The 144,179-nt window shown below is 41.6% G+C and overlaps 3 protein-coding genes and 1 long non-coding RNA gene across 9 annotated transcripts in view; 1 reads left to right on the forward strand and 3 right to left on the reverse strand.

The window, feature by feature from the left end:
* The window catches only part of LOC139545409 (prolactin-releasing peptide receptor-like), a 12,368-nt gene extending 2,443 nt beyond the window's left edge, over nt 1-9,925 (reverse strand). Inside the window, exons 1-3 of the mRNA XM_071353139.1 lie at nt 9,605-9,925; nt 1,071-1,566; nt 1-617 (exon numbers count right to left, since the gene is read on the reverse strand). The exon at nt 1-617 is cut by the window's left edge and continues 2,443 nt beyond it. Coding sequence (XP_071209240.1) covers nt 1-617; nt 1,071-1,537 — 1,084 coding nt within the window. The 5' untranslated portion in view covers nt 1,538-1,566; nt 9,605-9,925. The remainder of the gene's footprint in view (nt 618-1,070; nt 1,567-9,604) is intronic.
* A 24,174-nt stretch (nt 9,926-34,099) lies between these two features.
* Nucleotides 34,100-46,050, reverse strand: got1l1 (glutamic-oxaloacetic transaminase 1 like 1). The gene is made up of 8 exons (XM_071353146.1): nt 45,806-46,050; nt 45,386-45,567; nt 44,936-45,059; nt 44,592-44,809; nt 44,075-44,225; nt 43,756-43,921; nt 43,464-43,606; nt 34,100-37,047 (listed from the first exon to the last, which is right to left on the reverse strand). Exons 1-8 carry the CDS (start codon nt 45,984-45,986, stop codon nt 36,908-36,910), a joined length of 1,305 nt encoding a protein of 434 aa, XP_071209247.1. The 5' UTR covers nt 45,987-46,050; the 3' UTR covers nt 34,100-36,907.
* An 8,503-nt stretch (nt 46,051-54,553) lies between these two features.
* LOC139545410 (beta-1 adrenergic receptor-like) lies at nt 54,554-65,817 on the reverse strand. Of its 6 annotated transcripts, none has more exons than XM_071353141.1 (4): nt 65,357-65,817; nt 63,881-65,159; nt 62,212-62,341; nt 54,554-55,285 (listed from the first exon to the last, which is right to left on the reverse strand). In XM_071353141.1, the coding sequence occupies exons 1-4, from the start codon at nt 65,418-65,420 to the stop codon at nt 55,271-55,273; spliced, it is 1,488 nt and encodes a 495-aa protein (XP_071209242.1). In that variant the 5' UTR covers nt 65,421-65,817; the 3' UTR covers nt 54,554-55,270. The 6 variants fall into 6 exon arrangements, with proteins under 6 accessions (XP_071209242.1, XP_071209241.1, XP_071209246.1 ...); XM_071353140.1 differs by having other exon boundaries at nt 63,881-65,232; XM_071353145.1 differs by having other exon boundaries at nt 65,690-65,800.
* Nucleotides 65,818-66,777: 960 nt separating this feature from the next.
* LOC139545413 (uncharacterized) lies at nt 66,778-117,712 on the forward strand. The gene is made up of 2 exons (XR_011669067.1): nt 66,778-67,021; nt 117,152-117,712. It is a non-coding gene; the product is annotated as an uncharacterized lncRNA (long non-coding RNA).
* The last annotated feature ends 26,467 nt before the right edge of the window (nt 117,713-144,179 follow it).

The raw sequence follows: 144,179 nt of genomic DNA on the forward strand, positions 1-144,179 counted from the left end.
TGGCACAGTTGTTGGCAGGGATGCCGATACGGCGGTGGCAGGTGAACATCTTGCGCAGCTCGGCGCGAAAGCGGTTATGTAGCCAGGCATACAGGAAAGGGTTACAGCAGGACGAGCTCATGGCACACAAGTGGCACAGCAGCTGGATGAGCAGGAAGTAGCGCTTGTCGATCAGGTCAATGTCAATGTCCCGCAGCACGTTGAACACACTGATGGGCATCCAGCACACACCAAAAGCCGCCACCACCAGGGTGATCAGACGGAAGGTCTTGCGCTTGCGGGTTCGCTGGGCCTCGGCCTGGCTCTGGGTGCGGTGGCCAGGCACCACACAGTTACGGAGCTTGACAGAGATGCAGAGGTAAGAGATGCAGAGGGCAGACAGAGGCAGGACGTAGGTCATGAAAAGTGTGCTGTATGCGTAGGCCAACCTCTCTCTCTTCTTGCCCATCCAGAACTCCTCACAGATGGTAAAGCCGTCATTCTTGAACTCCACATGGTAGGTGTGGGCCACGGCCGGGGCCACAAGCCCACAGGAGAGCAGCCAGATCCCAGATAGGAGGTAAGTACACGCCAACACTGAGATCCGCTTCTTCAGAGGGTGAACTGTGGCATAGTACCTGGGGATAGGATCAATTTACCATGTCAAGTGTGGGTATCTTTTTCCTTTTTGATCTGACAATTGCACTGTCGTGCTTGTGTAAAGATATCACATCATGCTTCTACACTTGCCTCTCCATAATTTGATGTGAATGTCCCTGCAGATGATTTTATTTCCTGTTATTGACATAAAGTATGAATCATCTCTCTGAGTTGAACTTTTAGAAAAGTCTTAAGGGTGCTGAATAGAGCTGTTAAGAATTCTTTATGTGACAGAGTTGAATTTATACCTAATCATCATTCTGGTCCAGCCACAAATACTGAAACACCATGGAGGAAATCTCATTAAAGGATAAATAATAAAAACTGTAATTACGTAATGTGATAGAGAAGCTTACATAGAAATGTGATAATGTGCTCATTCACTCCAAGTCTAAAAAAGTGTATTTAATGCAACCTCGACCAAGGCTTACCTGTCAACACCAATAGCAGTGAGAGTGAAGACAGACACGTAGACGGTCACTGGTTGGATGAGGTAAACCAGGTAGCACATGAACCTCCCAAAAACCCAGCCGCGGGGGTTGAAGGCATAGGCCAAGGTGAAGGGGACACAGGTGGCACACATCAGCATGTCGGAGAAGGCCAGGTTTCCAATGAAGAAGTTAGTTATGTTGTGCATCTTACGGGTGTGGCAGATGACGTAGAGCAGCAGGTAGTTGCCGAACACCCCGATCAGCACCACCAGGATGTAGCAGGGGATGATGAGCAGCTTGAAGGACTTCAGCAGCTCCACCCCCACAAACTGAGGGCTACGTTTGGACGAGGAGCTGTTCTGCAGCGCCACCTCAAACACCTGCCCACTGGTGTTCCCCTCCATGCCGGCCACACACGGCCCAGGGGAGGCCAGCTCTACAGTCAATCCACTGCCACTGCCCTCCATCACAGCACTGGAGAAAGGGTAAGAGGTGCCTAGAGAGAAAAAAGAAAGCGGAAGCTTAGCTTATCAGTCCTCTTGTTTCTGATGTAGCCAGGTCTACTTACATTCCTCATAACCAAACTAAATATTTTAACCCAAATGCCTGTTTTTATTATAGCATTGTGGTGATGGTGAACAGATCTCTGAGAGGTCTGTGTTGCCTGTATCCCTTGATTGCAATGATATTAAGTTGTTCTGGATGAGATTAACAATAACTTAATCAAATGTCATTTATTATATAAACCCTTCAGGAAACTCTTCATTTTGATTTACAAAACAGTTAGGTTGAACCACAAAAACGATGCCCTTCAGAGTCTAGAGGGAATAAAATGCATTAAGTATATTTACACAGCGCATGAATGTCTCTAGTCACTGAAATTATATTAATAAAGGTGATGCAAATTAGCAGCACTCAGACACTGACACATGAGTGGGCCAGAGAGAAGCTCTTTATTTCAACAAGCCTCTAAATGTGTAATCATGCTTTCCTTGACAACAAATCGTGACCTAATCAGTATAGAACAAAATCATTTTGCTGAAATAGTCACAGGATAATTAGGGTATGACAATAGAATCTATAGATGACTGCATACAGTGCCTTCAGAAAGTATTCACACACCTTGACTTTTTCCAAATGTATTGTGTTAGAGACTGAATTTAGATTTGTTGTCGGTGGCCTACAAACAATACCCCATAATATCAAAGTGGAATAATGTTTATAGATTTTTTAAACAAATTAATTAATAGTGAAAAGCTGAAATGTTTTGAGTCAAGGAGTATTCAACCCCTTTATTATGGCAATTTCAGGAGTAAAAATGTGCTTAACATGTCACATAACAAGTTGCATGGACTAATAGTGTTTAACATAATTTTTGAATGACTACCTCATCTCTGTACCGCACAAATGCAATTATCTGTTAGGTCCCTCAATCAAGCAGTGAATTTCAAACAGATTCAACCACGAAGACCAGGGAGGTTTTCCAATGCCTTCCATAGAAGTGCACCTATTGGTAGATGCGTAAAAAAAAACACACATTGAATATCCCTTTGAGCATTGTGAAGTTATTAATTACACTTTGGACGGTATATCAACACAGAGTCATTACAAAGATACAGGCGTCCTCCCTAACTCAGTTGCCGGAGAGGAAGGTAACCGCTCAGGGATTTCACCATGAGGCCAATGGTGACTTTAAAACAGTTCTAGAGTTTAATGGCTGTGATAGGAGAAAACTGAGGCTGAATCAACAACATTGTAGTTACTCCACAATACTAACTGAAATGAGTGAAAAGGAAGCCTGTACAGAATACAAATATTCCAAAACATGCATTGTGTTTGCAATAAGGCACTAAACTTAAAGACATTAACTTTTTGTCCTGAATAATAGAAGTGTTATGTTTGAGGCAAATCCAACAAAACACATCACTGAGTACCATTCTTCATATTTTCAAGCATGCTGCATCATGTTATGGGTATGCTTGTCATCGGCAAGGACTAGAGAGTTTCTTTTACGAATATAATGAAAAGAAATAGAGCTAATTCACCTTCCAGCAGGACAATAACTTAAAAAACAACTCCAAATGCAGTGCATTCGGAAAGTATTCAGACCACTTTTTCAACATTTTGTTATGTTACAGCCTTATTCTAAAATTGAATGAATTATGTTTTTTGCCTCACCAATCTACACACAATACCCCAAAAGAAAAATAACGTTATTCTTTTTTTGTTGGCATAATGTCGTTTAAAAAAAACTGAAATATCACATTTACAAAAGTATTTAGACCCTTTTACCCGGTACTTTGTTGAAGCACCTTTGGCAGTAATTACAGCCTCGAGTCTTGTAGGGTATGACGCTACAATCTTGGCACATCTCTATTTGCGAAGTTTCTACAGATCCTCTCAAGCTCTGTCAGGTTTCGACGGGGAGCGTCACTTCACAGCTACAGTTGAAGTCGGAAGTTTACATACACCATACACCAAACATTTAAACTCAGTTTTTCACAATTCCTGACATTTAATGTTAGTAAAAGTTCCCTGTCTTAGGTCAGTTAGGATCTCCACTTTATTTTAAGAATGTGAAATTATTTAGTTCATATTTTATTTATTTCGTCACATTTCCATTGGGTCAGAAGTTTACATGCACTCAATTAGTATTTGGTAGCATTGCCTTTAAATTGTTTAACTTGGGTCAAACGTTTTGGGTAGCCTTCCACAAGCTTCCCACAATAAGTTGGTTGAATTTTGGCCCATTCCTCCTGACAGAGCTGGTGTAACTGAGTCAGGTTTGTAGGCCTCCTTGCTCGAACACGCTTTTTCAGTTCTGCCACACATTTTCTATAGGATTGAGGTCAGGGCTTTGTGATGGCCACTCCAATACATTGACTTTGTTGTCCTTAAGCCATTTTTCCACAATTTTGGAAGTATGCTTGGGGTCATTGACCATTTGGAAGACCCATTTGCGACCAAGCTTTAACTTCCTGACTGATGTCTTGAGATGTTGCTTCAATATATCCACATCATTTTCCATCCTCATGATGCCATGTATTTTGTGAAGTGCACCAGTCCCTCCTGCAGCAAAGCACCCCCACAACATGATGCTTGTTTCTCATGGTTTGAGAGTCCTTTAGGTGCCTTTTGGCAAACTCAAAGCAGGCTGTCATGCGCCTTTTACTGAGGAGTGGCTTCCGTCTGGCCACTCTACCATAAACGCCTGATTGGTGGAGTGCTGCAGAGATGGTTGTCCTTCTGGAAGGTTCTCCCATCTCCACAGAGGAACTGTGGAGCTCTGTCAGAGTGACCATTGGGTTCTTGGTCACCTCCCTTTCCAAGTCCCTTCTCCCCCGATTACTCAGTTTGGCTGGGGGACCAGCTCTAGTAAGTCTTGGTGGTTCTAAACTTCTTCCATTTAAGAATGATGGAGGCCACTGTGTTGTTGGGGACCTTCAATGCTGCAGACATTTTTTTTTTTACCCTTCCCCAGATCTGTGCCTGGACACAATCCTGTCTCGGAGCTCTACGGACAATTCCTTCGACCTCATGGCTTTGTTTTTGCGCTGACATGAACTGTCAACTGTAGGACCTTATATAGACAGGTGTGTGCCTTTCCAGATCATGTCCAATCAATTGAATTTCCCACAGGTGGACTCCAGTTGTAGAAACATCTCAAGTATGATCAATGGAAACAGGATGCATCTCAGCTCAATTTCAAGTCTCATAGCAAAGGGTCTGAATACTTATGTAAATAAGGTATTTCTGTTTTTTATCTTTAATAAATTTGCTAACATTTCCAAAAAACTGTTTTCACTTTGTCATGATGGGGTATTGTGTGTAGATTGATAAGGATTTTTATTTATTCAATCCATTTTAGAATAAGGCTGTAACGTACCAAAGTGTGGGAAAAGGGAAGGAGTCTGAATACTTTCCGAATGCACTCTATACACTGGAGTTGCTTACCAAGACGACATTCAATGTTCCTGAGTGGTCTAGTTACAGTTATAACTTAAATTTACTTTAAAATCTACGGCAAGGTCTGAAAATGGTTGTCTAGCAACGATCAACAACCGATTTGACAGAGTCTAAAGAATTTTGTAAATAATAATGGGCAAATGTTGCACAATCCATTTTTTTAGAAAGCTGTTAGACTTACCCAGAAAGACTCAGCTTTATTTGCTGCCAAAGGTGATTCTAACATGTATTGAGTCAGGGGTGTGAATACTTATGTAAATGAGATGTTACTGTATTCCATTTTAATAAAATTTGCAAACATTTCTAAAAGTACGTTTTCACTTTGTTATTATGGGGTATTGTGTGTAGATGGGTGAAAAAAAAGATTTAATCCATTTTGAATTCAGGCTGTAACACAACAAAATGTGGAGTAAGTCAAGAGATATGAATACTTTCTGATGGCACTTACTGTGTTCAGTTCAGTCACTGTCCAATAGAAACTCATGTTGAGAACAGGTACACGTTGAGGACAGAAACAATGTACGCTTTTTAAGGCGTACATTAGGGGAAGGATAATATCATACTAGGCAAAAGTTAAATCTGAGTTAATGATTTTAATTTCTTTCTTAGAAAAAGCCCATAAAAAATCTTTACAAGATATAGAAGAAAACAGCATTTCTAAACGCAAGCAGGAATATGATATTTTACTTTTGATTTTGAAGAGAGCCTAGAACTACAGGTTAAACTTAATTAAAACATACTATTTAATGGCAAATGGACCCGGTGAACACCTTGCAGCATCACAAAACAAATACACGCCAAACAAGTTATAGTTTCAAAAGATAAGAATACAATGCTTTAATTAGAAACAACAATGCTATTAATGACAATTATAAAAGCGTCTATGAAAATATAAAAGCGTCTATAAAAATCTATATAAATCTGAATTAAACATTATTTGGACTGATCCCACAGCCTTGTTTGACTCTACAACCCTGAATCAACTATCAGCAGACAAAATAAAAAAATAAAAAATAGAAATCACCCAAAAATAAATATTTGACACCGTTAAAACTTTCACACTGAGAAAAGCACCAGGTATGGAAGGCTTTCCCATAGAATTGTACTTAACATTCTGGGTCAACATAGCGTCCGTATTTACTCAAATGACAACACACGTCACTCAGTTCAATGCTTCCTACTTCAGAAACCTTAAACTTTCCAGTTGAAATAATACATTTCATAAAAATATTATATGAATATCCTAAAGCAAAAATATACACAAATAATACATTATTTGCTGAATTTTCTTTAGAAAGGGGCACAGGACAGGGATGCCCTCTCTCCCCCCTTCTGTTTTGCACTGCCAATTGAACCACTTGCAGAAAGAATTAGACAGGACCAAAACATAACAGGTATTGGTAAACATGAGTATAAACTAAACTTATTTGCCGAAGATCTCCTGATGTACCTGATAAATATTGAAAAGTCAATGCCCCCCTTGTTAAAAATATTTTCAGAATACTGTAAAAAAAATATAATAAATGTGGAAAAAACTGAATGGCAATAGGAAAAATGAAAATAATGACTTGCAATTTACAGCAAATATTAAATACTTAAGATGCTTAGTACATGACAAACAACAAATATATAAAGATAACTTTATCCCATTACTCAACAACATGGAAGCAGATCTAATTAAATGGAACAATTTCCCCAGAAAACTTATAGGAAGAATAAACCTTTTTAGATGGCCATGGCTCCCAAAGTTTTTAGATTTATTTTCGGTAATACCAATTACCCCACTGAAGACATTCTTTAAAAAAGTATACTTGGTCATAGCAGACTTTATATGGGCAAATAAAAAAGTTTAACATAAGTCTGAAGGTGGTTTTAACCTTCCGGACTTGGAATTGTGTCAACTTGCCACCGAAGGCTTTTATTTATGACATGTTAATTGCACTAAAGAGGAACAATTGGTAGATATTGAAGATGTGCATGCTCATCCCCAGAATATTTTCACGTGTCTATTTTCAAAGGATAAAGCTAAGAACATTAAGAGGTTAACAACTTCATAGTTAAGAACACTATAACATCATGGAAGAAAATGAAATGGATATACAAAAACCAATATCACTCCCTAAAAACACACCTTTATAGAACAATCCTTGGATAACTTTTCAGAATGAATCGATAAATTGGCCCACGTGGAAAACTAAAGGCCAAGAAATCGTAAATTATGTGGTAATAGGAAATACAAGTATTCCCATGACAGAATTAAAAAGCAATTTTGGACTGACCAATGTACGTAGTCATTTTCAATCATATGCAACTTAAAAGTTGTATACCATGAAAGTTTGACCTGAAGGCTTTTGAACATCAGAGCAATGTGAGGGAATCCTATTTGAGTCAGAAAAATATACTCATATGATGGGTAAGCTATACAAAACCTTTCAGAGAGCCTAACCAACTGACAATCTCTTTGAAAAAAATCTAAAGTATTGGAACAAAGACTTTAAAATATTGATATTGACACAGCACAATTGATATTGGCACAAGATAGACGGAGTGTTGGAATTTAACTAACAAAATTACAGTTAATGAAAACGCGTGCTCAATCCAGTGTAACTAATGTATAGAATGTATTATACAACGAACAATATTCGCAAATTCTACAGCACAACGGCAGAGTCATGTCTTAAGTGTAAAACTAACAATGACTCAATAATGCATGCCTTCTATGAGTGTTATAGAGTCCAAAATTTAGGGGCAGAGTTAGAAAGCTGGCTGTCAGAAGTTTTACAGTTTATTTTTAATCTGTCTATCGGCATACTAGAAGACATGCATATGAGGATGTGGTAAGATACCCCAATAGGCTGGACAATATTATTTTGGTCACTTATATTAAAAAAGCTATTGTTTAAATACTGGAAGTCAAATGATACTCCAACATTAAGAGAATGGAAGAATCAATTGCTTTATTATTTAAATATTTCACAAAAATCTGGCGACAGACAGAAACAACATAACACAATCTGAAGTCTTATGGGGCATAGTCTTACAAGCATTAAAAACAATATTGTCTGTTACGGTGGGAACACGTGAGTCTGAGCAAGTGAGATGTCATTAATGTTTGTTGAAATGTATGTAAATGTCAAGTTGTCTATTGTTTTTGTCTATATATGTTTTTTGTTTATTCAAAAAAATAATACAAATAAAGTCAAATAAAATATGACCAGAAAATAGAACAGGTACACAGATGGTGTGGTGGGAAGTCGTCAGTATGAGTTTGATCAACTGGTCAGATCGCCTTGTGCATTATAATACTGAAGGCAATCATGCACTGAGGCATAAACTGTAATCACTCTCTTTCCAATTAATGTTGGCGTGAATGAGGGAGGATATTGTCTCGTCTTTTCAATCTGCCGTGTTCATGGGAGACACTGTGCCTGCCTGTGAAGGAGGGCAAACCACCAGAACCAAAACGGATAATTTACATAGCTGAATGTCTCTCAAATGTTTGAAACATGGATTCATCAGGAAGCACCCAGTGCAAGTGATGGACAGACATCATGTTTTAGCACGTAGTTGGTGTCTTTCTCTATTTTGTATTCAGCCACATTGTGGAGTAAAATAGAGTAATGGACTTGTTGAGGTCCTCCTCAGATTGCATAGTGCTGGCTGTGCACCAACAGAAGAAAATATACTCATGACTCCTGCTGATCAGGTGGAACAGATCTGTGAATGTGACTGTGAATGTTTTATCTTTATGTCTCCTCGTCACATCAGAGAACTCACAGGTCGTCTAAACACTCACCCACTCTACTGGGAGACAGACAGGGCTGGGACACTAGACAATCTATATCCCTCAATCAGGCAATATCTGTTCTGCTAGTCTCATAACTCAACTCAGGACAGAACATATTAACAAAGGGGATATCTGATTCAATATGATACTGTATCTCAATAGCTGAAAAACACAGGATTCAGTACAATAAATGCACATTGTGCGCATGGGTTTCACTCTCTCTGCAATGTGCTGGAACAGGTATTAGCTTGGAACATTTTGGTTTAATAATGTCGGGTATGCCCCCAGGCACTCAAACCTTCTATTTCTAATGCGAGTGGCAACATGTTAGAATGGTTTTGAATGGCAGCTAATGCAGGTCTTTCTCTTGGTAGTGCTGATGGATGTCAACCTGTTAAATACCCTGTCTAGGTAGAACCCGTTTATTAAAGACAATAGAAATACATTATACTACGAAGCCTATTTCCATTTCCCGCATAACCATCCACATCTGATACAGCATGTATAGAAAAGTATGTGCTCATTAAAAGAGATGTCTAAAAGCAAACATTATTTTACTGAGAGCTAATTTGTTTTAATTTGTAAACATACTGCTATATGCACACTAAACCTATATGTGCTGACATAATGTCCCTTATTGCATTATTTGGAAAACATTGGAAGGTAAGATTTTCTACCCTAGAAATTGTGATGTTGCTAATTCCGTCCTTTGAGAAAAATGATTGTAACATGATTTCCTATTAAGGCTAGAAAACAGGAACATTCATAGTTTAAAGCTTACCTATTCGTCGAGAGGAGCAGGTGTCCAAATTTCAATTCCTACAATATCAGCGGAGACTGTCACAGTCAATCTGTCTGTGACTGTCAACTTTACCACACTTGGAGACAGCGAAGTGCGCGAATCAACCGTCTCCACCGTAGTTTCTCGCTCCACTTAAGAGGAGCAACGTGAAATAAATACCTTTCGAACTCCCTCAAATATATTATTCTTCTTCTGTTTTACATCATAGATTTGCTAAGTTTCCCATCACAACTTTCATACCGGTACTTTGTGAAAATGTGCACCAAAGCTTCTGCGGGCTGCAGAGCGCACAACTGCTTCCGAAGACCAACCTGATTGCTAGTAGCTTGTAAGCAACAGGTATTCGACAGCGTCTGTTGCAGGCTTGTAGCCTATTTGACCAATGCAGTTGGCTGTTTGTGATGATGTTATCAAATAGGTAGACAGCAGTATCATAGGCTACATTTTCTATACAGTCACCAGAGCTAAAATTGTTTTCTTTTTAGAAGTGGATATTGGACTGACAGAACAACCTGGACTCAGGGGTAGACGTAACATAGTAAATGTAATCTTAGACACTCCAATTAGTATTATATGTAGTATTATAAAATTTTTATGGTAGGCTATGTATTAATTTGTGGATGTCCATCATCCATTTCGTATGATATGTTACGAATTACAATGTCTGATATGTTACAAATAGCAAATTGTGAAATATGTAGAGAAATGCAATCATACAATACGTTAAGAATTTGCAAAATGTATAATATGTTTCGTATTCCAATTTGTTGAGGCTCACATTATCTAGGTGGCTAACGTTAGCTAGGTTAAGGTTAGGGGAAGGGTTAGCTAATATGTTAAGTAGTTGCAAAGTAGCTAATTAGATCAAATGCAAAAGTTGTCCATGCTGAAATTCAAACACGCAATCTTTGTGTTGCTAGATGTCGTATTATACGCCTACCCATACATTCTGACCAACCACGCTACTTTCGTTTTTTCCTTAAGTAAACGTAAAATATCATACTAATTTGAGTGTCCTGGGTTTATATTTACTATGTTATGTCTAGTCTATGAGACCAGGCTGGGCAGAAAGGTTAAGGTAAAACATAGAGATCAAATTTGGTAAAGGTTATAGTAGTGTTGTAGTACGGTCTCGTGTCTGGACTTGAGACCACATATTTAGTGTCCTGGTGTTGTCTCGGTGTCAGACAGATTTTTACTCGGTCTTGACCTGGTCTCGGACAGTGAAGACTCCTAATTTTTCCCGAGACCAGTGAGTGAAAAACTCATAATTATCAGCTTCTATTCAGTCAGAGGAAATTGATGGAAAGTTGCACACTCACTAATAGTAAGAGGAGACCGGGGGAAATTCTAACAGTTTTTATATCTATTATAGACATGTTTGTGCAGTGGTGAACCTATTGTACCAAGACTAGGTATTACGTGTGTGACAGGCTCATGATGATGGACAGCAACCGTAATCCAAACGCAATGATTTAGGAGTGCACTTTTCGTAAAACACAAAGGGACAGTGGTGTAGTGGAGGCTATACGTATAACGTGAATGTCTAGCAACCCAATGGTTGCGAGATCAATTCTTATAAGCAATGACAACTTTAGCATTTTAGCTAATTTGCACTTTTCAACTACTTACCACTTTTTAGCTACTTGGCAACTCCTTAGCATCCAGGGTTTAACACACACACAAAAAATGTAACTGTAATCCATTACATTACCAGCAAAAATATTGTAATCAGATTACATATACTTTTGAAAAACGAAATGATTACTTGGAGCATTACTTTTAAATTCAGAAAGGATGTTTGCGGAAAAAAATATTTGACACTTCTCTGTTTTCTCAATGACATTGAAATCATCATTGAGAAAGGCTCAAGGTTAAATTTGTTCAACGTGAGCGAGTCTGACCAGAAATCAGAGACCACTATGATGACACACCAAATGTGTTTGATGGATCGCGGGAAAAGAGCATTAACAGGCTTTTGTAGGCTACAGTCAAAGCTATGTCTTCCAATGGTGCGACTGCTGTCGGCATCCAAAGATGATCCAATTTCAATAAACGCTTGGAGGTAAGGATGACAGCAGTGGTGTAGTCTACGGCGACACAGATATCACGTATCTACATAGCGCATTGATGTGAATCACACTTCTGCTCTCTCGTTTAGCTATTTGCGCCTTACGGATTGTGGTTTTTGTGGATGGCTGTTCACAAATCTAAATGTGTATTTGAACCCAATAATGGTTGAATTGAAGAAGTTTAAGTTCCCTATCAATCAATGTTTTATAAACCAGTAGGTAGCCAGTGAAAATGCGCTCTTGTAACAGGTGCGTAGTGCGCATCCCAGCCTATGGAATAAAAGTGATCCTTTTATTGCTCAATCTAATTCATGCTGATAAAATTAATTAATTAATATGCCTAAATGCAGCCCAGCCTCACATTCAATTCGCGCATATGTGTACAAAATGTATTTCAGCAGATTTCGTGCGTTTTTGTGCATTTTTGGGGTGGTTCAATTCGTTTGAAAATACACGAATTTCTGTGCTACTTAATTCGTGCGAAAATACACGAATTTCTGTGCTACTTAATTCGTGCGAAAAGACACGAATTTAACCAGTAGGCGACACACAAGCCGTTGCAACAACCATAGACGCGATCGCCTGTATTTATTTATTTTACGTTATGAATATATAGATATTTTGTCTTTTTTTAACCATAAGAGGTTATATATACATTGTCTTTATTTAATCCCTATTAAAACATTGTGGTTTTATGCCTATATGTACTGTTTTCGATTTTTCTGAACAGACTTTTCAGGATAGAATGAATGTAAGCAATGCATGATGGTTAATGGTGTTTTATTCGGTTGTAGTTCCATGTATTTCTTAAAAAATAAACGTGTAAACCATTTTTATTGAACAGAATGTAACTGAAAATACAATGGCAGCCTTGCCATTGTCCATCAATAACAAACAAACAAAAAAATCGTATAACATTTGGGGAAACGTATGCAGTCATTGTAGTCTTACATTTTGTTGGCCAACCAAAATTACCAAAACGTTAACCCGTAATAAGGCTAGGGTGGCTGAGTGTAAATACATGGCTCTGAGTGTAAGCACCTTTTCACTAGAAATGTGTTCAAATTACCGTCAGTGCGAAATAGCTAGAAAGCTTTCGTATTTCCACTTGGCTGCACCTACGGTTACGATAACGATAAATCAAGTGCAATACCTGCGTCGACCTGTGTCGAGCAGCAAAACACCGGAAAGCTTCTAGCCTACCGGAAAGTTACAAGAAGAACAAGAATAGTTACCTCATCCGGTCATGTGACACTCTGGATGCCCCCTAAAAGCAATTTCAACCGTTTTGAAAAATGACGCCTGGTAACCCCAAAAAAATACCAGGTGCATGAAAAGTTTGGACTTAGAATATTTTTTGAAAACCTCCATAAATCACTCAGGCCATTGACTCGAGAAGAAAAAACATAAAATATTTTCCAGAAGAAAAAACAGAATATTTTTTGAAAACCTCCATAAATCACTCAGGCCAGCACCCATTGATTTGGGGCGGTAGTATAGCGCTCCCAGAGCGGGTATGGAAGTCTGGATCCCCCCTAAAAGCATTTAATGCTCTGTGTGTCTTTAAGCACCATACTTTTTCACTCCATCCTTGCTGTGTGTGTGTGTGTGTGTGTGTGTGTGTGTGTGTGTGTGTGTGTGTGTGTGTGTGTGTGTGTGTGTGTGTGTGTGTGTGTGTGTGTGTGTGTGTGTGTGTGTGTGAGAGCTTTTCTTTGACATCTGTTTAGCGAAATTACTGATTTACAGTTCATGAGGGTTGACCGATTCACACATTTGAAGTTTTGGAAAGATCTGACTTTTTTAAACCTTCGAAACAGCACCTATGACCCCATTTTAAGGCCCTTCCGGTTGGCACAGGAAGCTATAAGTAAATACATATCCTGATCGGGGTATGCTTTTACAGAATCCTGAGTTTTAAGTCTATACGTTAAGAACTGACTGATTTACACAGGGTTGAATGCACTATATATCACAAACTGCTGGTTGGGTATGGCAAAACACTTTTAGGGTGATTTTATCACTTCCGGTTGCTCCAGGAAGCTTAGAATCAACACAGGTAGACCTCATAGTGGCTTGATGGATTGTCATTGAAGACAGGTTCATAAGACATTCATAACCCACATAGGCTTCAGGTTTAATTTAGGGGTGCAGGCAATGTGTTCCTATGGGGTGAGATGTCATTGTAAACTGTTTGATGTAAACACCTTCTTTTAACTGTTAAGGGTTAATGCCACACGGTCAATGTTAGGCTTGCACAGAGACCTTAGGAACGTTCCTGAGGTCAAATTGTGCTTCTAAACCTTAACAGTTCTCTCTCTGTCTCCCAAAAGCAAAAGACTTGAAATGTAGGTCAAGGGTCATCTTCTTGTCACTGTCGCTGCGCTCAGACCGAGCAAGCTACGGTCAAGCGGGGCATCTCGTTGAACTCGGCACGGCTATGGTGATGTCATTTTTAGTGGTGATTTCAGAATGCTATTTTGGTGGTTTTTCACTGTTGAAACATATTGCAAATGCACAAAAGTCAACTAGCAAGTCAGTGTCCATCAGCCAATTAGATATTTTCAGACACCAAACTGATACCATCTGACTCCAAACTCACTTTTTCCAACTCGTTTAGAAGCCAACTATCACATATTTCAGAGCAGGCCCAAAATTCATAGCGCCTTCCATTTAAACCATAATAAAACAAATAATACGTAGTTATGTTCTAGCTGCGGGTCCAGTTTTCACATTATGTTTAGCCCTATGTGAGGCGACCTCGAATCCCAAGTTTCGGCTCGATAGGTCATTCGGTGCCTGAGCAAAACCTTAATTGGTGCTGAAATTCCACTTTTTTCCATGCCTTGCTACGGGGTCCTTGAATGAGCTATCGGACAGAAATGTCGGGGTTCGTCTATGGGCCGAGCCGGTTTCAATGCACCTAGTCTTGCAACTCTGGGACTTTTCTAAATGTCACCATTTTGTAATTCTCAAAATGAATTGAAGTCAATGCAAATGCACCGAGGCTTTTTATCGGTCCGAGAACCTTCTAGACCCACATAACTCACCGTGCTTAATCGACCTGAGCTCTAGAACAGGTTTGTAAAGTTTCAGAACTCTAGGTCTGACGGTTCTTTAAAAGTTCAAACAAAAATAACTATTGCAGGCACTGTCTGCCTCTAAGCCCCTCAGTGTGTCACTCCATCCTTTCTGTGTGGGTGTGTAAATTTTTCCTTGAAATCTGATGGGATGAATGACTGATTTACAGTTCATGAGGGTTGCCTATTCACATATATTAAGTTTTGGAAAGATTTGACTTTTTTAACCCTTCGAAACAGCCCTTTTGACACCAATTATGGCACTTCCGGTTGGCACAGGAAGCTGAAAGTAAACACATATCCTCATTGGAGTGGGCTTTTACAGAATCCTGAGTTTTAAGTCTATACGTTAAGAACTCACTGATTTACATAGGGTTGAATGCACTATTTCTCTCAAACTGCAGGTTGGGTATGGCAAACACTTTTAGGGTGATTTAAAATCGAATCTTTAGAATCGACACAGGTAGACCTCATAGTGGCCTGATGGATTGTCATCGAAGACAGGTTCATAAGGCATTATTAACCCACATAGGCTTCAGGTTGAATTTAGGGGAGCAGGAAATGTATTCCTATGGGGAGACATGTCATTGTAAACTGTTTGATGTAAACACCTTCTTTTAACTATTAAGGGTTAATGCCACACGGTCAATGTTAGGCTTGCACAGATCGGGAGGACCTTAGGAACGTTCCTGAGGTCAAATTGTGCTTCTAACCTTAACGGTTCTCTCTCTGTCTCCCAAAAGCAAAAAAATATGAAATTGAGGTCAAAGGGTCATTTGGGTCCTTCTTCTTGTCCCTGTCGCTGCACTCAGACCGAGCTAGCTATGGTCAAGCGGGGCATCTCGTTGAACTCGGCACGGCCTGGAGATAATGGCAATGCCATTTCAGGCTTTGTGTGTCTTTAAGCACCGTACTTTTTCACTCCATCCTTTTATCCCCTTTTCTTCGTGGTATCCAATCGCTAGTAATTACTATCTTGTCTCATCGCTACAACTCCCGTATGGGCTCAGGAGAGACGAAGGTCGAAAGCCACGCGTCCTCCGAAGCACAACCCAACCAAGCCGCACTGCTTCTTAACACAGCGCGCCTCCAACCCGGAAGCCAGCCGCACCAATATGTCGGAGGAAACACCGTGCACATGGCCCCCTTGGCTAGCGCGCACTGCCCCCGGCCCGCCACAGGAGTCGCTGGAGCGCGATGAGACAAGGATATCCCTACCGGCCAAACCCTCCCTAACCCGGACGACGCTAGGCCAACGGACCTCCCGGTCGCGGCCGGCTGCGGCAGAGCCTGGGCGCGAACCCAGAGACTCTGGTGGCGCAGCTAGCACTGCGATGCAGTGGCAGAGCTTCGAGACCCACTTAAAAAATGTTCGTCTGAACACACTGCAACTGGATCTGTAACTTTTTTTTTTTTAACTCCTTTTTGTGAACATGACCAATTTGTCAATGTACGATTTCTCTTAAATTACGATAGATAAATGGCTGGTTCTTTTTTTCCTGACACCGTATGCTTATGTACTTTGACGTGAAGCGGTTAAATTAGCACCCTACTTTACGTTTTTGACCTTTAATCCCAGAAAAATGGCCATAACTCAAAAAGCGTTGAGGCCTCGACGCCATCTTGTTCGGGGCCAACTGTCCATTACGTCTTCGAAATATTTTCCGTTTAGGAGCAAAGGCCACATGCATTTGCAATGTGCTTGTGCATTTGCAATATTATTTATTTTCCCTCTGGTGGGAATTTCCTAGACTGCGGAAAAATGACCAAAATGTGTTATTTTTATAAAACGGAAACCGAACGTCCGAGAGATTTAGTTTGATGACTTCCTGAAAGATCTCTCCCCCGCGCACAGCCCGACGCCGTCCGCGAATTTTAGAAACGTTGCAGGACGTCTAGTAAGGGACCTTACATTTGCAATGTGGCGTTTCTCACTAACCATATGGCGAGTGCTAAAATGTTCCCTTAAGGTATGGAAAGGCCATAAGTGTAAGCCAACATAATTCATTATTTTACATTAACATGTAATACATGCATTATGAAGAAAATGGTGTAATTTAGGCTCCACGAAATATGAAATGGGTTATGAAGAAAATCGTGTATGGTTGCCTACATGACAAAAAGGCGTTCTGATTACAAGTGCACCAGTATCCAAAGTATTAAGCGAAATCAAGCACAGAAAACAGCATTGGCATTAATAAAACAATATTTCCCACGAATTAAGTCGCAGGTAAATGTGCGTCTTTTCTCAAAAATTCTGTTCAGCAAGTCTAAAACAGTACATATAGGCATACAACGACACATTTTAAAACATGGTTAAACAAAGACAACATTTCTGTATATTCATGACGTTGAATTAGCCATTAATAAGAACAAAAATGAAATATAAATTATCGCGTCTATATGGTTGTTGCAAAGGCTTGTGTCGCCTACTGGTTAAATTCGTGTCTTTTCGCATTAATTAAGTAGCACAGAAATTCGTGTATTTTCAAACGAATTTAACCAGCCCAAAAATGCACAAAAACGCACGAAATCTGCTGAAATACATTTTGTACATATATGCGCGAATTGAATGTGAGACTGTGTTGCTAAATGACAAATTCTCAAACTCGCACACGTTTGAGAGACTTAAAGGGGCAATCTGTAGTTGCTACATCCATTTTTGGACTATATATATCCATTGATTCTTGAAGAATATAAGTTATAAATGCCTCATGAGTTTAGTTCAACTGTCACGCTTCATGAGAACCCAAAATATAAGATTGTTTTTTCCCAATGTTTGTAAACAATGTAAATGTAAACAAACACTATAGCCTCATAACATGATTAATTAAAACAATAATTTTGATATCATGGATGGCCAGTCCTTGCATCCATAGCTCTGTCTATTAATCTGAGAGTGGTTACATTTCTCCAGGCCCATCCCTCAGCTTTTTACCAAAACAGAAGTGAGCGGCCGTTTTATTATTGTTTCATTTGTGGATTTGCCCTTTAAACAGCTGCATATTATCAAGATATCAAAAAGTCACCAACAAAAACGTAAACAATAGGCCTATAGAAATTGCTGGATATGGCATTCGTTTTTCACATGTAAATAGCACTTTTCAGTAGTGCTCAAAGCATGCCATTCCATGAGTGCAGAATTTATTGTTCAACTCGAATCAATGAGCCCAATCAGTTCTCCATGACAACAAAATCATAAACAACAGAGTAGGGTTGGCTAATAAATCCTTTGGGGTTATACTCCGGTAAAACTATTTAGCTAATCTATTCTTCCATATTTCCAAGTCCTATTCTTGAAGATCAAGGGGTATAACATTTATTGGAATGACTGGAATTCTGATAGACTTTGGTTTTTAATGTAAAGATATAATTTAATCGTATTATTATATGTAGTAGAAAGCGATAGGTTAGAAGCAGCCTACATAACCAACCCATAAAGTAAAATTTAACATCCATATATGGCCAGCTATGTAAACTTTAACATTGATTTATCCTGCAATAGATGTCCTTCAATTGGTAACACACATTTTTGTCTTCTTCTCATGCCTCTTAAGGGGAAAGTAATCTAAAAGTAACTGAATGTAATCAGATGACCTTACTGAGTTTGGGTAATCCAAAAGTTACGTTACTCATTACAATTTTGGACAGGTAACTGCAACGGATTACATTTACAAAGTAACCTACCCAACCCTGTTAGCTAACCTTTCTCCTAACCATAACCTTAACACTTTTAGCTAAACCTTCCCCTTACCTTAACCCTTTTAGCTAACCCTTCAATTAAACTGAACCTTAACCCTAACCCCTAGCTTAGCTAATGTTAGCCAGATAGCTAACATGCAACATGCAGCAATTTAAAATATTTTACTGAGTTGCAGTTCATATATAAGAAATCAGTCAATTTAAATAAATTCACTAGGCCCTAATGTATGGATTTCACATGACTGGGAATACAAATATGCATCTGTTGGTTACAGATACCTTAAACCAGAAAACCAGTCAGTATCTGGGGTGACCACCATTTGCCTCATGCAGCACGAAACATCTCCTTCGCATAAAGTTGATCAGGCTGTTGATTGTGTCCTGTGGAATGTTGTACCACTCCTCTTCAATGGCAGTGCAAAGTTGCTGGATATTGTCGGGAACTGGAACATGCTGTCGTACACGTCGATCCAGAGCATCCCAAACATGCTCAATGGGTGACATGTCTGAGTATGCAGGCCATGAAAGAACTGGGACATTTTCAGCTTCCAGGAATTGTGTACAGATCCTTGCGACATGGGGCCCTGCATTATCATGCTGAAACATGAAGTGATGGCGGTGGATCAATGGCACGACATTTGGCCTCAGGATCTCGTCAAGGTATTTCTGTGCAATCAAATTGCCATCGATAAAATGCAATTGTGTTCATTGTCCGTAGCTTATGCCTGCCCATACCATAACATTACATTTGTCATTTAGAAGATGCTGTTATCCAGAGCGACTTACAGTAAGTAGTGAGTGTATACATTTTTATTTCTCCCCGTACTGGTACCCCATGGGAATCGAAACCACAACACTGGCATTGTAAGCGCCATGCTCTACCAACTGAGCCAACTAACCCAATCGCCACCATGGGGCACTCTGTTTACAATGTTGATATCAGCAAACCGCTCGCCCACATGACGCTATACATGCTGTCTGCCACCTGCCCTGTACAGTTGAAACTGGGATTTAGACGTGAAGTGCAAACTTCTCCAGCACACTTCTCCAGTGTGCCAGTGGCTATCGAAAGTGAGCATTTACCCACTGAAGACGGTTACAACACCGAACTGCAGTCAGTTCAAGATCCTGGTAAGGATGAAGAGCAAGCAGATGGGCTTCCCTGAGATGGATTCTGACAGTTTGTGCAGAAATTATTAGGTTACGCAAACCCACTGTTTCATCATCTGTCCGGGTGGCACGTCTCAGACCATCCCGCAGGTGAAGAAGCCAGATGTGGAGGTCCTGGGCTGGTGTGGTTACACGTAGTCTGTGGTTGTGAGGCCGATTGGATGTACTACCAAATTCTCTAAAACGACTTTGGAGGTGGCTTATGGTCTAAAACGACTTTGGAGGTGGCTTATACCAAAACAGAAGTGAGCGGCCGTTTTATTATTGTTTCATTTGTGGATTTGCCCTTTAAAACCTTTTCTCAATAGGGGGTGCTGTTTACACTTTGTAGAATTTTCGTTCCCAAATTAAACTGCCTCGTACTCAATTCTTGCTCGTACAATATGCATATTATTATTACTATTGGATAGAAAACACTCTCTAGTTTCTAAAACCGTTTGAATTATTTATCTGAGTGAAACAGAACTCATTCTGCAGCACACTTCCTGTCAAGAAGTGAGATTTCTGAAATCGAGGTCTCTGTTCCAGGGTCGGTTTATAAATTCCCTTGTAAGCTATGGGGCTACATGCACTGCATACGCCTTCCCCTAGATGTCAGTAAGCGGTGAGACTTTGAATGGAGTGGATAGCACCATCTGGGGGAGTATAAAGGCTCTTGGAACGGAAGGACCGACCTTTTCGACGTGGCGCCTGACGCAGGAGGTACACCAGCATGGCGTCCTGAAAAGCTTTCGGTTTAGCAGTTCTATATCTCCGGCTCTGATTTAATTTGTTTTTTGTCTTAAAAACTTCATAAGGTAGTTAATTTAAACCGACCTATAGCAGTTTATATCAGTTTATTGCGATTTTCTGGAGTTTCTTTGTCAGGCGTTATCGCGAGTTGGGCACCTCTCCGGTACATCGGCGTTAGCAGCTAATTTCTACAGGAGTAGAGGACATCTTTCAACCAAAAGACGATTGTTCTGGACAAAGGACCACTTGCCCAAGATTCTGATGGAAGATCATCCAAAAGTAAGAGCTATTTATGATGTTAATTCGTACTTCTGTGGAACAATGTAAAATTATTAGTCCGCCATTAATTTCGGCATGGTCTCGCTGTAACGCACGCTGTATGTCGAGTAACGTTAATTTAAAAAATCTAACACAGCGGTTGCATTAAGAACTACTGTATCTTTCATTTGCTGTCCAACCTGTATTTTTTAGTCAAGTTTATGATTAGTTATCGATTAGATTAGGTGCCTCTCCAAGATGGCGCCGGCCAGATTGCCTGAAATGTTGCTACTAATCACATTGTATAACCACGATTTGTGCCACTAAATATGCACATTTTCGAACAAATCCTATATGCATTGTGTAATATGATGTTACAGGACTGTCATCTGATGAAGTATATGAAGGTTAGTCAAAAATTATATATCTTTTGCTGGTTTGTTAGGATCGCTAACCTTTGCTGCTGGTAAACGGCTTGTGTTTCTGGCTATTGTGGTAAGCTAATATAATGCTATATTGTGTTTTCGCTGTAAAACACTTAAAAAATCTGAAATATTGGCTGGATTCACAAGATGTTGGTATTTCATTTGCTGTACGCTGTGTATTTTTCAGAAAAGTTTTATGATGAGTATTTAGGTATTTGACGTTGGTCTCTGTAATTATTCTGGCTGCTTCGGCACTATTTCAGATTGCAGCTGCAATGTAGAACTGTGATTTATACCTGAAATATGCACATTTTTCTAACAAAACATATGCTATACAATAAATATGTTATCAGACTGTCATCTGATGAAGTTGTTTCTTGGTTAGTGGCTATTTATATCTTTATTTGGTCGAAATTGTGATAGCTACCTATGCAGGAAAAAAATGGTGGAGAAAAAAGAGTTGTGTCTTTTGCTATCGTGGTTAGCTAATAGATTTACATATTGTGTCTTCCCTGTAAAACATTTAAAAAATCAGAAATGATGGCTGGATTCACAAGATGTGTATCTTTCATCTGGTGTCTTGGACTTGTGATTTAATGATATTTAGATGCTAGTATTTACTTGTGACGCTATGCTAGGCTATGCTAGTCAGCTTTTTTACTGATGGGGGTGCTCCCGGATCCGGGATTGGGACCAATTAGAAGTTACAGCTGCATATTATCAAGATATCAAAAAGTCACCAACAAAAACGTAAACAATAGGCCTATAGAAATTGCTGGATATGGCATTCGTTTTTCACATGTAAATAGCACTTTTCAGTAGTGCTCAAAGCATGCCATTCCATGAGTGCAGAATTTATTGTTCAACTCGAATCAATGAGCCCAATCAGAAATGAACATTCAGGTCACTGGCAACAGCTCTGGTGGACATTCCTGCAGTCACCATGTCAATTGCACACTCCTTCAAAACTTGAGACATCTGTGGCATTGTGTTGTGTGACAAAACTGCGCAATTTAGAGTGGCCTTTTATTGTCCCAAACACAAGGTGCACCTGTGTTATGATCATGCTGTTTAAGCAACTTCTTGATATGCCACACCTGTCAGGTGGATGGATTATTTTGGCAAAGGAGAAATGCTCACTAACAGGGATGTAAACAAAACCTTTTTCTGCGTATGGAACATTTCTGAGATCTTTTATTTCAGCTCATGGGACCAACACTTTACATGTTGTGTTTATATTTTTGTTCAGTATAAATGGAGTGGCTCGAATTTACATACAGAATAATATGAAATGCTTTAAGACCAGGCTGCAGCTTCAGCAGAAAATCTTCTGCAAGCAGCAAGAGCACACCGCCCTCAACTGGTTGTTGCATGGATCAGCTCACAGAAGAACATCAGTAGCCGTTAGGGTAGAGAGGAAAGACATTTCAATGTATGATATCTACCAGTAAATGCTAACCAAAGCAGCAATGGGTATCCAAACCCGGTATTGAAAAAGGTTCCCCCTAAGTAGTTTGTTCAAATCAAATCGTATTTGTCACGCCGAATACAACAAGTGTAGACCTTACCGTGAAATGCTTACTTAGAAGCCCTTAACCAACAATGCAGTTCAAGAAGAGTTAAGAACATATTTACCAAATAAACTTAAGTAAAAAAAAAGAAAATAATAATAAATAATAAAAAGTAACACAATAACATAACAATAACGAGGCTATATTCAGGGTGTACCGGTACCGAGTCAGTGTATAGTTGAGGTAATTTGTACATGTAGGAAGGGGTGAAGTGACTATGCATAGATAACAAACAGCGAGTAGCAACAGTGTACAGAACAAATAGAGGGGGGGGGGGGCAATGTAATATTCCGGTGGCCATTTGATGAATTGTTCGGCAGTCTTATGGCTTGGGGGTAGAAGCTGTTAAGGAGCCTTTTGGTCCTAGACTTGGCGCAGAAGGTACCGCTTGCCCGTGCGGTAGCAGAGAAACAGTCTATGACTTAGGTGACTGGAGTCTCTGACAGTTTTATGGGCTTTCCTCTGACACCGCCTATTATATAGGTCCTGGATGGCAGGAAGCTTGGCCCCAGTGATGTACTGGGCCGTACGCACTGCCCTCTAATAGGCCATTTGTGATCTGCAATTCAGTCATTATGCACTGTTTGCATGAACATTTCTAAAGGCTTTCCCAAAAACCTTCCGAATTAAATGTTGACTGCAAAGTAGGCTTACCTGACAGAATGATATCAATTTTACAAATGGGGATGGCATTTGTTTCGCTCAGCTGAATTAAAGGGCACCTATACCCTAAAAAAATATATATATATATATTTTTTTTTTAAATCTCCTGGACCTCAAAAATTGAATCCTGTGGTTAAAGCATTATTGTGGACTTAGACATCACATTTTTATAATTTTTTTATTAAAAAAGTGATATTTTGAGAGTGAAAATCTGAAAAAAAACTAATGGCGCCTTTCCTTCGCCGGCCGGGATGTACACTGCATTCGGAAAGTATTCAGACCCCTTGACTTTTTCCATATTTTGTTATGTTACAGCCTTATTCTAAAATGGATCAAATTGTTTGTATTCCTCATCAATCTACACATAATACCCCATAATGACAAAGCAAAAACAGGTTTGTAGAACATTTTGCAAATGTATTAAAAATAAAAACGGAAATATCACATTTACATAAGTATTCAGACCCTTTACTCAGTACTTTGTTGAAGCACCTTTGGCAGCGATTACAGCCTTGCGTCTTCTTCGGGTATAATTCTACAAGCTTGGCACACTTGGATGTGTGGAGTTTCTCCCATTCTTCTCTTCAGATCCTCTCAAGCTCTGTCAGGTTGGATGGAGAGCGTTGCTGCACAGGTATTTTCAGGTCTCTCCAGAGATGTTTGATCGGATTCATGTCCGGGCTCTGGCTGGGCCACTCAAGGACATACAGAGACTTGTCCCTAAGCCACTGCTGCATTGTCTTGGTTATGTGCTTAGGGTTGTTGTCCTGTTGCAAGGTGAACCTTCACCCCAGTCTGAGGTCCTGAGCACTCTGGAGCAGGTATCTCCGTACTTTGTGCAGTTCATCTTTTCCTCGATCCTGACTAGTCTCCCAGTCCCTGCCGTTGAAAATCATCCCCCTCAGCATGATGCTGTCACCACCATGCTTTACCGTAGGGATGGTGACAGGTTTCCTCCAAACGTGACACTTGGCAATCAGGCCAAAATTTTCGATCTTGGTTTCATCAGACCAGAGACCAATCTTGTTTCTCATGGTCTGAGAGTCCTCTATGTGCCTTTTGGGAAACTCCAAGCGGACTGTCATGTGCCTTTTACTGAGGAGTGGCTTCCGTCTGGCCACTCTACCATAAAGGCTTGATTGGTGGAGTGTTGCAGAGATGTCTGTCCTTCTGGAAGGTTCTCCCATCTCCACAGAGGAACTTTGGAGCACTGAGAGATCATCGGGTTCTGGTCACCTCCCTGACCAAGGCCCTTCTCCTCCGATTGCTCAGTTTGGCTGGGCGGCCAGCTCTAGGAAGAGTCTTGGTGGTTCCAAACTTCTTCCATTTAAGAATGATGGAGGCCACTGTGTTCTTGGCGACCTTCAATGCTGCAGAAATTTTTTGGTACCCTTTCCCAGATCTGTGCTTCGACACAATCCTGTCTCGGCGCTCTACGGACAATTCCTTCGACCTCATGGCTTGGTTCTTGCTGACATGAACTGTCAACTGTAGGACCTTATATAGACAGGTGTGTGCCTTTCCAAATCATGTCCATTCAATTGAATTTACCACAGGTGGACTCCAATCAAGTTTTAGAAACATCTCAAGGATGATCAATGGAAACAGGATGCACCTGAGCTAAATTTCAAGTCTTATAGCAAAAGGTCTGAATACTTATGTAAATAAGGTATTTCTGTTTTTAATTTTTAATACTTTTTCAAAAATTTCTAAAAACCTGTTTTAATTTTGTCATTATGGAGTATTGTGTGTAGATTGATGAGGAAAAACATTTATGTAATCCATTTTAGAATGAGGCTGTAACGTACCAAAATATGGAAAAACTTAAGGGGTCTGAATACTTTCCGAATACACTGTATACCCATTTATCCAGGCACCACTTCACCAACACTGCTTAGGGTTGATGGAAAGTCAGCAGTCACACACAGCCTGATGTTAAGGATAAATAGTCCATTCACTAGGACAAAATAAACCAGTAGGTAAAACACAACCATTAGGCTAAACATTTCCCATTTTAATTGTACAACTGTTACTTCCCATTGCAAAAAAACATTTCACATTTAGCACACAAAGTAACCGGTGATCTAAAGTTTAAATGCAACAATTTTTCACACACAAGTTATTTTCGAAGAGATGATTCCACTGTCACTCCAATGTGTTGCCCTAATACAGTTGAATGGCAGATGCTTTGGCTGACATAGCTACAGTAGCTAGATTTATATCCCCAAAGAAAAATCAAAGAAAAATCCTGATTGGACCTTTTTTTTCTGTTCAGTGTTAATCTTTTCCTATCTAACAAAAACTGAAGAGATTAAATCAGAAGGCATAGGGTTAGTGAATTTGTACATACATTTTTAGCAGTATCATGTACAACATTGTGGATATGCTACTGTAACTATTCAATTATATCTCCTCAAGGCTGTGATTGATGCTTCATTTATTATTGATTAGTTAAACAATCAGTCAGGGTTGATTACATGATCTTTGTTAGATACTTCAATGTATAGCCTGTAGTTCTATCAAGCATGGTTGTATTCATGGCCCATTTAGGTAGAGAAAAGCCTTCCTCTTAAGGTATCTCTCTAGGTTTTTGTTGAAAAACTCAGCAGAAACGAATGAATGGCTGTCCATGTTTTAAGGAATGACTATTGATTCTAAATCATTGGCCGACTGTGATTTGTGAAGACCATAGTTACAAGCCAGGCCTTGTGTGACCAGGAGTGGCATTCTGGTGTAGCATTCATTATATGTAAGAAGCATGGGGCTGTTCATTCTGTACCATCCTGTTGTGAGATCAATATAGGTTTATTCTTCCCTCACCTACGGGTACTAAACACTGCTCCTGGCTGTGTCAGCCACCTGGGAAGTGAGCCATAGTGACAGTGTGGTGTTAGTGTTGTGGTGTGAAAGCAGTCCTTAGGCAGTAGTCAGAGGTCTAGGCAGTGCTACAGTATGCACAATATATCCGGTGGCAGCTTTGACAGCTACAATTGCATATTTATGACTTACTGTGAATTGTGGGTGCCCAACATCAACAAGAAAAATGTTTTTTGTTGGTCCTGTTTTGTCTGGCTCTCTTGAATTTAGAAAACATTTTACGGAGGGGAGCTAACCATCGCCATCCACATACATTCCCGTTGTTCTGGCTGTGATGCCTCAGACATGTAATAGCCATATACCTGAAACCTAATGAACACTGCAGGCACAGCAAGTAGGCTCAGGTGGGAGAATAATCATTTGCAAACACATAGCCACGAGTGGAGAAGACAACACCGTAGGGGAGAATAACAACATGGATTCATGATTATTTCTACATCTTCTTATACTCTATAAGACAAGAAGATACATACATTGAGAGTACCAAACATTAGTTGCACCCCCTTTTGCCCTCAGAACAGCCTCAATTCGTTGGGGCATGGACTCTACAAGGTGTCGAAAGTGTTCCACAGAGATGCTGGCCCATGTTGACTCTAATATTCCCCTAATAATAAGTTGGCTGGTAGTGGATCTCTATTCCGAAAGGTTTGTTCCATCTCAACCCACAGATACTCAATTGGATTCAGATTTGGTGACTGGGTAAGCCACTGCAGTAAGCTGAATTTACTATCACGTTTGTGGAACCATTCATTGACAATCCTAGCCTTGTGGCATGGGGCATTATCCTGGTGTGATGAATCACGCTTCACCATCTGGATTTGGCAAATCTGAATTTGGCGGTTGACAGGAGAACGCTACCTGCCCCAATGAATAGTGCCAACTGTAAAGTTTGGTGGCTGATTTTCATGGTTTGGGCTAGGCCCTGTGGTTCCAGTGAAGGGAAATCTTAATGCTACAGCATACAATGACATTTTAGATGAATCTGTGCTTCCAACTTTGTGGCAACAGTTTGGGGAAGGCCCTTTACTGTTTCTACATGACAATGCCCCCATGCACAAAGCGAGGTCCATACAGAGATCGGTGTGGAAGAACTTGACTGGCCTGCAGAGCCCTGACCTCAATCCCATCAAACACCTTTGGGATGAATTGGAACGCCAACTGCGAGCCAGGCCTATTCGCCCAACATCAGTACTCAACCTCACTAATGTTCTTGTGGCTGAATAGAAGCAAGTCCACCTAGCAGTGTTCCAACATCTAGTGGAAAGGCTCACAAGAAGAGTGGAGGCTGTTATAGCAGCAAAGGGCGGACCAACTCCATATTAATCCCCATGATTTTGGAACGAGATGTTCAGGTGTCCACATACTTTTGGTCATGTAGTCTACCAGAGATACCAGACATCAGAAGGTGAATGTCATAGTACACAATGCATTTTCGCATTGTTAGTAGAACCTATCTCTCTCCTGATTTCGAAAAAGCCATGGAACATCTTTTCTCTTTTTCAGTCAACTGAGAGGAGATAATAGGATCTGCTTGATGATTCCAGAATCCAGTGCATTATGTATTCAACCTCAATTTGATTAAGGTCTTCTTAATATTTTAGTATCTATCTTACTGAATAGAGAACTACCTCATCACTGGCTTTGTCGATGCCATCGTAGATGTGCGTGTTGTGATTTAGAAATGTCAGAAAGATACCTTTTATTTATCTTAACAACCAGGTGTACTGTACAGTATTGTATGTTTTCCATTACCGTATGCTGCAGAAGAGCATTTTGAGAAGGACTCATAATTGAGGTTTATGATTTAAATAGAGGATTACTCTGCTTACTAGTAGTTGCTAGTTATTGTTTAATTTGATTTTACTACAATACCATAATATTATTGCTAATTTGATTAATCTTTAAAATATAAGTACCCTGTCAAGCCTGCTTTTGTATTATTCATTGTGTAAGTTTCAGCTATGCTTTACAGGGCCATCAAAGTATTCCCATCCCTTGACTTTTTCCACATTTTGTTGTTAAAACCTGAATTTTAAATCTATTCAATTAAGATTTTGTGCCACTGGCCTACACACAATAGCCCATAGTGTCAAAGTGGAATTATGTTTGTAGAAATGTTTACTAATTAATAAAAAATGAAAAGCTGAAATGTCTTGAGTCAATAAGTGTTCATGTAAGGAGTGACGCAGGACAGGAGAAGCAGGTACGGGGAGTCAAACATTTAATAGGGAACAGACATAGAACACGACAGGAACAGCGTCAGCACACAGGTAAAAAAGGACATATGACAAACAATCCCCGAGCAGGGAACAGAGCTTGGGAACAGACAGATATAGGGAAGGTAATGACACAAGTAATTGAGTCCACGTGAGTCCAATGATCGCTGATGCGCGTGACGGGGGAAAGCAGGTGTGCGTACTGATGGTGGCTTGAGTGCGTAATGCTGGGGAGTCTGGCGCCCTCGAGCGCCAGAGGGAGGAAGAGCGGGAGCAGGTGTGACAGTATCCCCCCCCCCCCCCCCCTAGGGGCGCCACCCGGCGTCCCACCTGGCCGAACCGGCCGAGACATAGGCGCTGGGCAAGGCTGTGGGAAGGGAAGGAATAGCGGGAGCAGGCGTGACAGTTCAATCCCTTTGTTATGGCAAGCCTAAATACGTTCAGGAGTAAAAATGTGCTTAACAAGTCACATAATAAGTTGTTTGGAGTGTTTAACATGATTTTGAATGACTACCTCATCTCTGTACCCCACACATACAATTATCTGTAAGGTAGCTCCTTCAAGCAGTGAATTTCAAACACAAATTCAACCACAAATACCAGGGAGGTTTTCCAATGCCTCGCAAAGAAGGGCATGTATTGGTAGATGGATTTTAAAAAAAGCAGACATTGAATATTCCTTTGAGTGAAGTTATTAATTACACTTTGTATGGTGTATCAATACACCCAGTCACTACAAAGATACAGGCCTCCTTCCGAACTCAGTTGCCGGAGAGGAAGGACACCACTCAGGAACTTCACCATGAGGCAAATGGGTGACTTTATAACAGTTGCAGAGTTTAATGACTGTGATAGGAGAAAACTGAGGATGGATCAACAACATTGTCGTTACTCCACAATACTAAACGAAATGACAGTGAAAAGAAGGAAGCTTGTACAGAATACAAATATTCCAAGACATGCATCCTGTTTGCAATAAGGCACTAAAGTAAAACTGACAAAGAAATGTACTTTATGCCCTGAATACAAAGCGTTATGTTTTGGGCAAAACGACACATCATTGAGTACCACTCTTCATATTTTCAAGCATGGTGGTGGCTCCATGTTATGAGTATGCTCGTCATCGACAAGGACTAGGGAGTTTTCTTGGATAAAAATAAATGGAATAGAGCTAAGCACAGGCAAAATCCTAGAGGAAACACTGATTCAGTCTGCTTTCCAATAGATACTGGGAGACAAATTCACCTTTCAGCAGGACAATAACCTAAAACACAAGGCCAAATATACACTGGATTTGCTTACCAAGATGCCATTGAATGTTCCTGAGTGGCCTAGTTACAGTTTTGACTTAAATCTGCTTGATTATCTATGGCAAGACCTGAACATGGGTGTCTAGCAATGATCAACTACCAACTTAAGAGTTTGAAGAATTTTCAACAGAATGATGTGCAAATATTGTATAATCCAGATGTGCAAAGCTCTTATAGACTTACCCAGAAAGACTCACAGCTGTAATCGCTGCCAAATGTGATTCTAGGTATTGACTCAGGGGTGTGAATACTTATGTAAATTATATATTTCTGTATTTCATTTTTTATAAATTTGCAAACATTTCTATTTTTTTCCCTTCACTGTCAGTTTGGGGTATTGTGTGTAGATGATGTGTATATTTAATACATTTTGAATTCAGGTTGTAAGACAACAAAATGTGGACTAAGTCAAAGGGTATGAATACTTTCTGAAGGCACTGTATGTTCAAAGGGAATCAAGGCTGGTAGTGCTCATTTGAGAACCGGGAACTGATAACATACTTCAAACAAATGACAAAGGGAAGATCCAGCATTGCCACTTCTAGCCTTATTGAAGAAGCTGTAGGCAAGGCTTTGGGATTGGAGGATGGGACGTGGGGCTTAGACCAGTGTTCCATATGTATTCTGGGTGCACTGCTGCTGATTGCTGCTTGTTCATTGACACTTTCATCTTTACCACTGCAACAACCACATCAAAGTTGTTCCCTGTCCACTCAGCACCCTGTCCCCACCAGCACCCCTGCCAGTAGAGTGCGAGCTTGTTTGGGGTTACTTCGCTCGGAAATGGATCTGATCTCATGGGTATACACACTTCAGTTCAAGCGCAATATGAAGTGTACCCTCAGTTGTGGTTCTGTGGATCATCATGGGTGTGAACACCAAGTCTTCAAATGTCTCACAAACAACCAATGTAAAAAACATATATATGTGATGCTTATGTGAACGTATGATATGTTGTGCTTATTACAGTTTCTACAGTTACAGTTGTTGTACTTAAATGACTTATATATTTTTTGTTAGCTCTGTGTGTACTGTCTTTCTCCAGACAAGACCCCAGCGGTCTCCCAGGGGAAGTTACCATATCTTGGATTATGTCCATCACCAAAGAAAGCTTGTAGATTCCTTTCATTTCTCTCACTGCATGACCTCACTCCAAAATCTTTTCAAACACAGCATTCTAGTTTCTGATCCATTTACTGGACTGAGAGAATCTAATACTCTCTAGAGGTCAATCACATCAAAAGAATATATCATAAGTTCAGTGCCCTCTGATTCTTTCAAAGAGACTGTGCAGAGCATACAGCTACAGAATGAAGAACAGAAAAGAAGAATTGGCAGCCCCATTTATCTTATTACATTTTGACAGGGTTCTGTTGCTCTATAGAGATCTGGAGATGAGATAAATAGATTAACTATGAATGACTTAACCACATGTTTTTACTAGACCACAACATTTAAATTAAACTGTTATTGATATAGCCTAAACAGGGGTGAATCTACAGTATGTGGTAGGGAGGTAGTCTACTTTGCATGTTTGTCCTCAGAGTATAGGGCCAGTAGTTTTGAAGAACTTTTTGAGGCACTGTTCCCCCAAAACTGCCCCAAAACGCCTGGCCCTAGTATGATGACTACTAGTTATTGGTCTCTGCATCATTGTCGATACTGAGCATTACCACTGCTGAGACCTGGGCTTGATGAAAGATCAATGGAACAATTTACCACAGTGGTTAGTGACCACAGGCTGTCACACTGCTCTGCGTGTACACTGAGTAGTAAGTGATCTAAGCAGACTTCCTGGTTAGCTGTCTTGCTGTGTTAATTAAGGGAAGTATTTTGATCTTGCTAAGTTCGATGAACAATCAGCTTGTCTACCTGAAAAGCCCTTGTTCCTTGAAGAGAGTGGTTAAGTCCCACCACTGCTGCTGAGATGGAGATGAGAGTTGGACAAGATGTCTGGTTTAGTGAATTACTTGACTGGCATGGATAGAACCAGACGCATGTCTCTACATGACTCTCTGCCAGCCTGGCCAAATCTCAATGCTCAACCATTTGATTAAAATATGAACTTTGCCTGAACCCACTCACCCTGGTTCCCTCTCACTATCCATGAAATACAGTTCAGGGGTGCTGCAACAGATGAGAACAGATTACATTTTTTCCTGTATGTGTTTTGAGAGAGAGATGTGAAAATCAAAGGGCTGTTTGACAGATTGCTAATGGCCATGCATTATGGTACTGTAGATGTTGATTATGGTCATTGTTTACCCTAAGTGCAATGGGAAGAGTGGGCCGATCGTCCATTACGTACCCTCCAGTCATTTCCCCCCTCGGATGTTTTTGAGGTTACAGCACTGCATTTGGGCTCTGTCATTATGAATCTGGTGAAAGGGAATTTAATGCCAGACATGTTAACAGATTGTCTTTAATCTGCATGCGTTTCATTTTGGGTCGCCATGGTTTTCATTTTCTCACACTGGATTCAGTTTAACTTTTCTTATTGCATTATGAGCAAAGTATTAATCATTACATTTGAAACAGAAGAAGTTGTGAAAAAACTCAAGAGAAACAGCCTACATTGTAAGAGCTGTAACATTTGATTTTCATAACCCATGGCTGCCAGTTAACATCTGCTTACACATCAAATCAGTATTGTATAGACAATGTAGGCAATGTACAATGACCTAGATAGAAACATATAAGGCTCTTTTAACTGATCTGCCTGTATGTGAGTATTGTCAGTGTCAGGAAGCATCAACAGGTATGGCGATGTTCCTGCGTAGGTAATTTACTCGGTAAACCTTGTTTCTTGTAATTGGGAGCTGTGATCTGCTATGTACAGTCTTTTGTCCTGGACATACAGTATATCTTGGTTTTATATACGTGGGTGATATTAATGGCAGCAGCGAGGTTGTCATGGCTGGAGAGCATCTTTGCGCGTTTCAGTGCTTGCCTGTGGCTTATCAGCTCCTATTGTTTTCCTCAGGTTGTTTTTCTCCTGTTGATTTAACATATGATAGATTGTGTTTTGCAAGTCCCCGTGTCTAGAGGCACAGACTGATTTTTCTGCAGGCACACAAATTACATGGCAAAGCATAGGACATTTTGAATAGACTGTCTTATCTGTGATGTTAGGGATTTTGTATTAATATTATGACATCAGCTGTCTTCACAGAAAACATTCAAATGTTTGATTATGGGTTATGCTCTAACATCTGTGATTGCATCTCTTATTCATACATTCATAATGTGGCTGTGTCACATTTATGATATGCTTATCCTTATAGAGGTGTAATGTATGCTTGATGAACATACTGTAGGGCCTTACAGCTAATGCAAATCATTACCCAGTTTTTTCTACCAACCCAAATGTATATACAAAATCCACACCAACTTGCCTGGGAAAATTGGCACTGTGTAGGACTGGGGGTTGGATTGATCTACTCTGGGCTGAAACTATGTGTTATGTGAGGTGTAGGTGTGTGCTTTGGTGGTTGTATATTTTGTCCTTTCCGCTCACATTGTCACACTGACATGTAAGGTTCAATATTAGGCAACAATAAAGCAAGGGCATTTTGTGAGGGGACGGGTTTTTAAAAAAGGGTCTCGACGAGCAGGTGTCCACATACTTTTGGCCATGTAGTGTATTTGCTGACATCTCTCTATTGGGAAAAGCCTTCAGTAACTTTTCACAAAACGGATCCTGTTGATTTAAGACTACATTATTAAGTCTCCATATACATTTTTATTCCGTCAGATATTTTATATTGAACTAGAAATGTTATGTCTGTAATATTGTTGTGCATTTGATGCGATTCAGGGATAAAAACATGAATGGATGTTATTTTATTTTCAAGAGCAGATGTCAGTGTTCCCATATCAAGTGCATTCTTAAATAACCCTCCCATGCCTAGGCTTTAGTACTAATCAATTTTGTATTGAGATTCCCCTGAAGGCACTAAAATCAGTCTGGATAGTACTGAAGGCTCCTCTCAGTAATGGATTTTGTGTTGCTCAGGGGCACAACAGTAGTTCCTTATGCACAGCTTGGAATTTCAATCTACATCCTCCAGATACCGCCTTTGCATTTGGCAAACAACTGGACCACAACATTGCCTGTCTACTGAGTCTCACTTCACCGTAGATTGCAGATTATATATTCAGAATTATTCGGAATAATATAATTGTTTCTATGATACAACATGGAAGTATTTTTGCCGGCGCTGCCGCTGCAGACGGCTATATCGGTTGGCTAATACAGGACTATTAAAGGCCCAGTGCACTACTTTTCTTAGTGCAACCCCCTACTTCCCGCCGCTATGCTTACAAATACATTTAGTAGAAAGAAAACCCATCTATCTACCCTACCATAAAAAAACTGCAGAAAAACAACACAACAGCACATCGATCAGCAACATTTATTGTTGTCAGGGAATAAATACAGAACATTCTATGCCGGAGCAGAATTCTACTGTCTAAAAAGGTAGACTTGTCTGAACGGTTATCGATTGTCGCTATTGACCCGTTACTGTAGCGGCGTCCTATGTATGAAAAGGGTATAACTCTAAAACATGTTAGTGCATGCCATTCTTTTTTTGGCTGAAACAACTGGACTCCAATGGGGAATCAGAGTGTGAATGTACAACAAGTGTAGTAGTGTATTCATGTGTATGACACTGAACATTTCATGTTTTAGATTTCGGAGGGCTGCTGTTCGGATTTTCTGGAAACCTGCTTTACCGTGGATAAAAATAAGGAGTTTCTGCACATGAGCAGGATTTTTTATGCGTAGCTGCTGCTCACTCTTCTGCCTACGTAGATACTGCTCAGTGCTACTTTCCCCTCCTTGATCGGCGATGAACGTCTTTGTTGTAAACTAAGCAGATTAAGCTCGATTTCATGTTATTTTTTCAGTTGGGGAGTTAGGCTACATGTAGCTATTTACATGTTGTACACAAAAGACATGATCAACATGTTCATACAAACTCGCAGATTGTGTTTTTGCCCAATGCAAAACTCAAGTGGGGAGTTACATGCAGCTATCTAGACAGTACATCAAACACAAGCAAAACAAAGACGCAGTCTAATTAGCGATGTAATGTTATTGTTTTTGTCATCATTGCAAACAATGGCTAAGCAGGAGGTAGACAAGCAGTCACAGAGTAGTAGTGTTCTTTTTCAACAACTCTGGCTAGTGGCTACGATATGACAGCAACTACAAAGACTAGCTTACATCATCACACAAAACATAGATTGTTTTAGCTCCAATGCAATGTGTAGGGACTGCGTCCTGCTTGTGCAACTGCAATATCCGTTACAACAAACAGAGGTTGTAGCCTTCATAATGGCCTTGAATGTTCGTTCAACTCGCCACAGGGTTTTTACTTCAGCTGTTCAGAAATACGAGACAGAGACATAGGCTACATCATCATGTTTCAGGAGAGGGTAAGTAAATAGAGAAACGTGAAGGGAGATGGAGTATGAGCAGCAGCTGCGTAGAAAAAAAATGGTGAATAAAATAACACGGCGAACGTGATCCAGATCCGTAGTTTTGAGAAAGAGGTTTCCAGAAGGGCGGGGTGGGCATGGACGAAAACTAATTCGCAGCCATGCCTTTAGATTTAGGTAGTAAAAGTAACATAAGTCAAACAATCAATATTCAGGTAAACAACATGGATTTATTTCCTAATGACATGAGCACCATCTTATTATGAAAATTGGTATAGTACACTTCATCTTAAAAGTCTTAAGAAGGTTTTTAATTATTTGTCACTGCACATTTATTTGACCTTCTACCATGGAACTACCTGTATGCATTCAAAATAATATCTTTCAATGTGCCACAAAACAATAGGCTACAGTATAAAATAAATTGGTCAATAAAGAACTAAAAAAGTTGACCTTAATAACTTCATGGTTACGTTATCACTACAGTTAAAATAACATGTTCAAAATTACAAAAGGGTGAAACTATCCAATTGGGCAGTGTCCTGTGAGTGTTCTGTGAGCACAAATAATAGTCATTGCAGTGAAGAGGATGAAGAATTCAAAGATTATTAAATGGCAGACTGATAGGCCTACTAGAATCCGACTGGGAACTTGGCTAGGACAATCCCTCTACTACCTCCATATTGTAAGTGTCACAATAGTTGTCTCTATTTAACATCTCATCCAAAAGATGGACCCTTGTCTTGACTACACAAGAACCCTTTTACCCAACTAGGGCATTAGGATCTACTTGGACCAGAGGAAAGAGTGCTCCTTACTGGACTACCACACCACAACTATAGGTCTACAATATGTTCCAGCTATGTAGGTTGAAAATACCATATGCCATAATTCATATTCCCTAATCCCTACCTCTAATTTAACGCTTGGATGTTACACTCTACATTCTAAAGTCAATTGTTAATTTGTTTCAATAAATGATAACAGACATTTTCCTTATGCATCCAGCGCTAATTCGTTTGGTATTGTATGTGACATAAAGATGCTTCCTTCACATGATTTAGTCAAGCTGAATAAGGATTTTATGGAGGCTGTCACCAGGGGCCTCATTTATACTTGAACTTAGTCGTAAGATCATTTCCGACGGTGTGCTTACAATCGATTCATAAAAGATAATGAGCATAAAAAACCTTGCTTACACAAGTTCTAAGAAGCCCATTTTGTAACGTACGCACCTGTGATCTATAAATCTAAAATTAACTTAAAATTGACGGCACATGACGGCACATGCCTTACAATCAGTGATTTCCCCTTATAGAATGCTAGCACAAATGAGAGTTTAGTCAGGAATAGCCATGGACCAAAAGAGAAAAGCAAACTTTTTGAAAGACGAGATCACAGCGATGGTAGACGAGATTGAAGACAGGAAACACGTATTATTCGGTGGGTTGACAAACAAAGCCAAACAGGTAGCTTGGGAGTGTGTCGCCGCTGCAGTGAACGAGGTGGGGCAGCAAGACAGAACTGTGGCTGATGTGAAAAAGAAAGTGTCTGACCTTAAACTGCAAGGGGAAAAAAGAATAGCCCTACATAACCAGCAGGAAAGTCACCTACATCAAGTCTAGACTTTGCGTAGGGATAAGATAATTTCCACGTCAAAGTAAAGTATTTATAAATAACTACTTATACGTGGTTTTCTGCGTAAGTCATACTTTTGATCAAAAGTCAGTTTTATAAATGAGGCCCCAGGTATTGTAATCGACATCAGAAGACAGAGGTCAATGCTAGGTGGATGGACTCAGCTACATAGTCTAGGTTACGGCTATTGATAGCACTCACATTCAGACAGCCATTGGGATGCAGGTAGATATGTCTTCTCTTTTCCAGGAATTCCACTTGTTGGACTAAAGGAGACAGGTGAATAGATCATAATCAAATATTAAGGACATTCAACATGGAACATAGCATTTACGTAAATTACTGGTACCTACGTGTACCAGAAACAGTATAGTGGACATGGACATATACGGTACAGTATAAAGTATATGCCATTTAGCAGAAGCTTTTACAAAGCACGACTCAGCTTGGCTATAAGGGGTAGAATTCAGTTCAAGAAAACTGTACAACATCATTGCTAAAGATATAAAGAATATATGTCAGAATTAAGTGGATGAAAGCCAACTACAGATTAAAATTGTGAGATAAAATTGCTGACACCAAAGGCTAGCTAGATAATGCAAAGAAACAAAATCAACTGTCTTGATGCAATGCATAAATTGTCTACATTGTTTGTGGATTTTTTTTAATTTAAATGCTGATATACAGTGCCTTCGTAAAGTAGACCCCTTGACTTTTCCACATTTTGTTACATTATAGCCTTATTCTAAAATGGATTAAATAAATAAAAATCCTCAGCAATCTAAACACAATGCCCCATAATGACAAAGCGAAAACGTTTTTATTTTACATTTTAGCAAATGTATTAAAATGATTTACATAAGTATTCAGACCCTTTGCTATGAGACTCGAAATTGAGTTCAGGTATATCCTTGAGATGTTTCTACAACTTGATTGGAGTGCACCTGTGCTAAATTCAATTGATTGGACATGATTTGGAAAGGCACACACCTGTCTATATAAGGTCCCACAGTTGACAGTGGATGTCAGAGCAAAAACCAAGCCATGGAATTGTCCGTAGAGCTCCGAGACAGGATTGTGTCGAGGCGCACATCTGGGGAAGGGTACGGAAAAAATGTCTGCAGCAGTAAAGATCCCCAAGAACACAGTGGCTTCCATCATACTAAAATGGAAGAAGTTTGGAACCACAAAGACTCTTCCTAGAGCTGGCCGCCCGGCCAAACTGAGCAATCGGTGCGAAGGGCCTTGGTCAGGGAGGTGACCAAAAACCTGATGGTCGCTCTAGAGTTCCTCTGTGGTGAACTTCCAGAACGACAACCATCTCTGCAGCACTCCACCAATCAGACCTTTATGGTAAATTGGCCAGACGGAAGCCACTCCTCAGTAAAAGGCATGACAGCCAGCTTGGAGTTTGCCAAAAGGCATCTAAAGGACTCTCCGACCATGAGAAACAAGATTCTCTGGTCTGATGAAACCAAGACTGAACTCTTTGGCCTGAATAACAAGTGCCACGTCTGGAGGAAACCTGGCACCATCCCTACGGTGAAGCATGGTGATGGCAGCATCATGCTGTGGGGGATGTTTTTCAGCGGCAGGGACTGGGAGACTAGTCAGGATAGAGGCAAAGTATAAAGGCACAAGGCGAGACCCAAATGCAGACACAGGAGGCAGATGGTTGGCGTTTAAGATGTTTAATAAATCCAAAGGGAATAGGCAAGAGAATGGTCGTGGACAGGCAAAAGGTCATAACCAGATCAGAGTCCAGGAGGTACAGAGTGGCAGGCAGGCTCAAGGTCAGGGCAGGCAGAATGGTCAGGCAGGCGGGTACAGAGCCCAGAAACAGGCAAGGGTCAAAACCGGGAGGACTAGAAAAAGGAGAAAAGGCAAAGCAGGAAAACGGGAAAAAACGCTGGTAGGCTTGGACATACAAGACGAACTGGCACAGAGACAGGAAACACAGGGATAAATACACTGGGGTAAACAAGTGACACCTGGAGGGGGTGGAGACAATAACAAGAACAGGTGAAACAGATCAGGGTGTGACAGAAAGATGAACGGAGCAAAGTACAGAGAGTATCATGGCGCCGGAGAAGATAACTGACGTTTTACGTGCTCCTAACAAACTGTGTTTTTTGTATGTTTATTTGTGTTGTTTGTAACTTCTTTTTTTTCTTATTCTGTACATAATGTTGCTGCTACCGTCTCTTATGACCGAAAATAACTTCTGGACATCAGAACAGCGATTACTCACCACGAACTGGCAGAAGTTTTTTTTCCTTTAATGAGTCTGACGAGCCCGACTTGAAGGACATACTGCTTTCCCGGGAACAGGCCCAAATCTCCGTCATTTGCGTGAAGAGAAGACAGAGAAAATGAGGACGGAGGTCGGGCTGCCTTCTGAGAATTGGTAGGCGATCGAATAAACCCCCCACTGCCTTCCGTTCCACTAACTAACATGCAATCATTGGAAAATAAAATCGACGACCTACGAGGAAGATTAAACTACCAACGGGACATTAAAACTGTAATATCTTATGCTTCATGGAGTCGTGGCTGAACGACGACATTATCAACATACAGCTGGCTAGTTATATGCTGTATCGGCAGGATAGAACAGCTGCGTCTGGTGAGACAAGGGGTGGCGGACTATGTATATTTGTAAACAACAGCTGGTGTATGATATCTAAGGAAGTCTCAAGGTTTTGCTCGCCTGAGGTAGAGTATCTCATGATAAGCTGTAGACCACACTATCTACTAAGAGAGTTTTTCATCTGTATTTTTCGTAGCTGTCTACATACCACCACAGACCGATGCTGGCACTAAGACCGCACTCAATGAGCTGTATTCCGCCATAAGCAAACAGGAAAACGCTCATCCAGAGATGACGCTCCTAGTGGCCGGGGACTTAAATGCAGGAAAACTTAAACCCGTTTTACCAAATTTCCATCAGCATGTTAAATGTGCAACCAGAGGGGAAATACTCTAGACCACCTTTACTCCACACACAGAAACGCGTACAAAGCCCTCCCTCGCCCTTCATTTGGCAAATCTGTCCAAAATGATATCCCCCCAATTCCTGCTTACAAGCAAAAATTAAAGCAGGAAGCACCAGTGACTCGGTCAATAAAAAAGTGGTCAGATAAAGCAGATGCTAAGCTACAGGACTGTTTTGCTAGCACAGACTGGAATATGTTCCGGGATTCTTCCGATGGCATTGAGGAGTATACCACATCAGTCATTGGCATCATCAATAAGTGCATCGATGACGTCGTCCCCACAGTGACCGTACGTACATACCCCAACCAGAAGCCATGGATTACAAGCAACATCCGCACTGAGCTAAAGGCTAGAGCTGCCGCTTCAAGGAGCGGGACTCTAACCCGGAAGCTTATAAGAAATCCCGCTATGCCCTCCGACGAACCATCAAACAGGCAAAGCATCAATACAGGACTAAGATTGAATCATACTACACCAGCTCCGACGCTCGTCGGATGTGACAGGGCTTGCAAACCATTACAGACTACAAAGAGAACCACAGCCGAGAGCAGCCCAGTGACACGAGCCTACCAGATGAGCTAAACTACTTCTATGCTCGCTTCGAGGCAAATAACACTGAAACATGCATGAGAGCACCAGCTGTTCCGGACGACTGTGTGATCAGGCTCTCCGCAGACAATGCTAGTAAGACCTTTAACCAGGTCAACATTCACAAGGCCGCAAGGCCAGATGGATTACCAGGACTTGTACTCTGAGCATGCGCTGACCAACTGGCAAGTGTCTTCACTTACATTTTCAACCTCTCCCTGTCTGAGTCTGTATTACCAACATGTTTTAAGCAGACCACCATAGTCCCAGTGCCCAAGAACACTAAGGTAACTTGCCTAAATGACTACCGACTCGTAGCACTCACGTCTGTAGCCATGAAGTGCTTTGAAAGGCTGGTCATGGCTCACATCAACACCATTATCCCAGAAACCCTAGACCCACTCCAACTTGCAAACCGCCCTAACAGATCCACAGATGATGCAATCTCTATTGTACTCCACACTGCCCTTTCCCACCTGGACAAAAGGAACACCTATGTGGGAATGCTATTCATTAACTACAGCTCAGCGTTCAACACCATAGTGCCCTCAAAGCTCATCAATAAGCTAAGGACCCTGGGACTAAACACCTCCCTCTGCAACTGGATCCTGGACTTCCTGACGGGTCGCCCCCACGTGGTAAGGGTAGGTAACAACACATCCACCACGCTGATCCTCAGCACAGGGGCCCCTCAAGAGTGCGTGCTCAGTCCCCTCCTGTACTCCCTGTTCACTCATGACTGCACGGCCAGGCACGACTCCAACACCATCATTAAGTTTGCCGATGACACAACAGTTGTAGGCCTAATCACCGATAACAACGAGACAGCCTATAGGGAGGAGGTCAGAGACCTGGCCGTGTGGTTCAAGGACAACAACCTCTCCCTTAATGTGATCAAGACAAAGGAGATGATTGTGGACTACAGGAAAAGGATAACCAAGCACGCCCCCATTCTCATCGACGGGACTGTAGTGGAGCAGGTTGAGATCTTCAAGTTCCTTGGTGTCCACATCACCAACAAACTAACATGGTCCAAGCACACCAAGACTGTTGCGAAGAGGGCACGAAGGTCTACACCTGTTGTATTCGGTATGTGACTAATAAAAGTTGATTTGATTTGATTTGAGAGATCTTTGATGAAAACCTGCTCCAGAGCGCTCAGGACCTCAGACTGGGGCGAAGGTTCACCTTCCAACTGGACAACGACCCTAAGCACACAGCCAAGACAACGCAAGAGTGGCTTCGGGACAAGTTTCTGAATGTTCTTAAGTGGCCCAGCAAGAGCCCAGACTTGAACCCGATTGAACATTTCTGGAGAGACCTGAAAATAGCTGTGCAGCAACGCTCCCCATCCAGCCTGACAGCGCTTGAGGGGATATGCAGAGAATGGGAGAAACTCCCCAAATACAGGTGTGCCAAGCTTGCAGAGTCATACCCAAGAAGACTCTATGCTGTAATTGATGCAAAAGGTGCTTCAACAAAGTACTGAGTAAAGGGTCTGAATACTTATGTAAATGTGATATTTCATAAAAACCTGATATTTAATAAAAACCTGTTTTTGCTTTGTCATTATTGGGTATTGAGTGTAGATTGATGAGGGGGGAAAACGATTTAATCAATTTTAGAATAAGGCTGTAAAGTAACAAAATATGGAAAAAGTCAAGGAGTCTGAATTCTTTCCGAAGGTACTGTAGGACTTGATTCAATCCGTATCCCTGAAGTACAGCGCTATAGCTCCGCGTTCGCGGAGACTATATTTACAGGAAACGCTGTATATGCCGGCTCAATGGAAATTACCTTTACATTTTAAGCGTGCTATAGCGCTGAACTTCGGTGATACTGATTTAATCGAGCCCATAGACAGGTACAGTGCTCTACCACTGTTTGAATTGGTTGAAAGATGACAAATCTTGAACTTAACTTAAGCCCCGTTTCCATTGGCACTTTAAAGTCAACCCAGGTTGGGCTGGCCTTAAGTGGGTTAGCTCAAATTGCGTTTCCACTGCCTCCAGAAATGAGAAATTATGTAATGTTGTTAGGTAGCCAATATGTGACTGCAGCTGGCTTCGCTAATGTTGCTAGAGAGTGTGCAAAGCTGTCATTAAGGCAAAGGGTGGCTACTTTGAAGAATCGCAAATATGAAAACTTGTTTGCTTACTACATGATTCCATATGTGTTATTTCATAATTTTGATGTCTTCACTATTATTCTACAATGTAGAACATTTGAAAAATAACGTAAAACCCTGGAATGAGTAGGTGTGTCCAAACTTTTGACTGGTACTGTACATAAGCTACTTGATGGCCAACAGAGGCAAATGTATCATCAGTTTCATTGAGGATTTTCCCCCATAAAAAGAACCAAGTGAAGGAGTTCCATAACTTCCATTTCAAATTTCCACTCGGGCAGCCCCCAAGAACCAAGAACTGAGTATGCATAAAACACTTTGCTTGATAATGTTTTCTTTAAGCAAAGTCAACGTTAGAATGCAGTTTAAACCACCTCCGAGCAAATGTATGTAATGCGCTCTAATGCACCCAAAGTCGTTTTCCAGTGCTTTGTCGCCATTATTTCTTGATGTGCATCAGCTCTAGCTTATTAATATGTTTTACAGAAAAATGGTTGGAAGTAGGTGTCTCCATAATGACAATCTAAATAGCCTACCTTCAACTAAAAAGTTGTCATAATGTGTGCGTGCTGCTCCCTCTCCTCTTGCTCACTCAACACACACACACTCACTCAGCAACAGCCTGCATCAATGCCTGACAGTCAGCAGCAGGTCACAGTGAAATATATATATTTTTTAAGAGAAATTACATGGTGGCCGCAGTGCAATTTAGGAATAGCTCAAAAACCCGCAACCCGCGACCAATGCATTTTCACCCGCGACATAATTTTCAAAGCCCAATAGCAAAAAAAACGGGAACATGGAAACACTGTGTCAGCATCCAGCAGTGATCAGCTTGGTGGTTGCATAGTAACGGCATCACCAGCCCAAATTCTAATCGAGCTGGCACCAGTTGTGAAACTGACTAAGCTCGAATTTCGCCCTAATTTTAAGTGCCAGTGGAAACAGGGCTTAATATGGTTTGCTCACCATTCAGCCCAGTGCAACAGTACAGTCCACCTTGCTGGATCAGGTGATCCCAGCTGCCAGGACATCCAAGAAGCCTTAGCTTCTCTCTCAACCTCTCTCTGACCAGTATGCCCCTCTCCACCATACTCTTCACTCCTTCCTGCCTGGGACAAGGATTTACACAGAGGTCTATTTAACTTATCATGAAGCACTAGTTCCACGTACTGTAACCAGACTTTGTATTATCCTATTTTATACTAGAGAAGCCTTGCAGACAATGCTATTGAAGCATAGACTAGCCATAATGACTTACCACTCCACATGGTGGGCAGGGTTACTGAGCACCGTGGCAACCACACGAGCTCCTCCAACAGATGGCCGGGACCACAAAGCCCTGACCTGCTTCTCGGCCTGGGACTGAACAGCTAGCAGTGTGGAGCTCTGCTTTAGGACACATAAGAGGTGTCCAACGCGCTCGCCTGCAGTAAGGACAATATAAGAAAATGCATTTCCGTACAGAGATTTACTGTCAATCTATGTCCTGGGGATCTTACAATCGTCACATTCGATGAAAGTAAGAGACGTCAGTTGATAATACACTAAGAGACAAGTGAACCCTTGAAATGGCTCACCGTAAAGCCCAAAGCTGTGGGAGAAGGACTGGGCACACAGAAGCTCCATCCCCAGAGAGGCACACAGACGCACTGGCCAGGCATCTTGTTCAAAATCCCCATGGCATAGGCCCTGTGCAGGCAGCAGGAAGAAAGGGAAAAACCTACACCTCTGGGAGTGTAGAAGAAAGATGCAGAGAGAAGAATAGAGAGAGAGAGCATGAGGAGACTGAAGAGGACTACTATAACAAGTGTTTCTACTGTAGAAATGCTACTCCCTGGGATAGACTGATGCCAGGACCTCCAAAGAAGAAAAAAAAACATTGATAAATGACTTTGCTGATAACTTCTTTATTGAGGAAAACATTTACTTACTATAACTGTAATATGTGGTTGTCTCACCTAGCTATCTTAAGATGAATACATGAACTGAAAGTCACTCTGGATAAGAGTGTCCGCTAAATTACTAAAATGTCAAATGTATAATATCTGTTACATTACTAAAGACTGTAAAAACAGTTGGGTTATGGAGCAGTACCACCATAAGCTGTGTGAGGAGTCTCCAGTGCTTCTGGGAGAGATCTGAACCAGTAGGGCAGTGAGCAGAAGCAGACAGAACAATGACACTCTGCTCTGGAGCCATCTCCAGATCCTCCATCATTTTTTGCACACACACACCCCTCTGCTCTGTATCCCAATACCGATACCGACGGACATCCTGGATCCCTGCTGCCTCAAAGATACCAGCCAAGGAATCTGCAGAAAGGAACATGATCACTAGAGCTTCAGCACCAATATCATCAGCAATACCAATACTATATTGCTCTACCCTTGTGATTGTGCTTTTAACTATGTGCATGCTCTCCTCCCCCCGCTACTTACCATCACAGGGGGAGGAGAGATAGACTGGCCCACACCAGACACCTCTCACATTGTACCAGTGCTTCAAGAGCTCAGCCCCCAGACGAACAGCCCCAGTACAGCCCACAGTCTGCACACCCAACACCTATAGAATAATGAGCACAGGGGAGGGGAGTCAAATCTAAATACTCACAGCCATAATGTATTATCCAATGCCACTTACAAGCTGATGTTGATTGATTACATAAAAAGTAATGTGTGGATATTACATAGGTTACGCTGCCGTTAAGGCCTATCTTTGTGTCCAGATGGCTGTTCTTGACTGATGTCTTGGTGCAGTGCTTGCTTAAAGACAGTTTCATAACCGTGAGCTATAAATTAGCAAGCCACCCACTGTATAAGAAAACTGTGAGGATCACAAATGAGGTCAAGTTGATCCATGGAACATACACAGTAGGCAGCAAAAATTACCCTGTTCTCCACGATGGCATGGCAGTCCCTGCCCAAAACCAATTCTGTTGCTCTCCTGGTGAATTCTGGAAGGCCAACGGATGATGGATACTCTGGACAGAGAGTAGGGTCTGTGCAGATCTGTTGCATTATTTTCCCAATGAGCGGGCTCACAGAGGTCTGACCTTCCTCGTTGAGATACTCTGAGGTCCCAAAAAATAGTTATGACAATAAATATTTGAATGCTTAGGTTAGAATAAGCTGTAATATATTACCCTAAAATAGTAACTTCACATGGAAGCTTAACTAAATAATTATAAAATATATATTATTTGATCAATAGTGATATTCTGCCATTTAGTCTAGTTGAACTCAGTCAGTGACAACAAACGCTAATGAGGTGCATAGAAGTCAGCCAGCTGAATACATGAGCTAACTCACCTCTTCCCGCCAAGTACACTTTGCTGAGATGAGTGTCTTTCTTGAAGTCAGCCAATAGCTTGGTTTCAGGATTCGTTGCGGCAGCTGGAGTGTCGACGAATATGGAGAAAATAGTTATTCCCCGGGCTTTAACATTTTCAGTGGAACCCACTCCACCATCACTATTACATGTTTGCCTCATCTTTTTAGTTTCATCACCCAGTTCTGTCAGCACTCAGCAAGCCCCTAAGCCTTTGTTTATGGTTGTTGCTTAGCTACACAACATTCAAATTAAATACCGTATCTTGGCAACGTCTGTGATAGATGGCTTCTACCGTTCTCTTATAAATATAAACGGTTTTCACTAGTTACCACAGCCATAAAGTCAACATTGGATATCGTAAAAAATTTATTATAAAAAAAATGTTGCTTGTTGGTCTTAATTTAAGATTAGGGTTAGGCTTAAGTTTAGCAATATGGTTAGGGTTAAGTTTAACATCTCATTTTAAGAAGATAAATTACAGAAATAGGCCGAGTTTAGGATTTAGTGGTTGTGGAAACTAGGGACGACCCTTATAAATTGACAGGTTTGAGATGTCGTTCTCATTGACCTCTGTGCTGAGTAGCCTTCGCATCGACACTGAGCTGCAATTTTCGAGCTGCAATTAGCGATTTTCCAGGAAGTGTTCAAGAACAGGTAAAGTTGTGGCGTTTGCTTTCCTTTAATGAAAGTATGTCCTTTTCACTTTTTGGCAATATAATACAGTAAAAATGTAGGCCTATGGAAACAAAAAATTGCTTTTTTAAACATGGCTCCCTGCTCCTGTTCCTCAAAACCAACTGTAGAAACCCACAGAAGAGAGGATTGAAAAATATGAATTAGGTTACCCCTGTCAACAAGCTATACACTCTTTTGTGTGGTTTAAAATGTAAATGCTGCTTTTAAAATTAACATTTTTACTCCATGTTCTAAGTACTCCATGCTCCTGATTGAACATTTGAACCATTCAAACCAAATTGGCCCTTTGTAAAGTAAGGCACAATTAAGCATTATACTCAAGGCCCTTTACTCAAAGTCCCCAGAGTCAGACTGCATTGATGATGCCGACACAGCAGTTTTCCTATTCAATCCCAGTATAGTAGCAAGTGTAGACACTTGGTTGCTGACTGAAGCACCTTTTTAAGGTAATTTGCAAGTTAGAGGGTCAAGACTTTTCAGAACTTTGCAGCTAGAAATGTAACATATAGAGCTACTGTCTCATCTCACGTTTACATTCAATGCATTGTATTTTGCATTCAACAAGTGTGAACTTGGTGCACATCATTACAGAGCAAATAAAAGCTCACATGTGTGGTCACTTACAACATTTGAGGCAGATTGTTCAGACTCAGCTGTACACTAGGTGGCACTGCATGTTTAAGTAAATAATGTTTGCTCCATTTGCAGTAGGTATACTTGAGCCCCTGATTCTTGTTGGAACCCTTCTTCACGGAATACAACATGTTGGTACCCTTTTGATCTTGGGCAGTGTGAATGCTGAAACTCATGTTTGTTCTCTCTTAACATTTGACCTAATTTAATCTCCTTTTGATGCCAATAGATTCACAAGATCCAATAGATTCACAAGAACCTCATCGATCATCTAGTATGCATGCATCACTGTTGTAGTTATGAGATGAATACTCATCCTGACCTACTGTATGACTGTACTTCACTGTGTGAATACATTCTTGTGTATTATGCAAGCCAATCGCTGGAGAGAAGCTGCCTGACCTTCAGATGTATCAGATAGGCATCTCTCTCTGTACAGTATGGCCATGTCCGACATCTGGCTGGGCTACTACGCATCAGTCCCTCCCAGCTGCAGTCAGAGCAGGAGATGTTCACCCCTCCGCGTCCAGACTGCAAATGAATCGCGCATGCGGGAAGCCGCCGCTGGCTAATCCCGCCCTGGCTTATATTCAGGGTGGGATGTAAATGTAAAATGTTCTTTGTCTAAAATAAATCACAGCACAAAAATAAATCACTGCATTTGACTCACACAGCCTCAGTCACTTACTCACCTTGTCCACTGTGTGTGTGCCTCTCTGTCACATAAGCTAAACATCTAGTCGACTAGCTCATCATGTCTCAGTCTAAACTGTACACTCAAAAATAAAGAAAGGAGTGGGAATCAAACACTGAATTCAAAGGCTGGTTGAAGCTGTTTATTGGAGATGATACACGGGCATACTGCCTGTATTGTAAGGCTGATTTCTATGCCAAACTTAGTGATGTAAAAAAACACATGACAACTCAAAAACATACTCAAAAGGCAAAGCCTTATAACAATTCCACCCAAAACAAGCTGCCATTTATGGTTAAAAAAATGTACTATGCAAAAAAGGCTGAGGCCAGCCACCATGGCATTAGCTTTCGCTGAACACTGTTCCATGCTGGCATGTGATCACATTGGAGAAGCATGTAGAGCTGCGTTCTCAGATTCCACTGCTGCTACTCAATTCAAAATGCACAGAAATGATTAATGGTGTTCTAGCACCATACTGCCCGACGATAATGAAAAAGTTGGTTGCAGATGTGGGTGACCAGCGTTTCAAACTCCTCCTCAATGAGTCCACGAATGTAAGTGTTTCTAAGTACCTGGGGGTTGTGATAAGGTACTTTAGTGACACCAAGCTGACAATTGTATCAACATTTCTGGGGCTTGTTGAGTTGGAGGGAGGAGATGCCAAATCTATAGCCCGTGCTGTTGTGGCTTTCCTCGAGAAGTGTTGTCTTAAAAAAGAGAAACTCCTGGGGATAGGGACTGACAATGCCTCTGTTATGACGGGGATTAACAATGGGGTCCATAAAGTGCTGAAGGAGGAGTATGGCCTCAAATATCTGGTTCTTATTCGCTGTGTGTGCCACTCGCTGCAGCTTGCTGTAAGTAATGCTTCCAATGACACCATCCCCCGTAGTGTGGAGTACTTGGTACGAGAGACTTATAACTGGTTTTCAGTGTCTCCAAAGCGCAGGGAGGCCTACAAGGCCATATATGAGACCATCAACTGTGGGGAGAAACCTTTACAGATAACCAAGGTGTGTCACACTTTGGCTCTCCATTGAACCCACGGTTTCATGCATTTTGGACCAGTGGGAGGAGCTTAGGCAGCATTTCGCAGTCACCAAGTCCAGTGAACATTGCTACATGGCAGACGTTTTATACTCCATGTACAGTGATCCTCAAAACATATTGTATCTGACTTTTTTGAAGTCAGTGCTGGGTGAGGTACAGTTTGCCATCAAGGCTTTTGAGGGAGAGCAAGTAGATCCTATTAAGCTACTTGACAGCTTGGTTAGCCTGATCAAGTCTGTGAGCAGCAGGGTGCTGAATCCACTGGCAAATGTTGATGTACTCAAAGGGCCAATAGATGGATACATCAGTCCCAAACCGTACCTTGGTTACCTTTTTGAGTCAAAGGCAGCTGAGCTGCACCTTGCGCCTAAGGATGAAAACGATGTCCGAAAGCGGTGTGTAGCCTTCACCATCTCCCTCACTAATGAGTTGAGGGTGAGACTGCCGGACAACATCGAAGCATTGCAGTACATGTCAGTTTTCAATGTGGAGGAAACTCTAAAGCACAATAAGAGCCCTGGAGAAATAGAAAAAATAGCCAAGCTCCTTGGCTACTCCCCTGCAGAGATAGACAAGATTGTCTAGCAATGGCGTGCCATCCATCTTAGTAAATTGAATGAGACAAAAAACACACTGGGCTTCTGGAGTGAGATTTGGAAGTTTAGGGATGCAGCTGATATCAACCCGTTTCAAGAACTTGCCACGGCTGCTGTGTCTGTGTTGTCCTTGCCACACTCGAATGCTGAAGTCGAGAGTATTCAGCCAGATGAGTGTGGTAATAAGCAAAAAGCAAACTTAGAAATCGGATGTCCTTGCAGACCCTTAACTCCATCCTGTACATTCGATATGGACTGAAGCTGTCTGGTGAGGCTTGCTATGAGCACCAGCTGCCTGATAATGTTTTGCAGCTTTTTGGCACATCAGCTGCTTTCTTTCCAGCTGCTTTCTCCCTCAGTTGCTGGACCTGCCATAGAGAGCCTTGACCAAAATGACGATGACCCACTCTTTCTGTGAGCCAGCACAGCCTGTGTGTGTGTGGAGGGGGGTCTGAAAAAAAACAATTGACCTGAATTAGGGCCAGACTAGTTACCATAATTTTCTCACATTGCCATTGACAGTTTTTTGTATTGTCTCTTTTTGGTCCATTTGGATTGTTAATGTAGATTGTATACAAAAAAAATACAAAAATGATTTAGTTAAAAATGTTCATGTTTTACTGTGACTTGTTGTAGGCTCCTAAGTGGACCATAAGGTTAAAAACCAAACCAAATTAAGAAAAAAAATATTTAAAAAATAAAAACTAAGTAACAGAGTGACAGAGTGTCTATTTTGGGTCACTTTTTCCAGTCCCAAGCCTGGATAAAGGAGGAGGGTTGGAATTGTGACATTAAAAAAAACAAGAATCGACAGAAGAAAGTTCATTTGTAGTTCTAAACATATTTAGGATGTTTTTTAATCAATTTTTGTCTCTCCCAAGACGTTATTCCTCTCTCCTACAGCGTCCATCACAATTACATGCACATGGCCAATTATGCAAATTAGGTGATGACGTCATTTAGCGACTTCTAGCGACTTTTAGGACTGCCAATAGCTACTTTCCTTACTGAGGAGTTGGCAACACGCCTGGAGCCAGTGGGTTTGGTGACGAATATGAAGCGAGAGCATACAGGTCGCAGTGGTGGGTAGTATATGGGGTTTTGGTGACAAAACGGATGGCACTGTGATAGACTACATCTAAATTGCTGAGTAGAGTGTTGGAGGCTATTTTGTAAATGACATCGCTGAAGTCAAGGATCGGTAGATAGTCCGTTTTACGAGGGTATGTTTGGCAGCATGAGTGAAGGAGGCATTGTTGCGAAAAATAGAAAGCCGATTCCAGATATAATTTTGGATTGGAGATGCTTAATGTGAGTCTGGAAGGAGAGTTTACAGTCTAACCAGACACCTAGGTATTTGTAGATCTCCACATATTCTAAGTCAGAACCGTCTAGAGTAGTGATGCTAGTCGGTTTAAGAGCATGCATTTAGTTTTACCAGCAGTTGGAGACCACGGAAGGAGTGTTGTATGGCATTGAAGCTCGTCTGGAGGTTTGTTAACACAGTGTCCAAAGAAGGGCCAGAAGTATACAGAACGGTGTCGTCTGCGTAGAGGTGGATCAGAGAATCACCAGCAGCAAGAGCGACATCATTGATATATACAGAGAAAAGAGTCGGCCCGAGAATTTAACCCTGTGGCACCCCCATAGAGACTGCCAGAAGCCTGCTCGCTGAAGTGTTTTAGGGAGCGTTTGACAGTGATGGGGGTGGTTGTTTGACTGCGGACCCATTACGGACGCAGGATCGCTGAGATCCTGGTTGAAGACAGAGGTGTATTTAGAGGGCAGGTTGGTCAGGATGATATTTAAGGGTGCCCGTGTTTACGGATTTAGGGTTGTACCTAGTAGGTTCCTTGATAATTTGTGTGAGATTGAGGGAATCTAGCTTAGACAGTGTGTGTGCATAGAGTCAGTGCAATAGAATTGTTGCAAACAATTGTCAAATTTGAGGCTATGATTAAGAAGTTGGAGCTCTTTTCTATCTGCATTAGCAAGGACAACACATAATTTTATGATTTGTGTGTGCAAATGAACTCAAGCTTATGGACAATATCAAATGTGATATAGCGAAGCACCTGAGTGAGTTGGGTGTGCAATTATGCAGGTATTTCCCAAAACGGATCACACAAACAACTGGATTCGTTATCCCTTTCATGCCCTGCGTCTAGTCCACTTACCGATATCTGAACAAGAGAGAAATGGCAACAAGCGGTTCTGTGAAAATTTAATTTAATTGTAACGAGTGCGCTGAGAGGGAGTATACGTGACAGTACCCCCTCCCCGATGTGCAGCTCCAGCCGCAGGACACCGACAAAGGGGACGAACCCGGGGATCAGGAACAGACAGGTCACGAGGCATGGGAACCTGTCGAGCCGGCTGAGGCGCGGGACCATGTTCGAGCCGGCTGGGGGCGCGGGAACCTGTCGAGCCGGCTGGGGCGTGGGAACCTGACTGACCAACTGAGGCAGGGGAGCCTGGCGATCCGGCTGAGGCATGAGAGCCTGACGAGCCGGTGGAAGCAGGGTAGCCTGGCGATCCGGTGAAAGCATGAAAGCCCGACGAGCCGGTGAAAGCATGAAAGCCCGACGAGCCGGCTGAGGCAGAGGCGCCTGGTAATCTGGCTGAGGCATGAGAGCCTGACGAGCCGGCTGAGGCAGAGGAGCCTGGCGATCTGGTTGAGGCATGAGAGCCTGTAGCGGTTGCCAACGTCATTTACACTGACCAAAAATAAATAACACTCCCCGATGCTTCCCTTAAGTGAGGTGTTATTCTGTAATGAGTGCGCTGAGAGTTGGGAAGCAAGTTCAGGGAGTGAGTGTTTTAATAAATAAACAAAACAATAAACACGAAACACAAACAACGCACCGACATGAAAACAGAGTCAATAACACCTGAGGAAAGAACCAAGGGGAGTGACAGATATAGGGAAGGTAATCAAGGCAGTGATGGAGTCCAGGTGAGTGTCATGAGGCGCTGGTGCGCTTGACGATGGTGACAGGTGTGCGGGATAATCAGCAGCATGATGACCTAGAGGCCGGAGAGGGAGTATACGTGACATTAATCAGAAGCCACTGCCAGATTTCTGGATTGGGCTGCGCTCAGAGTATCCTGCCTTGGCAAATCGCACTGTTAAGACACTGATGCCCTTTGCAACCACGTACCTATGTGAGAGTGGATTCTCGGCCCTCACTAGCATGAAGACTAAATACAGGCACAGACTGTGTGGAAAATGATTTAAGACTGAGACTCTCTCCAATACAACCCAACATTGCAGAGTTATGTGCGTCCTTTCGAGCACACCCTTCTCATTAACCTGTGGTGAGTTATTCACAATTGTCGATTAACAAATACATTTTTATATGTAAGATGGCTAAATAAAGAGCAAAATTATTGATTATTATTATATTATTATTTGTGCCCTGGTCCTATAAGAGCTCTTTGTCACTTCCCACGAGCCGGGTTGTGACAAAAACTCACACTCATTCTTATGTTTAATAAATGTATCGTATAGTGTGTGTGGCAGGCTTACAATGATGGCAAAAAACAACATTTGAGAGTGCGCTGACCCTGGTGCTAGAGGGGGTACGCAGCTGGAGGTTGAATGTTTGATGGGGTACAGGACTATAAAAAGTTTGGGAACCACTGTACTAGATGAAAAACCGAAGAGTATGACATCCTGACATTTAAAGCACACTACATTTTTTTACATTTCACATACTATGAAACACATTTTTTCCCATACCCAAAATGCCTACTATTTATAATGCAAGTGGGCTATGGCTATTCAGACACGGCCAATAACTATCTGGTCTGGGTAGGATGATTGATTTCATTTGTGGGTATGTGACCTTTGCATCATCATTGTCATACCAAACTGTAATTTGCTTGCGCTTGTTCATTGAGACCCACCCCCGATATTACAACCTATGTGTTGTGATAATTGCGTTGTTTGCTCTATAACCAATAAGAAGACACACTGGCCTTCAATGCTATGGGTGGCAACAATCTCATATTCGTTTGGACCAAACCGCATCAGATAGATGGCCTACACGTAGAGAGACAGAGGGACGCTATTTCGCTCGCTTGCTCTCCTGTGAGATACATTCAGCCTCTTGAGAAAATTATGAAACACAGAGACGAAAGATAAATTATTGTAGATATTTAAAAAATATATATTGGTTCATTTTCTTGCGGAAGCCTGGCCTCCCTTGGCATCCATGAATACATGCCACTGGTTATAAAGCAGTGAGGGGTTGTTTATCCTCGTAGATGACCAGTACAGTAGGTTGTGTATGATTAATGAAGGCTTTACCGGCCTGCCACTTTTAAAAAACCCAACTGTAACAGGAATTACCTGATAGGAATCGAGTTGAACTCCGGTCCGGATAATTGTTTCCATCCCAAGGAGTTGAGGAGATATGGATGTTTTTGTAGCATGAGTGTTTTCAACCCCACATAGTTACTGTGAGCGTTATGCGATCCCGGGTGTATTCCCCTAGAGTGAGAGACAGACTACATATATTTCTCTACAGCCAAAATTCTCTCTCTCCCTCTCACTCGCCCTCCACTGTCTGTCTGTCTGTCTGTCTGTCTGTCTGTCTGTCTGTCTGTCTGTCTGCCTGCCTCTCTTTTTTCTGTCTCTAACTCTGTCTCACTCACTCACTGACTCACTCTCTTTCTTTCTCTGTTTCTGTCTCTCTCTCTGCTCCCTCTCACACATTGATAAAAGTGAGAAGGATCATGGAAACCTTGTCATTTACTTCAGTTGTACAGTCATATGTTTAGTGAAAGGTTTGTAGAGGTACCAATTGTCAGAATTCATAATGACTTAGTTCATACCAATATTGAATTAATGTTCTTTTTGGAAATTACATCACACTGATAGGTGTCCTGGTAAATTTAGTGTGGCTGATGCTCCAAATCATCTTAGGTTTTCATGGATTAGTTGGCAGTCATTGCCTTACATTCATAATTGACTGTTTAGTGCAAATGATGTATTTTAGTTACATATCACTATTTCTAAAATAATATGTTAATATCCTTGATCAGAACACTTATATTTCAGTAGCAGTTTTTAATTAGGTTGATTTGGCAGTGAAGAGGTTGACGATATGACATCTGAATAGAAAACCTGTTGCTACACTATGGACATTACTGGACAGTAAAGACATATGGCATAATATTCCTGTATTAAGTTGACAAGTTTTGCATTTACAGATAAAGTTGAGATATAATAAATAAATAAATAATTTAGCATTAGATAATGTACAAAATGTATTCTGATTCCCCACTTTTGACCATACATCACACACTGTGTATTACTGCGTCACGTCCTAAGAGCTACTGAAATCCTTTCTGGTTGTCAGGGAAGAGTCTATCCTATTGTACACAGTATGCTGTGAGCGTGTTGGTGGTAGCCAATGCCAGGATAAGTCAGTTAATGATGATGATTTATTTAATGCTGTATTGCAGTGAACAGTGAGCTATCCTCACAGTCTCAGGCCTACAAACATGTGGCAGGGTGGTGTGTTAACACAGTTGGTCTTCAGGTCTTGTGATTAGCACCTTTAAACTGGTGCTACTCCCAATGTCCAGACCAGCCAACCCAAACTGCCCAGTCCAGTTCTCCTTCTCAGGGTTTTGACATCAGTCAATCTTCCTTGCCCATATTCACCAGGACCAGCTCGTCTGCCATCTCCTTTGGTTTTCCTTTGTGCAGTCTCATCTCAGCCACTCCAATCTCTGCTCAGTCAGTTGTGAAAGTCAGTTTTTCACCCGTCCAATTCCTGTAATGTGAAACTGAGTTAATACGGAGAAATTAGTTTTTGGGCTTACTGTATTGAGTCGTATTCCTGTCATACTTCATATTCTCTGACACTGTCATATTCCAGACTTTGTTAAAGCCTATGATTCACTGAGTACTAAGAATGTCATTTCGGTTTGCAAGAGAATTACTTTTGAGGAATGTTGATGCCATATTAGCCAAAATATACTAAGCACATTTAACTGTAATAGTTATAATAAAGACAAATTCAGAGCCAGCAGAAAGTGGCTATTGTATCAATGATGAAATATCGACTATAATAAAAAGTGTTTTGTTTTCCCAGCCTTGGAGAAGATTAAGAGATGTTTGCATTGATACTGTATATTCAAGACATCACCTTTTTGGAGAATTTTTTTTTTTAACAAAATGATGGAATGGAATTCAAAGCATTGAGATCCAACCCTGAAATTGATCCAACCATCTTATTTGATCGTGTCATTTGTCATTTACATTTCATTTGCAATATCAGACTTGTTGTTCACCCCATCCTCCCATTAAATCCCAAACACATGCTCCTTTACTGTTAAAGAATCCAGACATGAAGGCCAACTAACGGTCTCATCAGGAGATGATGTGTTTGTTTGACTTGGCAAATGCCCTTTGTGAGAGGTTACTCTGACATGATGGGAGGAGGTTGAAATGTGTAGCCTACATAAATGTATTGAACATTGTGGGATTTGGGTTCACTTCAAACTGGGAAACAGTTTTACTGCTTATTTGAGTTTGAGCTTTTGAACATATCTCTCCTGATTGATTCATTTCCATCCAATCCCCATCAATCACTTCATGGTAGTGTGTACTCTAGGGTTCTCTTTCCCCCAAACATACCCAACCAATCCTTTTTTCAAAATGCCAGAGATTCTGATCCTATCAGTTTTACAGTACATGTCTATGCAGGAAAATATAAACAATGCCCACCATTGCTTTGCTAGAGAAATCTACAGAAAAATGAAAACATTTTATGAAATACGACTCAAGTACCCTTAGCCCTTATAAAGCAAGTACTGTACTTTCACTTGGTCTTCTGAGGGAAATAATTGCCTGTGTAGTTTAAATCCTAGTTCAAGTTTGGCTTTCGCTTCATCCCAAAGTCTCAGGCAGAGACATCCATCATTTGAGTTAAGTGTATTTTCTTTTACAGTACACGTCAACAGGCGAAGGTGGACTTTGTGGTCAGAAATTGAGGTCTTGCCTCTGGCAGGTATGGGGCCAAAGGGTTTATTTTGTAATCCTGTCTATTACAGTGGAAGTGCCAAATATGTTGATTTCTATGATTGATGGCGCTAAAATATTTCAATCAAGTTGTTTGCAGTTTCTTAAGAACCACCTGGAGCACATGGTTCCTCACCATTAAGAACCTTCCAACACATAGATTTTTATTTCCAGGCCTCAGGGCATTACTATCAACACTACAGTAAATTAGAAAGAAACAATCAATGAGATTAAGTTGATTTAAATTACTTGCCTATTGTTTTTTGCTTTATTCAGCTGCAGACAGTGCAGTAAAACATTGACTTCAACCTCCTCTCACTATTTTAAGATGTGTCCCATACTGAACTACTTACTCAACTCCAAAACCACACCATTTAGGCCTGCTCTATGATGCTGTGGGATTTGATCAGATACTCAGCTCTCCTTGACAATGAGTGTCGAAGAGTGTCATTACCATGCCTCTCTGATTCTGTTCCTAATTTCATGCTCTCTGAGGTAATATCTCTTCCCTAATCCAACAAAATACTTATATAGCATGTGGTGCTCAGTTGATGGCAGTGCTCACATATTTAAATGGAAAAAAAATTGGTCTGTCATGGTCGACTGTAAATGAAAAGAGCTCTAGTTCAGGTAATTTCCTGGGTAAGTCGCTACTGCTGCACTTTCTAATTGTATAGAGTCCTGACATTTTTTTTTATATACAATTTTTGTCACCTGCTGTAATCTGAAAAAGTGACCATTGTGTTAAAGATTGTACATTGTGATTTATTTGTGCCAGAATGAAAAGGCTTGCTTTCATCTGTCAACAGATCAATTTCCTGTTTTATTCGTTTTACAAATATAACTTAATTGCTGCACATATTTTCTGTGGCCATCCTGCATGCCTATAACTGAAAAGTATGTACAGTGTATTTCATTGATACCATTATGAGAAATAGATGCATAGACGAACTGTAATGACTAGCCTTTCTGAATATTGACTGGACTTTTTACCGTTGATACCGATGATGATGACAAATGCTGTTTAACTGACAAATTATGTACAACAGAGTACAATGTTTCTGTTTATTCATAATAAGACAGCTTCCATTCCACTCTCTGGGAGAAAGGATTTAGATTTTACACATTGCTGGGTGGCATTACAAACTCAGCATGTAGCTCTATATCTAGGACTCAAGCCAGGACATCACCAATGTCTGTTGAAAATAGTGCTGGTGTCACCTAATGTGTGTATAAATGTTTACTCAGTCATTTGGAGTAATAAGACAATTGTGGCATGCACTCTGAGTCACTCAGTATATTAGGCTGGGCTGCAGATGGACATATTTCCACTGCCTCTCCTCTTGGTGGATTCTCTCCAAAAGCTATTTCTTGCCTGATATAGTTGCCATGCCAAACAAGTGGAAGCTGAAACAACAACACAAGTTCAGAGGGTGAAAATACAGTGTAATATGTCTCTCTAATCTGTGCAATTCAATTTGCTCTGAACATATCCATTAGAGAGTTGTGTCTGAGTTCAAACTGCCACAACATGTTGGCCTTCATTGCTTGTTGTGACACCTCGTGAGTGTTATTGCACTTAATCCATTACTGAACTGAATATAGGTGCCGCACAGCAACTTCTTAACCCAGGACTTCTGTGGATTTAATGTAATATCCATATGATGAGAATTCTAGAAATCTTTAATTTGCTGTATTTTGGGAGGTGAATTTGATAACAATGTCTGACACACTACATGTTTCTGTTGAGGGACATGGTGTTTGGATAAATATATCTTGAGGCATTTGGCCCTGGATCACCCCAAGGGGTGAGGTCATGCCTCAGTCTCAGTTGCTTGGTAGTATACAGAAAGAGAATTTAGTTCATCAGCCATCAGATGGGCATTACTGTTCCAGGCATGTCCCACAAAGCTATTCCACTGAAAGCTGCATGACTCTGTCAGTTGGTAATTTAGAATACAACCTTTTAGTGCCAGGGCAAACACAAAAGTTAGTACCACTGAGCTAATGATTACAAAGCCATTGTAAAACAAACCTATCTTCTATCATGCTTTTATAGAGGCTCTTCCACTATTGATGCTTAATTAATATGATGATCACATGTTATTTTTTGTGATAACGGCTTCTCTCTATTATACAGTCATTTTGTCCCATGGAGGAATTGTCCTGTTCTATCTCAGTCTGGCTGAATTGTTAACAAAATAGGCATTCACTCTTTGCTGAATGGCTCAATTGAAGATAATGAAATAGTGCTCAAGAGGTTGAACCTGCAATCTTGATTGTGTTGGCCTTGTGTAACCAAACAGTATTAGGGCACATTTTACATTTGAATGATCTTTAGTTGAATTTCTATTAATTTCAAGACTAAGCCTTTTCTCAAATCTACTTCAAAGCAAATCCTGGCATTTTGCTTCGAAGAGTGGAACATTTTTAATAATCTGTGTTAGGTGAAGTGTTGACAAAAAAATCTATCTTGAGTTTTCTCTGAAAAAAAGACCCCACTGACATTCTTAAATATTGGCATAGAACAAGTTGTGTTCTTCAATCATTTACTGTTTTCCCTTGCATTACAGTCTTATCACATTTCCCCTGACCCATACCGAGCAGACCACTGCAGAGCATACCACTGCTTATGAAAGAGAATGAGTATGTGATAACTATTACAAGATGCTGTAGTGCTGCCGCATCATGAGGACTAAAACAGTAGCAGCTGTTCCTCTTTAGATCTAAAAACAGTTTGATATGAGAAACTCTGAGGACATTCGCTACAGTAATTTGATTATTTTGCTGCTATGCATGCTAGTAAAAAAGACTGTACTGTACAGAATGAACAAATTACACAGGGTTTAGTTAAAGATGTCACATTCCATGTATTTCTTAATGAAGGGTAGCTTTGATATTTATGATATGTATGTGATATGTATAATTTATAAAATACACTGCATGGTCAAGAGTATGTGGACATCTAACTACCATCATGAATTTCCCATGTGGCATCGACTTTGTTTGGAACAATGAATTAGCAGTAATTTGTACAAAGCTCCATTCCCTATTTAGGGCATTTTGTCATGAACAAATAGTCATAAGACTACATATGACAATAGTCATTACCCTGCTAGCACATTTAGTTCCTTGGAAGTTGTGGGAACATAAGTTTTTAGTTTCCCATTGGTTCTGGGAATGAAGCCATACGTTTCCTGACCGTTAAAATTTAACGTTTTTTGAACCTTCTGAGAACGGAAGTGAACATTTCGCCTGTTCTGGGAACATACATTTTTAGGTTGCAGGGAGGTTCTGAGAATGTTTTACTATGGTTCCCCGAAAGTTTTCCTGGGAAGCTTTATTGATGTTCTGAGAACATAAATTATAGGTTATTTGAAGGTAATTAAATAAAGTTCTGAGAACATGTTTCAATAATACCTTTAATAACACTGCTAGCTTAGTTTGGGTTAACTGTTTTGAACTCCAAGCACAGATAAGACACATTTAAATTATTTTTCATAGGCATTAATCATGCAAACACATTCCTTTTTTTATTGTGGTGTGGCATCAGTGAGATTCCAACATAACATACAGTGCCATCAGAAAGTATTCATATTTGACTTATTCTACATTTTGTTGTTTTACCACCTGAATTCAAAATGGGAGAAAAAAAATGTCTCACTCTCTACACTCAATTCCCCATAATAATGAAAACATGTTTTTAGAACATTTTGAAAATGTATTGGAAATGAAATACAACAATATCTCATTTACATAAGTATTCACACCCCTGCAAATTCTTTGCAGTATTGCTTTAGTGCCTTCTTGCAAACAGGATGCATGTTTTGGAATATATTTCTTTTGTACAGGCTTCCTTCTTTTCTCTTTGTCATTTAGGTTAGTATTGTGGAGTAACTACAATGTTGTTGATCCATCCTCAGTTTTCTCCTATCACAGCTAATCACAGCCATTGAAGTCTGTAACTATTTTAAAACACCATTGGCTTCATGATGAAATCCCTGAGCGGTTTCCTTCCTTTCTGGCAACTGAGTTCGGAAGGATACCTGTATCTTTGTAGTGACTGTGTGTATTTATATACCTTCCAAAGTGTAATTAATAACTACACCATGCTCAAAGGGAAAGCATGTCTGCTTTTTATCTACCAATGGGTGCCCTTCTTTGTGAGGCATTGGAAACCTCCCTGGTCTTTGTGGCTGAATCTGTGTTTGAAATGTACTGCTCGACTGATGGACCTTAGAGATAATTGTATATGTGGGGTACAGAGATGAGGTAGTCATTCAAAAATCATGTTATTTTAGTCTAGTCAAACCACAGAGATAGATAGAGGACTCATCTTTATATCTGTGCCATTATAGCGTATTTGATGGCATGGGCAGTGCCATTGAGGCTAAAACCCATAGGAATCCCAAACCAGTTGACTACTTAACTGCTTTAAAATGGTGGATGATGGCAATGTCTAATAGAAATGGCAATGTCCATGCTAAAACAGGTTATATCTATGATGAGTCCTCTATTTTTCACTTTGATTCAAGCAGACCCCATTTCAAAGGAAACAAGCACTCATTAAGATTACATGTGGCCAATTAGTGGGCGCAGCCAACCCACCTGAACACACTTAACAAGATAGAGGATAGAGAGAGTTTTGTTGATGGTGAGAACAGAATGTATATGTTTTTAAATATCATTCTTAGAAAGTTCTTTGAATGTTACTAATGTTTTCTAGTGGTTTTTATGGAAACTTTTCTTAATGTTCTGAGAACATGACTTTAAATAGAACCATGAGGAAACCTATAGAAAATGTTATGCTGAAGTACTGAAATTCCCACCTAAGACACATATGGTTCTCAGAATGTTATGTGCTAGCTGGGTATCCTGCACAATTCCCAGAACATTGTGGGAAGGATTTATGCAAAATTACCATAGGACAACAATGCTATCACCAAGCTCTAAGCCCTGGCTGATCACCACCTGCAGCAGACATAGGTCCCTGATTTATGCTGTGTCCTAGCCTATGCCCCCTGCCTGCCGGGGCTAATAGGGAGTTCACACGTTATCATTCACATTCAATAGACTGTCAAAGCCACAGCCCAGTTTTTCTGATACACCTAATGATCTCACTGTAGTACAGTGAGCTATAGCCTTCTTACTCAGGCTGAATTACTGGATGTGCTATGCTGCTTTTAAGGAAAACTTTTATATGCTCTTAAATGGTTCCTACGTTACTGCCCAATTGATTGCATCTGTTAAAGAGCTCAGGGATTGCAACATTTCGGAAACAATTGTGACACTGCAAATTAACTGTTTAGATAAAAATATATACATATTGCATGTCACTGGCCTATTCATAGTACTAGACTGTTGTCAGCTATAGAGCTTTTAAAGTAATCTTGAGATCCAATATTTGCATGTGTGAGAAGAATGTGCACTCATAACGATTCCTAACTGCCCCTGAAACCCACTGAACAAGATCAGTATAGATAACACAGCCTACTACCCTTCAACTGTAAACTGATGCAGTGAGAAGTCAGAAGTGAGTGAAGGCACTTGTTATGGATTGAATTGGTAGTCATTAAAAAGGTAACCTGATCCCAGCATCTGTATAGTATAAGTGACTCTCTGCAAATTGGATTGGTTTGGTTAGACACATGTTTAGCAGTCCAACCATAAACAAACCATGCTTTGATGTGTGCTCCCAATGGCTATTTGTCTTGTAAACAGCCTCTCCCGGTGAGCGGAAGTCTTGTGGCTCAGTGATAAAGGGTTATCAGCTGTGGGCGGGTGTTGAACAGGCTGCAGAGGGGCCCTAGCAGAGGCATAAACACCATTCAACTCACTCTATTGGGAAGCCACTCTATAACGGCTAAAACGTTCATCAGCTCATATTTCTCTGCATCAGACATTCACACTTTTGGAGACTTGTAATTGGGTTTAGTTTTGACGTAGAGTACTTTACTATAATGCATATTTTTTGTCATAAAAACCTATGTTAATTTGAAGATGTATGTTTTCTTACCATTTTATCAACCTTTAGGTTCTAAATGGATAATGAATTGGTATTGAAGGTTCCAAGACACAGCAAGAGGAGGTGGTTAAGGGTATAGTAGAGTAAACAGCTACAGAAGCACTAAATTACACATGGGGATTTGAAATGATTTGTTTTTTAGAGAACCCTTGGAAATCTGTTATTAATTTGTATAATGTTGTCATGTGCCGCATTCAAAGATGGATTACAGGTAATATAATACATACATATAATACATATAATACGGTAGCAGCAATTATAAATTCATCTAGTCTTGAAATGAATTACTTTGATATGGATCTACACAATGAACATTTGCATATTACATTTCACATTGCGTTATAATGTTGTAATATTAATCTTTCAGTATGTAAGCATTGAGTACATTCATTTTTAGACCTACATTGTTCCAGCACCTTGGTGTATTCAGAACATATCCAAATATATTGAACATGCATGCCCAGTGAGCTCTACGAAACCTGTGAGTGAAGGATTCAAAGAGATTGTTTGATTTACCAAACGTATCCCCTCTCCCAAAGGAATACCGCTAAATTACAGACATGATCCTAAACATGCCCTCTGGATTGCAGCAGTACACTCCCCTCCTGATGTCTTAGCGTTGTTTCATTATTATTTTCCATTCAGAGATGTATTGAATGGTTGACCAATGACACACACACACACATAAATTACTTAATCAACCTATGGTAGTGTATTTCAACATTATGAAGGGAAAAGAGCAGGTATCAATTGGCCTAGACTTGTAAATACAATTAGGAGTAATATTTTTTGAAGCTGAAGTAAAACATTTATAGCATTTACGGAATGTTAATTCTGGTACTTCTGTTGAATTTATTTTGTTCCCATTGTATTTGGTCGGTCCTTATTTTACAAGCTGAACTTTTAGTTCAGTGCTTGCTTTGGTTTACAGTATGCTTGTATATTTTGTCATAAAACTGTCATCTTTCAATTCACTTCTAAAGGGATTTTCTCTGTAAAACTTAAGTGAAATATATGTCAGTTATCTCTTTTAATTCCCTTTGATATTGGAGGATTGAGAATTAGGTTAGTCGCCTTGCATGACAACAAAAAGCTTGTATAGACATGGACCATGGCGTCTTCTCAAGATAATCTATCACTACCAAATCAAATAGTGTTAATGCTAATAAGTGCAAATTTGAGTTATCTGTGAAATTTAAACATAATTATCCAACAATGACCCCCCTCTCCTCATTTTTTTAATGCATTGTTTAAAGTATTTATCATGGAATGAGAAAATGTAGTGTGCAAAATTTTAGATGATAATAATAGGAAACTTACAATTCATTTTCTGGTTTGGAGAATTCACTGAACTGTGTGTTGCCGTTGGAGTGTGGGGGTCCTGGGGAAGGCTCCTCACTCTTGTCGCTGCTCTGACTGCTAGCCAGGCTCTCGTCCCCCTCAGGCCTGGCAGCAGCAGGGGGCTTCTGGAAAGAGCTGGCTGCCCCTGCCTCAGGCGAACCCAGGAAGCAGGGGCAGCGTGTCCGCTTCTCCTTGTAGACACCTAAGGTGTTTAATCGAGGGGTGGAAAACCAGGGGCAGCCCAGCAGGTTCTTGAAAGCAGTGCGGAACTCAGGGCTCCTGCAGTAGATTATGGGGTTGAGGCCAGAGTTGATATAGCCCAGCCAGTTGAGCAGGCGGAAGATCTCTCCCGGTGGCACGTTCCTGTCAAACACGTTGATGATGTTAGCCACAAAGAAAGGCAGCCAGCAGAGGGTGAAGGTGCCCATGATAATGCCCAAGGTCTTGAGGGCCTTGTGCTCCTTGACAACAGTTAGCCGTGAGGGTCTTCGCCTGGAGCTCCTCTTGCGAGTTGAGCTGGTGCAGCTGCTGCTGCCACCATAGCCCAAGGGCAAAATGTTGCAACTGTGGTTGCTCAGCTGTGTCGTCGTCGGCGCTGGCCATTCACTCTGGAAGCGCAGCCGGGTCTTGTCTATGAGCTGTACCTGTCGTGTGGCTATGAGGAAGACTTTGACATAGACAAATATCATTATGAGCAAAGGGATGTAGAATGACACTACAGAGGATATAATGGCAAAAGTGCTGTTGGTCATAAAGTCACAGCAGGCAGGGTCCTGATAGCACACCAAGGCCTCCGGGTCATCTTCTGCCCGCCAAAGCTGGTTCATGATGGGCACAAAAGAGATCAGAGCAGACACAATCCACACCACACACACTATTAGTCGGGCGCGCCACTTATTGAGCAGAACCTTGTGCCTGAGGGGCCTTGTAATGGCAATATAGCGGTCCACTGCAATCACGCAAAGAGTCTCGATGCTGGCCGTGACACAGAGCACATCTACGGAGGTCCAGAGCTCGCAGGAGATGTCACTCAGCTGCCAGTTCCCCGTCACCACTATGGTGGCCCCCAGAGGGACCACCAGGACCCCCATGATGAGGTCAGCACAGGCCAGGGACATGATGAAGATGTTAGTCATAGTCTGTAACTGGGATGTCCGTGCTATAGCGATGATGACCAGCAGGTTGCCCACCACGATGGTCATGATGATGATCACCAGCAATAGTAAACTCCAGGGTCCCGCTGCAGGATGGTAGGGTCCTGTATTGTTGTGAAAAGGGGTCACAGTGGTGTTGACCGCGTAGAGCACTATGCTACTCAAGTTAAAATCCATCTTCATAAGAAAAGACATACACAAAGGTAAAATAGATTTTTCATGCATTAAGAGTAAAAAACGACATTTTGTAATAGCATTTTTAAAGTCAAACACACAACAATTTGGTCTCTCTATGTCACACCTTTGCGTTTTTGTTCATTGCAAGCAAATGTAAATCTCCCGCTGACATGTTTCACAGCTTTCATGTATCACTGGTAAGTGTCCAGATAATCCAAACATGTATGTCTGTCTCCTATGTCTCCAAACACCGGTGACAACACGTTGTCTTGTCAATGCAATGCATCCAAAATGTCCAAATTAAAACCCAGAAAACAATCCTTTTTTGCTAACTTTGTCTTGGTTTTATACATCCCTGGAGAGGATAGTGAAAAATGACAAATTCAAGAAGTTAAGAAAAACTTTTTAAAAAGGATGCAAACCCATATTCCTCTGAAAGAAGTCCAATCATACATACTGTAATGTTTGTCTGGAGCGCTTTTCGATGTGTGCTATATGAGAGCGATGCCACACTGTCAGAGAGCAAGCAGCTGTGACGCTCCTGCAAGAACCACAAGAGTGCACCAAGTGGCTGCCCTCCCTCTTTGGCTGTATACCACTCCCTACCTCTCTCTATACCCTGCTCTCGCTCGCTCACTCTCTCTCTCTACCCTGCTCTCGCTCTCTCTCTCTTTCTCTCACTCACTCCCCTGCTCTCTCACTCACTCCCCTGCTCTCTCTCTCTACCATTCTCTCTCTCTCTCTCTACCCTTCTCTCTCTCTTTCTCTCTCTCTCTCGCTCCTGCTCTCTCTTTCTCTCTCAATTCACAATTCAATTCAAGGGCTTTATTGGCATGGAAAACATATGTTAACATTGCCAAAGCAAGTGAAGTAGATATAAACAAAAGTGAAATACACAATAAAAATGAACAGTAAACATTACACTCACAGAAGTTCCAAAAGAATAAAGACATGTAAAATGTCATATTATGTCTATATACAGTGTTGTAATGATGTGCAAATATTGAAAATAAATAAACATAAATAGTGTTTGTTCTTCACTGGTTGCCCTTTTCGTGTGGCAACAGGTCACACATCTTGCTGCTGTGATGGAACGCTGGTGTTTCACCCAGTAGATATGGGAGTTCATCAAAATTTGGTTTGTTTTCTAATTCTTTGTGGATCTGTGTAATCTGAGGGAAATATATGTCTCTAATATGTTCGTACATTTGGCAGGAGGTCAGGAAGTGCAGCTCAGTTTCTACCTCATTTTGTGGGCAGTGTGAACATAGCCTGTCTTCTATTGAGAGCCAGGTCTACCTACGGACCTTTCTCAATAGCAAGGCTATGCTCACTGAGTCTGTACATAGACAAAGTTTTCCTTAAGTTTGGGTCAGTCACAGTGGTCAGGTATTCTGCCACTGTGTACACTCTGTTTAGGGCCAAATAGCATTCCAGTTTGCTCAGTTTTTTTGTTAATTCATTCTAATGTGTCAAGTAATTCTCTTTTTTTGTCTCATGATTTGGTTGGGTCTAATTGTGTGTCTCTCTCTCCCTCTCTCTCAGGTCTGTAACCCAGAGTGCCGGTCACCCTCACACCCTAGCTGTGGGAGTGGAGATGCTGTGAAGTGCGCATGCTGAGACACTGCTAGTCGGGGGAGGGGTTTGGGGGCAATCTGCTCAGCACTCTGCTCACTACCACACACACTCAGTAGAATTCTAATTAAACCAGTCACGGGCCACTCATGCAGGCCAAAATCCTCAACACTCAAAGATACTCCTACCACCACCATTCAATGTCTTGTATGAGGTAAGGTTTCACTCATTAAGATCAAGTTCTGCGCCTTTTGGTGTTACCTTTTAGCCTTGCCACAGGTTGCATGACTTTACTGTAGGTTAACCCATGACTTTACTGTAGGTTAACCCATGACTTAACTGTAGGTTAACCCATGACTTAACTGTAGGTTAACCCATGACTTTACTGTAGGTTAACCCATTACTTTACTGTAGGTTAACCCATTACTTTACTGTAGGTTAACCCATGATTTTACTGTAGGTTAACCCATGACTTAACTGTAGGTTAACCCATGACTTTACTGTAGGTTAACCCATGACTTTACTTTAGGTTAACCCATGACTTAACTGTAGGTTAACCCATGACTTAACTGTAGGTTAACCCATGACTTTACTGTAGGTTAACCCATGATTTTGTTGCCATCAACTGATAATGCCCATGACTTGACAGACTTGTTCACTGCTGGCCATATAGAGATAGACATCTACCTTTTCATTCTGTGGCCTTTAAATGATTTAACCCATGATTCTCTGAATCACTGATACTTGCATGCTGTACAGACCTTTTTGAGTTGTTCCATATACTGTTACAGATGGTATTGGAATTGCATATAAAACATACAAACGCATTCGTATTGTTTGTCACCCTTTGTCACACATAATTGTTTCACACTTTGTCACATATACCATCACTTCTCATTACTGAGGAAAGTTGACAGGTTTCTTACCTGGACAAGTGCATTGAGTTGTATGTTTACAAACTCTAACACAATCTGTGGTAAAAGTCTCTCTAACGAGTGTAGACTGCAAGTCAAGACACCCCCAGCTGAAAAGGAAACCAGTGTCCTCCCTCTAGTACACCAACACTAAAAATAATAGATTGTTATCTTGACACAACTCACGCCAGCTAGTACATTGAGGGAGAACAATCAAGAAAATGCCTGGAATGCCATCCACCATTTGCCATTTGTCATCGTAGTTCCTTCTATGGCCAGTTCTGTGTTAGCAGTTTCCGAATGCCTTTTACTGACTCAGTGTGTATCTTTCACAATGACAATGACATTTCCGTTTCTCTGATTCATTGTGGTGAGGACAGTACAGCCACTTGCCTTGTTGTGCTCCAAAACAATGTTTACATAATCTATTGCCAATTAGGAAATTGTTCCTAGGATATGACAACCGGCATCTGATTAGGATTTATCTTGGATAAACATTTAGATTTATGTTTGAATTAAGATCGTATTTCAAATGGTCAGAGGAATACAAAAAGAACATGAGGGACCCCTCTGCCATAATGGTAATTAATGACGATAAGAAACATCAGCCATATTTACTTATGGCTTCCATGGATCATCCCTCGTAAAACTGACTATCCTACCGATCCTTGACTTCGGCGATGTAATTTACAAAATGGCCTCCAACACTTTACTCTACTTGCCAAACCCACTGGCTCCAGGTCATCTATAAGTCTTTGCTAGGTAATGCCCCGCCTTATCTCAGCTCACTGGTCACCATAGCAGCACCCACTCGTAGCACGCGCTCCAGCAGTTATATTTCACTGGTCACCTTCAAAGCCAATTCCTACTTTAGCCGCCTTTCCTTCCAGTTCTCTGCTGCCAATGACTGGAACGAATTGCAAAAATCACTGAACCTGGAGACTCATATCTCCCTCACTAAGTTTAAGTACCAGCTGTCAGAGCAGCTCACAGATCACTCCACCTGCACATAGCCCATCTGTAAATAGCCCATCCAACTACCTCATCCCCATACTGTTATTTTTTAAATTTGGAATTTTTTGCTCCTTTGCACCCCAGTATCTCTACTTGAATATTCATCTTCTGCACATCTATCACTCCAGTGTTTAATTGCTAAATTGTAATTATTTCGCCACTATGGCCTATTTATTGCCTTACCTCCCTAATCTTACCTCATTTGCACACATTGTATATTGACTTTTTTTCTATTGTGTTATTGACTGTGTGTTTGTTTATTCCATGTGTAACTCTGTGTTGTTGTTTGTTGTAACGATTGTTCTCCTCCTCGTCTGAGGAGGAGCATGGATCGGACCAAAACGCAGCTTGTGTGGAATACATTATGAATTTATTTAAACAAGACGAACACGAAGCACACTTGAGAAATTACAAAACAATAAACGACGTAGACCGACCTGAACATGAGAACTTACAGAACACGAAGAACGCACAAACAGGAACAGACTAGACAAACAGTCCCGTGTGGTACATACACTGACACGGAAGACAATCACCCACACACAAACGGTATGAACAGCCTACCTTAATATGGTTCTCAATCAGAGGAAACGTAAAACACCTGCCCCTGATTGAGAACCATATCAGGCTAATTAACAATGAACCTAAACATAGAAACACATAACATAGAATGCCCACCCAGCTCACGTCCTGACCATACTAAACAAAGACAAAATAAAGGAAATAAGGTCAGGAACGTGACATTTGTGTCACACTGCTTTGCTTTATCTTGGCCAGGTCGCAGTTGTAAATGAGAACTTGTTCTCAACTAGCCTACCTGGTTAAATAAAAATAAAGGTGAAATAAAAAAATAAAAATCATGATCTTCATCGATGCAGCAGTTTAGTTTAGGTGCCTTGGTCAAGGACATGCCTGTAGGATCAACCCATTGCTGATTTACTGGCTGCAGGGAGAATTGGTGGATGTAATGGAATTCACAGTGCATTTGGAAAGTATTCAGACTCCTTGACTTTTTCCTCATTTTGTTATGTTACAGCCTTATTCTAAAATCAATTAAATTATTTTTTCCCCTCATCAATTTACACACAATACCCCATAATGACAAAGCAAAAACATGTTTTTAGACATTTTAGGAAATGTATTAAAAATAAAAACGGAAATATTAATTTACATAACTATTCAGACCCTTTACTCAGTACTTTATTGAAGCACCTTTTGCAGTGATTACAGCCTCAAGTCTTCTTGGGTGTGACGCTACAAGCTTGCCACACCTGCATTTGGGGAGTTTCTCCCATTCTTCTCTGCAGATCCTCTCAAGATCTGTCAAGTTGAATGGGGAGCGTCGCTGCACAGCTATTTTCAGGTCTCTCCAGAGATGTTTGATTGGGTTCAAGACCGGGCTTTGGCTGGGCCACTCAAGGACATTCAGAGACTTGTCCCAAAGCCACTCCTGCGTTGTCTAGGCTGTGTGCTTAGGGTCGTTGTCCTGTTGAAAGGTGAACCTTCACCCAGTCTGTGGTCCTGAGCGCTCTGGAGCAGGTTATCATCAAGGATCTCTTGTACTTTGCTCCGTTCATCTTTCCCTTGATCCTGACTAGTCTCCCAGTCCCTACCGCTGAAAAACATCCCCACAGGTGATGCTGCCACCAGCATGCTTCACTGTAGGGATGGTGCCAGGTTTCCTCCAGACGTGACACTTGGCATTCAGGATAAAGAGTTCAATCTTGGTTTCATCAGACCAGAGAATCTTATTTCTCATGATCTGAGAGTCCTTTAGGTGCCTTTTGGAAAACTCCAAGCGGGCTGTCATGTCCCTTTTACTGAGGAGGGACTTCCGTCTGGCCACTCTACCATAAAGGCCGGATTAGTGGAGTGCGACAGAGATGGTTGTCCTTCTGGAAGTTTCTCCCATCTCCATAGAGAAATTCTGGAGCTCTGTCAGAGTGACCATTGGGTTCTTGGTCACATCCCTAACCAAGGCCCTTCTCACCCGATTGCTCAGTTTGGCCGGGCGGCCAGCTCTAGGAAGAGTCTTGGTGGTTCCAAACTTCAGACAATTCCTTCGACCTCATGGCTTGGTTCTTACTTTGACATGCACTGTCAACTGTGGGACGTTATATAGACAGGTGTGTGCCTTCCCAAATCCTGTCCAATCAATTTCATTTACCACAGGTGGACTCCAATCAAGTTGTAGAAACATCAGTGGTCAGTGGCGTGTCCAGGGAGTGACATGTCTTATTATTTTTTGGCAAACAGCGTCAGATACATGGGCTTCAGACACTAAGACAAAGGGGCACTGTTTGCCTTGCTCGGATGCTTTCTCTGGTGAAATAGATTCAGCCTCCTGCGAATCGTAGACACAAATTAAAAATGGTTTATTTATTTTAGTGTTAAAATTTTTGGAGAAGCATGGCTTCCCTTGGCATCCATAAATACACGCCACTTTGTAGGCTGAATGCCATTACACTAATGGTGTTTGTAATCGATGTCCCTTTCTATTCAAATTGCAGGTGTACAGTGTACTTTTCGGATGTTGGACTTATTTTAGAATAGACGAACGTGCGCAGGTAACCTGGTTAACCTACCTTCAAATGAAAACATGACTGATTGTGTTCATGACCAGTGGTAAAAGTACTTAAGCAAAAATACTTGAAAGTGCTACTTAAGTCCTGTTTTGGTGTAACTGTACTTTACTTAACTAAACTCAGCAAAAAAAGAAACATCCTCTCACTGTCAACTGCATTTATTTTCAGAAACTTAACGTGTAAATATTTGTATGAACATAACAAGATTCAACAACTTAGACATAAACTGAACAAGTTCTACAGACATGTGACTAACATAAATGGAATAATGTGTCCCTGAACAAAGGGGGGTCAAAATCAAAAGTAACAGTCAGTATCTCGTGTGGCCACCAGCTGCATTAAGTACTGCAGTGCATCTCCTCCTCATGGACTGCACCAGATTTGCCAGTTCTTGCTGTGAGATGTTACCCCACTCTTCCACCAAGGCACCTGCAAGTTCCCAGACATTTCTGAGGGGAATGGCCCTAGCCTTCACCCTTCGATCCAACAGGTCCCAGACGTGCTCAATGGGCTTGAGATCCGGGCTCTTCCCTGGCCATGGCAGAACACTGACATTCCTATCTTGCAGGAAATCACGCACAGAACGAGCGGTATGACTGGTGGCATTGTCATTCTGGAGGGTCTTGTCAGGATGAGCCTGCAGGAAGGGTACCACATGAGGGAGGAGGAAGGCCTTGCCTGTAACGTACATCTTTGAGATTGCCTGCAATGACAACAAGCTCAGTCCGATGATGCTGTGACACACTGAGGAGGGACTTCCGTCTGGCCACTCTACCATAAAGGACCCTCCACGTCCAAATCGATCCCGCTCCAGAGTACAGGCCTCGGTGTAACGCTCATTCCTTCGACGATAAACGCAAATCCGACCATCACCCCTGGTGAGACAAAACCTAGACTCGTCAGTGAAGAGCACTTTTTGCCAGTCCTGTCTTGTCCAGCGACAGTGGGTTTGTGCCCATAGGCGACACCTGCCTTACAAAGGCCTACAAGCCCTCAGTCCAGCCTCTCTCAGCCTATTGAGGACTGTGGATTGTGCGTTCCTGGTGTAACTCAGACAGTTGTTATTGCCATCCTGTACCTGTTCCGCAGGTGTGATGTTCGGATGTACCGATCCTGTGCAGGTGTTGTTACACGTGGTCTGCCACTGCGAGGACGATCAGCTGTCCGTCCTGTCTCCCTGTAGCGCTGTCTTAGGCGTGTCACAGTACGGACATTGATACTTAAGTATATTTTAGCAATTACATTTACTTTTTATACTTAAGTATATTTAAAACCAAATACGTTTTAACTTTTACTCAAGTAGTATTGTACTGGGCGAATTTTACTTGAGTAATTTTCTATTAAGGTCTTTACTTTTACTCAAGTGTGACAATTGTGTACTTTTCCCACCGCTGCTCATGACACATTAAAAGGTAATAAATGTTTACAGTTGAATTACATGTCTTGATTATTAACATGTCTTGACTATGAATGCTGCGGTATAATTCGCACTTTGGATGGCACTTTCAAGGGAATTTACTGCTGTATGCTAATACCCTTTTATAAAATCCTGACCTTGAAGGCAAACATTGTATCAAGATGTATTTGAACAGGGAAATGTATCAAACCTAAGCTGAATCATTTCATGTTTTGAACCATCATAGTTATATTGCAAAAATCCACCTTGCATCGATTATGGTTCAAAATGTTATTTCCCCCCCCAAACTGGGTCTGTACCCCACCTTGGCCACCCCATTTAAAATGTTCTGGACACACCACTGATTACAGTATGTTTATTAAATTGTCTTTATTAACCATAGTTTAAGAAGGGAAAAAAGGTTAATTAAATATGTACTCAGTGTTCTTGTGTCATAGTGGAAGTCTGACTGTCTGCATCCGTACTCATTTGTTACCTGCGCAATAAATGTTCTCTCTAAGATAAATGTTCCATTAGACAGAAACTAATAGGTACCTTTTTAGATGCTTAATTTAATTGTATTTAAAGCATGTACTTCTCTCTGTCATCAAGATGCATTACCACTAACTGCCTGTGTCCTCTCCAGAGTGAGTCCCTCCCTCTTCCCCTGTATCCTCTTACTGTATGTCATTCTTTGTTCAAGGCTCTGTGGTGCTGTACGGCTCAGAGAGGAAGCAGGGTAGTGGGGAGGGCAGAGGGGAAAGGTAAGAGGGACAGAGCACTGAACACTGTGCTTAACCGGGGTGGTGGCAGAGAGGCCCGGTTGGCCGGTTTTGAATGCATCAGGGGAGAGACTGTGTGAACGAGATGACAGCTTGACAGCTGCTCATTTGTCTTTGCGTGAGAAGATGCCATGGATGAATCCGGAGCTAGTGCTAGTCCAGCGGCTTGGCATGGTGACTGGACACAGTTTGAGCTGTTGATGGAGGAATGGGCCCAATAGGAGTACAGCTTTTTAACCCTTCCACACTGGACAGACTGTTGACATCATTTCTGGAGACTGCATTCCCCTATCATGGCTGTGATTTATTTCACACAAATGCCACTTGGGCAACTTGTGGCATGTAGCCTAAGCCAAAGATAAAAAGCCATTGATGGGTAACTGCACATGGTCTCCTAAATTTGGATCCATTTTTTTGTGTTGACCTTCCACCTCTTTGCAGTGAACTTTTTTAAATTGGTTAATTCTAGAGACATTATTCTGAACCAACTAACTAGCAACATACTGTCCCAGTGGCGCAGTGTTCAAGGCATGGCATCTCAATGCTAGAGGTGTCACTTCAGACACCCTGGTTCAAATCCAGGCTGTATCACAACCAGTGTTGATTGGGAGTCCCATAGGGCGGTGCACAATTGGCCCAGCGTCGTCTGGGTTTGGCTGGTGTAGGCCGTCATTGTAAATACAAATTCTTTCTTAACTGACTTGCCTAGTTAAATAAAGGTTACACAGGTGCGTATCTGTTCAAGGTCTTTCTTAACTTCTACTGTATTTTTGCCCATGACAAACAAACTCTGCGTCCTTGGAGAGGTTAAAGAGCAACAACTCAATTCTTCATAGGAGGGAAACCCAGTTTGCAAAATGAAAAGGTGCTACAGTAGCTGCTCAATGCAGTGTCAGTCAGTAAATCATGAGAGCTGTCAGAGATAGTTCTTTTTTTTTGTCACATACACATGATATACGTGGAGTGCAACGAAATGCTTATTTGCAGGTTCACCTCTCGACAATGCAACAACCATAGGAAAGTAATTCAAGTTATCCAGTCTCCTTTTCACATCATTTAACACCTGATTTACTTAACAAAAGGCACATCTCAACAGACTTGACATGACACAAGTGCTCCTCTATTGTTCCTCACGCAAGAGGTAGGCTGATGACATCACATTTGACCATCAGACCAACTCCTTGAATGCCCTTCTCCAGGGGTAGGCAACCCTGTTCCTGGAGTGTCGCAGGTACTGCAGGATTTTGTTCCAACTACCTTACCAGCTGATCTAATTGATCAGTTCAGTGATTGCCTAAATTCAACACACCTGGTCTTCCAGATTGGTTAAATGAAAAACATGAAGTGCCTGCGGCCCTCCAGGACCAGGGTTGCCTACCCCTGCCCTACTCTTTGAAGTTTGCAGTTGTGTCTATAAACACAACTTTTTTTGCTCAAAACATATCCTTCAGTGTGTGTACTTTACTGTATTTATACTTGGGATATCGCTTTTCAACAGGAAAAGTTAGAGGTCCACCAGCGTTTTTTTAAGTGATTAAAGAGTATACAAAATAAAAGTTAAAGGAATACAAAATGGGCTAAAAAATTTGCTAAAATATAATAAGGCACTCAATACAATATATTTACACATGTTCTGGGGAATTATACAATAGATTGTGCAATAATAATAGACATTGCGCAGTAATATGAATAGGAGTCCAGTAGCAGCAGTCATGGAGTGTGTTTGTAGTTAGTGTATGTGTTTCTATGTGTGTTGGAGCCTATGTGTGAGTGAATGCATGCATGCCTGGTAGGGTGCAGGGAGTCAGTGCAAGAAATTGTTGTTGTGCCGGCGGTCTGTCCCAGTTCAAGAGTCCAGTAATCTCATGGCTTTTGGATAAAAAATATCTCTGAGCCTGGAGGTCCAGGACCCGATCCTGCGGTACCGTTTGCCAGACGGTAACGGAGTGAATAGTCCATGACTGGGGTCTCTGATGTTGCGGGCCTTCCTCAAGCACCGCTTGGAGTCAATGTCCTGTATGGTTGGGAGCACGGCTCCAGTGAAGTACTGGGCTGTCTTCACTACCCACTGAAGGGTCTTGCAGTCGTGAACGAAGAAGTTTCCGTACCAGGCCGTGATCCAGCCGGTCATGATGCTCTCGATGGTGCTGCGCCACAATTTGGAGGGGTGTAGGGGGGGCATGCCAAATTTCTTCTGCTGCCTGAGAAAGTAGTGCCCTGTTTATCACACGCCATTAAAGGAGAAGTTTTATGTTTTACAACCAAATCTCTATTTGTGATGTAAATGGAATGTTATAGAAGGGTCAAGACATTTTTTTTTGTGATTTCACTTGTTTTTGAGAAACTTACCCCAAACAGCAAATTACTTCCTCATCCTAGTTGTGTAGTTGGCCCTGAAAAAAACATGAACAAAATAATAAAAAACACTCCAAAGCGACCTTTTAGAAAAAAGCCAAGCTCTCAGTATAGTGATGCAGGTAGAAAGAGGAGGAAGGGAAGCGCTACTAAGGTACACTATAGTATATTTTGGTAGATAGAAGGTGCTCTTTGGTAAAAGGTGTAAATTGGTCATCAAAAAGAAAGGAGGACCAAGGCACTCTTCATATAATTAATTAAAATGCCTTTATTAGTATGGCATGTTCAATAGAAACAAAGTTGTTTAAAAACCGACGCGTTTCGGCTGCATGGTCTTCGTCAGGGAGTACAGTGATGCAGGTCTTTAGATGTTGTACACATGAAGTTGTGTCATTCCAAACTTTATCCACAATGTTATATTCCATGTTGTGCGACTCAAAGAGTTTTGCTGTTTGAGGTAAATTTCTCTAAACCTTGAAATCATTAAAAAAAGTGCCTGGACCCTTCTACACTGAGTGAACAAAACATTAAGAACACCTTTGGTGACTCCAATGCTTCCCACAGCTTCCCACAGCTTGAAAAACCCAGCGGCGTTGCAGTTCTTGACAGACACAAACCGGTGTGCCTAGCACCTACCACCATACCCCGTTTAAAGGCACTTAAATATTTTGTCTTGCAAATCGATGTCTCAATTGTCTCAAGGCTTAAAAATCCTTCTTTAACCTGTCTCCTCCCCTTCATCGACACTGATTGAAGTGGATTTAACAAGTGGCATTAATAAGGGATCATAGCTTTCACCTGGATTCACCTGGTTGTCTATGTTATGGAAAGAGCAGGTGTCCTTAATGTTTTGTACACTCAGTGTATAACATGCTATTTAGATACAAAATGGAGATTTGGTTTATTTTTTAATTTTTTTTATCCATTAAACAGGGTTAGAGAGCCTGTTTATTAAACACCCTGCCCATGGCATGGGAATGTTTCCTTCATTACTATGGAAACCTTTATGATGATGTGATCCAATTAGGTAGTGCTCTCACACAACTGTTGCTGTCTCTGTTCTTAGATAACCTACTAAAGTGGCCTATGGCAATGGATCAAAAACCTTGTGAAGCAGATTAGAAATCTGGGAAGAAAAGAGCTATCCCACTGGGCAAAAACGGTTTGAATCAACATTTTTTCAAAAAAATCTATGTGATGACATTGAGTCAATATTGAAAACTTATTGGATTTGCAAAAAGTCAGCAACATAATGTAATTTCGTTCTTTTTTCACCCAACTTTTAACCTAAATCCAACGACATGGTGACATTTTGTGTTGATTTCAAAGTGAATTCACATTAGTTGACAAATCAAAACTGGACGTTGAACTGACATCTGCGCCCAGTGAGATGTGTATTTTCATGAATTTATGAAATTGTGTTAGGCTTCCATTTTGAGTAATGTGCTTGACACAAGTTTGAGTGAGTCTGTGTTGCAATTGGACTTGAGGCATTCGCTTGTCAGCATGTTGTTGGTGAAGCCAAACTAATTAAAAACTGGTGTTTCATACATTAATAATCTGATGGAAATGTTGTTATGGTATGCTGGGATGTACAGTACCAGTCAAAAGTTTGGACACCTACTCATTCAAGGGTTTTTCTTTATTTTTACTATTTTCTGTAAAAATATATATATTTTAGATTGTTCAAAGTAGCCACCCCTCAATTAACAGGTGTGCCTTGTTAAAAGTGAATTTGTGGAATTCCTTTGTAATGCGTTTGACCCAATCAGTTGTGCTGTGACAATGTAGTGGTGGAATACAGAAGATAGCCCTATTTGGTAAAAGACCAAGTCCATATTATGGCAAGAACAGCTCAAATAAGCAAAGAGAAATGACAGTCCATCATTACTTTAAAACATGAATGTCAGTCAATGGGAAACATTGACTTTGAAAGTTTCTACAAGTGCAGTCGCAAAAACCATCAAGCGCTATGATGAAACTGGCTCTCATGAGGACCGCCACAGGAAAGGAAGACCCAGAGGTACCTCTGCTGCCAAAGATAAGTTCATTAGAGTTACCAGCCTCAGAAATTGCAGCCCAAATAAATGCTTCAGAGTTCAAGTAACAGACACATCTAAACATCAACTGTTCAGAGGAGCCTGCGTGAATCAGGCCTACATGGTCGAATTGCTGCAAAGAAACCACTACTAAAGGACACCAATAAGAAGAAGAGACTTGCTTGGGCCAGGAAATACGAGCAATGGAAATTAGACTGGTTGAAATCTGTCCTTTGGTCTGATGAGTCCAAATTTGAGAGAAGGTGAACGGATGATCTCCGGTCCCACCGTGAAGCATGGAGGAGGAGGTGAGATGGTGTTGGGGTGCTTTGCTGGTGACACTGTCTGTGATTTATTTAGAATTTGAGGCCCACTTAACCAGCATGGCTACCACAGCATTCTGCAGCAATACGCCATCCCATCTGGTTTGTGCTTAGTGGGACTATCATTTGTTTTTCAACAGGACAATGACCCAACACACCTCCAGGCGGTGTAAGGGCTAATTGACCAAGAAGGAGAGTGATGGAGTGCTGCATTAGATGACCTGGCCTCCACAATCACCCGACCTCAACCCAATTGAGATGGTTTGGGTTAAGTTGGACTGCAGAGTGAAGGAAAAGCAGCCAACAAGTGCTCAGCATATGTGGGAACTCCTTCAAAACTTTTGGGAAAGCATTCCAGGTGAAGCTGGTGGAGAGATTGCCAAGAGTGTGCAAAGCTGTCATCAAGGCAAAGGGTCGCTACTTTGAAGAATCTAAAATCTAAAATATATTTTGATATGTTTAACACTTTTTTTGTTGCTACATGATTCCATATGTGTTATTTCATAGTTTTGATGTATTCACTATTATTCTACAATGTAGAAAATAGTAAAAGTAAAGAAAAACCCTTGAATTAGTAGGTGTGTCCAAACTTTTGTCAGGCACTGCATGTGTCCTAAAACATGAGGGTAATCCCTGTAGATTGTAGCTTTATACTGACGTTTCCAGCAGTGCTTATTTCTCAAGGAGCCACCACCCCAAAGATTTCCTGGGAGGCTTTAGGTCAGTCAAACAAGAATGTAATTGAAATCACATCATATTACGGATTCAGTATAAACAAATAGGCCATTGGGGGAAAGTTTGTTATTCTATCCAATTTATTTTAACAATTTCCAGCAGTTCAACCAAAATTGATCAGTAATCCCACTATAGGGATTCATTAAGAAAAGGTTCCCATGGGTTCAAAGACGGGCTTGACTTATCAGGACAGAGATTTAAAAACATGTTTTACACTTAACTCCTTCCGCAGTTCTCGAATGATGTGACTGCTGTTTATCTGAAGTTTACAAGTGCCCAGTCTAAGTTTGTTAGAGTTTTTTTTTACACAGGAAATTCTCCATTAGCATGAGAAGCTAATCAAGACTACAGGGGGAAAAGAGGAAACTGCAAGTGCAAAACAGTCTGACCCTCCCACCCTGATATGATAACCACACAAGAGGCCTCTCCACTTATCTGCCATTGATCAGAGCATAATACCAGGGTCTTTGCACCACCAACTGAGAAAGCACAATAATTCTCAGTGACATATTTCTGTTATGGTTCCATATATTAATCAGTGCTGACTTAAGATTCCTCATCAAAGTCAGTTCTGGGCCCTTGGGAGCAATGGCATGTAGTATGAATGTTCTCTCCAGCAAGCCAATGCAATAATTGCTCAATGCAATGAGCTCCATGATTTGTGATGCATAAGATGTCAGACCAGAAAGTGAATGTAACACAGCGTGTTTTGCAGTGCATTCCTAATTTTCTCGAGAAATGTTGCATTACACTCCATTGACTCAATGACAGTTTTTTTTTTTTTAATAGGTAGTTTTCCAAAATATCCATGTACTCTTTGGGAATTGCCACACTAGCATTTCATTTATTTAATCTGTATTACCTTCTATGACCTGTTCTTTACTATTATTATTATTATTGTATCTTGCATACCAAGCCCTCTGTAAGAAGCGGAGGACCCATCTTCTCTGACGTCAAGTCTAAAACTTATGCAGACACACATCATATTTACTGTTACAACAACAGACGTAGACTTCCATTAGCTGGGTCGCTGTACTAGCTACGCTCTTGGTTTCGACCCTGCTTGTGAATGGTTCTGGACAATGTAAGTGGGAGAGAACTGGCAGGTTTCTTCTGCCTTGGCCCGTGGTGTGAACCCTAAGGGGGTTATAGCCCACGAGCAGAGTGGTCCCTCTAGTGAGAGCAGATACTGAATGAGATCAGGGGGTTTAGGGGGACTTCTGACAGAACGTTGTTTAGCCTTCCACAGCTATCAGGTCGTGGGGAAATCACGCACATTACCCTGTGAGTGTAACCACATGCTGGGGTTTCTGGAGCCCTCCATAGAGAAGACTGTGTTCCAGCGAACATTGTGTGCTCACCAATGCCCTCTATCCTTCCACAGTCCTCCCTAAAGGCAGTTCCAGGTCAAACAGCATGGTTATTATTGGGGTCATCGGACCATGGAGTTCTGATAACCACCTAAATGCATACATATGGTTTCTCTCTGCATCATACAGTATGGTACAGTGTATTTACAGTGGGGGTTTCCTTTGAACACCTTGCACATGTCGAAGTAGGGTTTTCCTGTTATCTTAAAGAGGAATCGAATAAGACAAACAAAAGTTGACCACAGCGTATGCTTGTGTTGGACTTGCATGTATTTATGTGCATGTGTGAACTATGTGTGTGTACAGTTCGCATTTGGAGAATGAGCTGGGAAGTTGCTGTCAATCAGGTTGTAATCAACTCAGGAAAACCCTTCTCCTCAGCTTGACTCCCTTGCCTTCTCATTAGAGCTATAATACGTGTGGAGCTGGGCTTGTATTTTTGTTTTGGAATAACAAGGTATGACAGGCTTCCACAGCTTCCAAGTCCAAAAGAGGCCCATGGGTAGCGCATATTAGACATAAAGCCAGTAAACACAGTCATCGTCAGGAGAAAATAGGATAATGCTGCTACACTAGTTTCAAATTAAAACTCATTGTCACAGCATGTCATTTAAAACACCCAATGTGGGTAGCATTACTTGGCAAACAATGCAACATTGACCTGTAATACATTGTGATACTTTGTTCATTTCTTGATGTGGGTCGCTCCACCAATTCGGTGCCTTTCGAGAAGTGTTACTTGGTCAAAAGAAATGTCACCAAATGTTTACATTCTTTCATAAAGAGCAAATGTTTTTCCACAAGTTTTTCCATCTCAAAAGGTTATAAAAAATACTATAGTAAGTGCCCAGTGCCAAATAAGTAGGGTTGACGATTTCATCTTGAATCAACCATCAATCCCCTTGTGATGGGGGAATGGAAGCTTGTTGTGTACAACAGTGAGTGGCAATTGAATGCAAGCTTCACACAAAAAGAAACGTTAAAACAGTTGTAGCCTGTCTTTCTATGGTAACAGGGTTAACGTGTTATGCTCGACCCACTCAGTTTACCACCATATGAACACCAGAAAATTGCCAAAAAGAGTAGAACAAGCTCACCTGCTTTTACACTATGATTTGACTATTGATGTTCAATATTTATTTTGAAAAACAATATTTAAAAAGGAATAGTTTCACAGATAGTTCAGTTCGCGTAACAGGGTTGACCTTAACACGAGGGACAGACTAATCACATGAAATTAATAATAGTCTTCAGAAAATGACTGTCAAAGCAACAAAATAACTAGGGCTTTACAATGATGGTGAAAACTTAGATAAATGTTGGGGTTAAGTGGTTAAATCTTCCTAGAAGTCACAGAGGGTAGCCGGAGGGACATGTCAAGATGCAGAATTTTGGCACTTTAGCAAGTTTATTCATATTAAAAATAAGATTTACTGAATTCTCCATGTGGTAGCTTGAATTGATTGATGCGTCTTGCTGTCCTGCGCATCTCGGTTTTGTCCAGTAGCCTATCACTGTCAGTGTTCACATCAAACCACTTCTAATTTTGGAGCATATTCCACCCATTTTCAAGTCCTGGTTCACTTGGTCTGGCGCCAGCCCAATGGGTAGCTGCAGGAACAAGGTTTGAGAGCACATGGCATACACTCTTAGAAAAAAGGTATTTGACTGTCCCCATATGAGAACGCTTTTCGTTTTCAGGTAGAACTATTTTGTGGAAAGGGTTCTACATGGAACCTTTTAGGTTCTAGGTGGCACCTTTTTTTCTAAGAGTATAGAGTTTGGGTGGAATATCACCTGTCGCGCAGCAAGAGCATGCTCCTCAAACAGTGGTTGATACTGGAGTGATATAAGTGTTGTTATATGTATTTCTCAGCTGCTCATATTAAATAAAACCGAAGTAGCCTACAAAATGGCCCTGCGGGAAAGCGTGCAGCCTCCATTCGCTATTTGAGTGCATACAGATGATAATGTATTTTTTCCCCTGCCCCTGTTCCTTCCCATTTGATAATGGGCCATTCTAAATCAAAACTAATTTGACATATTAGTAAAGACAAAATGAAATTGAGAATTGAGTCTGATGGGTGAAAATATGGTCCCTTGAGGAGAGAACAGCTGTGCAGCCTGAGGCAAGGAACAGAGCGCAAGCTTTTTTTGCTACTGTACTTTCTCAAATCATCAATAGCCTATAGTCGCACCATGCAGCCCATATATGGTTTGATTTCTAAGACATTCTAAGGTTTGTATCATTCACAACTAAAGTTGCCAAATAACTGTACATCTAGCATATATAGGACCTGTTTCAAATGATCACTTTTACGCTCAACATTGCCACTTTATGCACCGAAGAACCCTCTCTGTAATGGAAAAAATATCCTTTCTATTTTATTCATCTAAGCTCAATTATAGTCTTCTTACTATAAAATCAGATAAAATAAAATAATGTCACGGGACTTATAAGCATATCTTGTCAGCTAAATGAACAAGCCTACAGCCAATGGCATGGAGCAGAGCCAGATAACATAGGCCTACAGTAGGCCAACTCATAATCTGGTCAATTACCGTGAGACCGGCCATCTTTTGCATGACAATAACCAGCTGACAAAATTGAATGACCACCACAGCCCTATATGGCACCATCTCTTTAAGAGAGTCATGTCCCTCTGCACTTCCTCTGGATGAGTGAATGGGTCATAGAGCAGAGAAAAGGCTAGGAGGCTATGGTTCACTTGGTCTGGCGCCAGCACAATGGCAGCAGAGGACAAAAAGGGATGAGAGAGAGAGAGAGAGAGAGAGAGAGAGAGAGAGAGAGAGAGAGAGAGAGAGAGAGAGAGAGAGAGAAAGACAGAGACAGAGACAGAGACAGAGACAGAGAGGGGAGGAGGAGAGGAGACAGTTTGCAGCAGTGACGCTTCAGTTCATCATTGTGTCCTCTGGGATAGATCAGTGAGGATAGTGTCAGTACCCTGCTGGCCTGTTTTAGTGTACTTTAGTACACATTCCTCATTGTAATAGCGGAGGATCATAAAGATGGCGGCCCCTATGCACTTTAAAAAATGCTTTGTTTGCTAAGTTCGCTGTTTTGTACATTGCTCTTCTTTACTCTTTTTTGTGTCATCATTACCATAGTATACAGCCAATTCTAGCTCCAAGACGGTGGCCATTTGAAAAACGAAAAAGTGTATTGTCCTGATTTACAGGCGCGTTGAACCATGTCGCACCTTTGCCATTGTGTATTATTAACATCCATGATCTAACTGTGTCACACCCTGATCTGGTTCACCTGTCCTTGTGATTGTCTCCACCCCCTCCAGGTGTCCCTTATTATGCCCGGTGTATACAGTTGAAGTCGGAAGTTTACATACACCTTAGCCAAATACATTCAAACTCAGTTTTTCACAATTCCTGACATTTAATCCTAGTAAAAATTCCCTGTTTTAGGACAGATAGGATCACCACTTTATTTTAAGAATGTGAAATGTGAGAATAATAGTGGAGAGAATGATTTATTTCAGGTTTTATTTCTTTCATCACATTCCCAGTAGGTCAGAAGTTTACATACACTCAATTAGTATTTGGTAGCATTGCCTTGAAATTGTTTAACTTGGGTCAAACGTTTCGGGTAGCCTTCCACAAGCTTCCCACAATAAGTTGGGTGAATTTTGGCCCAATTCTCCTGACAGAGCTGGTGTAACTGAGTCAGGTTTGTAGGCCTCCTTGCTCCCACATGCTTTTTCAGTTCTGCCCACAAATTTTCTCTGGGATTGAGGTCAGGGCTTTGTGATGGTCACTCCAATACCTTGATTTTGTTGTCCTTAAGCCATTTTGCCACAACTTTGGAAGTATGCTTGGGGTCATTGTTCATTTGGAAGACCCATTTGCGATCAAGCTTTAACATCCTGACTGATGTTTTGAGATGCTGCTTCAATATATCCACATAATTTTCCATCCTCATGATGCCATCTTTTGTGAAGTGCACCAGTTTCCTCCAGCATCTTCACAATGTCCTTTGCTGTTGTTCTGAGATTGATTTGCACTTTTCGCACCAAAGTACGTTCATCTCTATGAGACAGAACGCGTCTCCTTCCTGAGCGGTATGACGAGTGCCTGGACTTGTGGAGGGTACAATTTTTTTTCTGAGGTCTTGGCTGATTTTTTAAAATGTTCCCATGATGTCAAGCAAAGAGGTACTGAGTTTGAAGGTAGGCCTTGAAATACGTCCACAGATACACCTCCAATTGACTCAAATGATGTCAATTAGCCTACCAGAAGCTTCTAAAGCCATGACATAATTTTCTGGAATTTTCCAAGCTGTTCAAAGGCACAGTCAACTTAGTGTATGTAAACGTCTGACCCACTGAAATTGTGATACAGTGAATTATAAGTGAAATAATCTGTCTAAACAATTGTTGGATAAATTACTTGTGTCATGCACAAAGTAGATGTCCTAACCGACTTGCCAAACTATAGTTTGTTAACAAGAAATTTGTGGAGTGGTTGAAAAACGAGTTTTAATGACTCCAATCTAAGTGTATATAAACTTCCGACTTCAACTGTATGTGCGTGTGTGTAACCTTGATTTAACTAGGCAAGTCAGTTAAGAACACATTTTTATTTACAATGACTGCCTACACTGACCAAACCTGGACAACGCTGGGCCAATTGTGCACCGCCCTATGGGACTCCCAACCACAGCCGGATGTGATGCAGCTTGTATTCGAACCAGGGACTGCAGTGACGCCTCTTGCAATGAGATGCAATGCCTTAGACCGCTGCGCCACTCAGGAACTCCATACCCGCCTGCCTGACCACTCTGCCTGTATATATCCCTGTGTTTCCTGTCTCTCTGTGCCAGTTTTTTATTTTTCCCAGTCTCTGTTTGTTTCTAGTCCTCCTGGTTTCAACCCTTGCCTGTCATGACTCCGTACCCGCCTGCCTGACCACTCTGCCTGTTCTGACTACCAGCCTGCCTATCCCCTTGTACTGTTTTGGACTCGGATCTGGTTTCTGACCCCTGCCTGGCCTGACCTCGAGACTGCCTATTGTCTGGTACTGTTTGTACTCTGACCTGGTTTATGAACTCTCGCCTGTCCCCGACCTGCCTTTGCCTATCCCTTTGTTATAATACATTTCAGAGCTCTACCATCTGCCTCCTGTGTCTGCATTTGGGTCTCGCCTTGTCAAGGTGAGATCCAGGAGCAATAACTCTGCACCAGGGGAACATGACAACTTAATAAAGCATGTAAAAAGGTCAAGGAAAATAAAGTTTAATAGACACAAGATGACTCCAGTGTACACTCGTGATGATAATTCTAATGTCAACATGAAACAAGAAGGGGATGAACTGAAGAAAAACATATTTAATTGAGAAGGGAATAGAGGCAACAATAATGACATTAAAGTAATGTTGGCATAGTTGTATGTGGGAGTTAACGTAGGAGGACAGTGTTCTACAATGTCAATGTTATTTTCAACAGTATTTAACAACTCACTGGTGTAATAGACAGGTGCTGTGATCAAGACAATGAAGAGGTTTGTTGGGTTCAGTGGAGGTTATTGAGACTCCAATGCAGGGATGGGCAACTTTGATGGAGGTGGGGGGCCACAAAAAATGTGAACTCATGAGGGTTGCAGTTGCCCAACCCAGTTTTACAGCTAATTCCCTGCAATTATACACATTTTGCCATAGGGTGGAGAGAAATGTTTGCAGTTTCTCATATGATATCTAACTGAGATTGACTAACAAAATCAATGGGAACCCTCCTGGGCTCTAATTCGACCTTGATTACTACAAGTTCAGATAGTTGTCCGCAAGACTAACTTAAAAAACTAAAACATGTTAGCTGATATGGGCCAATTGAGTGACTATCAAACACTGACGCACAACCAAATTTGAACGTTGTGCATTCTACTATTCCACCTTGCAACAGTAAGTTGAGACCCTGACTGAGTTCCCCCCCAAAATAATAATAATAATAATAAATACATTTTGTATTGTTTCATTTTAGTGGATATTGATACGAGGGCCGCCAGTTGCCCTTCCCTGCTTTAATGCATTCCAGCAGAGGAAGGTCAGTGTTCTCTTCTACATGAGATCCAATTGGGTTTAAAGTTATCACGGTGGTCACTGAGAGGACACTCAGGGGATCATGGTGGTGTGGACCGACTAGAGGATTTTTTGGTTCTTGCATGAGAAGGGTGGAGCGGATTTGGTCCACATTCCCAAAGGCCTGACAGTTTGCTCAAAAACATCACTACACAGAGGCCTAGTTCACAAATATCTACTTCTCTATACTGTACCATTTTAAATGGTTTTCCTCTTAGAACACATCTCAACCCATCGAACTGAGATGATCAGGCCATTGGGTACTGTATTTAGCCACAAAGTGATCAGATACGCCTGAGCAGTGAAATAACAGTTTAAGAATCTTAGACGGGTTCCAACAGAATCTAAAATATGAAACATGTCCAAGATATTCAGATAAGTGAAAAGGTCTAGGAATTGTCTTGTAAACACTTTCGTCTTACTCATCCAGTATTCCAGATTGCCAGATAGCTTTCATGTTGTGTTCCACTGCATTTGTTCATTATCAGGTGTGTATCTTACTGTATCTTGCTGTTCTGCAGAACAGCCATTCTAGACCTGTTCAGTGTTTCAGTGACCTAAGCAGGGACACACCCAATTCTCCTGCCCTCATACGTTTAGCTCTCTAGACGTTACTGAGTCTAACACTTTGACATGCTCCTCTATAACAGGCAATGAGAGAGAGATTTAGACAATACATGTCCCAGTCCAATGTCATTCCTTAATATCGTGGAAGCCTACCTTAAAGTCTGACATCACAATCATTCACTGCTGCCTACTGGGATTGGCCCCACCTTTACAACCATCACCACCCCTTTCTCTGAATGTTTCAATGACCCCCCTTCACTTTCAGCTCAGTAAATATGTGGGAAGCGCATAGATATAAAATGTTTGTACAACAGCAACATAAAAATTATCTTTATTCTGGCTTACAGAGCTCCTTTTGACTGGCCTGGGTCAGAGTTAGGTTAAAGGGGTAAGGTTAGGGGAAGGGTTAGCTAAAAAGGTTAAGGTTAGCGGAAGGGTTAGCTAGCATGCTAAGTAAACTCAGCAAAAAAAGAAACGTCCTCTCACTGTCAACCGCGTTTATTTTCAGCAAACTTAACATGTGTAAATATTTGTATGAACATAACAAGATTCAACAACTGAGACATAAACTGAACAAGTTTCACAGACATGTGACTAACAGAAATGGAATCTTGTGTCCCTGAACAAAGGGGGGGCCAAAATCAAAAGTAACAGTCAGTATCTCGTGTGGCCACCAGCTGCATTAAGTACTGCAGTGCATCTCCTCCTCATGGACTGCACCAGATGTGCCAGTTCTTGCTGTGAGATGTTACCCCACTCTTCCACCATAGCACCTGCAAGTTCTCGTACATTTCTGAGGGGAATGGCCCTAGCCCTCACCCTCCGATCCAACAGGTCCCAGACGTGCTCAATGGGCTTGAGATCTGGGCTCTTCTCTGGCAATGGCAGAACACTGACATTCCTGCCTTGCAGCGTCCAGCGACGGTGGGTTTGTGCCCATAGGCGACGTTGTTGCCGGTGATGTCTTACAACAGGCCTACAAGCCCTCAGTCCAGCCTTTCTTAGCCTATTGCGGACAGTCTGAGCACTGATGGAGGGATTGTGCGTTCCTGGTGTAACTCAGGCAGTTGTTTTTGCCATCCTGTACCTGCCCCACAGGTGTGATGTTCGAATGTACCGATCCTGTGCAGGTGTTATTACACGTGGTCTGCCACTGCGAGGACGATCAGCTGTCTGTCCTGTCTCCCTGTAGGGCTGTCTCAGTACAGACATTCCAATTTATTGCCGTGGCCACATCTGCAATCCTCATGCCTCCTTGCAGCATGCCTAAGGCACGTTCACGCAGATGAGCAAGGACCCTGGGCATCTTTCTTTTGGTGTTTTTCAGAGTCAGTAGAAACGCCTCTTTAGTGTCCTACGTTTTCATAACTGTGACCTTAATTGCCTACCGTCTGTAAGCTGTTAGTGTCTTAACGACCGTTCCACAGGTGCATGTTCATTAATTGTATATGGTTCATTGAACAAACATGGGAAACAGTGTTTAAACCCTGTACAATGAAGATCTGTGAAGTTATTTGGATTTTTACGAATTATTTTTGAAAGACAGGGTCCTGAAAAAGGGACGTTTCTTTTTTTGCTGAGTTTAGTTGCAAAGTAACTAAAAAGTAGTAAGTAGTTGAAAAGTTGCTATAATGCTAAAGTTATCCGTGATTAGATTCAAACACGCAAAGTTTGATATGCAAGACATTCGCGTCATATGCCCTCCTATCCACCTCGACCAACCACCCTTCCCTTTTGTTTTGGCTTTAAGTAACCTTCTGCCTTATCAAAGTAACCATACCAAACTTAGAATATCATACTAATTTGAGTGTCCTGGATTTACATTTACTCTGTTACGTCTAGTCTATGAGACCAGTCTGGCTAACCCGAGTGGGGCATTGTAGTTGCTTTTCCCAGCAGAGTACCCCAACTCCCCCAGTAAGTGGCCCAGCAATTACTGGCCAGTTTATTTATAATGATTGTATTTAAAGAGGCCAATGCAGAGTAACTCTACAATAACCACCTCAGGTGGGGTGCTTGGTATAACCTTAAACCGTATAATGCAATGTCAAATGAAGGGGCAGATTGTGTGTGGTTGACGCAGTGACTCTCGTGGATCTGTGTATAGATATAGATACAGTGGGGGAGATAAGCATCTAGTATATTTTATCACCACTGTATACCTAATCTGGGCACCATTCTTAACCTCCTGTAACCCAGTCTTGCCATCAGTCTCTCCAGCCAGTGGCACATGTTTCTCCTCAATCATCTTCCTTCACCCACCCGTTCCTATCTACCTCTCCATCTTCACACCAGAGCCTTCCTGAATGCCCTGTCTCTGTCTGACCCCTTGGGCTCATACCACTCCAGGGATGGGCAATTCACGGGGCGCCTTCTCACAAAAACTAGCTCAGACAGTCAATAGTGTATGTTTACAGCATAGTTTCTGTGTTTCTTTGAGAGTGTAGGTAATGTGTGGGTACCAGTCAAAAGTTTGGACACACCTACTCATTTAAGTTCTTTTTTTTTTTTTACTATTTTCTACATTGTAGAATAATGGTGAAGACATTAAAACTACATAATAAGACATATGGAATCATGTAGTAACCTAAAAAGTTTTAAACAAATAGATTCTTCAAAGTAGCCACTCTGCCTTGATGGCAGCTTTGCACACTATTGGCATTCTCTCAACAAACTTCATGAGGAATGCGTTTCAAACAGTCTTGAAGTAGTTCCCACATATGCTGAGCACTTGTTGGCTGCTTTTCCTTTACTCTGTGGTCCAACTCATTCCAAACCACCTCAATTGATTGTGGAGGCCAGGTCATCTGATGCAGGACTCTATCACTCTCTTTGTTCAAATAGACCTTACACACCCTGGAGGTGTGTTTTGGGTCATTGTCCTGTTGAAAAACAAAGGATAGTCCCACTAAGCGCAAACCAGATGGGATGCTGGGGTTGCCATGCTGGTTAAGTGTGCCTTGATTTCTAAATAAATCACTGACAGTGTCATCAGCAAAGCACCCCCACACCATCACACCTCCCCCTCCATGCTTCACGGTGGGAACCTCACATGCGGAGATCATCCGTTCATCTACTCTGCGTCTCACAAAGACACGGCGGTTGGAACCAACAATCTCAAATTCGGACTTATCAGACCAAAGGACAGATTTCCACCGGTCTAATGTCCATTGGTCGTGTTTCTTGGACAAAGCAAGTCTCTTATTATTATTTGTGTCCTTTAGTAGTGGTTTCTTTTCAGCAATTCGACCATGAAGGCCTTATTCATGCAGTCTCCTCTGAACAGTTGATGTTGAGATGTGTCTGTTACTTGAACTCTGTGAAGCATTTATTTGGGCTGCAATCTGAGGTGCAGTTAACTCTAATGAACTTACCCTCTGCAGCAGAGGTAACTCTGGGTCTTCCTTTCCTGTGGCAGTCCTCATGAGCGCCAGTTTCATCATAGAGCTTGGTGGTTTTTGCGACTGCACTTGTAGAAACTTTCAAGGTTCTTGAAATGTTCCGTGTTGACTGACCTTCATGTCTTAAAATAATGATGGACTGTCTGTCACGTTCCTGACCTGTTTTCTGTTAGTTTTGTATGTGTTAGTTGGTCAGGACGTGAGTTTGGGTGGGCAGTCTATGTTTTCTGTTTCTATGTTGGTTTAAAGGGTGACCTGATATGGCTCTCAATTAGAGGCAGGTGGTTTTCATTTCCTCTGATTGAGAGCCATATTAAGGTAGGTGTTTTCACACTGTTTGTTTGTGGGTGGTTGTCTCCTGTGTCTGTGTTTGTTTGCACCATACAGGACTGTTTCGTTCGTTCGTCATTTTGTTTGTAGTAAGTACTTGTTCGTTCGTTCTGCGTGTTTTATGTCAGTTCGTCGTTCTAGTCTGTCTACATTCGTTTTGTTATTTTGTGATCATTTCAAGTATAGTTAGTTTTTGTTCTTGTTTAATAAAATTCATTATGGCATTTCAACGCGCTGCACCTTGGTCGAATCACTACTCCTCCTCTTCGTATGAAGAGGAGGAGGAACGCCGTTACACTGTTGTTTCTCTTTGCTTGTTTGAGCTGTTCTTGACTAAATATGGTCTTGGTCTTTTACCAAATAGGGATATCTTCTGTATAACACACCTACCTTGTCACAACCCAACTGACTGGCTCAAACGCATTAAGAAGGAAAGAAATTCCACAAAGGCACACCTGTTAATTGAAATGCATTCTGGGTGACGACCTCATGAAGCTGGTTGAAAGAATGCCAAGAGTGTGCAAAGCTGTCATCAAGGGAAAGGGTGGCTACTTTGAAGAATATCAAATCTAAAATATATTTAGATTTGTTTAACACTCTTTGTTTAGTTTTAATGACTTCACTATTATTATACAATGTAAAAAATAGTACAAATAAAGAAAAACCCTTAAATGAGTAGGTGTGTCCAAACTTTTGACTGGTACTATATGTGTAAGGTGGGTATATAATTTGTGGATTGCTTAGTAGTTATGTGTATCAGAAATGGAGATGTACTGGATATATTGCCTTTCTAGGTCCTCTAGTGAAATACTTTGTACAGGCTCTCTTTGTTAGAATGCTACATGCTGTATGTTTGCATAATACTACTACAGGTAGCAGTTGGTTTGTTGTTGTTCAAAATGTCCTTTACGGATGCTGTGTGTTCCTGCAGTACTAGAACTTGATGCCCTTTTGCTTGGCAGGGGCTCGGAGGGAGACTTATCTCTCCACACTGTGTACAAGCTGATTACCAGGCAGTCTGAGACACTGTCAGACCTCTTCTCTCACAGCAACAACACCTTTGGTGGCTTAGTCACCATAATCATAAACCTTAGGACTGCATGTGAATCCATATGGTGGGAAGAAGTAAATTGTATTTCTCACATTCACCTAAAAGTGAAATGCTTACTTACAAGCTCTTTCCCAACTATGCGGAGTTAAATAAGAAAAAGAAAAAAACATAAGGAATAAAACATGGAAGTGTCATCAGAAAGTATTCACACACCTTGACTTTTTCCACATTTTGTTGTGTTAGAGAGTTAATTTAAAATGGATTAAATTGAGATTTTGTGTCACTGGCCTACACACAATACCCCATAATGTCAAAGTGGAATTTTGTTTTTACAATATAATTTAAAATGAAAAGCTGAGTCCAAAAAAGTTCAACCCCTTTGTTATGGCATTCAACCCCTTTGTTATGGCAAGCCTAAACATGTTCCTGAGTAAAAATGTGCTTAACAAGTCACATAAAAAAGTTACATGGACTCTGTGTTGAATGACTACCTCATCTCTGTACCCCACATAATTATCTCTAAGGTCCCTCAGTCGAGCAGTGAATTACAAACACAGATTCAACAACAAACACCAGGGAGGTTTTCCAATGCCTCGCAAAGAAGTGCACCTATTGTTAGTTGGATAAAAATAAAATAAAAAGCAGGCATTGAATATCCCTTTATGCAGGGTGAAGTTATTAATTACACTTTGGATGATGTATCAATACACTCAGTTATTACAAAGATTCAGGCATCCTTCCTAACTCGGTTGCTGGAGAGGAAGGAAACCGCTCAGGGATTTTACCATGGCCAATGGTGACTTGAAAACAGTTACAGTTTAGTGGCTGTAATAGGAGAAAACTTAGAATGGCTCAACAACATTGTAATTACTCTACAATACTAACCTAAATGACAGAGTGAAAAGAAGGAACCCTGTACAGAATACAAATATTCCAAAACATGCATACTGTTTGCAATACAGCACTAAGGTAAAACTGCAAAAAATGTGGCAAAGAAATGAACTTTTTGTCCTGAATACAAAGCGTTATGTTTGGGGCAAATCCAACACAACACATCACTGAGTACCACTCTTCATATTTTGAAGCACGATGGTGGCTGCATCATGTTATGGGTATGCTTGTCATCGACAAGGACTAGGGAGTTTTTTAGGATAAAAGGAATAGAGCTGAGCACAGGCAAAGTCCTAGAGGAAAACTTGGTTCAGTCTGCTTTCCAACACACACTGGGAGACAAATCCACCTTTGAGCAGGACAACAACCTAAAACTTAATGCTAAATATACACTGGAGTTACTTACCAAGACGACGTTGAATGTTCCTGAGCAGCCTAGTTACAGTTTTGACTTACAGTTACAGTTTTGACTCATCTTTCTAGCAATGATCAACAACCAACTTGACAGAGCTTGAATAATTTTTAAAAGAATAATGGGCAAATATTGTACTATCCACATTTGCAAAGCTCTTAGAGATTCAGAAAGACTACCAGCTGTAATCACTGCAAAAGGTGATTCTAACATGTATTGACACAGGGGGTTGAACATTTATCTAGTCAAAATATGTTTGGTGTTTTATTTTCCATTAATTAAAAAAAGTCTTCCACTTTGGCATTACAGAGTATTTTGTGTAGATCGTTGACAAAAAATGACAATTAAACTACTTTGTAACACAACAAAATGTTGAGAAAGTCAAGGGGTGTGAATACTTTCTGAAGGCACTGTAGGTATAGTTTCCATATTTACTGCATACAACACCACCAACATGATGAAGTGAAAAACCTGTTTTCTAGAAATTATTTTCATTCACCCTCTCTCTGCTTTATTTGTTGTTACTCGTGAGAATGCCCTTTTATAGCCTACATTTATTCAGCTCTAATTGCCCCTACCCATACCCTATCATGCCCCATCAAAAACATTAGCCCTACTCTGATTTTATTGCAAACCCCCATTATCACCAGCACTGCCTAATTCACAGAGGTTGAGGTCTATTACCGGTGCTCTCACTACATTTTCAAATGTCAGGCTATTTACCAAATACACTGAGGGCACAACCAGAGAAACAGGATTTCTAGTCCGGTGCAACTACTGCTTAAACTTCTTAGTTCCTTTACTAGCTCTCTCACAATTTTTAAACGCATGATTAATGTGGGATGCTATTGCATTTTCAACGAGATAGACATTTGAAAGGAAATGAGGGCAATTTCAGATTGTGTCATGTTGCTCTCTCTTTTTATGTCAACTAAGCTCCTCAAAAGCTGATGTTGAGACTAGCATGTATTCCAATGGCAACATTGTGGGCTTTAAAGAGCGACTGCCTTTAAAAAGCAACAAATTCCTTTTAGAAAATGGCCTTTATGACATTGATATGAGTCAGAAACATTTATTCTATTGTCAAAATTGACTATTTTGGATAATTTTGGTTATAAAGTCTGTCTCGTCTTAAACAGAGTTTGGAACATCTGTGCGTCACAACGGGTAAATGGAGGTTGGGTTTCGATTTGAAAATGTCCATTTGCCCACTAACATGGGGTGAACAGTTACGGTGTTTGCTGTCTATCCAATAGCATAGAAAGTGGGCAGCTCTGGCATTTTTTTACTTGAGAAATACTGCACTAAACACCTTAAGTTACAGTTGAAGTCGGAAGTTTACATACACCTTAGCCAAATACATTTAAACTCAGTTTTTCACAATTCCTGACATTTAATCCTAGTAAAAATTCCCTGTCTTAGGTCAGTTAGGATCACCACTTTAATTTAAGAATGTGAAATGTGAGAATAATAGTAGAGAGAATGATTTATTTCAGCTTTTATTTCTTTCATCACATTCCCAGTAGGTCAGAAGTTTACATACACTCAATTAGTATTTGGTAGCATTGCCTTGAAATTGTTTAACTTGGGTCAACGTTTCGGGTAGCCTTCCACAAGCTTCCCACAATAAGTTGGGTGAATTTTGGCCCATTCCTCCTTACAGAGCTGGTGTAACTGAGTCAGGTTTGTTGGCCTCCTTGCTCGCACACGCTTTTCAGTTCTGCCCACACATTTTCTCTGGGATTGAGGTCAGGGCTTTGTGATGGCCACTCCAATACCTTGACTTTGTTGTCCTTAAGCCATTTTGTCACAACTTTGGAAGTATGCTTGGGGACCCATTTGCGACAAGCTTTAACTTCCTGACTGATGTCTTGAGATGTTGCTTCAATATATCCACATCATTTTCCTCCTCATGATGCCGTCTATTTTGTGAAGTGCACCAGTCCCTCCCGCAGCAAAGCACCCCCACAACATGATGCTGCCACCCAGTGCTTCACGGTTGGGATGGTGTTCTTCGGCTTGCAAGCCTCCCCCTTTTTCCTCCAAACACAACGTTGGTCATTATGGCCAAACAGTTTTATTTTTGTTTCATCAGACCAGAGGACATTTCTCCAAAAAGTACGATCTTTGTCCCCATGTGCAGTTGAAAACCGTAGTCTGGCTTTTTAATGGCGGTTTTGGAGCAGTGGCTTCTTCTTTGCTGAGGGGCCTTTCAGGTTATGTCGATATAGGACTCGTTTTACTGTGGATATAGATACTTTTGTACCTGTTTCCTCCAGCATCTTCACAAGGTCCTTTGCTGTTGTTCTGGGATTGATTTGTACTTTTTGCACCAAGGTACGTTCATGTCTAGGGGACACAACGCGTCTCCTTTCTGAGCAGTATGACGGCTGCGTGGTCCCATGGTGTTTATACTTGCATACTATTGTTTGTACAGATGAACGTAGTACCTTCAGGCGTTTGGAAATTGCTCCCAAGGATGAAACAGACTTGTGGAGGTTTACACATTTTTTCCGGAGGTCTTGGCTGATTTCTTTTGATTTTCCCATGATGTCAAGCAAAGAGGCACTGAGTTTGAAGGTAGGCCTTGAAATACATCCACAGGTACCCCTCCAATGGAATCAAATTATGTCAATTAGCCTATCAGAAGCTTCTAAAGCCATGACATCATTTTCTGGAATTTTCCAAGCTGTTTAAAGGCACAGTCAACTTAGTGTATGTAAACTTCTGACCCACTGGAATTGTGATACAGTGAATTATAAGTGAAATAATCTGTCTGTAAACAATTTTTGGAAAAATGACTTGTGTTATGCACAAAGTATATGTCCTAACCGACTTGCCAAAACTATAGTTTGTTAACAAGAAATTTGTGGAGTGGTTGAAAAACGAGTTTTAATGACTCCAAACTAAGTGTATGTAAACTTCCGACTTCAACTGTAGATGTAAAATTGGCATACTAAAACATCCTCAACAAAAAACGTAAAAAATAATTACATAGTTCTTGAGTTATTTTAGATTCATTCTGGGGACTTTGAGGATGTGAAATCGGCTTCCGCGTCTACAGTGTGTCATGGGGACAAACATCATTAACCAAATGCAGAATCAGTCAGGAAACACACCTCCAAGACTGAAATCTAGTTTTTCTAATTAGCAACAGAAAAACAAGCGCCAATCGGCATGGTCAGTGGCTCTTTAATCAAAGATTAATGCCCCCAACTTCTTTGGGCATTAATCACAGAGGTATGTCTACCGAGCATCTACTCTTTCTATGTCTTTAGGGATTCCACAAGGATGGTTTCAGCAGTTGTGGCTCTGAGCAGCATGTCTAAAGAGTTAGTGCATGTGAGGGTTCTGCCCCTGGCGCCAGGCTACGCATATTGTAATAAGGCTTAGCTGTGCTGATTGCAGATAAAGCTACACGAGGAAAATAGGAAAGGCGATTGAATTATATTAAAGGAACCAGTGAAAGATCTCTCACTTTAAAGCAACACTCTGTAATCTGTAATGAGCCTTTACAACCTTACATTATACATGCATTTTATGATAGTATATGTTTTCCTTCTCTCCCGTGGCTCTGGGAAAGCATTGTTTTGGTCTTTCTCAGTACTCATGATGATCCCAGGGGGCTTAGAGATAACGCGAGAGGAGAGAGGCTGGAAGACTTTGAGGCATCTGCCTTCTTTTGTTGTTGAATTCTTTCGCTGCACGCAAGTCCCTGAACATACTCACCTCCTTAACATGGGTCAGACTGCTAAGGAGCAAGAGACACACCTCAACACTCCTTTGTGATACAACTTGTTGTTTTTCACCTGCATGCACTGAAGAATCTGGCCTGGCCAGTTAATGCTTGAGTTGATCTGAGGAGACAGAGAGAGCAAAATGGAGACTGAGAGGAGAGAGGAGGGTGTCGTAAGATTGGGTTGTCTGGGGGTGGGGAGTCGACAGGCATGGCAGAGGAGGGAGAGACAGCTAAGTTTATAACCTACTGTAGGTTGAGACATGAGGGGGTGAGAGAGGGGAGAGAAAACATGAGATCCTGGCCTGTGATAGCATTTCTGCAGCCCGCTTCCCTTTGCTTTGGAACATTACTCACATTGCTAATGGTATATGAAGGCTGGCGGCGAGCACAGACCTGTTCCTCTGAATTCTGAAATAGAACAGCTAGGGCTCTATTCAAGCCTTATCGCGGAAGTTCAGCGTTAAAGCCCAACTGAAATTTAACGGCAATGTTCCCGCGTTGACGGAGAGTATTTATTTCAAAATACAGAGTGATAGAGAAACAGTGGCCTGACATGAGCCTGTACACTCTGCAGATCAAGTCCAAATACCAGTGGGAGAAAAGGGGGTTGTAATCCCAAGGTTGAATTGCCAGTAATCACGTTTCAGGATGAGTTATTTGATTGAATCCCTGACATCACTGTTCTTTGTCATTCTGCAAACTATATGTAATTTGTCCAGCTAAACAATTTTCCAACCCATCCCGTCGGGGTGACGCAAGTGATGACATTGGGGCCAGGCACAAAGTAGTGCATTGGGACTTTTGGATCTGGCTTCATGGAACAATCTAGGATTACCCAATGTTCATTAAGGGTAAGAACACCAACAGTTGCAAAGTAGTAATTCAATTATATGTCACTGAGACTTTCATTACTGTGTCTAATCAAGCTCTTATCAGCTGCAGACTAATTACAATGTAGACAGGTGTGCATAACACAGGTCAGCTGGTAGCCTGGGGTATTGAATGAACCAGAGATGGAAATGTGAGCGCTCATAATTTGCACCAAGGTGATCTATTGTTTCATGTAAATGACTACCCATAGCAATTTGATACAGGTTCCATCCTTTGATGCGTCTAGATGAGATTGAGGTTAAGATAACTCTGATACGGGTCTTACCATATGTCCTCTCAGTACCAAGTGAGAAGAAACATTCATACACAGCTCATAATTGTAATGTTGTCGGTCTACATTACCCTTCATCTTAGTAATACTATCTGTGGCATAAAGTCAGAGAGAGAGAGTAGAACACTTTAGCAGACTGTTTGTTCTCATGGCTCCATCCTCTGTGGGCTTGATGCCCAGTCAGTCCCTCTCTCTGTCCACTGCAGCCAGACACACATCCCCAGATGTTTCCCATTGCTGCACCAGTTGTGTGATGACAGATTACACAGGGGGTCACAGTAAACTGGTCCCTCTAAATGCATATCGTAATGATGCCAAATAGCACACAGCAAAATTCAATGGGTTCATTGGAGCCAAGGGGAAGTTGTTCATTGAGATACAAGAGCAATTGCTTTTACTGTTGCTAGTCTGATGACTCCCGCTGTGTTCCTTGCGCTTATCAGTTTGCAGTACAAGTTTTACTGTAAAAATGTCTCCCGCTTTGACTCTACAAAAATAGAAGTGTTGTAATAATTGTGTCGTCTAAGTGATATGTTTATGCCATTGGAAATGTCCCATTCCTGTGATGTGGCCCTTTTGCCTGATTTAAAGTTGTTGTTATTGTTTCCATTGCATTCCATGAGCAAATTGTTTTGGTTCCACGGTTGGCCTTGAAAGAGACCGAACAGGCTGATCAGTACATGCACTCAATTAGATCTATTCAGGCAATGTGAAAAGAGCTCGAATGACTCACCAGAGTTCAGCTAAGTTGCTACCTGAAACTTTAGATTGAGTTTGGTGCTTTCCAATGTCCATCTCACTCACCTTGTTCTGGCCTCTCTGAGCTCTACCAGGGAAGAGTGGTAGGAAGTTCAACATGTGGAATATAAATCTGGGTTCTGGCCAGTTGAGATCGGACATTCAGACAGTTTCCTCCCACACTTGTCATGTACAGTAGGCTTGAACAGCTCATTTATGTTCATCTATCATTCTGCATTCTGGTCAAGGCTTAAGCTCATCAGCAGACCTTTCTGGCCGGACGTAAGAGTGCACCCATGCACATGGGTCTGTACGTGTGTGTACGTGTGTATGTACAGTATGTGTGTGTATGTGTATGTGTAGGTGTGTGCGCAAAAAGCCACTTCTCCGGGAATGGCTTTGTAATGAGGGCTTATGCAGTGTTTTCATATGTGTGGGGGTGGACAAAGTGAATGATAAAAGCAGACAAAGTGAAAACAAATATTTGTCCACTGGCCGGTTTTCCATCATCAGTTGAGACAGCCGCCAGTTGCCTAGCCAGGAATTGGAGAACTTGAGACGTGCATGGAGATGAGGAGGGAGTGAGGGAGTGATGGAAGGATCTATCTGAGGGACTGATCTCCAGGTTTAGTCTGCCATTGTGCGAGTGTCCAAGCCAATACCTCCTACCCAGGAACAGAGACACTGAATTCAAATAATAAATAATTTGATTATGCTGCACTTATGTTGTAGACCACTTAGCCTCAATGGGGTGATGAGGCCAGTGCACCAACCATTACAGTTTACTGAAGGAGTGCCATAAATTGTCTTAGGAGTGGTCTAAAGGTACGAGGAGACTGGAATCATGGTGGCTCAGGAGACAAACCGTTATTGTTGTTCAAGGCAAATACAGTGGGGAGAACAAGTATTTGATACACTGCCGATTTTGCAAGTTTTCCTACTTACAAAGCATGTAGAGGTCTGTAATTTTTATCATAGGTACACTTCAACTGTGAGAGACGGAATCTAAAACAAAAATCCAGAAAATCACATTGTATGATTTTTAAGTAAATAATTTGCATTTTATTGCATGACATAAGTATTTGATACATCAGAAAAGCAGAACTTAATATTTGGTACAGAAACCTTTGTGTGCAATTACAGAGATCATACGTTTCCTGTAGTTCTTGACCAGGTTTGCACACACTGCAGCAGGGATTTTGGCCCACTCCTCCATACAGACCTTCTCCAGATCCTTCAGGTTTCGGGGCTGTCGCTGGGCAATACGGACTTTCAGCTCCCTCCAAAGATTTTCTATTGGGTTCAGGTCTGGAGACTGGCTAGGCCACTCCAGGACCTTGAGATGCTTCTTACGGAGCCACTCCTTAGTTTCCCTGGCTGTGTGTTTCGGGTCGTTGTCATGCTGGAAGAACCATTCACGACCCATCTTCAATGCTCTTACTGAGGGAAGGAGGTTGTTGGCCAAGATCTCGCGATACATGGCCCCATCCATCCTCCCCTCAATACGGTGCAGTCGTCCTGTCCCCTTTGCAGAAAAGCATCCCCAAAGAATGATGTTTCCACCTCCATGCTTCACGGTTGGGATGGTGTTCTTGGGGTTGTACTCATCCTTCTTCTTCCTCCAAACACGGCGAGTGGAGTTTAGACCAAAAAGCTCTATTTTTGTCTCATCAGACCACATGACCTTCTCCCATTCCTCCTCTGGATCATCCAGATGGTCATTGGCAAACTTCAGACGGGCCTGGACATGCGCTGGCTTGAGCAGGGGGACCTTGCGTGCGCTGCAGGATTTTAATCCATGACGGCATGGTGTGTTACTAATGGTTTTCTTTGAGACTGTGGTCCCAGCTCTCTTCAGGTCATTGACCAGGTCCTGCCGTGTAGTTCTGGGCTGATCCCTCACCTTCCTCATGATCATTGATGCCCCACGAGGTGAGATCTTGCATGGAGCCCCAGACCGAGGGTGATTGACCGTCATCTTGAACTTCTTCCATTTTCTAATAATTGCGCCAACAGTTGTTGCCTTCTCACCAAGCTGCTTGCCTATTGTCCTGTAGCCCATCCCAGCCTTGTGCAGGTCTACAATTGTATCCCTGATGTCCTTACACAGCTCTCTGGTCTTGGCCATTGTGGAGAGGTTGGAGTCTGTTTGATTGAGTGTGTGGACAGGTGTCTTTTATACAGGTAACGAGTTCAAACAGGTGCAGTTAATACAGGTAATGAGTGAAGAACAGGAGGGCTTCTTAAAGAAAAACTAACAGGTCTGTGAGAGCCGGAATTCTTACTGGTTGGTAGGTGATCAAATACTTATGTCATGCAATAAAATGCAAATTAATTACTTAAAAATCATACAATGTGATTTTCTGGATTTTTGTTTTAGATTCCGTCTCTCACAGTTGAAGTGTACCTATGATAAAAATTACAGACCTCTACATGCTTTGTAAGTAGGAAAACCTGCAAAATCGGCAGTGTATCAAATACTTGTTCTCCCCACTGTAAGTCAAAACAAGATCTAAAATACATACCAGGTGAACAGAAAAATAACTAGGTGAAAATCAGCTAATTGATAGAATATCAATATCACAGCATCTGGTGGTTGAAAGTCAATCTTTGCATGTTTAAGGTATTGGTTCCTAATTCGCTGTACCAGACAGTTACATAATGTCCTCCTCTATTCATTCTATGTAGTAAAACGCCAAATCTCTTTAAAACACTTCATCTCGCTGCAGCTGCATGTAATTATCGCTACATTGTTTCCAAAATGATGAGCCTCTTTTACAGTCTTCTTAACCTAGAGTAGTGAGGAACACTTCACCCTATGAATTCCTCAACATGAAAAGAACATTCGGTTCATTAGGAAAGAGGACTTGCCAACAACATTCATACTGAAGTCTCAGTTCAGTGTTGTGAGATCTGTTGGAGTGCCAATGCTAGCCATACATTATACACTCTCTCACGCAGGGCACCCTCGTATGTAATTATGTAAGTAATTTTCTCTGAAATTGATTGCTTTTCCCTACAGGGCCTTGTCTTCAGTCTAGTCTGGGAGAATGTGGTGGTAATGTATGACCATAGAGTCAGATCTGTGGTCTTTTAACACAGCTTAGTGTTTATTGTGGGTTTCTTTTGGCAGACGGTCATGTTTTCTTTTTGTCTCTTGTCAAATTATCGTGTTGCTCTTTGCTATTTTGGTGCTATGCTGGGCTGGTTGTGTTATCAGTCTCTGTCGATTTCCCTCGCACTGTCCATTAATTTGATTCCTCTTTTATCTGAAGACAGAATCACACTTCCTGCTCCTGCTACCGGGGGCTCCTGGGAACCTCAGTGTTTGGCCTGCTCCAGCATTCCCCTATCCTGCATGGCCCAATCACAGCCCCCTCTCCTCTGTCAGGTACAATGGGTCCAGACTTGGGCTGTAGCCATGAGGTGGTGGAATTAGGTTTCAATGTTATTCCGCATTCAGTCATAGAGGACTACAGTGGTTTCCCACTATCTGAGTGCTAACAATAGTGGGTGTATGATCCAATGTCTGTCAGAAAGAGCTCTACACTCTTTGAAGAACCCTTGTTGGTTCCGGGTAGAACCCGTTTGGTTCCAAGTAGAACCCTTTTGGGTTCCATGTAAAACCCTTTCCAAAGAGAGCTCTACATGGGACCCAAAAGGGTTCTACCTGGAACCGAAAAGGTTTCTCCTATGGGACATTCGAAGAACCCTTTTGGGACCCTTTTTTCTAAAAGTGTAGAGATACTGATGAATGGGCTGGCCATGGGTGCTAAGAGATGAGCATATTGCTCATCAGCAGGTCTAGAGCTCCAGGTCTATCTATCAGTCATGTGAGGAATCTGAGCCATCAGGACACAGCTCAAACGCCACGTATCCCTGCACATTGATATTGTAATGGTACTCTTTGTATACAGTGCATTTGGAAATTATTCAGGCCCCTTTACTTCGCACACCTGGATTGTACAATATTTGCCCATTATTCTTTTAAAAATGATTCAAGCTTTGTCAAATTGGTTGTTGATCATCGCTAGATAGCCATTTTAAAGTCTTGCCATAGACTTTACAGGGTGATTTTTAAAAATGTATTTATCCCCTATTTAACTAGGCAAGTCAGTTAAGAACAAATTCTTATTTACAATGACGGCCTACCGGGGAACAGTGGGTTAACTACCTTGTTCAGGGGCAAAATGACATATTTTTACCTTGTCAGCTCGGGGATTTGATCCAGCAGCCTTTCAGTTACTGGCCCAATACTCTAACCACTAGGCTTCCTGCCACCCTGAATTTGTTTCCCAGTGTCTGTTGGAAAGCAACTTTTCCTCTAGGATTTTGCCTGTGCTTAGCTCTATTCCTTTTCTTTTTATTCCTAAAAAACTCCCTAGACCTTGCCGATGACATGCAAACCCATTACATGATGAAGCCACCACAACGTTCAAAATATGAAGAGTGGTACTCAGTGATGTGTTCTGTTAGATTTTCCCCAAACATAACACTTTGTATTCAGGACAAAAAGTTCATTTTTTGCCAATTGTTTTTGCAGTATACTTTTCCGTCTTATTGTAAACAGGTTACATGTTTTGGAATAGTTGTATTCTGTGCAGGCATCTTTCTTTTCACTCTGTCATTTAGGTTAGTATTATGGAGTAACTACAATGTTGTTGATCCATCCTCAGTTATCTCCTATCACAGCCATTAAACTCTGTAACTGTTTTAATGTCACCATTGTGAAATCCGTGAGCAGTTTCCTTCCTCTCTGGCAACTGAGTTAGGAAGGGTGCCTGTATCTTTGTAGTAAATGGGTATATTGATACACCATCCAAAGTGTAATTAACAACTGTACCATGCTCAAAGGGATATTCAATGTCTGCTTTTTTTTACCCATCTACCAACCCATCTACCAACCCTTCTTTGCGTGATGTTGCAACACCTCCCTGGTCTTTGTGGTTGAATCTGTGCTTGAAATTCACTGCTCGACTGAGGGACCTTAGAGGTAACTGTGTGTGTGGGGTACAGAGATGAGTTAGTCATTTACAAATCATGTTAAACACTATTATTGCACACAGTGTGAGTCCATGCAACTTATTATGCGACTTGTTAAGCACATTTTTATTCCTGAACTTATTAGGCTTAACAAAAAGGTTGAATACTTATTGACTTAAGATATTTTAACTTTTCATTTTTAATGAATTTGTAAAAACATAATTCCACTTTGACATTATGGGTTATTTTGTTTAGCTCAATGATACAAAATCTCAATTGAATACATTTTGAATTCAGACTGCAACACAACAAAATGTGGAAAAAGGCAAGGCGTGTGAATACTTTCTGAAGGCACTTTAGCTTCATTATTGTGTTTAATTTCTTATGTTTTTTATTTTTCTTATTTAACTCTACACATTTGGGTAAGAGTTTGTAAGTAAGCATTTCACTGTAAGGTGAATGTGAGAAATGCAATTTGATTTGAGGCTGCTGCTGACTCCACCTTGACCTTCCGTCTGTCAGTCTGCTGACTCCAGCATGTTTCACATTCTTCTACAGGTGCGTTTGTGACACAGTCGATCCCATCATAGATTGCTTGTCGTCTCCTTTCCACATACGTCTCACGTTGCTAAATAGTTTCAGGGTTGGTCATTTTGTGCACTGTACCTGGCGGCTTTTTAGAGAGCAAGCATTTTCTTGATGAGTAATTTTTCTGAAAAGCAACTTAACTGATCACTGCATACAAAAATCTGAGGCAATTGAACAGGACACATTAACAAACACTTATTGTAGTTGTGCAAAGATAAACAGTCTAATTTGGCTTTGAAACAGTTTGAAATGATCACATATACTATATTGAGGAAATGTACTGTAGTTGAATCTGTTTTCTACCTCTACATACTCAGTGAATCAACAGTGGTGTACAAATCTCAGTACTTTATTGATCTTATCACCCCAACAGTCCCTCACTAATACTACAGTATATCAATACCACTTAACAAGTTGTGTTAATTCATAAATTACATATCTTAAGCTTGTAATTGAGTTTCCAGACCGCAGTGAATCAGGTTTCCACACAGGGATTTTTAATCCCGCAATGCTATCATAGTACAAAAGAAATGTCCAGTCCTCCACGGCGGCCTGTTTAATGAATGGTGTGGCATATGTTTGTTCTGTGTAAACTTTGCTTGTTCTGTGGGCCCCAGACCACAGGTAGAGTCCAGATGGCAGCTGCACAACTGACCAGGCTTTGACCCCCCTCATGTCTGTCTGGGTGTATGTGGTCCAGTGATTAAGTTAGGTGTGTCTTTTCTTTGTGTTTGAGCTTGCTAGGAGAACGAGGCTGGGCAGAGAGTAGGTAGTGTACAGTAAATTGGGACTGGCACAGTGGAATGGGCTAAACTAAGCTGCCCAGGAACAGGCCTACTTTTTTCACAGTCCTTGAACAAACAGCCAGGGGTTCTCTCTTCTCCACAACAGGAACACCACACCCTATCTTCAACAATGGACAACCCTCAAACCCACCCGCACAATACAGTAATTAATATTATGAAATAATTTAGTGCTGTCGGGCGCGTAACTTACCGGGGGACAGGGAAGGGGGGGGGGGGAGACATGAACCCCACCCCAATATTTGAAACAGGTCAATTTGACCCTCCCACAATAATATACCATGATGAATTGGAAATTATTTTTCCCACCGTAGCTTCTGGCTTTCTGTGGCTTTACACTACTACTCAATTCAATATTTTTTCATATCTGTAAAAATTAACACCTATCCGTGTGACACACACACACACACTTCATTCAGTCTTCCCCGCCACCAATTATGCTTGGTTTGGCCCGGTCCTCAGAGGCCTTGATTTGTGAAGGGAAAAAAAGTTGTGCAGGGCGTGCTATGAGAACGAGCAATATAAGCTGCAAAAGTATGTGGACACCCTTCAAATTACAGCCACACCTGTTGCTGACAGGTTTATAAAATCGAGCACACAGCCATGCAATCTCCATAGACAAACGTTGGCTTTAGAGTGGCCCGTACTGAAGAGCTCAGTGACTTTCAACGTGGCACTGTCATAGGATGTCACCTTTGCAACAAATCTGTTCATCAAATTTCTGCCCTGCTAGAGTTGTCCCGGTCAACTGTAAGTGCTGTTATTGTGAAGTGGAAACGTCTAGGAGCAACAGTTCAGCAACGGAGTGGTAGGCCACACAAGCTCACAGAACGGGACCACTGAGTGCTGAAGCACGTAAAAAATAGTCTGTCGTCGGTTGCAACACTCACTACCGAGTTCCAAACTGTCCCTGGAAGCAACGTTAGCACAATAACTATTTGTCGGGAGCTTCATGAAATGGGTTTCCATGGCCGAACTGACACACACAAGCCTTAGATCACACGCGGCTGTCGGCTGGAGTGGTGTAAAGCTTGCTGCCATTGGACTCTTGAGCAGTGAATCACGCTTTACCATCTGGCAGTCCGACAGACAAACCTGGCAGACTCCAGGAGAACGCTACCTGCCCGAATGCATAGTGCCAACTGTAAATTTTGGTGGAGGAGGAATAATGGTCTGGGGCTGTTTTTCGTGGTTCGGGCTAGGCCCCTTCATTTTAATGAAGGGAAATCTTAACACTACAGCATACAATGACATTCTAGACAATTCTGTGCTTCCAACTTTGTGGCAACAGTTTGGGGAAGGCCCTTTCCTGTTTCAGCATGACAATGTTTGCGTGCACAAAGCGAGGTCAATACAGACATGGTTTGACGAGATCGGTGTGGAAGAACTTCACTGGCCTGCACAGAGCCCTGACCGCAAGGTCATCAAATACCTTTGGGAGGAAATGGAACGCCGACTGCAAGCCAGGCCTAATTGCCCAAAATCAGTGTCCGACTTCACTAATCCTCTTGTGGCTGAATAGAAGCATTTCCCCATAGCCATGTTCCAATCGACAGGCAGGTGTCCACATACTTTTGGCCATGTAGTGTAGTTCCTCTTTTTCTTCGCTCTCTCCTTAATTCTTTGAGCTAACTTGTAACAAAGAAGTACAGTCACATTTAACATGGTAAATTCATGAGCGTGAATAAGAATTAGAAAGAAAAGGATAGCTTATTTTTCAAATGGAGAAGGTTTCTATTGCAAAGAGACAGATACGCATCTCGTGTGTGAGTGATAATTGTTAACTATTATATTGGGCAAATTTTGTGAGTTCAAACACAACTTTGGTAGTATTATAAACTTTGGAACAACTGGTTTCTAGTAGGCTGCAGAATTAGAGAAGGGCTGTTTCTCTGAACCTCAGGCAGGCAGTAGGCTCAAGCAATCCTGTTTCTCTCCCCAGTCAGAGGCCTGTCTCACAGATTCACCAGCAGCAGCCACCTATCCATTTTAGTAACTTAGACGCTCTTATCCAGGGCGAGTTACAGTTAGTGCATTCATCTTAAGATAGCTAGGTGGGACAACCACATTTCAGACATTTTTCCTCAATAAAGTAGCTATCAGCAATGTCAGAGCTAGTAAAGGGGTGGGGCTGTGGGATTATTTAAAATACTTTTTGAAGAGGTAGGGTTTCAGATGTTTTCAGAAGATGTGCAGGGACTCTGCTGTCCTAGCTAGAGGGGGAAACTGGTTCCACCATTGGGGTGCCAAGACAGGGAAGAGCTTGGACTGGTCTGGGCCGGAGACCAGCCAACAGCGAGTTGCAGTAGTCCAGACGGGAGATGACAAGTGCCCAGATTAGGACCTGCGCTACTTCCTGTGTGAGGTAGGATCATACTCTACGGACATTGTAGAGCATGAACTTGCAGGAGTGAGTCACTACTTTGATGTTTGCAGACGCAAAGGTTCTTTGCACTCTGTGAGGGGGACACCGTGATGGAGAGGTCTTTGAGCGGGCAGGTCCTCAGGAGAAAGAGCAGCTCTGTCTTTTTGGAGGTTGAGCTTGAGGTGGTGGGCCAACATCCAAGGGGAGATATCTGCCAGCCACGCAGAGATGCGTGTTGCCACCTGGGTGTCAGAAGGGAGGGAAGGAGAATATTAGTTGAGTGTCATCCTCATAGCAATGATAGGAGAGACCATGTGAGGATTTGACAGAGCCGAGTGACTTGGTGTATAGAGAGAAGAGGACAGGGCCTAGAACTGAGCCCTGGGCGACACCAGTCATGAGAGTATGTGGTGCAGACACAGACCCTCTCCAAGATACCTGGTAGGAGCGGCCTGCCAGGTAGGATGGAATCCAAGAGTGTGCAAAGCCTGAGACACCCAGCCCTGAGAGGGTGGAGAGAAGGATCTGATGGTTCACAGTGTCAAAGGCAGCAGATAGATCTAGGAGGATGAGAACAGGGGAGAAAGTCAGCTTTGGCAGTGCAGCGAGCCGCAGTGACACCTATCTTGAAGCGTGATTGGTTAGGGTCAAGAAGATCAATCTGAGCGAGTTGGTCAGATTGTTCTCATCCTCCTAGATCTGAGGAGAGAGTCAGCTTAGGCAGTTCCTCTAGTAAAGATGAGGTCAAGCGCATTGCCTGCCTTGTGAGTGGGAGGAGACTGGGAAAGGGTGAGGTCAAAAGAGGCAAGGAGGGGAAAGAGAGAGTTGGAAAGAAATTAATCAAATGCATACGCCAGGAGGTTGAAGTCACCAACTGGGAAGAACGGTGAGCCATCAGGAACTGAGCTTATGAAGGTGTCAAGCTCATTGAGGAACTCTAAGGGCACCTGGTTGGTGATTAGATGACAACAATGTTAAGCTTGAGTGGAAAAGTGACAGCATGGAATTCAAAGGAGGAGATGGACAGGTGAGAGATGGAGAAAATGTAGTCAGATGAAGAGAGCAGCTGGAGTAGCAGTAATCTCTGGGGTGATCCATGTCTCCGTCAGGGACAAAAAGTCAAGGGCCTGAAGAACAACTTAGGCTGAGCTAAACTCAACGTTCTTGACTGCAGATCGGCAGTTCCAAACGCTGCCAGAGACCAGGAATTCCATATGGGTTGGGCAGGGTACACTAAATTAGAAAGGTTGCAGCCAAGGGGTGGGGAACGTCTGTGAAGCCCATAGGGAGAGGAGTGAACAGGTATAGAAAACACACACACGTGTCAACGCTACAAAAGAGCTATATGAGATCATCTGAAAATAACTAGGTAAGATAATCAAGTGAGAGAGTGGTGTGGAGCCTTCCTCTCTTTCCTTCCTGAGACAACTTGGCAGAACCTTCCTAGTTTTCCAACACAAACACTGCTTAAAGACTGAAGTACTAATACTAATTGCTAATTGCCTTGCAAAGGTCAAGAGCACACCTCCCGGCACTAATTGCTGGTTGCCTAGGAGAGAAGAAACCACTCCCCCTCCAAAACAGCCACTGATTACCAAAACAACCACAAGTCACAGATTGCCCTGCCCCTTGATCCTGGTTGATCTGTCAACAATCATCTGCAAGTTAATAGCAGTCAGCAATTCACACACCAAGTAGGCTCCTGGGGAGACAGGCATAACTTAAAGTAGATGTCCCTAGGTAGGGGTGCCCAGCTGCTCTTAAATGCAAGTAAAACTAAATGCATGCTCTTCAACCAATTGCTGCCCGCACCTGCCCGCCCGTCCAGCATCACTACTCTGGACGGTTCTGACATAGAATATGTGGACAACTACAAATACCTAGGTGTATGGTTAGACTGTAAACTCTCCTTCCAGACTCACATTAAGCACCTCCAATCCAAAATTAAATCTAGAATCAGTTTCCTATTTTGCAACAAAGCATCCTTCACTCATGCTGCCAAACATATCCTCGTAAGACTGACTATCCTGCTAATCCTTGACTTTGGCGATGTCATTTACAAAATAGCCTCCAAAACTCTACTCAGCAAATTGGATGCAGTCTATCACAGTGCCATCCGTTTTGTCACCAAAGCCCCATATACTACCCACCATTGCGACCTGTATGCTCTCGTTGGCTGGCCCTCGCTTCATATTCGTCGCCAAACCCACTGACTCCAGGTCATCTATAAGTCTTTGCTAGGTAATGCCCCGCCTTATCTCAGCTCACTGGTCACCATAGCAGCACCCACCTGTAGCACGCGCTCCAGCAGTTATATTTCACTGGTCACCTTCAAAGCTAATTCCTTCTTTGGCCGCCTTTCCTTCCAGTTCTCTGCTACCAATGACTGGAACGAATTGCAAAAATCACTGAAGCTGGAGACTCATATCTCCCTCACTAACTTTAAGCACCAGCTGTCAGAGCAGCTCACAGATCACTCCACCTGTACATAGCCCATCTGTAAATAGCCCATCCAACTAACTCATCCCCATAATGTTATTTTATATGCACAATGGTTTGTCTCTACATTAACAAACATACTCCTCTCAATTGTAAATGTTTTGCTTGACTCATTATGACGTTATAATTACTTACATTTGCTTCCCCCGTAATGTTTTGTCAGCCATCTTTGCTGAAGAAAGTCTCCAGGGACGCGTCAAATTCGTCATTGAAACCACTCGATATGATTGGGCATATAAAAACCTTGGGACCCAAATGCATAATGAGTGCTATAACTCCCCCTTGTGGTGGTCTGGAACAATGACGCTGGGTCCTGCGGTGTAAGCTCACAACTTTTAAAGGAGAAACTACTGTACACTGATTGAAGTGGATTTAACAGGTGACATCAATAAGGGATCATAGCTTTCACCTGGATTCACCTGGTGAGTCTGTGTCATGGAAAGAGCAGGTGTTCATAATGTTTTGTACACTCAGTGTACATTTTTATTAAGGTTACTGTAGTGTAGCTTTACTTCTTCCAGTGTAAAGTAATTGGTAGCTTGGTAAACTATAAGTTCAGAGTAGCTTCCCCAACACTGCAACTAAATATCTACTAACCCTAACCCTAGCCCTAACCTTTATCCTAACCCTAAACTTAACCCTTACCCTAACCCAAGACCTAACCCTAACCTTAACCTTAACCCTTACCTTTCTTCTAAACCTAACCATAACCTTAGTAAGTGTCACGATCGTTATAATGAGTGGACCAAGATGCAGGTTCCATCCTCTTTATTAGGTAGTGAAACTCAAAGAAAACAATAAAGCGCAAAACGAAACGTGAAGCTCATGTAGTGCTCGCAGGCAACTATACCTAGACAAGATCCCACAAAGCACAATGGGAAATGGCTGCCTAAATATGATCCCCCAATCAGAGACAACGACAAACAGCTGCCTCTGATTGGGAACCATACCAGGCCAACATATAATTATAATCACCTACATAACCCACCCTAGTCACACCCCGACCTAACCAACATAGAGAATAAAACGCTCTCTATGGTCAGGGCGTGACAGTAAGCAGTTACTTATCACCAGATTTGTTGATAGTATGACCATCTGTAAAGCATCTACAGATGGACTTTTCGGAAAATCCAAATAAAGTGTGACTGCTAATGCTCATTGCTAAATAACACACCAGCTAATACAGTGCCTTGCAAAGTATTCATCTCCCTGTGTGTCTTTCCTATTTTGTTGCATTACAACTTGTAATTTAAATTGATATTTATTTGGATTTAATGTAATGGACATACACAAAATATTCCAAATTGGTGATGTGAAATTCAAAAAATAACTTGTTTCAAAAAATTCAAAGAAATGTACAACTGAAAAGTGGTGCATGCATATGTATTCACCTCCTTTGCTATGAACCCCTAAATTAGATCTGGTGCAACCAATTATCTGCAGAAGTCAGATAATTAGTTAAATAAAGTCCACCTGTGTGCAATCAAAGTCTCACATGATCTCAGTATATATACACCTGTTCTGAAAGGCCCTAGAGTCCACAACATCACAAAGCAAGGGGCACCACCAAGCAAGCGGCAATATGAAGACCAAGGAGCTCTCCAAACAGGTCAGGGACAAAGTTGTGGAGAAGTACAGATCAGGGTTGGGTGATAGAAAAATATCTGAAAATTTGAACATCCCACGGGGCACCATTAAATCCATTATTAAAACATGGAAAGAATATGGCACCGTAACAAACCTGCCAAGAGAGGGCCACTCACCAAAACTCACAGACCAGGCAAGGAGGGCATTAATCAGAGAGACAACAAAGAGACCAAAGATAACCCTGAAAGAGCTGCAAAGCTCCACTGCGGAGATTGGAGTATCTGTCCATATGACCACTTTAGGGCTTTATGGAAGAGTGGCCAAAGAAAAGCCATTGCTTAAAGAAAAAAGTAAGCAAACACATTTGGTGTTCACCAAAAGGCATGTGGGAGACTCCCCAAATATATGGAAGAAGGTACTCTGGTCAGATGAGACTAAAATTGAGCTTTTTGGCCATCAAGGAAAACACTATGTCTGGCACAAACCCTAGTCCTCTCATCACCCCGAGAACACCATCCCCACAGTGAAGCATGGTGGAGGCAGCATCATGCTGTGCAGATGTTTTTCATCGGCAGGGACTGGGAAACTGGTCAGAATTTAAGGAATGATGTATGGTGCTAAATACAGGGAAATTCTTGAGGGGAACCTGTTTCAGTCTTCCAGAGATTTGAGACTGGGACGGAGGTTCACCATCCAGCAGGACAATGACCCTAAGCATACTGCTAAAGCAACACTCGAGTGGTTTAAGGGGAAACATTTAAATGTCTTGTAATGGCCTATTCAAAGTCCAAACCTCAATCCAATTGAGAATCTGTGGTATGGCTTAAAGATTGCTGTACACCAGCGGAACCCATCCAACTTGAAGGAGTTGGAGAAGTTTTGCCTTAAAGAATAGGCTAAATTCCCAGTGGCTAGATGTGCCAAGCTTATAGAGACATACCCCAAGAGACTTGCAGCTGTAATTGCAGCAAAAGGTGGCTCTACAAATTATTGACTTTGGGGATAGTTATGCACGCTCAAGTGTTTAGTTTTTTTGTCTTATTTCTTGTTTGTTTCAGAATAAAAAATATTGAGCATCTTCAAAGTGGTAGGCATGTTGTGTAAATCAAATGATCCAAACCCCTAAAAAATCTATTTTAATTCCAGGTTGTAAGGCAACAAAATAGGAAAAATGCCAAGGGGGGTGAATACTATATTGTTAGGCAAATATTTGTAGGGGGAAATTATATTTTAATGGTGTCACCATAATTATATTTTCATTCATTTTGGAGTTGAAAAGTCGCCAGGGCTGCGTTCAGTACAAAATAACGTAATGCAACGTTCAATTAAATGGAAACGGTGCTGTTCTGAACGACCAGTTGAAAAAAGATGAACGGGTTTGGTTTTGTGTTTAAAATGCACGCAAAGTCTGTTTAAGAACGTTTTGGGGAAAGGTGTCGTTCAGTACAAGCCGTTACGCAATGTAGCAAATGTTCAATCAAACTGAACGCACCCTTGAACTGACTTTCTCACAGTCATTCTACAAATAAATTGCAAAGTGTGGTTACTTTCTGAATTGTTAGAGTTAGACCAACAGTTTAAAGTATTAAAGTAATACAGAAAAGATTGGTATTGTATTTCAGTTGTTGTTGGGTTATATTGACCAAATTATCAGTAACGTTTTGGATGTATTTTCCCTTCAAAATGCCACAGAAATAACAATTTCACAGCACGCCCCTGGATGCCCCTGGACACCCAGGGTGTTGAGTCCGGAACCCATTGACCCAGACCCCCCCCCTCCCCTCCCCTCCCCCCAATATGCAATACAAAGTTACACCCTTGCTGTCAACAGGGACTTTTTTCGATATGACATTATTAGTGGCATGTATCCATGGATGCCAAGGGAAGCCAGGCTTCCCCAAATACTGTATTTGACCAATACAAAATTAGAATTATAAAATAGTGTCTCTCTGTGTTTTCGTAATTTTCTGTCTATTTGCAAGTGGCTGAAACTCACGGGAGAAATCATCCTAAATCATAAAAAAATCATCCATGATTTGCTGGTGTTTTTATAGTCTTTTATGTCCAACAATTTATGTCCAGCAGTGCATAGGCTACTCCATTTGGCTTGTATCCATCCCCAATTCCAAAGAGTGCCTCTTGTCCGGTGCCTCTTGACCAAAGACGCGCTCCTCCAAACATATTCAATTATTCAGTCCAAAACCATATCAATTGTAGGCATTTGCAGAATATTGCTTATTGAGAACATTTCTCACACACACAATAGCATTTACCGGAGCCTAGTATTTTTTATTTGAGGAGAAATGCAATGCATAAAGAAAAGCCTATACTCATGGAAGCCAATTACAACAATGTCGACTGTCAACACTCCAAATATATTTTTACTGTTGCTATTACTCGTTACTGTGCTATTTAATAAACTGTATTAATCCACAATGGACTAGGAAGAGAATATTCCATGCCCCCAGCTGGAGTTTATGCCAATGCAATGACTGTCAATAACCTACAGAACTTGAAACAATGGCATGCAGTATTAAGCCATGAAGTGTGTTGATTGGCCATTGAGTAGCCAAGCCATCACAACTATAATAACTTTTTTCATCAAAACCCAACCCTTTTCGCACCCCTGCCAGCTATTGTGCTCATAATTCACACAGTGAAAATAGCTCAAATATAGCTGACACACAGCACATAGCCCTACCGCCAGTGCTAAGATTTACCACTGCATTAGGTTTGTTAAAATAGACCCCAGAATGTTAAAATTAGGTTTAATTCACCACGTTTAATTCACCACGTTATACTACTCAAAAGGCACCTAAATGGTGGAACAACTCGACCAGAGGTGTTCATAAGTGTTCTCTTGAGGTGAGAGATGATGCTTGTCACCTGTAGTGTACAGCTATCTGGATTGGGCAGCTCAAGTCATTGCTGTGGTGTCCCCCCTGAGCTCTGGGGAGTGACCGTTGTTTGTCTACTAGGATTAGGTGATGGTATGCTGTCAGCATCAGGTGCCTCCTCTGAATCCTGTCGGACTCCATTAGATCATCTGATCCTCTGCTGGGCTTTCATTTCAAACCAGATTAACCTGTGCCTCACCTCCACATGACCCTTACCCACCAACCCATCCACCGACTCCCTGTCTGACTGCAGGCATGGTTAACGGACACAATGCACATGCCTTACATATTTAACATAAAGACATTCATAGGTAAAGGATTAGAGCCAGTGATACCGTTGAAAAACTGATACAAAACGTATAGTCTGTTGAAAAACTGATACATGACTACACATGCATGGTCGGCTCACCATGTGTTAGCATTAGGCAGCAGTAGTATGTTTAAATTCCCAAATTATGTGCTGTATGAGGACTGTGATTGATACAATATGGGTAGGGGATGGCTTGGCTTGGCTATGCAAAATGTTATGTTTCCAGACTGGAGTAACGAGGCTCAGTGAGATAATGTCTGAGCAGGGGCTTTTCTGGTGAAATGAGTCCATAATGGCTGGAAAAACAACACTGCACTTATTCCTCCAGCATTATCAGCAATTCAAGAGATATCACTGGCTGTTTCTACTGGAAGAGACAATGGGGAAGTGTGTGTGGGGTGGGGGGGGGGGGGGGCATTGTGAACTTGGAGAGGTCTGTGTGTCGTTATGCCAACATGATTAATCACAGACAGCCACCCATGTGCGGCCGTGGTCAATGGCAGCCTGTGGGAACCTAGCCCTAGCCAATAGGAGACGTCTGTATTAATGTGCGCTTCAAGTTAAAAGGCCCCATTCCCTTGAGAGTCACAAGATTTGTTCTAAATAGAAAAATAAGGGATATTTGCCTTAAATCTATACATTTATTTATAATGCCTGTGCTGATATATTTTGGCCTCAGCTGTACTGTATACATCACTTGTGAAATGGTATTGGGTGGGACATTCCAGTCTTTTTCTCAGGCCCTGGATCTAGTCCCCCCCACTGTGTCCCCATGAGTATGTTCCTGCCACAGAATAAGCCACAGTTGAATCCAGTTCAAATACACTGTGAGTTGAACCAACTTAAAGGAATTTGGACCAGTTGTTGGAGATATTGAGAGATCTCTTGTCACACAAATGAGGAAAAGATGCAAGCAGAGGCACGGTGTAGAGATGATAGATACAACTATCTCCCCAGGTCAGAAGGCATGCTGTGAGAATGAGCATGTGGTAACTCTTGTTAAAGGTATAATTGGACAGGCAGGTGTTACTCTCTGTGTGATGTTACACATCAAGTTAACATTGTGGAAAACTAACCGTTTAGTTTGAAGTAGTGTTTTATGGTGTAAAATTATGTAATTTACAGTATATGTTCAATCAAAGGAGTTACTTTTGGAAAATATGTGATCCTGACCTGCGGTGCATAATAAACTCAGCAAAAAAAAGAAATGTCCCTTTTTCAGGACCCTGTCTTTCAAAGATAATTCGTAAAAATCCAAATAACTTCACAGATCTTCTTTGTAAAAGGGTTTAAACACTGTTTCACATGCTTGTTCAATGAACCATACACAATTGATGAACATGCACCTGTGGAACGGTTGTTAAGACACTAACAGCTTACAGACGGTAGGCAATTAAGGTCACAGTTGTGAAAACTTAGAGGCCTTTCTACTGACTCTGAAAAACACCAAAAGAAAGATGCCCAGGGTCCCTGCTCATCTGCGTGAACGTGCCTTAGGCATGCTGCAAGGAGGCACGAGGACTGCAGATGTGGCCAGGGCAATAAATTGCAATGTCCGTACTGTGAGACGCCTAAGACAGCGCTACAGGGAGACAGGACGGACAGCTGAACATCCTCGCTAGTGGCAGACCACATGTAACAACACCTGCACAGGATCGGTACATCCAAACATCACACCTGCGGGACAGGTACAGGATGGCAACAACAACTGCCTGAGTTACACCAGGAATGCATAATCCCTCCATCAGTGCTCAGACTGTCTGCAATAGGCTGAGAGAGGCTAGACTGAGGGCTTGTAGGCCTGTTGTAAGGCAGGTCCTTACCAGACATCACCGGCAACAACGTCGCCTATGGGCACAAACCCACCGTCGCTGGACCAGACAGGGCTGGCACAACGTGCTCTTCACTGACGAGCTGCGGTTTTGTCTCACCAGGGGTGATGGTCGGATTCGCGTTTATCGTCGAAAAAATGAGCGTTACATAGAGGCCAGTACTCTGGAGTGGGATCGATTTGGAGGTGGAGGGTCAAATCAAATCAAATCAAATTTCATTTGTCACATACACATGGTTAGCAGATGTTATTGCGAGTGTAGCGAAATGCTTGTGCTTCTAGTTCCGACAATGCAGTAATAACCAACGAGTAATCTAACCTAACAATTCCACAACTACTACCTTATACACACAAGTGTAAAGGGACAAAGAATATGTACATAAAGATATATGAATGAGTGATGGTACAGAACGGCATAGGCAAGATTCAGTAGATGGTATAGAGTACAGTATATACATATGAGATGAGTAATGTAGGGTATATAAACTGTTATGTTTGTTATGTTATGGGTCTGTTATGGTCTGGGGCGGTGTGTCACAGCATCATCGGACTGAGTTTTTTGTCATTGCAGGCAATCTCAACGCTGTGCGTTACAGGGAAGACATCCTCCTCCCTCACGTGGTACCCTTCCTGCAGGCTCATCCTTACATGACCCTCCAGAATGACAATGCCACCAGCCATACTGCTTGTTCTGTCTGTGATTTCCTGCAAGACAGGAATGTCAGTGTTCTGCCATGGCCAGCGAAGAGCCCGGATCTCAATCCCATTGAGCACGTCTGGGACCTGTTGGATCGGAGGGTGAGGGCTCGCGCCATTCCCCCCAGAAATGTCCAGGAACTTGCAGGTGCCTTGGGTAACATCTCACAGCAAGAACTGGCAAATCTGGTGCAGTCTATGAGGAGGAGATGTACTGCAGTACTTAATGCAGCTGGTGGCCACACCAGATACTGACTGTTACTTTTCATTTTGCCCCCCCCCCCCCCCCCTTTTTGTTCAGGGACACCTTATTCCATTTCTGTTAGTCACATGTCTGTAGAACTTGTTCAGTTTATGTCTGTTGTTGAATTTTGTTATGTTCATACACATATTTACACATGTTAAATTTGCTGAAAATAAACGCAGTTGACAGTGAGAGGACGATTCTTTTTTTTGCTGAGTTTGTTTTATCTTTATACAGAGCATTAGAAAAGGTTTGGATCCACCTTGGACCAATTGGCTGCTTGGCCTTTTTGGCTTCTGATTCATGAAGTGTTCAGTGCAGCAAAAATACCAGCATACCTAAAAGCCTCAAAATAGAGCTTTCCAGTTTTTTACAGGTCAGAGAGAGAGAGAGAGAGAGCTCTGGAGCTATGGGATTTATTGTGTTGTCTTAAATAATCTTCTCTCCTCTTTAACAAATTAGTCTTGATTGTTAAAGCAAAACAACAGATTAGACTTCTGTGTTTGCGTTCAGGCACACTGCTTTCAAGTCTCTGCCTGGCTTACTATGGACATAGTGCCAAGCTTACTCTCTCTCCTTCTCTCATTCTGTCTCTCTCTCACTCAACTCCATTGCACTGATTATCTCTCTCTTCCCTACTATATTTTTCTGTCGCTTGGTTACAGTACACAAACATATGATTGCATGTGATTGCTAAGTCTATATGGGTTGTTTTTTAGATTTATATAAAAATTCTCTTTAATGTACTGTAATGACGGTTTCTTTACCACAGACTACAAATACTCCATGCAGGTCAAATGAACGGTAACACAGCACATGACCAGCTGCTGTCAACTTAATCTGGCAATAACAGGCAACTGTCAAACACTCCACACCAAAACCACCAAAGTGGTTGGCTCTGATCAGATAAGTGCAGATATTTGAGAAAAATCTTGTCTGACAAATTATACTGATCAGTGCAAGTATAATTTTGCAACATACTGTAGCAATACTCAATATAATATTTTCTTGGGTTCATTTTGGAGTGCAATACTGTGGGCCAAGCAGAACACTCGCTGGGATTACATAATGCTCTGTACCATTATCAGCAAGAACAATATAAACACCTGCTTTTTCCTTGACATAGACTGACCAGGTGAATCCAGGTGAAAGCTATGATCCCTTATTGATGTACCTTCTTAAATCCACTTCCATCAGTGTAGATGAAGGGGAGGAGACAGGTTAAAGAAGGATTTTTAAGCCTGAGATAATTGAGACATGGATTGTGTTTGCGTGCCGTTCAGAGGGTGTATGGGCAAAAATATTTAAGTGCCTTTGAATGGGATATGGTAGTAAGTGCTAGGCGCACCGGTTTGTGCCAAGAACTGCAATGCTGCTGGGTTTTTCACGCCCAACAGTTTCCCGTGTGTATCAATAATGTTCTACCACCCACATTCAAAGGACATCCAGCCACGACACCTTGTAGAGGGGGGAGGTTCAACTGGGGTGACAGATAACCTAGCGGTTGAGAGCGTTGGGCCAGTAACTGAAAGGTCGCTGGTTTTAATCCCCAAGACAACTAGGTGAAAAAAAATATGTCAATGTGCCCTTGAGCAAGGCACTTAACCCTAATTACTCCTCTGCTAAATGACTCAAATGTAATGTTAGGAAGGTGTTCTTAATGTTTTGTACACTCAGTGTATCTTGGCCGTAGTTCCTCTCTGTTCTCCGCTCCCATGGGCTAGCACTTCCCCCATAGTAATTTAGGTAATTACTAGACATTTAGACGTTCTGTACTTGGTTGGGAAATGGCAGTCGCTTATTTGAGGCATTTTAAAAATGCTCTGTGATATCACTCTCATGCCGTGCCATTAGGGTTCCTAAATGTAGTGAACAATACGTCAACCTTTTGTATTGGTTAAAGGTCTAGTTACGCTGTTTTTATCTCAATATCAAATCATTTCTGGATAACAATTAAGTACCTTATTGTTTTCAATTAAAATAATCAAAAATAGCTTCTAAGCAAAGAGCAATTTCTCAAGCTAGAATTTAGTTAGGTCTGTCTGGTACTGGTCTAAGTGGGGAGGGGAAAACTGAACACTAGCTGTTATTGGCAGAGAGGTTTGGATCTTTCTTTCTTATTGGTCTATTAACTCATTTGATGGTGATGTCACCAGGCAGGCCAAAACTCCATCCCAACTAAGCAGGCTGAAATTTAAGGTGTTTTTTTCAAACAAGGTCTTAAAGTTAGAAGGGCATTATCATCATTTTCACAATTTGACAATATTATTCCAATCTTTTGTGTGGGAAATCATGTTTTTGACTGCACTGGGCCTTTAAAGCATCATGAAGGCTTTATGATTCAATAGGGACATTTAATAGTGACTGTTGCTGATCCTGTTGCTGACCTTTTGTCAACAAAACAAGGGAGCTGATCGTGGACTACAGGAAACGGAGGACCGAGCACGCCCCCATTAACATCGACGGGGCTGTAGTGGAGTGGGTCGAGAGCTTAAAGTTCCTCGGTGTCCACATCACTAAGAACCTATCATGGTCTAAACGCACCAACTCAGTAATGAAAAGGGCACGACTATGCCTCTTCCCCCTCAGGAGGCTGAAAATATTTGTTATGGGCCCATCAGATCCTCAAAAAGTTCTACAGCTACACCATAGAGAGCATCTTGACTGGCTGCATCACTGATTGGTATGGCAACTGCTTGGCATCTGACCGCAAGGCATACGACCCAGTACATCATTGGGGCCGAGCTCCCTGCCATCCAGGACCTCTATACCAGGCGGTGTCAGAGGAAGGCCCTAAAAATTGTTAAAGACTCCAGCCATCCAAGTCATAGACTGTTCTTTCTGCTACCACACGGCAAGAGATACTGGAGTGCCAAGACTGGGACTAAAATGCTCCTGAATAGCTTTTACTCCCAAGTCATAAGACTGCTGAACAGTTCATCAAAAGGCCACCCAGACTATTTGCATTCACACCCTATTATTTATTATTCTTGTTTTTTATTATTGATTTTTGCAGTGATTCTCTTGCACTGCCTCTACACTCACTGGACTCTACCCACACACTCCAACAAACTACACTGACACTCCAACACACACACACACACACACACACACACACACACACACACACACACACACACACACACACACACACACACACACACACACACACACACACACACACACACACACACACACACACACACACACACACACACACACACACACACACACATGCATATTGACACCACACACACACACACACACACACACATGCATATTGACACCACACACTCACACATAGGTGTAAGATGGTGTCGGAGACGAAGGCAGACGTTTTACGTGCCCCCAACCTATTGTGTTTTTTTGTTCATTTATTTGCATTGTTTGTAACTTATTTTTTTACTTGTTTTGTACATAATGTTGCCGCTACCGTCTCTTAGGACCGAAAAATAACTTCTAGACATCAGGACTGCGATTACTCACCACGGACCGGCAGAATCCTTTGTTTCCTTTCACGAGTCTGATGAAGCCGACGCAAATGATATACTGCTTTCTCGGGAACAGGCCCAGATCCCCGTGATTTGCGTGAAGAGGAGGCGGAGAAAAAGGGGCCGGAGGGCGGGCTGCCTTCTGAGAATTCGTAGGCAATCGAATAAACCCCCACTTCCTTACAATCTGCTAGCAAACGTGCAATCTTTGGACAATAAAATAGATGACTAACGCGGAAGATTAAACTACCAACGGGACATTCAAAACTGTAATATCTTATGATTCACGGAGACGTGGCTGAACGACAACACTCTCAACATACAGCTGGCTGGTTATACACTTCATCTGCAGGATAGAACAGAGGTGTCTGGTAAGACAATGGGCGGCGTATTATGTATTTTTGTAAATAACAGCTGGTGCATGATATCTAAGGAAGGCTCGAGTTATTGCTCGCCTGAAGTAGAGTATCTCATGATAAACTCTAGACCACACTACATTAACAATGTCTACACTGTATTTCTGATCAATTTGATGTTATTTTAATGGAGAAAAAATGTGCTTTTCTTTCAAAAACAAGGACATTTCTAAGTGACCCCAAACTTTTGAACGGTAGTGTTCCTCAACTACCTCGTTCTCCTGCACATTGACTCTGTACCGGTACTTGGTACTGAGTCAAAGTTGCTCACACAGGACTAATGAAGGCCCAGTGCACTACTTTTGTGAAAGAAAATTCTGATTTATCAGGGAGTGCTGCAGCACCCTCAACAACCCTTTTCCCGCGGCTATGAGTACCGGGTCAGACTCGGACCCCCCTTTGCCTCCAGAACAGCCATAATTTTTCGGGCCATGGATTCTACAAGTCGGAAACTATCCACAGGGATGTTGGTCCATGCTGGCGAGATGGCATCACGCAGTTGCTGCAGATTGGATGCCGGTACGCTACCGCCACCAGTCTGTACCGTTGACAACAGTCAGGACTCATGCTTCTTCCGCCAAATCCTGACTGCCATCAGCATGACACAACAGGAACTATGATTCGACAGACCAGGTAATTTTTTTCCACTCCTCAGATGTCCAGTGTTGGTGATCAGGTGCCCACTGGAGCCGCTTCTTCTTGTTTTTAGCTGATAGGAGTGGAATCCGGTGTGATCGTCTGCTGCAATAGCCCAATAGCCCAATGACAAGGACCGATGAGTTGTGTGTTTCGAGATGCCGTTCTGCACACCACTGTTGTACTGCGTCGTTATTTGTATGTTTGTGGCCCTCCTGTTAGCATGAACGATTATTGCCATCCTCTTTCGACCTCTCGCATCAACGAGCTGTTTTCGCCCACAGAACTTGTAGCCTGTTGTATTTGGCTACAATTATATTTTTATTTGATCAGATAATCTTTTAATGAACTATGCCAAGTTTAAGGCACAGAGGCTTATGTTTGACTACATTATGACTCTCTGTCTCCCAATGAGATTAGAGACTGGAGGATGGAGTGAGGCAGAGAGAGATGTTCCACTGGAGTCTCCTTGGTGTCTTGACCACTGCAGGGCTGTTAAAGGGAGCCGGAGGCTAGAGCCTTGGGCCCACTGCCCAATCTCAAACCTCATTAATCCTTTCCCAGCCTGACGCTGCCTGGACCCATGATGTATTGGGAGGGTCATTTGAAATAGCCACCACTTCACCCACTCATCCGAGCGCGATTGTGATTAATACGACCCAAGAACCAAGGAGAAACACTGGGAAATTGCTTCTGTGCGGTTAAGTTTGGAGAACCTTATTGACTTATCAAGGCGCAACTCACAACCTCATCCACCCACAATGTGTTCATAGTTAGATTCAGTGTTACAATTACTTTCCCACCTGTAGGAATTTCAGAAAGCACATCTATCAGATTATCAGAGGCAATGCTTGTATTCCATATCTCTTCTGAATAATCCCCATCTCCCCTGAAAAGGTAGAAGGGATCATTGGCAAACATCTTCACCAAAACTTGGAGCCTCAGGTTAGCTATAGCTGACAAAACCATATATCACCCCTATGAATAAGTGTCACATAGGAGCCAGTAGCGTGGAAATAGATAATAGCTTCTCCAGCGCTAACCACAATGACATAAGTAATTGTCATTATGAGGACACAATCATTTGTTTCCTTTCTCTTTAGTAACCAATCTGTCAGTAGTCCTCTGAAACTTGCAGAAAAGTTACTTCCTTTCTGAAACATCTGTGACACCTCTGATTAATGTAACTATCTACGCTGACTCTGCCGAGTCAGACTTTGACACCATGACAAGGCACTATCATCTCCCCAGGTGTGAGTCTACAGAAGCAGGACTATTCTCCTAAAAAGCACATGGCCTGAGATGAAATTGAATTTGTACTAGTCAGGGCGCAGAGCTCTATCACAGACTTTTCAAGACATGCCTCCCACTTCCTTACAATTTGATCAGCTTTTTATGTGGAAGGAAACAAACAAGACAGTCTGAGTGAAATAATCCATCTCCAATGCAGCATGAAGATTACTCTTTCCTGACTGGGGCGTGTGCAGACCAGGTTTAGCCTATGAATGAGGTCAACCAGTAGGCTTTCAGAGGCTGGCTCTGCTGAGTGGGACCCGCTGCCAGTGAGTGAATCTAAGGCTCATTACTCATCTCTGGGCAGCTCAGAGGAATCCTCTGGTCTAGAGGTCAGATCCAGGGTCAGTAGACTAGACTCCTCTGAAGGACACAACTGGTAGGTGACTGACTGTTCCTAAAATACTATGATTGCAAGACAATAATTATAATGTAATACATCAGAAATCAGCTCCCCTGGTCCAGGTATGCCTAACAGGATTGGTACTGGGATTGATGGTCAACGTCTGGCCTTGCTCTTGAAGTACACTGCAAATACTGACATAGAATGCACACATGCTGAAGAGGGAAGTATTCAGAATGTTATAAACACTCACAGCCTGACGTTGGTATTGCACTCTTCCTCAGTTTAAGGAAAACAAAAGAACAATTATTAAAAAAGACAGAGAAAATGCATCAAAAATAATACTGGCCCTCAGCAACAGAAGACATATTTCCTTGTCAAATTGTATTTGTCAGAACAAGCAATATGTATGAGAGAGAGAAGAATTGGCAATCACACCACATCACTGTTAACGCAGAACAAATAAAAATAGAATATTCAAATCTGAATGAGTTTTATGCACAATATTAAGAGTAAAGAATGGTGCTAAAAAGGTTTTTAATTAGTAGGCTATTAATGCACATAACGTGAACGTGAAGAAGCGTTTCTATTATACCCTTCAATGAGTTTCATTGTTTATAAGGTGCGTGGGACTGACATTATGAGACAGATGGGAAGAACAGGAAAACATATTGTCAAATACATTTCTTTTTAGCTTTACAGGAAAACAGGTAAGTAAATACAGGAAGATTTTAGCACTTCTTCCTTTTTGGGGTCACACTGGTTGAGATTGGCAGATACTGTCATGAAAATAGATACTGTCATTTTTTTTCTTCTATTGTGTTATTGACTGTACGTTTGTTTATTCCATGTGTAACTCTGTGTTGTTGTTTGCGTCGCAGTGCTTTGCTTTATCTTGGCCAGGTCGCAGTTGTAAATGAGAACTTGTTCTCAACTGGCCTACCTGGTTAAATAAAGGTGAATAAAAAAAATAAAAAATAAAAGCCTCAAACTTGAAATGTATGGTGCACAATGTGAAGTGGAAAGTTATAGCAATTCTATGTAATGACTAATGATCTAGGGAAGTAAGGGAAAGTCTCTGAAGTGAAATCGGAGTAAGAAAGCACATCATCATACAGCTTGTTATTTCAAGTTGGAGCTCTGTTTTATCTGCCAGTATCTTTTGTGTTATTTTTGTGAGCACAATGAATAGTATTCTAACGTGCCAGGATTGTAGTAGCATCTGCGTCATGAGTTCACAATCCTCGGCTCATTTTACAGTAGTTGGACATTTGTCTCGTGTTTGTCAACGTATGGTCCTCAGATAGGCACACAGTGTGTTCCTGCATGCAGCGAGCCTTCCCTGTGATCCCCTTCCCTGTCTGCACGTACACCTCCAAAGTGCCTCGGTGCAGTTGAACGTCTCCCATGACGCTCTTGGCCTCGTCTCTTGTAATGAAAGAAGTTCAAGCTCTGTCTGTGACCTCTAGAGGTGGGGTCTCTCATGAAGGACCTGCTGCCCACACTGTTAACAGCCTGTTAGAGCATTAGGTTACTTTCTGTGCATCTACATTGTATTATAGCTGGGGATTACAGGTGTGTTTAATTATTTCATTCTCGGGAAGGATGTTTATGTTACCCACAAGGGGCTCGTTAACAGAATATGTTGCTCTGCCGAGCATTGCTTAGACACCCATAGGATTAGGATACAATCACATTAGAACTGTTGATAAAACTACACAGATTAGTATCAACAATGCTGGTTTCCACTGTTTTATTATGGTTGATTGCTTGGGACAGGCTGCTATCCAGCCCTGAGGGAGCCACTACTCAGATCCATCCGGGGTCTTCCCCTCCCCACTCAATACTGTGGTATTAGGGTCCACTGAGGTCGGTGTATATTTGGTAAATGCAGTGTGACATGCCAAAGGATGGGATGAAAGTAGCAGGGATATCTGTATCAGTCACACATGGGAACAGGCAGCTTTATTCTGGTCTATGAGATTTCTAAATAGAGTGGGAACTTTCCGCTTAAAATGAATTCCATTTGATCACTAAGATCCCATGGTTCTACTAGGCCTACCTCCTGACTACTGCTGTGCCTTGTGACCTTGACATGACCTTATGGTGTCATTTTCATTGTATTCAGATGTCCTGTTCTCAGACGTCTACACAAGTTTCAAGGAGTATACTAAAACCGACAATGAATTATGAGTATGTCTGTTGTGGTGACTGTATGACCTCTAATCACTCTTACTTCAATGCAAATGTGTTCAAAATTGAATCAAACACTTCATGAGAGCCCATGAGCTCATGTTGTGCAACATTTCAATAGCCTATGCAATTGCGCAAGAAAACAGAGTGATGGCCTCTACTAACAATAGGATCAGCTTTCTATAGACTAGGCTTACTATATTTATTTCTCAACTTTCCTAATATTAAGCACATTTCTTATATTTACAAGAGGAGTATAGCCTACCTGGTTGGAATTAAAATAAACCACGATGAAAAGTGTCCTCCATTCGCTATTTAAGTGCATAGATGACGTATTTTTTCCGCCGACCCTGTTTCAATACAGGTGCATGATAATGGTCCATTCTAAATCAAATCAAATTTCACAAATATATTATTTAGTATATGTAAATACAAGATTAAATCAAGAATAGTCTGATGGGTGACAATATTAGCCTATCACTTGTGAATGATATACAGTTGAAGTTGGAAGTTTACATACACCTTAGCCTAATACATTTAAACTCAGTTTTTCACAATTCCTGACATTTAATCCGAGTAAATATTCCCTGTTTTAGGTCAGTTAGGATCACCACTTTATTTTAAGAATGTGAAATGTCAGAATAATAGTAAATGATTTATTTCAACTTTTATTTCTTTCATCACGTTCCCAGTGGGTCAGAAGTTTACATACACTCAATTAGTATTTGGTAGCATTGCCTTTAAATTGTTTAACTTGGGTCAAACGTTTCGGGTAGCTTTCAACAAGCTTCTCACAATAAGTCGGGTGAATTGTGGCACATTCTTCCTGACAGAGCTGGTGTAACTGAGTCAGGTTTGTAGGATCCTTGCTCGCACACACTTTTTCAGTTCTGCCCACAAATTTTCTATAGGATTGAGGTCAGGGCTTTGTGATGGCCACTCCAATACCTTGACTTTGTTGTCCTTAAGCCATTTTGCCACAACTTTGGAAGTATGCTTGGGGTCATTGTCCATTTGGAAGACCCATTTGTGACTAAGCTTTAACTTCCTGACTGATGTCTTGAGATGTTGCTTCAATATATCCACATAATTTTCCATCCTCATGATGCCATCTATTTTGTGAAGTTCACCAGCCCTCCTGCAGCCAAGCACCCCCACAACATGATGCTGCCACCCAGTGCTTCACGGTTGGGATGGTGTTCTTCGGCTTGCGAGCATCCCCTTTATCCTCCAAACATAACTATGGTCCTTAGGGCCAAACAGTTCTATTTTTGTTTCATCAGACCAGAGGACATTTCTCGAAAAAGTACGATCTTTGTCCCCATGTGCAGTTGCAAACCGTAGTCTGGCTTTTTTTATGGTGGTTTCGGAGCAGTGGCTTCTTCCTTGCTGAGCAAGGATAGGTTATGTCGATATAGGACTCGTTTTACTGTGGATATAGATACTTTTGTACCTGTTTCATGCAGCATCTTCACAAGGTCCTTTGCTGTTGTCCTGGGATTGATTAGCACTTTTCGCACCTAAGTACGTTCATCTCTAGGAGACAGAAAGCGTCTCCTTCCTGAGCAGTATGACGGCTGCATGGTCCCATGGTATTTATACTTGCGTACTATTGTTTGTACAGATGAACGTGGTACCTTCAGGCATTTGGAAATTGCTCCCAAGGATGAACCAGACTTGTGGAGGTCTACAATTTTTTTTCTGAGGTCTTGGCTGATTTCTTTTGATTTTCCCATGATGTCAAGCAAAGAGGCACTGAGTCTGAAGGTAGACCTTGAAATACATCCACAGGTACACCTCCAATTGACTCAAATTATGTCACTTAACCTATCAGAAGCTTCTAAAGCCATGACATCATTTTCTGGAATTTTCCAAGCTGTTTAAAGGCACAGTCAACTTAGTGTATGTAAACTTCTGACCCACTGGAATTGTGATACAGTGAATTATAAGTGAAATAATCTGTCTGAAAACAATTGTTGGAAAAATGACTTGTGTCATGCACAAAGTAGATGTCCTAACCGACTTGCCAAAACTATAGTTTGTTAACAAGAAATTTGTGGAGTGGTTGAAAAACGAGTTTTAATGACTCCAACCTAAGTGTATGTAAACTTCCGACTTCAACTGTATTATCAATTGTGAATGATGCCCAGCATAAGAAACAATGCCTTTTTTTACAACTTTTTCGAATCATAGTCGCACACCTCCTGTAGCCTAGCCCTTAGGCCTATATGTTTTAATAAGGTTTGTATCACAACTAAAGTGGACAAATAACTTTTTTAAATTAAGCACATTAATCCACTTTACAAGGGGTGTAGAGCCTAACTGGCTTACATAAGCAGCTCATGAGTTTCAAGTTTAGGGAAGATCATTTTCACCATAAAAATGCACCTTTATAATAAAAGAATTACATGCATAATTGCATTTGCGGTCACTTTTGCTAATGGTGTTTTCCGCTAATGGAACATTTAAGCTTATTGCCTACTACCATGTGCTCATTGCTGCGCTTATAGTGTTTCGAAATAGCATAATAGTTTATCAACATTTTAAGCTAAAAGTGCTGATCTGTTGCTTCAGTCACATTGCGTTAAAAATATTTTTTGATGCTAGTGGTTGTATTCATTTGGGACCTATCGCGTCCCACAACTGTCCCAGACTATGTTTGGAAAATTTATTTATCGTACAGAATAGAATAGGTCGACCTTTGTACTATGTGGGATAGTAGATTGACATAGGCTAGTGCTTTTGCTGTTTGTTAGGCCTACTCATCTTGTTGGCTGATGAAAAGTAAATGTTGACAGTTCTTCCAATATCTTCAATCTACACTTCGGAATTGGATAAGGACGCGCGCAGATGCGTCCCGGATGTCTGTCTTCATGTAGCCTGTGAGAAAGGCCCGATCACGTGATGGAGCATGTACCACTCAGGGGGAAGCACACAACCGCCACTGGCTGCAAAAGGCATGGATTCTTTTAGGGTGCGTTATGGCCACACAAAGGGGATGCCGCTGTGAAATTCTAGGCATTATCAATTGCTGGTGTAGTGTGTACAGCCTGCCCAAGAAACAAAGCAGAGCTCATACCTTTCAAGCGACTTTTTTCAAATGATCATTAGAGTCGCATCATGCAGCCTTCATGCAGATCAAAACTTAAAGCCCGTATGTAAAACAACTAAAGTTACATTAATTACTCTAAATGAATCATTTAGGAAGTTATATGTCTTTGTTAACATGTGTGGAAGCCAGGAGATGCTACATGTGTTTATGTTAATTAATGGTTAATTATCATGAGACCGACAGTTATTTGCTTGACATACACAGGCTGACGAAATTCCGTGACCACCACAGCCCTAATTTATAATTATTAATTTGGGGAATCATAAAATGGAGAACAAAGTGTCATTATGAAAATTTGGAGGCACTGTCAGAGGAAACAATTGACTCCCATGAGCAAAGCTAATCCACCATTAATGACCACTGAGTAGTGACATGGACTCTTGTTAGTTATCTTGCATCACAGCATACCATCTGTTTTCACTTGATTTAACACAAATAGATGTTACTCTGTCCTTTAGAACATAAACATATGACAAAATTGCCCATGAGGGGCACGTTCTAGATGTCACCCCGACACTTTTCCTGAAGCAGGGGGCACAACCTTAAGTTAATCACATTATAGTTTAAGTACACTCCTCAAAACATCAATGATATAGTTTAGTTCTGAGAATTTTATATCTTTAATACGTTTTATCAATTTTTACATTATTTCACTACTTTGTCAATTAAAGCTTGTGTGGTTAGCTATAATGGAGGAATTCAAGATCGTGATAAACATTCCCACAGAGTCCATTGATCTCTCTGTATTGTTTTCACTACAAGAACCTTAGCAACTCAGAAACCTTCCAATAAATTAGCAAGAATGTCTAAAAACATGTCTTCACTTTGTCATTAGAGGGTCCTGTGTGCAGATGTGTGAGAGAAAATATATAATTAATCCATTTTGAATTCAGGTTCTAACAAAATGTGTAATAAGTCAAGGGGTATGAACGCCCTCTGATAGCCACACAAATGACATACAGGTCATTACTTTTCCCTCTATATAAGAAGTAACCAAATAAGTTCTCAATAGAAGACCTGTCTACCCCCTTATCTGTGCAATCAAGCCCTTTAAAGGAATTTGCAGTCAGGTGCTTGTGAAGTTAAATTCTATCTTAAACCACCTCTCAAATCCTTGCCTTCAATTATGTAGCGTTTTCACCAAACATAGACATTTTCTAAAGAGACTGCTCTCGAAGATCTGACCCTCACGATGCTGGCTCAGAATAAAAAGCCTTCATTATCTGTGATTGCAACCTAACAAAGACTAAAAGGGCTTTGTTTTGTGAGCCAGGGCTGATATTGATCTGCAGCTAGGTAGGCAGCTGTGATTGTGGAGTGGAGCTGGACTGACCTGAGCATATCAGGAATCAAGGTAAGACCCAAGTGCAGACTGTGTGAAGTAACAATGTTTATTATAACGGGGGCAGGCAAACGACAGGTCAAGGCATGCAGGGGTCGATAATCCAGAGTAGAGGCCAAGGTACAGGACGGCAGGCAGGCTCAGGGACAGGCAGAGGTTGGTAATCCAGAGGTGGAGCAAAGGTACAGGACGGCAGGCAGGCTCAGGGACAGGCAGAGGTCGGTAATCCAGAGGTGGAGCAAAGGTACAGGACGGCAGGCAGGCTCAGGGACAGGCAGAGGTTGGTAATCCAGAGGTGGAGCAAAGGTACAGGACGGCAGGCAGGCTCAGGCAGAGGTCGGTAATCCAGAGGTGGAGCAAAGGTACAGGACGGCAGGCAGGCTCAGGGACAGGCAGAGTGGTCAGGTGGGCGGGTACAGGGTCAGGACAGGCAAGGGTCAAAAACCAGGAGGATGCGAAAAAGAGACTGGGGAAAAACAGGAGCAGAGACAAACACTAGTTGACTTGAACAAACAAGACAAACTGGCACAGACAGACAGAAAACACAGGTATAAATACCCAAAGGATAAGTGGGGAAGATGAGTGACACCTGGAGGGGGTGGAGACAAGCACAAGGACAGGTGAAACAGATCAGAGCGTGACAGAGCAAAGCAAAGAGTGCTCAGTATAAGGCCAGGGGTAGCCTTAGTTATAATCAGTAACAGGACCTGTGGCTGCAGATGGAGAACTAGGGCACCTGCTCTTTCTGTGCATGGCCAATGATAATCGAAGACAGATGGTCTTGGCATTAGCTGATTTAAGAGCTCCTCACTCACTGTCTTGAAGAAGGATGTATGTTGGTGTCTATTTCCAACCTGATTGAAGGCTGTATGCTGGTGTCTATATCCAAAGTGGCTGAAGTCTGTATGCTGGTGTCTATATCCAAAGTGTCTGAAGGCTGTATGCTGGTGTCTATATCCAAACTGTCTGAAGGCTGTATGCTGGTGTCTATTTCCAAACTGTCTGAAGGCTGTATGCTGGTGTCTATATCCAAACTGTCTGAAGGCTGTATGCTGGTGTCTATTTCCAAACTGTCTGAAGGCTGTATGCTGGTGTCTATTTCCAAACTGTCTGAAGGCTGTATGATGGTGTCTATATCCAAAGTGTCTGAATGCTCAGGTGGAGACATGAGGATACAGTATGAGCTAAATAGTCCTGCGGAGAAGAGGGCCTTATTTGACACACTTGCCTCTCCTTCTCTGGGCAGTCTGTTAGGAGTGCCCCACCCTGTGCTATAGGAAAGAGGCACATTCCACAGGAAGTTTACTCTTCCCCTCTTCCCTCTCTCTTCCTGTCCAGTCTCTGATTTGTGCTGATTGTTGTGGACTGGGTGGGCTGATAAGAGAATGAGTTGGGGAGACCCCTGGCCTGTATACATACAGTAATGGTCTGGACCAACTGTATATTGTTCTGAAGAAAGCCACAATGACTCAATGCACCAAGATAATCAGTGTCTGTATTATAAAGCAAATGAGAGCTTATTGCATCAGCGGTGATACTGAAATTGAATACAGTTTTATCAGCGATATCCAATCAATTCTATCAGAAAGGAGCAACTAAATCAAAATCGATGTGATAGTAGCACCTGCCAGGCTGCTATAAGTGCTTACAATAGATATAATCGTTGTTCCTGTTACCTGTGCTGGCTTTGTCACAGAGTCCATCAACACCTTCACCTTCCTAGTTAATGCACCTGCCACTGCTATCAGCAGCAGCAGTCCACCAGCTGAGGCTGCATTGTGCGGGGCTAACAGCTTGCCTCCAGCTTTTACTGGATCTCTGTGACAGAGAGCACGTCCCGGAGCTAGATCTATAAACATGCACTGACATATTTCATTCACATACAAAATTCTTAGTGTACAAAACAGTATTAGTGGACAAAACATGTACAAAACATGCTCTTTCCATGACATAGACTGACCAGGTGAATACAGGTGAAAGCTATGATCCTTTATTCACTTGTTAAATCCACTTCAATCAGTGTAGATGAAGGGGAGGAGACAGGTTAAACAAATATTTTTAAGCCTTGAGACAATTGAGACACCACCCAAAGGATATTTAGCCAACTTGACACAACTGTGCGAAGCATTGGAGTCAACATGAGCCAGCATCCCTGTGGAACGCTTTCGACACCTTGTTCATGCCCCGATGAATTAAGGCTGTACACAACTCAAAGCTTATAAATGTTTGTGCAAGCGCAGAGCTGTACATTTATTTTTGGATGCCAAGTATTCCCTTATGCACCTTGCTGTTTTTTTGTATTAGGCCAGAAAACTGAAGACATAGGCCTACTCTGCTGCAAAGGAAAACAGCTGGAATAATGTGTCAATTCCCTAATGTGCTCACTTGTCATTTCTGTGGGATTAGCACTCAGATGGTTAGACAGAGGAATGACCTTGTGTTGGCTAGTGAGGATTCTTTATAGTAGGCAGAACAGAACACTTAAACATCATGGTCTTTCTTGGATAGTATCCTATGCAGCAGAGAAATCTGCATTAGATTTTCTGCTCTGTTGATTTCTCTGTTAGCTTTTTTTGAGGTGTGTGTTCACAGTTTTGGAAGAGAAGAGACTGACATTTGTTGAAGACAGCTGTAATAGCATGAGGTTTTTCGAAAGGCACTTGTAAGAGGAATATTGTATGATCTTATCAACTGAGGGCATGTAATCGCACCATTAAAGCATGTCAAATGTTCTTCTTTAACCTCAAACACAATGTAACCATTCACCATACCATTTAAAAGGCACCTTTATTGCAAAGTATCTGTCACAATGTCAGGAACCAGCTGCGATTAGCCATGCTGTTTACCCTCTTCCCTAGATTTCAGAATTTCTAGATTCTAGAGGAATGTCAGATTTTTGGCTGTGTCTGTGGAAGTCATTAGCTTCTGACAAATGGCTTCAGTAATTATAGCTTGAACCTCTTGTAGGAGAAGCCCAACAAGTCAAGTGCGGCTGCTCAAGTATGTGCTGATTGACCCTGTCTTAGAGTGGGATGAGATCCAGATGTGGCAGAGGGACTGCTATTGGAGGGAAGGACACTCCATCCTCTTGATTTGGTACACAATGTCTACTCCTTCTCCCAAAAGTCTAACCATCATGTAAAATAGAGCAGCACCAACTGGTGATGGACTCTGAAGTAAGGTGTCAATTTAGATAAGGTATGATCGCTGCGGTTAGAGGCACAAAGATTAATCGCACAGAGACTCGAGTTTAACAATTTATGGTGGATAAATTAATAGGACTTTGTCTTCAACGCGTTCATACACACCAGTGATGGTTCAGAGTTTATAATCCAGTTATTGGAAAGAAGGAGTCCATATAAAGTCCAGCTCTTTGTTGGTAATCCCTTCTCTGGAAAGTGAGAATGACTTCTGACGTCAGCCTGGGTGAGATCACCTCTTATGTACTGGGCCTGGCCTAACCTTGTAATTGGCCAAGGTTTGGCAGGGTTAGGGGTGATTATTGGCTTGTAAAAGGTTCCATGAGAGGTCAGAGTTGTGACCTGTAACTAGATACTTGGCACACTCAGAGGAGGAGGATGAGGCACTCCCCCACTACAGCAGATTTGCCTTAAAACCTCTTGGCGCACCGATCCCTTTCGCAGGATAATTTTCGTCAACATCCGGTGAATTGCAGAGCGCCAAATTCAAATGAAATTACTCAAAATATTTAATTTTCATGAAATCACAAGTGCAATATACCAAAACACAGCTTAGCTTGTTGTTAATCCACCTGGCGTGTCAGATTTCAAAAAAGCTTTACGGCGAAAGCAAACCATGAGAATTTATGTGAGGACAGCTCTCAGTAGACAAAACATTACAAACAGCTAGCAGCAAAGTAGAATGGGCACGAAAGTCAGAAAAGCAATAAAATGAATCGCTTACCTTTGATGATCTTCGTATGTTTGCACTCACGAGACTCCCAAAAACCTCCATTTGGTTGAGTAATCCACAGGCTCGTGCAGGTCACGACCGGCAGACGAAAATTCCAAATAGTATCCGTAAAGTTCGTAGAAACATGTGAAACGTTTTTTATAACCAATCCTCAGGTTGTTTTTACAATAAATAATGGATAATATTTCAACCGGACGGTAGCCTTTTCAATACAAGAGAGAAAGAAAAGGTCTCTCTCCAGTGGCGTGCGCATGAACAAATCTAAGGACATCTGGCTATCCACTGACGTGATGTGATCATTCTCGTTCATTTTTCAGAATAAAAGCTTGAAACTATGTGTAAAGACTGTTCACACCCTGTGGAAGCCATAGGGAATGGAATCTGGTTGATATCCCTTTAAATGGAGGATAGGCTTGCAATGGAACAGAGTAGTTTCAGAAAAACAGCACTTCCTGGTTGGATTTTCCTCAGGTTTTCGCCTGCAATATCAGTTCTGTTATACTCACAGACAATATTTTGACAGTTTTGGAAACTTTAGAGTGTTTTCTATCCTAGTCTGCCAATTATATGCATATTCTAGCTTCTGGGCCTGAGAAATAGGCAGTTTACTTTGGGAACGTTTTTTATCCAAACATCAAAATACTGCCCCCTAGCTTCAAGAGGTTATTAAACAAGATCTAGCTGAGAGGGTTTTCCACAACCAGCTGCACTAAAACAATGGGGAAGCTAAAGCAAACCTCAAGATGAGAGCTGGAAGTCTGGGGCTGCTTAACGATGGTGTGAGATTTGCTTTTCAAAAATGAAACCCCTGTTTATCAGGGATAGGAAGGTCTGCTGCAGGCTGTTTGATAAATATTAAAAGCTCACTTACATTGTCTGTGCACCACGATTGTCTATAATTGACAAGCTACATGTAATATCCCATCTTGGAACTTGTTGCCGTGTTTAAGTCTTTGATTGTTCAAGTATTGAGTACAAAAACAAATTCTACAGGGGCAAATTGATATCAGTGCTCTGTGAATGACAACAAACAGAAAAACCTTAGGAACACCTACTCTGTCCATGACATACACTGATCAGGTGAATCCAGGTGAAAGCTAAAATCCCTTATTGATGTCACTTGTTAAACCACTTCAATCAGTGTCGATGAAGCAGAGGAGACAGGTTAAAGATTGATTTTTAAGCCTTGAGACAATTGAGACATGGATTGTGTGTGTGCCATTCAGAGGGTGAATGGACAAGACAAAATATTTAAGTGCCTTTGAACAGGGTATGGTAGTAGGTGCCAGGCGCACCGGTTTGAGTGTGACAATAACTGCAACACTGCTTGGTTTTTCATGCTCAACAGTTTCCTGTGTGAATCAAAATGGTCCACCACCCAAAGGACATCCAGCCAACTTGACACAACTGTGGGAAGCACAGGAGTCAACATGGGCCAGCATCCCTGTGAAATGCTTTCAACACCTTGTAGAGTCCATTCCCTGACGAATTGAGGCTGTTCTGAGGGCAAAGGGGGGTGCAACTCAATATTAGGGAGGTGTTCCTAATGTTTTGTACACTCAGTGTACAGTATATGTCAGCAGCATCTTCATCCTTTGTGGCACGGACAGGGCTGTGGAGCCCTGTGAAACTCTGAGGAATTATACTTTAAATTACCTTGCATCCTGCCTTTCTCAACGTGTAAACACTATTGCACTGAAGCATTTCATTTGTTGTATACTTATATAACTACAGCTGTGTTAGAAAGCATTATGATTTCCTGACAGGGAATAGGTCCCTAAATTATACTGAACAAAAATATAAACGTAACATTTAAAGTGCTGATCCCATGTTCATGAGCTGAAATAAAAGATCCCAGAACTGTTCCATGTGCACAAAAAGCTTTTTTCTCTAACATTTTGGGCACAAATTTGTTTACATTGCTGTTACTGAGCATTTGTCCTTTGCCAAGATAATCCATCGACCTGACAGATGTGGCATATCAAGAAGCTGATTAAACAGCATGACCATTACACAGGTGTACCTTGTGCTGGGGACAATAAAAGGCCACTCTAAAATGTTCCATCTTGGTCACATAACACAATGCCACAGATGTCTCAGGTTTTGAGGAAGCTTGCAATTGGCATGCTGACTGCAGGTATGTCCACCAGAGCTGTTGCCAGATCATTTAATGTTAATTTCTCTACCATAAGCTGGCTCTAACGTCATTTTAGAGAAATTTGCAGTACGTCCAACCGGCCTCACAATAACAGACCACGTGTAACCACGCCAGCCTAGGACCTCCACATCTGCCTTCTTTACCTGCGGGCAAATGCTCACCTTCGATGGCTACTGGCACACTGGAGAAGTGTGCTCTTTATGGATGAATTCCGGTTTCAACTGTACCGGACAGATGGCAGACGGGCAGTAATGAGTGAGCATTTGCCCGCAACAGTGCAATGGTGCTGATGTCAACGTTGTGAACAGAGTTCCGCATGGTGGTGGTGGGTTTATGGTATGGGCAGGCATAAGCTACGGACAACGAACACAATTGCATTTTATCAATGGCAATTTGAATGCACAGAGATACCGTGACGAGATCCTGAGGCCTATTGTCGTGCCATTCATCTGCCGCCATCACCTCATGTTTCAGCATGATAATGCATGGCCCCATGTTGCAAGGATCTATACACAATTCCTGTCCCAGTTCTTCCATGGTCTGCATACTCACCAGACATATCACCCATTGAGCATGTTTGGGATGCTCTGGATTGACGTGTACGACATCGTGTTCCAGTTCCCGTCAATATCCAGAAACTTTGAACAGCCATTGAAGAGGAGTGGAACAACATTCCACAGGTTACAATCAACTGCCTGATCAACTCTATGTGAAGGAGATGTGTTGCGCATGAGGCAAATGGTGGTCACACCAGATACTGACTGTTTTTTTGATCCACGCCCCTACCTTTTTTTTCAGGTATCTGTGGCCAACAGATCATGTATTCCCAGTCATGTGAAATCCATAGATTAGGGCCTAATAAATGTATGTTTATTGACTGATTTCCTTATAAGAACTGTATTTCCGTAAAATCTTTGAAATTGTTGCATGTTGCGTATATATTTTTGTTCTGTGAATATCCTTTCTCCATGTTATAGACTACCTGATTTATAAGAATCTTTTTATCAAACTTTCATAATAATGCACACAGTAGTTCCATCCAGGGTGAAAAAGATCTTCTCGATAAGCTGTAACTTCCAGAGCAGGAACCAGCTTTAACAGCATCAAGCTACTAAATCCTTGGTGGTTTATGGATATTGTTTTATAAGGAAGCCTTTGGCTCTCAGGAACTTGGACATTGTCGGATATCTTTTAATTAATTTAATCATGAGGCTTTTTCGGGGAATTAGGATACTGAAGTGAACTTGAGGTGAATTACTTATTAATAATGCTTCAAATAATGAATTTGGTTTCAGTTTAATTCTTTGGGAGTTACAAGACAAGACTATCTAGAAGAAAATACATATTGTCATTGTCATTAACATGTTAATTGACAGTGTATACACTGAAATGGCAATACCAGTTCACTATATTTTCTGGCACACAATATAAGCCTTTCCATACCTTCCTGTTTCCCAGGCTAGTAGTGGAGTACCATGGGTTTTACTGTACCACAAATCCATTGGGCCTCAGTCCCTGACTGCTGTTTCATGAGGAGGAAATGAAATGTCAGTGCAGTGTCAAGACCTGCCACAGTCTCACAGAGGGACTATAGCTCTCCCGTGTGCTCATGTTGGGATTAACAGCTATTAGAATTCATGCTGTAAGAGCAGTGAGCAGAGGGTAAGTAAAGAAAATGACTATGTTTTCCTTCCTATGACTTTGTTTGTCTTCACATTGAATGATCATTTTGTTACCATTACATGATAGGCTATATGAATAAAGTATGTGCACCATTTCCTTTCAACGTCATCATATATCAAAGGGCTTAATGTTAATTCAACACACAATCACATACAGTACACTATACACAAACACAGAGAACAGAACTCTATAACCTTTTCATATTTCACCAAAACACCACCAACGCTCATCATCTGCTTAAATCAACTGCTTAATGCAGCATTAATTACATAATGTTTGATCATCTTTATCCACACATTCTTAAGCATTAGTTATGGCAGAGTAAATGTACTATATATACACAGATAATCTCACCGACTAGATATACATCTCAGCGAGGAGAAAATAATGAGAACATTATTTTGACCAAAGAATGTGTGTTACCTGTCTGAGGTCATTTCTATGGTATAAGTAATTATTTAAACCATTTCCTCTGAATCAAGATACGTGTTCTGGTCATGTTTGCATTCCTAGAAGGGACCACATGTACAGTTGAAGTTGGAAGTTCACATACACCTAAGTCAAATTAGGTCAGTTAGGATCACCACTTTATTTTATTTTTTATTTTAAATGTCAGAATAATAGTAGAGAGGAAGATTTATTTAAGCTTTTATTTGGTTTCATCACATTCCCAGTGGGTCAGAAGTTTACGTACACTCAATTAGTATTTGGTAGCATTGCCTTTAAATTGTTTAACTTGGGTCAAACGTTTTGGGTAGCCTTCAACAAGCTTCCCACAATAAATTGGGTGAATTGTGGCACATTCCTCCTGATAGAGCTGGTGTAACTGAGTCAGGTTTGTAGTCCTCTTTGCTTGCACACGCTTTTTCAGTTCTGCCCACAAATTTCTATAGGATTGAGGTCAGGGCTTTGTGATGGCCACTCCAATACCTTGACTTTGTTGTCCTTAAGCCATTTTGCCACAATTTTGGAAGTATGTTTGGGGTCGTTGTCCATTTGGAAGACCCATTTGCGACCAAGCTTTAACTTCCTGACTGATGTCTTGAGATGTTGCTTCAATATATCCACATAATTTTCCTGCCTCATGATGCCATCTATTTTGTGAAGTGCACCAGTCCCTCCTGTAGCAAAGCACCCCCACAACATGATGCTGTCACCCCCGTGCTTCACGGTTGGGATGGTGTTCTTCAGCTTGCAAGGCTCCCCCTTTTTCCTCCAAACATAACGATGGTCATTATGGACGAACAGTTCTATTTTTGTTTCATCAGACCAGAGGACATTTCTCCAAAAAGTACGATCTTTGTCCCCATGTGCAGTTGCAAACCGTAGTCTGGCTTTTTTATGGTGGTTTTGGAGCAGTGGCTTCTTCCTTGCTGAGTGGCCTTTCAGGTTATGTTGATATAGGACTCGTTTTACTGTGGATATAGATACTTTTTTACATCTTCACAAGGTCCTATGCTGTTGTTCTGGGATTGATTTGCACTTTTCGCACCAAAGTACATTCATCTCTAGGAGACAGAACGCGTACACCTCCAATGGACTCAAATGATGTCAATTAGCCTATCAGAAGCTTCTAAAGCAATGACATCCTTTTCTGGAATTTTCCAAGCTGTTTAATTGCACAGTCAACTTAGTGTATGTAAACTTCTGACCCACTGGAATTGTGATACAGTGAATTATAAGTGAAATAATCTGTCTGTAAACAATTGTTGAAAAAATTACTTGTGTCATGCACAAAGTAGATGTCCTAGCCGAGTTGCCAAAACTATAGTTTGTTAACAAGAAATTTGTGGAGTGGTTGAAAAACGAGTTTTAATGAATCCAACCTAAGTGTATGTAAACTTCCGACTTCAACTGTATGTTTCTAAATCCATAAATGTTGGAGAAACAGTGACGTACAGTATGTCTGTCATGTCTGCTCCCGCTCTTCACCCCCCTGGCGCTTGAGGGCGCCAGGCTGCCCTGCATCACGTACTCCTGCCATCTATTATGCACACCTGCCTTCCCTCGTCACGTGCATCAGTGATATTGGACTCACCTGGACTCATTCATCACCTGTTTTTTTCCTCCCCTATATTTGTCTGTTCCCTTGCTCTGTTCCCTGCTGCTGCATTAATAGTTTTTTTTCTGTGTTACTCGTTTGCTGACGCTGTTCCTGTCTCGTTCCATATCCGTTCTATATTGAATGTTTGACTCCCCGTACCTGCTTCGTCCCTCCAGCGGCATCCCTTGTGACAGAATGCAGAAGCCATCACATGAAGCATTGGGGAGTACTGGCGCTCCAGTTGGTATGGTGGCATCAGCTCTGGGTCGCCACCGATGGAACCGGGGTGCCTAGCCAGCTCGTCGGGCTTCCACGCCCTAGCCCGGCTCGAGAGGTTTCCTTGCCCCGGTTGGCTCAGATGGCGCCCATCTCACGTCAGGCCTCAAGCGGATCGTCAGTTCTTGTTCGCCCAGCCGGTCCAGGAGTTTTTTTTGTTTGTTGTTTTATTGTTGACGTCGGGTGGATTCTGGCCGTCAGGCTTTCACGCCCTGGTTGGCTTGAGAAGTTTCCTTTCCTCGGTTGACTCAGCGGCTTCCCATCCCACGTCACACTCCACCGGATCTTCGGGCTCCCTCTCTGCAGCGGGATCGACAGGCGTCTTGCCTCAGCCGGATCGTTGGGCTTCCATGTCTCAGCCGGCACACCAGGCTCTCACGCTCCTGCCGGTTCGTTGGGCTTCCACGCCCCAACGGCTTGCCCAGTGCTCATGTCTCGACAGGTTCACCCAGGTGGGACACCAGGTGGCGCTTGAGGGCCCCCCCCGGCGCTTGAGGGCGCCAAGCTGCCCTGCATCACTCACTCCCATCATCCATTACGCACACCTGCCTTCCCTCGTCACGCGCATCAGAGATATTGGACTCTCCTGGACTCACTCATCACCTGTTATTACCTCCCCTATATTTGTCAGTTCCCCAGCTCTGTTCCCCGCTTCTGCGATAATAGTTTTTCTGTCTGTATTATTAGTTTGCTGACGCTGTTCCTGTCTCGTTCCATGTCCGTTATTTATTAAATGTTTTACTCCCCGTACCTGCTTCGTCTCTCCAGCGTCAACTCATGTAACAATGTCCACATGACAACAGCAGAGGAGAGGGGGGAAAAAATGTGTTTTATTGGCTCCACAGTGATTCGCCTACCAATAGTTGTTGGGTGGAATCATGAGGGAATGAGGGTTCCAAGCAGGTAGGAGTCAGTCTTGGGGAAGCTACTCTAAAAATATAGTTTACCAAGCTACCAATTACTTTACACTGGAAGAAGTTAAGCTACACTAAAGCTAGGCTTAAAAAATATATAGTTGACTAAAGTTACTTTGAAACTACTTTGTGATAAATTAACATATCTAAATCTGAGATGTCATAAACTATAAATTACAATAACCAATCACTCTTGACTCAGATGTTAACTGAATGTGTAATTTAGCCTATTAAACACAAAAACTATTGTTCAGGTGAGAATGAGGCAAGTCTAATGCCGGAAAAGGACATTCTTGCGTACCCACCCAAAGTAGTATGTAGTTCCAGTAGTTTAACTACTGAAAACACTAACAAGATTTGAATTTAGTTTAACTACCACCAGATACTGCAAAATCTACTTAAATTACCAGTTGAACTACATGTAGTTCACCACTCCCCAACACTAGAAGCAGTTTAGATTAAGTATCAGGAGTCCATGACAAAAGCACAGCATGCCATGCACCACTGGGATTGCATCTAAACCAGAACTTCCTAAAAAAAAAGAATTACAGTTATTGAGCAAATCATGCAAATAGTAGTGTACTGTGTTCATGATATGGGACTCCTTAAAAACATGGCACTTCGATACAGCTATGACCGGAAGTGACTTTTCGTAGCAGGTAAGGAGAGCATTTTATTAACCCTAACCCGTTTCTTAACCATAACCGAATTCTCCTAACCTGCTACGTTAATTATCCTAACCTGCTACGTTAATTCTCCTAACCTGCTACGTAAATTCTACTAACCTTCTACGTTAATTCTCCTAACCTGCTGTGTAAGTTGTCCTAAAGTGCTATGAAAAAGTAACTTCCGGTTGTAGCTGTATCCAAGTGAAGTGTTTTTAGGGAATCCCTTCATGATATGTTAGCTAGAGAAAAATGGCATTCATCATTTATTTTCTAATGTAACAGTGACCCCATGTGGAAGATTGTAATCATTAGAGGACTGATAAGACATTTTGGGGGTGTTTATTATCTCTATCTCATATTAATTTCATAGCTTTTAAATTATTTGAGCACATTGAATTAATCATAGGCAATGAGCTACATCAATTTTTTTCAGTGCATCCCACGTTTAGCTTGCGTAATAGAACTCCCTTAATGTATCCAAGGCTCACTGCTGTTGTTTAGGGTCGGGTTATACCTTGTCAGAACTACATTTCCCAGGTCTCATTTAGGTCAACTTGACTCACTCAGATCAACCTGGACTCAGGGATAGACATAGTAAATGTAAATTTGAGATGCCGCAATTAGTATGATATGTCATATTTTGTATGGTATGTATTAATTTGTGGATGTCCATCATCCATTTCGTATGATACGTTACGAAATTACAATTAAAATGAAATGTTATAGGTCACATACACATATTTAGCAGATATTGCAGGTGTAGCGAAATGCTTGTGTTCCTAGCTCCAACTGTGCAGTAACATCTAACAATTCACAACAATACACACAAATCTAAAAGTAAAATAATGGAATTAAGAAATATATAAATATTAGGACAAGCAATGTCTTTGTGGCATTGACTAAAATACAGTAGAATAGAATACAGTAAATACATATGAAATGAGTAAAGCAGTATGTAAACATTATTAAAGTGACTAGTGTTCCATTATTAAAGTGACCAGTGATTCCATGTCTATGTATATAGGGCAGCAGCCTCTAAGGTGCAGGGTTGAGTAACCGGGTGGTAGCTGGTTAATTGGTATGATATGTTAAGAATTCAATTATCTTGCAGGTAAACGTTACTGTTATCGCCACCCACCCTACTTTCGTTTTTTGCCTTAGGTAACCTTTGGTCTTATGTAACCATACCAAACATAACATATCATACCAATGTTAGTGTCCCGGGTGTACTTTAATATGTTACGTCTAGTGTATGAGACCAGACTTCCCAGATTACTGTAGCTACGGTATTTATTATTATTTTCCAAATGTAGCACACATAGTACATGGTACTACATAGTGGAGAACCAAGCTAGATAGGTTTTCTCAGATAGCTGCCAATATTCGTTCCGGTTGCCTTTTTTCATGGATGTTGCACGACTCACGGGCTACCTGTTATGGGGAAGCAGCAACATTAGCGTCCCTGCAGCAAAAAGACTCCGGTTTTCCGATGTTGCCTTCAAAATAAAAGTCTGCAGTAAAACGCCATGTGTATGATACAAAATCAATATTTATACTATACTTTGTATAGTCATGGTGCATAATGTTAAAATGTTGTTACAAAATTATAACTACATCAGGGAAAAATCCAAACTCAAGGGAATTACTACTTAGTATAAGATAAATAATATTATAAGGTGGAGCACATTGAGAAATGGCTATATGTAATTGTATGTTATGTATATGACTGGTGCTATCCTTAAAAGTGTTTCTTGAACCTTACAGATCCTATCACGGTTTTAATTAATTTTCAGTTTGCTTGAGATGTATTCCTGGATGATTATATGGCCTAGTGGTTTATGTGTGTTATCCTAGTAGCACCCTCTAGTGGCTTAAAAAATAATGTGTCATATCCTAGTAGCACCCTCTAGTGACTTAAAACATCATGTGTCTTATCCTAGTAGCACCCTCTAGTGACTTAAAACATCATGTGTCTTATCCTAGTAGCACCCTCTAGTGACTTAAAAAATAATGTGTCATATCCTAGTAGCACCCTCTAGTGGCTTAAAACATAATGTGTCTTATCCTAGTAGCACCCTCTAGTGACTTAAAACATCATGTGTCTTATCCTAGTAGCACCCTCTAGTGACTTAAAAAATCATGTGTATTATCCTAGTA

Source organism: Salvelinus alpinus, chromosome 19, assembly GCF_045679555.1.
Source record: "Salvelinus alpinus chromosome 19, SLU_Salpinus.1, whole genome shotgun sequence".
In the NCBI taxonomy this organism is placed as follows: domain Eukaryota; kingdom Metazoa; phylum Chordata; class Actinopteri; order Salmoniformes; family Salmonidae; genus Salvelinus; species Salvelinus alpinus.

Bases quoted from the DNA above. Each gene is read 5' to 3' on its own strand.
- got1l1 (XM_071353146.1), bottom strand. From the start codon at position 45,986: ATGAGGCAAACATGTAATAGTGATGGTGGAGTGGGTTCCACTGAAAAT. The intron at 45,568-45,805 runs GTGAGTTAGCTC...TTGGGACCTCAG, and splicing joins AGTGTACTTGGCGGGAAGAG to AGTATCTCAACGAGGAAGGT. The intron at 37,048-43,463 runs GTGAGCAAACCA...TGTCTCCTTTAG, and splicing joins CTGTTGCACTGGGCTGAATG to TCCAACAAGTGGAATTCCTG.
- LOC139545410 (XM_071353140.1), bottom strand. From the start codon at position 65,404: ATGTCAGCGGGAGATTTACATTTGCTTGCAATGAACAAAAACGCAAAG. The intron at 65,233-65,356 runs GTGTGACATAGA...TTTCTTATGAAG, and splicing joins CAATGAACAAAAACGCAAAG to ATGGATTTTAACTTGAGTAG. The intron at 62,342-63,880 runs GTAAGTTTCCTA...TGCCTCTGCTAG, and splicing joins TCCAAACCAGAAAATGAATT to GGCCCCTCTGCAGCCTGTTC.